Source organism: Adelges cooleyi, unplaced genomic scaffold (assembly GCF_023614345.1).
Source record: "Adelges cooleyi isolate 19-005CV unplaced genomic scaffold, UGA_ACOO_1.1 ACOO_flye_CR_arks_rails_tigmint_CR_PRNA_30, whole genome shotgun sequence".
Taxonomy (NCBI): Eukaryota; Metazoa; Arthropoda; class Insecta; order Hemiptera; family Adelgidae; genus Adelges; species Adelges cooleyi.
The window spans coordinates 17,898,210-18,042,388 of NW_026095971.1; the positions used below are offsets into that span (position 1 = coordinate 17,898,210).

The following is a 144,179-nucleotide window of genomic DNA, read 5'->3' on the forward strand; positions in this document are numbered from 1 at the left end:
TAATTAAACAATACCCTTATATGATTGGATTAATTAACTCTAGCGTCTGGATACTTTGGTAAGCACCGTGAATGATTACTAGCAGTTCCTACTGAATTTGATTGACTAGCAAATTTAAACTGATCCTACCACAATTAATAAATTCCGGGACAGTGGCATAAAACTATTCTAGTAATCTGATGTCCAAAGAAAAATGTTGATATATAGGGACTAATTAATTTTTTAAAACGTGAATTGTTTTATTTATATGGTGCCGTTTTTAATTTGATAGGGCTCAGTTGATAGATTAACCGATTAAAATTATTTAATTGAAGCTCAAATTGCCAATCGTTAGTATATTTTGGTTTTAACAGTCAAAATCAGTCGTCACTATTACATTATTTAAAATATTTAATAGAAAAACTAGTTTCTCTGCCAACCCGTAATTTTGAGAAATGTATTCATAAATACTTTATACTTCTTATAAGTTATTTTGTAAATAATCTAAAAATATTTTAGTGATTATGTAAAAAATATTTAAAATAGTCCTATAATATCTTAAATTTTTAATCCTCAAGAAAAACATATATCAAAAATATTATAATAAATTTATTGAAACTAAACCAATTTTTATTTTTGGTATCAAACATACAAATTGCGTGCTGCTTAAGTTTGAATGTGATAGGATAACTTAAAAAATAATTTGATTATTATTTGAATAATGTTCCGTAGTTCCATTGGAACTATGTATAATGTAGTTATATGTTGCATTTGTTTCATCATGTGTTTTAATCATTTGCACACATTACTGATTTTAAAAACCATGAGTATTTAATTATATTTAAACTTAAAAGAGGACCATCTAGTTATTCTAGTAAAAAGTAAAACTTTAAAGAAAATAATAAAAAGTGTACCTAGGCATTTGTTGCTTACTCCCACGCGTGTGTTTTATAACATACACTTCTTGCCTTTAACAATATATTCAATAGCTGAGCTTAATGTTTAATCGACCAGCTTAATTTTCAATGATGAATTATAAAGGAAAATTTAATATTTTTTTAACCTACTCTATAAAATCTGGGTCATTGCGTACTGAGGTCTATAATATGATATAACCTTGTTCAGTGCAAATATTATTGTTTTTGAGAACTCTTTATACTGTATTTCTTAAGGATGTTAATTTAAAATTGATAAGCTACTCGTACTTACTCGCTAGTCAACAATTCAAAAATAAATTATAAATTTTTTTTCAAATACAAATTATCCTTCGTCTCTTCCATGATATTGTACAATCTGATAATATATTTTTATTTTTAGGTAGCACGCGAGTATTATACTTAAAAACAATAAAGATGGTCATCATCGTGGGGGCGTTAATGATGATTGCAATAAGAATGAGAATAGTACAAATGAGAACAATTTAAATGTGCACACTTAACGATCTAACCCGTGTGAAATAGTTCCACGTGTAAATATTAACAATGGGTCTTCGCACTATCCTGTTGAACAACAGCTGGCTGTGGCCTGCATTTTAATTATAGTGATTCATTGATTGGTTCGTTTTATTAGCTCGATAATGAGCAATTGATATACTCATCATTGTGCATCTTTGGGCCCAGCAAAGTTTGTTCTCGGGGACATAGTTTTTTTCAAGAACAGCTGTTAATCGACATACCGAAAATAATAATCATCTCCACATACAACATATTCTATACATGTATAATTCTCAAGTGTTGTCTACAATGGCACGATAATGATTGTAATATGTTGCCAAAATTATAATTCTTGTCTTATCAGATATCAGTCAATAATAGTAATAACCGAGTGTGTTATTATTGTTATCGCTTTTAACGTTTACTTGTTCGAACGTATTGTGTTGTGTACTATTTAAAATTAAATTTTGTTTATTTTTGTGTCGTGGAATTGATTAAATTTAATAAAAAATATACACTTTTATAAGTGAATAATGATGATATACTTATAGAGAAAACGAATTGTATTGGAAATGTATAGATACTCAATGTAAAGGTCGATTAGCAACTACAAACAATACAATTCAAAAACAGCCATCAGAGCATAACCCCGCTCCAGATGTATGTAAATTAGAAGTAAAAAATGAAGTCCAGATAATGAAATTCCAAGTTCTATCGTCGCAAGATAACCCTTAGCAAACAATAATTGCTTTGTCGCGACTAAATCCATTTACGTCAAGTGCATTACCCGAAATATCTAATTTAACAAAAAGGATTCCATATCCATTTTCACATTGTATTTGACAAAAATTACAACAAATTCAAAATCTGGCCAAAGGGGAAAGGCTTGGCTTAAAGTTATTTTTCTAAGAAAGGTATTACATATTATATTTTAACAGCTTGCGTACGAGTCCGCAACACCACAGGATACATTTTTATGTCTCGTTCTGCGGAACACCGTTCGCTCCTTTTTTCCCGTCTCGATTCCATAACCTTGATACCATTCGAAATATTTTTCTTTGCTAACCCAAAATAAACACTTGGTTTGTGACAATGGTAACCACGCTACTCGAATGAAAGGTGATGATTAATTTTGTGTTGTGGCCAAAAGTTTTTTAGTAGTTTTTTTTAATAATTGGTCTTAATCAATTTATTGGCAAAACATTTACTTGGCTAGTAATTCATTAACCATTAATTTAAGTTTGTTCGTTGTGAAAACAGCACATAATTTAAAAAATTTAACATCCCCTCCCCATCCTCATCCTCAACCACGACCTCAACTTCATCCCCATCCCTTATCTCTCACCCCTATCTCTTACCCCCTATCTCTCACCCCTATCTCTAACCCCCTATCTATTACCCCATATCTCCTTCCCTTATCTCTCTTATCAGATAAATCAGCTGTTATTTTTCGTTATGATTACCGGTATCGGTTTTTTCGTTATAATAAGCGGTGTAGGTGTCGATTAAAAATGTCAAAAATACTTAATATTAGATTTGACATTTCCATTACAAATACGACATTTATTAGCATTAGCATATTATTTACCAGAAAATCATGTGTATACGTTTGAAGATCTGATAGATTCACAACACTACACACAACACAAAAACGTTTTACGACCACTTATTGAACAGGCACTTTGAAGACAATTGTATAGGGCGCCTAATGGGTCGAAGGAAAGGTCGTAGATTATAGAAATATTCAATTAGTTAATGGAATTGTTACGAATTGGCAAATCAATTATTGCCAAGGACTAATAATGCAGTTGCAGAGCTGGCATAGACGATTCGGTTCATTATTTCCTTAGTTGTTTTAAATTTACTATTAAATAATATTTCAATTTAATTTTTAATTTACTATATATTAAAGAGGCATATCATCCAACATTATGGAGATTGATTGACGCCAGCGGAATTTAGAACTGTTACCTAACTTTATCTTACAATGCAAATGACAATTTAAATTCTTTAAGAGATTTCGCTCATAACTTTTTTACTTAATTAGATAAAATGTTCCAAAACTTCCCTTCAAAATCGAGAAAGAAGCCCAACAACAGATTTACATAATTCTCAAAAATGATACTTCTATTATTATCATAATAATTTAAACGTATTGTAATATAACAGGTTGGTATAGTTAATGTCAACTCCTGCGGCGTTATTGAGGTTTACGAGCACGTCTTTGTCGTTTAAGCACCTAAATTGCCTAATCGAATCGCCGTCAAACGAATGGACTGACTTAAACGTACATAATATTTTATAATTTTTTTATTTTATTGTGATGAAAAAACCGCATAGTGATGACTTAAATTAAAATTAGATTATTCTTTAAATTCTCGTTTAGATTATCATATTAATTCCTTGTTATAAAATAATTTTAACAACTACCTAATTTTGGTATAAAATCAACCGTTTATACGATTCAAAAACTTATCATATATTTTGGTTTGCATATAAGTTTCATTGAACTTATGCATGAATTGCATCATTGAACACATCTTTTAATAAATATAAAAACCAAAAATTAAAATTTCGGATTCTTAAATCAGGATTATGTCACACTATTTTCTATTGTCTATGCTACATGATGAAAGCATATTTTGTTAACTTAAATTTAAAATAACTAAATAATTTACTAAAACGCTTGTAAAATATCATTAAAAATTATTCTTTAAATATAAGATGTTTAACAACTAGCAATATAAAGTATAAACCCCAATTATCTTTATTCATTAACTTATTAAGTTTATTGTGTCAATACATTATTTGTTCAGCGTTACTTAGTATAGATAAAGAAACTTAAGATAACCTACTCTACTTAATATGCATTAATTAATTATCAAATACTCATTACCAATAATGGGTTTCCTGCATAACTATGGAGTGTGTTATTTTGCTTGAAAGTTTATTTGGCAGTATACATGCCACAGTAACAACTTATGGCCGAAACTATATACAATGTATTTAATGTAATATCAGATTAGTCAAAATCATGCCTGCATGATAATTAATTATTTCGAATCAAGAAACATTTTTAAGTATAAATATTTGAAGACCCGATTTCTGGCGAAAATACTTTGAGAATAACAAGAAGCCGAAAAGTTTTGGGTTCGGCTTAGAGAAAGGTTATTGGGTTTTCGTTCATTCGTAGCCATTATTACCTTGAATTCGAGTAAAAAATTAAAAACGAACCACTAACATGAGGGCTCTAAGTTTATTACTGAATACTTCAGTAACACACTTTGAGTTAATTATTTGTGTATTAATTGGTGTATAATTTTGTTACACAGCTAATGTAAAAACTTGGAACTTGGTGCAGATGCGTTTTACTTGCTCCATGATGGAGTTAGAGCAAAAACACCTATAATGACATCGGAAAAGGATAAGTTTTTTATAGGGAATATTATGGTCATTTTTTTAAATATTCACTTCAAAAATATCATATTATCATTCAATTTTGTATTAGATGTTATTGCTCTAAAAGTCTAAAGCCATCATGGCTGAGTAAAACGCAATCTGCGTAGCTTGGGTTTTTTATTTGAAAAACAAATTTATGGTGTTATTTTAAGAGCACTTCAAAAAATAATTAACCAAAAGTGTAATTGAAACGCAAATATTTTTTTTTTTTAAATGGATAGAGAACTTTTGAAGGATGATTTCTATAATGATGATATTGAATCCAAACAAAATTGAACCATAAAGTCTGGTGAGTTAATTTAATCAACTAATATTGTCCAACCGCCACTGTAATTCCAAGATAATAATAATAAATTATTATTTCATCTCACCGTAATTGTACTACTACTACCGGTTAATAATTGATCATCTTCGCGCTGTCATCGAGATGGTCCAGTGTGAATTAGATAAACATGAATAATTAATAACAATAGCAAATAACACCGACTAGGTGACGTGCGAAATTACTATAAACGCTTCTATTCAAATCGAATAATGCACTTGTGGGGCTAAATTTAGTTGACTTACCTCTTCTTCACCAAGGACTATTATTCAGTGGTCACATCTACTATCATAAATCAAATAAATACAGCGAGGTGCGATCTTGTCGATATTCTGAGCTTGATGATGGTCAACTACAAATATTTAATAACAGCGATCGTGTTTTTTTTAACATTCTGTGTCTAACGTTAGTATCATAAAAGTGTCTACAGCCGCTAAAAATCCTATTCCAAAGACTGACCGTGGTAAATTTTAAACAATTTATTGCTTAATTGCCGATATTTAGTATATTATTTAATTCTCCATGAATTGGCATTGAGGCGTTTAGTAAATAGATATTTTTGTGTTCTAAAACACTAGTTCCTACTCAGTTACAGCTTTTACATAAAATGTGTGTATAGTATATTGAATTGGGGTCAACAATTAATTCTGAAATATACCATATAAACAATAATACAGTAAACATTAGTTACTTATATTTAGGAATTAGTTATCTTCCAAGTTCTATAATTATTCTGTTATGTATAATATTGTTTACAATATACATACAATAACCATTTAGTCTATTACACATCAAGTAGGTTTGGGGTTAATCTAAAATGTATGTAAAAATGTTAGCAAAATTCAAAAGAGATTTAAGTTAAATTTAAAACTCAAGTACAAAAAAAAAGTTGTATACAATTTTTCTTGCAATACAACTTTTCCCTAATATCGGCCAACACATAAAAAAAACAAAGTTATTATGTACAGTATACATAATAAGATAACAGTTTTTAAAACAGTATTATAATAAAAACGTTTATCCAGCAATTTATTTTCAATAAATTTAGACTAGATAAGCCTGACAGCTATTGGCCAATGTTAAATAAACCAGACGCCCTTTATTTGTGTTTATTTATTCATGACAATGTGAATTTGTGAAGATTAGCTGTTAACGACAACACTGTTTTTCTACTTTTAAAGTCAATCGATTTTCTGTCACTTCTATTATAACGACGCTTGTGTCACTTTTTCAAGATTGAAGTTTTTAATGATATTTGTTTATACTGTATACTCAACTTTTTTTTTTACTTTCTCGGGTTATATGTGTAATATTATTGTTTTTTTTATATTATTCAACGTTCGTATTCTCAATTCAAGTTTAGTGACTTAAAAGTATTTTACAAACATTTAGTTTCTAAATACTATAAATACTCTATGTACATATTTTAATAATATGCTTTCATCTTTATTATTACAAATAATCTATAAAATATAGAAATTATTTTCTTATTATTATTATTATTATTATCTGTCTAATGTCTTTTTAAATTATTTATGTGGCTTGATAATATTATTGTTGTTATTGGCCTACTTAGTATTATTACCTTTCTGAACACTTGTATATACACAGTATTGATTATTATAAACAGCCCATATTGTACTTACTAAAACTGTACAACGAAACATTTACTGTTATAGCAAATTTATTCAATAAACGCTTAAGGCCTATGACACATAGGTAACTAATCTTTTATGAATAAGCTATCATTTGTTATTTGTCCCAAATACAAACAAAAGAATACTACGTCACATTGGATATTCGAAACGTATGTACCAATAAGCAATATAGGTAATAGTAAAAAAAACACTATAAAATGTATTAGTCTGTTTCCTGCACTTACAAAATCATAATATTATGATGGTACAACACGACAAAGTCTTTTTGCTATTAAACAAAGATAGTTATATAATTTTGTAATATTGTTCGTATATTAGTGGATGCTTCAATGAAAAAATAAGACATTTATAGAATTAATATTTAATTAATTTTCATGAATAAAACTTTAATCATTTTGCTACTATAGATATTATCATAATAGACTTTGATAAAACTTTTACATTTATAAAACAACTTTTTACCAAATTTATGTGCAATTTTTGAATGTTTAATGCTTAAAATTGTGTACTATCTTTACAAATATTACACCAACTGTTTGTGCAATAATTTGTGGCAAAACAAAATGGTTCTTACACAGAAACGTTAACTATTAAAAAGTAAGTAAGGATAGAGTTAGTTACATATAAAGAGTATAGGTAAAAAATCAGGAAAGTCACTTTTTTTTAATATAAGAAAAACACGTTTAAATAATGTTAACAAAATATACGTGAAACATAAAAACAAATTTTTTATCATGTTTAAAAGTTAAGAATAGAGCTGTTTTGTATCAAAACGAGTTTTATAACAACAAATTGGGTATATTAAAAGTGACTATCTTGTTTTATTCCCTGTACTCTTTATATAGTTAAATACTGTATTCCATAAATAGGATTCAAATACTAATTAAGAAAACATACCCCTATTGTTCCTTTATAAAAAAAAAGGTTGAAAAGTCCATGCATCCGAATTTTAATGAACCACACAGAAAAAACAAAATGGATGGATTATTAGTAAAAAAGTAAAATACATTAAGCATTCATAATAATATCAAAACTGGTTTAATAAAATTGTTAATCATTTATACAAATTTAACTTTTTATTCGTTAATATGAATTATATAAATATATATGTATAATATAGTAAGCAATTTCCTTATAAGTCATATTAAATTATGACTCATGGGAATTTTGGATTATGTACTATAATATTTTTATATGGTATTAAACGCATTGTGCAAAACAACAACTATTTATATTAATAAAAAAATCCACTTTAATACACATATAGTTATAAAATCTGGGCAAATAAAGTGTATTTTTCGCATGTAGAAAATAAAAATAACAATCTAGTATAAGATAATTTTTTTGTTTAACTACTTTACCTAAGTTACCTTAATTTAAATGAAAATTGTTTTATCGATTTAAATAATACTCTGATAAGATAATTTAAAAAAAAATTATCTTAATAATTTCACATCACTTCTAGGTAAACTATTCTCATCACAACTAGTTAATTAATCGTTTTTTATATCAATCCGAATTTCACTAACAAATTAAAAAACCTTTCTAGAACTAAGATGCTACTGCTATGCAGTTTACAATAAATATTTCAATATCCTCATTTCGAACTTATGAACCATATACCAAAAATAAAAAGCACCATGGAACTGCAAATAAACAAATTTTAAAACACAATACTGTAATGCTGTTTTACTACAATCAGATTATACATATTATACTATAGATCCAAGTCACAACACTTTTCACATGTTTCTCGGTCGTTGACTTTTATTGAACAAACTGCTCAGCATGAAGTAAGAATAAAGAAGACCATGATAATTCACAATTTGAAATAATAAAATATATCTTTATCTTGACAATGATGATTAAATATTTTAACAATAAAAACGCTATCTACAATGCATCTAGACAGTTAACTAGGATTCTGAACTCATTGGTTATACTAAATACTCTACAACGTTAAAAAAATAATGCTAAATAAATGAGTTCCTTTATTTTGTTATTATTACACATGACTTTATTAGATATTTTCTTAAACATAAAACCCAACACCTAAGACAGAATAGTGAATATTTTCTTTTTAATTTTGGAACACATTTTTTATAGGTATAGTTGGATGTAACAAGATGTACTTAAAGTATAAACTACCAGTGTAGCATGATTGGCTAACCAATTAGTTTCCTAAATATTATTACGAGAAAGATTCCTTGTAAGCATATGTTTTAAATTTTAAGACAAATAATTGAATTTATAAAATGACATGGTGAATTCACTGTTAGTACCACCAGACTATTTCTGATTTTATTAGTACAATAAATATTATTTTATTTTTCTAAAATCAATTTAAACTTATGTTATTTTTTTCTCTATGTTTTGGAAGAGTCATAGTTATTTTCTATATATTTCAGATAAAAAAATGGTATTTTTACTCTATAAAAATATTCATATTAAATTTTATTATAAAGCCTTTTGAATACATACCATAAAGTTGAAAGTAAGGGAAAAACTCTTTGGATGTAGAATAGTATGTATAAAATGTGATAAAAGTATGCATAACAGTTAAAAGGACTCGAAATCAAATTATTTCCAGGTACATACAATGAAAAATCACCGACGTGGCATCAAGTATTTGGACGTAGCCCATTCGGCTACCGTTTTACAAAAATGTAAATTCCCAAACGGCTCCGGTTTTTTACAATACAAATTCTTTCTTGTCAGCGAGTTTTTTATAGAAAGAAAATGGAACATTTTCTATCATTTTTTCAATAATTTTAACAGATTCAATAGGGGTTGCTACCACTTTTACTAAATTCGAAATTCGTATTGATAACTGATAAAGACGGCAGGTCTCCGAGTGTTTTGGTACTCGCTCGCTATGCTCGTTCGGCGCCGTCGCTTCGCTCCGCTAACTAAAAATATCCTAGGATTGTAGGCTACAGTCTAGGAGGAGGTTACAGGTTTAAATTAAGTTTAATTTAATTGAAAACTTAAAGAGACCTAATAAGAAGCGGGTCATTGGGAAAAAATGTACAATGGAAAATGGTCCTTGGTAAAAGTGGTGTCATCCCATTCAATAGAACTTAAAAGTATGATATGACACGAATGTTTTCTGCGTCGCATCTGTACTTATTTTGTTACGAGAAATATACGCGTAGTACCGAATACCGGAGCCGTTTGGGAATTTACCTACTCGTGAAACCTTTTACGACGGGAGCCGTTTGGAAAAAACAAACAATGGATGGGAGCCGTTTAGGTTGCACCGAAGAATTTTGTTAGCAATAAAAAATATTTTATTTAGATGTCATAAAAATAGCTTGCTAAGGAATTATTACCTACATGACACGATGTCAAGGATTAAGGCAGATTAAAATGCAATATTTCCGGTTACAAGTGACAACAAAAATATAATATGCAATACCTCTGATTGTGTTGAAATATTTTGGAACCTAAACACGTTCCAAGATTATGGAATTTTCATACGTATGTTCAAGTGAAAATTACATGCACACAAATCCCACAAAATACCTTAAAACTTTATGACATCTAGGCGAACGCTTATAATATTCCTCTAGAGTTGTTACGACTTAACTACAAGTGTTATGTCTTATCTCTTTGTTGGTTAACCTAACGATATTAAGTTTTTCGAGGGTGCATATTCTGACTATGTAATTTGAGTTGAAATTCTGATATCACTAAAAAAGTATCCTTGTCGCAGTCTCCTCCTGGATAATTCCAACACATCTGCTATGATCTTATTTTAAATCAATAAGTAGATGATCAATTTGTTTTATAGTACGTCCGTCTTGTGACTTCTAAGTGTATTTAAGAATATTCTTTTTGCTGTTAAATAACCATTCTTCAAAATGTTGCAAGTTATATTATTCTCTGGCCTTCGCCATTGCTCTGTTCGTTGGCACGTTAGTAGTCCTGTAATGGGAGTATACATAATTTCTTTCCCAATTTTTGAGTTCATGTTTCCTAATACGATATTTCAATTGTACTTGTACTTCTTGGTGCCCTATCGTAAATACTGGTCAGTTAATCATAAAACTAGTCTTTATCAACCTCATTTTAGTTTTCTGTTAGTGCTGAAACGTTAATTATTTATTGATTGAACCAGATCACCAGTGAACCGACACAAAAATAAAAATAACATAATTTATTGTATGGACCTAGTACTAGCCATTATTTTAATTTGACTTATAAATAGCAATAATTCTATATACGACAATAACGCACAACTGTTGAAACAACGATAGTGATATAGTGAAGTATCTATCAATATGCCACTCATCGGTCATCGTCTACAATCTTCCTGTTTAAACAAGTATTGGTAGTAACAATAATAATCTATTCACCTATTATATGACCGTTCTCTTAGTAAAGTAAATGAATTGGGAATCACGGTATCAACAAAATGCATAGTTAACCAGGCACATACAATTTCTCAAAAAAAATGACTACCTCAACACATATACTAATGAGTTATAACCAAAACAAATTTCCTTTTACACTTCAATTAGACTAGTTCATTCAAAGTTATGATTGTGTATTGCATGTTTACAACTATTTAAAAAATTATAATATTAAAGTAAAACAATAAGTAATTTTTTTCTTTGACTTTAAATATAAAGTAAGGAAACCCCAATGAATGTGTTAAAAATGTCGGCGTGTACGGTTTGTTTTTAAATAAAGTCATTTAATATTTGAAATATTTTTGTTTCACTTACTTTTTTTGAATAGCGTACGGTTTACTTTGTAACATAATTATGCATTAAAAAGTTGATAGTTCTATAAAACAATGAAATGCGTAGAAAATTGATTTTGGTTATAATTTAGTATAATGTTTGCATGTTATTTCTTAGGGTTTACCTGTGCATAGTACAGTAGTGGGGATTATAGGGAAATTTTCATTTTTATTTCTAGTTAAGCAATGTGAAATTTAAACTACAAAACGATTTTATGATTTTCCTAGTTTCACCGACCGATTGATAACCGAGTAAATCCCAACAAACCTATCTTAATGTATCATAATTTATTTATCACAAATTGATTTGTCAATACTGTTATTCGTTGAACATAATTATTTATCATTATTATTTTATACTTCCGTGCACTTAAAACATATATTTTTCATTTGTCGTTTATAAAATGTATTTCAATTACTCGAAGTTATCCAAGACGTTCTTTTAACTCTAAATAGTAAGTACAAAATATAAACGATCTAATAACATTTTATAATATTGGACTTCAGAACAATTACTGAAGAGCACATGGATATCTTTTGAGACAAAGCGGATAACAAATCAACTAAAATAATATAGTGTCCGTGAACTTCCTAGAGGTCGTTAACCACTATTGCAGTCGGATAGGTTTATGGTGGTTTTTCGACTGGCCAGACGTCATGGGGAAAATAACAATAATCAGAGGTTAAGGGGACGCGCACATTTAATCGGTCTCGTCACATGATTAAGCAGTATAATACTGTATTTTTTTTTTGTATTGCAAAGTTTAAAATGTGTCGACGTATAGCGTGTTCTTACAAGTTAGATAAAAAAATATTTTACTTTCTTTATTTTTAAAAATTCAAGTAATCGTGGTAATTTAAATTAAAAACAAGTTTGACTGCAGATTTTTGAGTACAGGGAAATTTGTATCGAGCGTTCTGCGTTTGGCTTTGGAAATTGCATATAAAACTAAAAGGACTAATGTATTTTAAGGTTAATATTTTTAAAAGCAAACTTAATACATCAATAACGTCGTGTCAAGTAAATGACTATCTACCAAAATTGTTAGAATTTAAGTGGCAAGCAATTTTGGAAATGAATGGCATAAAATATAGAAATTATATCTTAAAGTGGAATATATTGAATATCGAAGACAGTTCTTTATAGTTGGATTCATTGGGAATGTTTTTGACAGCTATCTTTAAACCAATATATGGTCTAGATTTTGATTGAGGGAATACACCTGAAGCATTTACAAAGGTAATAGAAAATATCAAGCATCAATACCGTAAAAGTTAATAAACGAAACAACCTTCAAATAAATAAAATGTCAAGAAACATTTTGGGACGTAATGAGGGTACAAATGTATATATAATATAATTATAATTTTATATAAATGGAAAAAAATACTACTGACTTTGTTTTACCAAATAAATTATATAAATTGACGTATACTTATAAAAGTCGTGTTAACTATTTATGAGTTGTGTGACATTAAGATGATATCTTATAAATTATAACTCAAAATAAATACATTTAATAAAATATTGATCGTCTTTATTAATAATGGAAAAAAAACTACTGACTTCTTTTTACCAAATGAATGATATAAATTGACGTATGCTTATAAAAAGTCGTGTTAACTATTTATGAGCTGTGTGTCATAAAGATAATATCTTACAAATTATAAATCAAAATAAATAAATTTAATAAAATACTGATCGTTATTATTATGAATTATAATAATACGGTTCACAAATCACAGATATGGTATTTAAAAATATCATAAATCATAAGGTATGTAATCGCAAAGATATTATTAAAGTAATATGTTTTTTAATATGGTCATATAATAAAAAAAACATTACAGTGGGGTCGGGGCATGGTGGGGACGAGGAGGTCGCAGGTCTACAGTCTACAATTTTAAACAAACGCTTCGAATCTGTGGATAGTATGTTTAAACCGGTATAGTCCAAACCAAGCACAGTAAGAAAGTATTGGACGTAAGTGAGTAGTAGTAGTAATAGTAAGTGTATAAGTAAGGAAAATTCAGTGTTAACAGATAACAATATAAATATCGATAAAATCATTGCACCTAATGACAATTATGTGCTTAAAAATTATTTTTTAGTATTAGTGTAGATACGATTAGGGTTGATAGCTGTCTCTAAAAACGTACTGCCATAGTTACCCATGTATTGTAATTAACAACATGATGAAAATGTTTTTCATTAACTGTTGAGAATAGTCTATACAAAATTAGAACGAATTATAAGTTGAAAAATATGTTTATTTGTCTTTTGTTATTCTCCATTTTGAAGGGGAAGGGACGACATTTTTTAATTTTTGGTCACGCAGATCTCTAAAGCCGATGAACGAATTTTGTTATTTAGGGTTTTATTAAAATCGCCTTGGCATGTAGAAAAGTGCAGTGAAGAGTTTTAGAATTTTATCTGATATAGTTCATTCATAAAAAAACCTTTAAAATTGTCTAATATTATAAAAACACATTTTTTCTCCTATACTTTTCGAATTAATTGCTTAATAACATTAGATAAATTTAAAATAGTATTCCAAAAATTAAAAATCAAGAAAGTCTACATATCGGCCCCGACTTGACGAGCGTTTTCTTTTTACAGAAATGTATTGTCGTCTATGAGAACACAGCAAAACCGTAATCACATCTCATATAATATATTACCCTAAATTGATAAAATTATACACAATATATTACAGAACGCTTTCACTATTGTTTTTGACAACGAATTCGAGCAAACTTTAGGACAAATTCCAGGCAAACGGTTGTGGGTCCGACTACAACGTAGGTTCGACCACAACCTATATACTTTGATCGGGTTCCGAGTGAGGCTGAAAATAATAAAGGAGACCACTCGGTTCCCTCTCCGCGTAAACGCTGTATGCACGTGTTCGCCGCCACCTTTTCAAGTCAGTCGGCAGTTTGCTTCGCACGCGGACATCGGCCGGTTCGTCACCAGCCTACACCACACACACTACCGTGTCGGTCGCCCGTCTTAAGACGTCATGCCGGATCAGTGTTGAGCTACTCACCGTACACAAACCGTCGTTTGTCAAATCTGCCGTTTACCACGGACATCGTTCGACACGTGTGACTGTATAAACGACTTGCCTACCGTAAGAAATACCGACGAAAATTCATTGAATCCGTCACAGCCACGTCGTCGTCGCCGTGAGTACACAAACAAAGTAATATTTTATTCCCTTTAAGAACACGTTGTACCCCCTATTTGTTAAAGCGTTAAGTATGCGCATTTTTTTGCAAAACCATAATATAAAGCTTAAGCTGTAATAGTGTGTGATTATTAGTTCAGTACTTAGGACTCTTGTTTTGGTAGTTTATTTGTTTTTCGGATTACCCTAGCATCCTTGACAGCGGTTTCATCTAAACACGTTTACACGCATCAGACAAAAGTACTTTTGTAGGGATTTTAGAGATAAAACACCTATAACAAAAAAGTTAGAGGACAAGATTTCCAAAAAACCCTAATTTTCGTCAATAATAATTTGATGAATGCAAAAATAGATTTTTTTAACGTTTTTAATCTTTGTACTTTTTATTTAATATGAATAAATCTTGTTCTCTGTCTTTTTTTATCATATGTGTTTTTATCTCTAAAATCGTTTTGAAAGGTACTATTGGCTATTTTGTGTTAACGTATTATTTAGGATATTGTTCTTACCTTTAAAAATCATCGACGAGATATCCTCTTTAAACAGAGTGGCACGTGTGTTTGCGAATCTACCTCAGGGGTAAAATAAAATGAATTTAAATTATTTACTTTTAAAATTAATTATGACCGGATATACACAAGCTCGCTTAGCACCGTCAGACGTTTTCAAAATAAAAATATTTTATTAAAGGCATTCTACGTAACCCGACCTAATCCGTGAGTTGCTCTAGAATGATAAACGAAATTTCTGAGGAAAATCGTGATTTTCCGGGTTTTTTGGACATAGCTCAAACATTATGCCTGACCGGCTCAATCTACTATTTGCGCTATTATTTTTAGTTTATAAAATTTGCATTTTGGGAGCAAAACTTGAACAAATCAATTAGCGACTAAGTTATATTTATAGTCACGCCTTCATAAAAATAATAATTCATAATAAATACATAAGGTAAAAAGAAGAAACTTTAATAAAAAAAAAAAAATGGCTTCTAAGCTTCGAATTGAAGCTAACAACTATGTATAGTTTGTCAGAAAAAATATTACTCGATAATTATCCAAATCCGCGATTAAAGTGCTACCCATAAAGTTATTGTCTCAAATAGAATATATTTTTGAAAGCCTTATTTCGACAGGTTTTAACAAAAAAATTAGGTTCTTGAACCTCTAGTTTGTGTTTTAGACAGCCTAAATAATAGAGGTAAAAAAATGTGTATTTATTTATGATAAGTAGGGTTGCCGACGTACATAAATTGTGACCTTTGCAATACATATTTTATACCTTCTATCTACTAAATAATATACAGCCAATACCTTATATCATACTTTCCCCAAAAGCGTCGGGTCGTCTACCTTAATGATCTCCAAACTTTAAGTCGGTACCGTCTCTTTTTTTATTGCACAGTATTTCATACTCCTTAAAACCTTTAAGCATATTGTGAATACCTTAACAGCCAAATGATTTCAAAGCTAACCATGGCTCACGTTTCAACACTCATCCACAATAAACTTTTATAGTATTTTTTTAACACTATAATATTATACGTCTCATAAAAAATTCCATTATTAAACCAGAAAAGGTAACTTGTTTATCTAGACGGAGGCTAACTCCAATACCAGTTTACACATTTAAAAATTGTAAACATCATAAAATATTGTCTACTACTAATTTTATAGAAAAAAAATGTTATTGTCCAAGACAAGTTATTAATATTAATATTAATTACACAATTATAGTTAGATATAATTATTGCTATATTCTCCTCCATATGCTAATACGGTTACTACAATTCATTAGGTAATAAATAATATAATAATAATAATACATATTTAGTATTTTACATAATCTTAACAATATGTTACTTGATTTTAGCATATAATCTGCTAAAAGAAATCAATATTATGATAATAACTCATTTTTTTTTTATTAGTTTATCTTCGTACTTAATAAATATTGTTTACCGGTTAGTGTGTTAGGTCATGATTAATAAATCATACAAACTATTAATTCCATATAATTATAATTCGTAGTGTTGTTACGATATAGTAATTATTTTCGTTGACTATTGGATAAAGTGGGAATAACCTTTTTTTGGTAAAACTATCTTTTATGTTTATTAAATTTGCAGTAAAATTGTACACAATTTATTATGTTACGCATAAATTATAAAAATGAATATTAAAAAAAAACTGTGAATAAATATTATGTTATTTTTTTTTTACAATTGTATCGCCTTCGCGTGAAGTAAATCTATCTGTGTAGCTTTCTTCATTAAACTAGATACAAAATGTTAAGATACAATTAAAAAATTGTCAGCACAGCTTGTTAAGTTAGCTAACTCCATCGATACCTCATAAATGTGTAGTAGAAACAATTGTTGAACTGATCTTAAAACATGTGCAAAAAATCCAAGGCAAGTACAGTGAAATCGAGGTGGCAACTTGATCATCAGTCATTGATTCCTAAAAAGTATTACATTTTAACCTTTAAGTTGCCAAGGGCTAGTTTTTGAATATCAAAAATAATTAAAATAATAGTACTTTTAGAGTGGTCATGGAATGTCATAAATAAAATGTATCTTTAGAAATACAATACCAAGTTAAGGGTTAAAGTGTTCCTTTCAAGAGAATGCTCCGATACGAACCTATATATGGTGAAAATAAGTACGACGGATACATAACATTAAAGAGGCGAAATTAACTTGATGATTTCACTATGGTGCTTCGTCGCTGTTTACATGGCTTTTTTTCGACTGATCACATCAACTAAAATTTTTTTATCTCATAAAAAAAAATTTTATCATTTAAATAAAATATTCTGTTAAAAAAATATGTATGTTAAAATATCCAAAAAAATTAAACGCTAGCATATTACATATGACTTAAATGAAAACAAAAACAACGCACTAATCTTAAACAATTTTTTCAATTTAAATTGCATGTACCTATAAGTGATATTATCCAAAACCATTTTATAACTTATTATAATTTCTAACAATTAATATTTATTTACGTAGTACCATATTTTAAGTATACAATTAGTTATTTTATATACAAAAGTGTGTATTAACGTGTAATAACGTATTAAAAGTGTGTATTTAAAGTGTAATATTAACTAATAGTTCACTATTAGTTAATATTAATAATCCTAATGAGAATAACACGTAGATCTATTTTGAACGTTCTTTTTAATTGGTATAAATTGAAAGTAATTAAAACGTACAAACAGTATATAATGTATAAACGTAATATTTATAATTAAAAATCAATATATGTACATATAAACTTTATTTAAACAAGCACAAAGTATCAATACTTATTGAAGTAAAAATGAAGAGTGAAAGTGTCAAACGTTCCAAGTGCCAAAGTATAAAAATTGTACTTTATAATTTGATTTGTATTTTATTTATTACCGGAAACAATTTTGTAAATTTTTAGTAAAAAATAGTTAATTATAAAAAAGACAATCATACTTTAAACTCAAAAAAATGTTAAAGTGTTTCCGGTAATGAATAAAATACAAATCAAATTATAAAGTTCAATTTTTATACTTTGGCACTTGAAACGTTTGACACTTTCACTCTTCAAATATTGTTTTAATATTAGTTGTATTAAAATGGCGTCAATAATACATTTTGGATATTTATTGTAACTAATAAGTTATTAATAGGAGTATCAGAGTGAAAACAAAAGAACAATATGTATAATAAAAAAACAATAATTTCTTATTTGTGTCTAGGCAATTATTCTAATAGCAATATTAGTTAAACAGAGTGCAGTAGGTGTACAGTTACAATTCAACAGCTTAAGCATAAGTTGTTGTGAATCCAATATAACACGATTCAAATTACAGCGAGTAGCATTTACGATGAGAAGTTACTTTAAATTGGCGCAGGTAAAACTTAAGAGAGAATTATGTTGTACACAGTGAATAGATGGCACCAAAAAAAAACTGGAGCAGTTAAACCCATTCTGTTAGCTGTTTTCTTGTTTTGTTCTGTTATGTTTTATATAATATGCAACTATAAATTGCTTATCTGGAAAAAACACATTTTAAAAATCGACTATTCACTTCTAAGCGTCACTTAAAAATTGTTCAACTATTTTATTGAATACGAAAGAAAAACTGATAAATTAATGGTGTTTTTTTTTTTTGACACAAGTCAATTTCTTTTCAGTGAAAAAGTAACATTAGTACACCTCTGTAGAAGTAGGTAAATTGATGATTTTTGTCATGTGTCGTTTTTCTTCCGAATGAGCGACATCTGCTTGTCTGATTACACAATATTTGTGCATGGTCTCAGTGAAATATGTTTTAGTAACATACTTACATCCTATAATGACTAATGTATTATAAAAGACAAACACTTAAATATATATAATACATTCGACCAATACGAGTCTTTCAAAATATAACATTACGAGGGTTAACTGGTGCGCCTTGGTATGTAACAAATAATAGCCTACACAAAGATTTAAACATCAAAACTGTCAAAGAACTGGCTATTTTACACTATTCCAGATTTCACTCAAAACTCACAATAAACACAAACTCTTTAATTAAACGAATGTACCCAACTTCAATACCTGACAACCCACCACGTCGACTTAAACCCAACTGGAACCGTGACCTTTTGACATAACAAAATAACGACAACGATAAAATCATCACTAAAATACAACTATAATAAGACTAATAAGGTGTTAACACTGGGTGACTTCCGTAAACGTTACTAAAGATATGTAATATAAAATGTCAAAAAAAAAACTTATTGTAAATTTATTATGTACAGATTGTTGTTTCTAAAAAAAATATACATGTATATTTTTAAAACTACAACTTTATTGAAGCCATCTATGTGATGCCAATAGACACAACATAATAGATGTTAATTTCTTTTTTTTTATACAAACCAGTAATAATAAAGTTTATAAGTTTAGTGGTGTTAGTTTTATGTTAAGATGTTTTTAGACGTTTAATTTAAAGTTAGTTATCATACTACCGAATTATGTTATAATTGTTAACAAAGTCCGTTAGCGTTAAATATCTAGCTTTTACTTTCTTGAATTTTGAAAAACTAATGAAGCATAATAATTGAAATGAAAAAAAAAATATTAAAAATTAAATTTTAGCTAAAGTTTTCTTTAGCCACGCAAATCTCTGAAACCGATGAATGGGTTTGTTATTTAGGGTCTTATAAGAAACACTTTGGCATGTAGAAGTAAATTGAAGAATTTCAGAAGTTCATCTGGTAAAGTTAAATTACTACAGAGCTTTATAGTTGTATACCATAAATACATCCCCCCCCCTAAATTTTCATACTTTATAAATTAATTGCTCAATAATAAAAGATGTATTTTAAGTAATTCTCCAAAACGAAAAAATAAAGGAATTGCCGAGCCTGACTTGGCAAGTTTTTTCATATATATAAAATAACCTAATCGATTTATATTTCTGAAAAGCCGTCCGACGTAAACACGGCATGACAATAAAATTGTATTACATCCAGAAGAAAAATTATTAATAATACTACAAAATGTACCATTTACATAATCATGTGACTGACGTAGAGTGCCTTTATGTAGGTAGATATCAAAAAACTATGTGACATTTTTTAGGATAAAATTGTTGTTCTTAAAAGAACAAAAGAAGAACCATATTTTATTCACACACACTGCTTGTACTAGTGTTTTAATATAAATTATTCATGAGGGAAACTCGATTTAAAATAATAACTGCAATTTAGCGTTTGTGTGTGCGCATTTCTTTTGTTTTGTAAATGTAAATACAGGAAATAATTCTGTAGGTACACCGAACCAGACTTTGTTTTTCCTATTAACAGCCAAACGAATAAAATAATTCAATATAGCCGTCTGGGAGTCACTGGTGTAATTATGTCCAAGTTTTATGCATGTCGTGTCCAAGTAATTGACAGAATGATTACCTACGATAAACATAAAACATTTACAAAAAAACGTGTATGTGTACAAAACAGACGATATAATCAAATATAAAACCAAGTTTTAGTACATAATATCAATATTAACATGAGCTTTCCGAGCGTTCTTGTAATTTTTTAACAACAGGTTATGTCGCAGGTTAACAACTGTGCCATGTCTTCTATGTAAATCTCAACGAAATTAAGATAAAAATGTAATTCAAAATGTTTAGCAAAATTCTAAAACGTAAAAAAAATACTAATATATTATCTTGTTGTCAACAAACTCAATAATAATAACTTCAAATAATAACCTACATTATTTTACCAATTATCAACAGCGACAAAGACTGATGTTTGTTTTTAAAGTTAATTAAATATGTTTACAATAAAAAAAACTTTGATAAATTAAAGATAGTTTACAAAACAGCAGAGCTAAGCAACTGTGTTTTACCCACAGTCAACCGTTTAACATTATGATTAACTTAGTGTTATTTTTATTCTTGATCAAATTTCGTATAATTGCTAATAATACTTCGCTTATTAATTGATTTGACAATGTTTAAGCGAAAAGAAAAGTCAGTTAAAAACATTTTAAAGTTGTGTTAAGCCTTTTGAAGCGATATACAATTTTGTTCTTGAAATGAACGAAAAGTTTATTACCATTCCAAGAGTTATAAATAAACTTGAATGTTTTTAATTGACATTCCTTTTTGCTTACAAGTTTAAATTTAGTTAAGCTATTATACTTTTACACTAATTAGCTATCGCACTAACCATTCGCATCATCATTTGTTGTAGTTATAACGAATAATGTAAACTTTGGTTAGGTAACGTTTTTTAATCCTTTTAAAATAGGTCAATATTTTTATTTATTGATCTATTGTAATATATTATAAAAGGTAGGTTTTTCACCGGTCTCATGAAAAAAAAATAAGTTTACAGGGGTTTACTATAGTCTATCCCTAAATGAGAAAGTTGCTCTGCTCGTGCATAAAAACTTGCAAGGTATTCCCGGCTAGGTTATCGTTAGCTTATTGTTTATTTTGAGTATAGTTGTTTGGCCTCGGAAACCTGCAATTCAATTTTAATTTCACTGTTGAAATTCAACTAAGTTCCATTCCATATGTGATTCGGTCACTAATAATTTAGTACACTTTACATTACATTACCTGTCATGCAAATTGGATGTATTGACGGCAGGCGTAAGCAGGGCAGATGTTTATTTTGGATGGATATAGTTATGGTTTCATAAAGAACAAAGAATCTTTGTACGAATTTAGAAGTCTGCGAAAAACTTAACTCACTGCCAGTGGACGATAGCCTAGTGTGTCCGAGCGTGAAAATCCTATTCCGTTGATCACATTCTGTTTACAATTTAAAAATAAAGAAAAAATTATAAATAAATATATCTCTTCTTTTTTAAATTTTAGACAACATATCATGGTTTACACGTTAGTTTATATAAAAAAAAATCAATGAATAACAAAATACCATCACTATAATAAGCTACGATGAACGAATACTGGTTTCAGTCGACAAACCGGAGAAACGTACATTTTTTTAAAGTATTAAAAAGTCTTCAAGGTGGATTCATCTGTAGGCTGTATTCTATGTTTTTGTACAACCACATCACATTACGTGTACATCCGTCACGGTTCCAATTTATTCTCTTTTTTATTTTTTCTAATTCTTAGAATAATAATAAAAAAGTCTAAATTTAAATAAATCCCAAACAGTCATGGCATAACGCGAACTGTGGCTGGCGTGTAAGAGATATGAAACAAAGAAACGATATCTATCTCGTTAATTATGCGCCGTCAAGGAAACAAAAAAATGATACAAACAGAATACTGCATTCAAAAGAACAATAATAATAATACTATTTGTCCAAGCACAACTCTAATTGCTATCTGATAAAGACCTTTATACATATTATAGTTAATTATAATTTATAATCAAACAAATAAACGGTTTTCGGTATTACTTATCGCAATGTTGACATCCTTGTGCCATATTCTCATCTTGCCGGTTCACATGTTATTTTATTTCCATGGTTATTGGCATACTATATAATTGTTTTTTCGAGTCAAGAAGGAATATAAAATTATAAAATTAATTTATTATCATAACGATATATTAATGCACAGTTTGGCAAACTTAAACACTTAATATTTTAGTTTATCTTGTGTATTCATTTTGAGCGCAATTTTAATAATAATATGAGAAATTCTGAGGAATCATACCGAGGAAAAATAATTCTTCTGTTTTAATAGAAACATTATTGGTTATTGTTTCAATTTTTTTTTTTTTTAATGCTTCAAACTACGTTTATTCAATTATTTAACTTTTAATATTGAACGGATCCGATCTCCGTTGCAAGTGGCTAATATATTATACCAAAGAGATTTTATAATGTTATTAAGCATTACATCTTTTTTTAAGTTGAAAAAATATTTATCTATAAAAATGTTGCCCTCTAGTTTTAGATATGACTTGTAGAGTTGATGATGATATCCTTTGTAAACATAACCATTAAATAATACTATGTGTTTTGTTATACTTTTATGAAAGTATAATATCATCTCAAATAAATGTTGATGTAGTATAAATGATTATATTTCTCTTAAACTTGAGTTATTGAAAACACACTGATATATTTGTTCGTACCTAATCAACGTCCTAAACAACATTTCAAAATAGTTTTTCACAAGACAACAACTTTTTTTTTATTAAAGTTACCATTTCCCGGAACAAACTAATTACGCGATTGTGTCTACAACTAAGCCGATTGGAACAAACGTAATGATTGGGTGACGTGACTATAGTCTATAAAATGGCAAACTTTAAAAGATAAGAACAAATACCATTCTATTGTAGAAAACCTCGATTGTATCATCTGTATAACTTAATTTTCCTTAACATAAAAATATAAAATAAGAGAAAATACTATAATTTTGCCTAGAAACCATGTGTATGATGGAAAATATTATTATTTTAATATTATAAATATTCACTTGGATTCACATTTTTTATTACTGGATATAAATAATTTTATTGATCATAATATAAAGATATTATATTTTGCAAACACACAAATATTTACAGAGTAGGCACTCCTCTCTTGTAGTTAAAACACAATTTAACTCAAACGCAACATCGTTGTTCAAATTTGCTTAAACAGCCTAAACACGTATTAAGTTTTTATTATGTTGATTTTACATCCTCTGCTAGTTGTAGTACTTACTGTATGGTGAAGACAGGGTTTCAAAACTTTGTTGACATGCAATCAATAATGTAACTGGAAATTTCATATTTATTAAAACTGTGTTAGACAATTAACCCGTTTTAACGGTCTTCTTTTAGTAGTTTATAACCTGCAAACCACAAAATCATTATAATATGTCGTTTTCAAGCATTCCATTACGTACTAAACGCATAGTCATTTGCATGAATATTCGCCAAAAGCTATATTGTCAACAACATTAAAGAGTTCAATATTGAACCTACTTGGTTATTAAATTATATTAAACAATTTTATTTCGCTACCGTGAATTGTTTATAACCACAAACTAAAAACAATGTTAGAGAGCTAAAAACGGCTATGGTCATTAGTTCAGCTTTCAACCCTCAATCTACCCTACTCGAATTTAGACCACTTCCCTACTCGACCTGTTTAGTGTGTTTATAGTCGTTAATGGTTTACTTTTCAGTTGTCACATTGCGCGTTTCAACTTAACATAGTTGCCGGTACTTAGGAGGTTTATAGCCTTGAAGTTTAAATAACTGGGTGATTTAATAATGAAAATGTCCTTTATCCACACTTTGAGCGTTAGCCGTTAAAAAAATTAAATTATGTATTAAATAACTTCCTTGAGAGCTAAGTGCGCAATGTTAAAGTGTACTATTCTAAGTTTACCATAGTTAAAACTTATTTCATTACTAACCTACGATTGTCAACACGAATGAATCTAATACTTGAGAATATATTTTGCAGACGGCCCGATACTAGTTAAAAAATAAATTGCTATGGCCATTCTCGGCAATTTAGCTTAACATTTTATTTAACACTTCATAGAGTTAAAACATTTTTAGTATTATTAGACTAAAGTTAATTTTTCAGCAAAACAGTTGAGAACGGATATTAAAGAAATATTTGATTATTGAACTTGGCATAGACACAGTAAAATATATGTTTTATACAATTAAGAATTTTCAACATTATATTTAATAATATAAAATTCATATTTTGATCAAAGGTTTATAAGATGAAAGAATATCTTTATCCGTGACTTTATTGATATTATTTGCCGTGGGATATTTTTTCATTTAGGATTTTCATGGAAAACCTAATTATAGAGCATTTATTTTATGCAATATTCAGCATGTTACTTAAAATACCATAAAATTAAAATCTATACAAATCTGATTGCAGTTTGAGTACCGTTTGAGATTTTCATATAAGTTTCAGATGTCATAAAGACGTCAAAGTCTAAAAGAAATAATCCAAAGCTAGTCGATAGCTATAAATAAACGTTGGCAATATTAGAATATTGTGAATGAACCTTAATCGTTGATAAATTAAAAAATAGGAAGCTTACACATTATTTTCGTGTATGAATTACAAGACACATTTTAGTGTTTTATTTATGTCTTATGGCCTATGAAGTTAAGTTTGTTGTTACTTGAATTAAAAGTAATTATGTTACCTAATCCACGGAAACTCGGTTTGCCCATTGGAAACGGAAATAGAGGAGATGCGTGATGCAGCGTAGTAGATGAGTTGTTGTCTATGGGTAAATTACAAAGCAACACATATACTATTATTATAATGACCTACAATATATAGTAAGTGACAAAAACAAGAATCAAACGTAAAATAAGTATACACAGTGGTATATGAGCGAATAAAAATTCCAATATTGTGACGCACACACACACTAAATATTATAGTTTAATCGAAAATAATATAATCTAATTCATGAATTTCAATTTAATATTGACTTTATTATGCGTATCACTTGCCGGACTCAAGTTTGTATGCTTTTCGATGTCTCTTTGAAATTCAAATCGAGCCGATTCAATTTGAGATTTATAATCCAGCTCGTCCTATGTATACTGTACGTTCATTGAATGCATATGACCTTTATCGCATGGCATATTATTAATTTAAAAACCAAAAACTCGATCACGATTAAAAAAGCAATAATAGAATTTAGTTTTCAAAAGAACAATAATTTCAATGACGTATTGGCTCTTTTCATGTTAGGTGAATACGAGACGATGATTTGATCGCCTCACGCTGCGACAGACATTCGTTGGAATGTAAATAATATAAACCTGTGTGGCTGCTAAGTGAAATATTTTTGATGAAAAAAAAATATTTAAAAAAAAAAACCCCCCGAAAAGATGAGTTTTTTTTTTTGAATTTTGGATATTTTGTTGAAACCCGAAAAATTAAAATCCCAATGCAATTTATCATCAAGGTCAGCCATATTTTTAAAACAATTTTCATCAAAAACGTCTTACTTAGATGCACAGCTTTGTATTTATAATATTTTTAAACGGGTCGAATGCCATTTTTAACTTGCCGTTAGACCAAACTAATTTACATGATATTATTATGCTCCTTTAGCTAGAGTGATGCAAAACAGCAACAATAATTATAGATATAAATGAGTTTTTATTTTCTAGTTATTTTTTCTCATATATATATATATATATATATATATATATACATAAACGTTGCACAATTGTTATTTTAACTAAAAGCCGTTCGTCAATAATGATGTGAAAATAAATAAAAACGACAATATAATCTAATCTCAGATTAAATTTATCCAGGATTAGTTGCGCTAAATCCTGAGCGCTAGATATATATTTTTAGCTGCGCGCTTACCGTTTACTTTTAATAGGTTTTTAGGTCATAATGTCGTGTATTGCGTTGATTTTAAAGAATTCTTATAAAATACTCTTAACCCGCAGCTGTTGTCAATCATTTAGGTCTAATGGCCAGACGATTCGCCCGCCAGGCGTGGCTGATACATACAATAATAATATGTACTAAGAGGTGATTTCCCGTGTAGTATACCGCAAGCAAGAAACGCTCGTCCGGACCAGTTTATTGTTTTAATGAAAACCCCTCCGAGCTTACAATGCGGATTTTCGAATCTATTTTTAATCAAACAACCGCCAAAAACCGAGTAGATCTCCTATTGTTGTTACATTATAATTAATGGAAATGGCGAATAGAGTTACATGTACCTCAATTCATCAGTACATCGCTAAGTTGGTTAAACGCGTCGACTCAAATAAAACGTTCGCCGACATTTTGTTAGTCGTCCATCAGTTTACGACTCACAACGTTTTAATCTTAAATTTAAACCAAATATAAGGTCCATGCAAAACCAAGGTATCATAATACATTTTTTCAAAAATAATTTTTGCATTACTTTTGAGTAAAAATCGTACAACCGTATACCGTATACGTTTTACTTACTTGATTTTTAAAAAATAATATACATGTATTAAAATTTATAAAATGTGTTACAATGGTTACTCAAATCCTTTGCTATACACGATTAAAAAAAAGAGTTTAAATAAAATCGCCCTTTCCTTTAAAGCGTTGGATCCGCCTCAGATGTATGATTTTTAAATATTAAAAATGAGCCGGCGGTATTATAAAATATAACAAAGTATGTAAAATTTGTTGAAATGCCTAAAATGATGTTGAAGCGGAAAGTTTCAAATAGTAATTTGGAATATCTAAAGAGAAGTATTCATTAATTTGAAAACTAACAGTTTGTAAGCCAAAAGCTTGTAACTTAGTGAAGTTATTTCCTTATATATATAAAAAGAGAGAGAGTATTTATGATATTTCAATTTTAGCGGAAACAACCGAAAGAAGAACGATTTCATACAAACATCTCAACAAACAATAAAGTATTTTTTCTACTTTTTCACTACGAAAAATAAATATAATTACTTGTTTTTAAAACAATCAGTCTACATTAGAACATACCATCAAATGTTCCATTTACTAGTACGAAAATCAACAATAAAAAGTATCAGTTCACAATACTATGATTCGTTTTATTAGAGTGAATTATAACTGAATTGTATATAGTTACATAGTTACACGGTCTTTATTATGTATTGGAACATAATTGATATAATTAAAATAGTTATTCATGAAATTCGACGATTCAAATAGAATCGTGCATTAAAATGGTTGAATTTTGAAGTGAAAATAAAATAAAGAGACAGGAAATTAAAAACAAGTTTCATCATAACAATGAAAAATAATAAGGATGTCACATTTAGGTCCATCGTGTAAGTACATCATATTTAGTTCGTAACACATAGGAATTGAATTTTGTGTAAATACACTCTAAGTATGCGTCTAGTGGTTTTCAAAAATTATGCTATGGAAGATCATTGTTTGTTTTTGTGGAACCGACATTTCTAATAAACTCTAGTGCCCTTTCGTAAAGATGTTTATCTTAAAACAACAATACTGGCTAAGTATTGTCTATTTCACAAAACGGGTTATTTTAATATTCCATATTTGTCAACAATAATAATGCGTAGTTATTATTATTAAAACTAATTTGTCTGTTTTACTTTTTCTTGTAAAATTTAACGTCGTCCAAAGTTATATTATTAAACAAGTTTTGTAACTTGGATTTCGTGTTTTATTTTTTAGAAAAAATATTTAATTAATTACTTTACACTATCAATACTAATTGAAAATTAGTTTTCTTTATATACCTATCTATACCAACAACTCTTCACTGTGTACTGGATAACGCGAGAAAAACAATGTATAAAAAAATATATATATTTATAATAATCAAGGTTGTTTTTAAAAAAACCAGTTGCATTTACATTGTTACATAAATCGTTTTAATAATTTTTTTTTTCAATGTCAAACCCTTTTAAATATTTAATAAAAACAGATCCTGAATAGTTATTTATCTGAAAAGATATATTATTTATGTGTATGAAAAAATCCGTCTCTTTTTTAATAATTCCGATAAATAGGAATATTTGAAAAATAGTGATGATAAAAGTACTAAAATATTATTGAGATTAATTAATCGTTAATTAAAAAAAATAGATATTAGTATGTAAATGAATTAACTATTCGAAAAAAAAAATTACAGGATACGGTATTATTTGCCAACAACACCCGGGTTGAGCAAACTTTTAATGTCACTAGAAAAATACTTTTCGGTTTGACTAAATATAGCGGAAACCGAAAACATTTTGGCTACCGTGTTGAAAGAATAACCACACACGGGATATGTTTTTATTATCCTTGGCCGATACAACTGAAGAATACTCAAAATAATTATGATTACAATATTATTATGTATTTTGACGCGGAAACGACAAAAAGAACGAATACAGCCCGCATAACATCAAAAATATCATAATAATTCAGCTACAATCTATTATTATGATGTAACACATATACTTTTGCTATAAAACCTAAAAAAAAACAATGTGCATTTTGTGGCGACGGTGATAATATATCTAAAAAATTGAAATTTAACAGGGTACAATATGCGACGCAACACTTTGGTTTGGTATACACAATTATTATATAATCAAATACAATTTGCACAGCACAACAACAAGCAACACGGGTCCGATTTGTTTACTTTTTTATTATTCATTTTGGTAATACCAAAAAAACGGAAAATTATCTTATTTTAACATATAATTATTTCAACTATTTCTGATTACTTTGGTAATTTTCTCGAAATTTTTATGAAATTTTACCTATTTTTTTTTTAAGCGTTATTATAGACAACCCAGTTTGAAATTTACACATTTTATAAAAAAAATTATCTCAGCTTTCTGAAAAATATATTAGAAAAATTTCTAAATTTAGGGCAACACGAAGAATCCAACTTTTTAGATTATAAACTTAAGTTTAATTACTTTCTGTTACTGTTTTTACAACAATGCCGCCATTTTCCGCGTTTGTCGAGTGAACAGTTTAGCCAGAATAAAAGTGAGAATTTCCCTACACCTATCAATTTTGCCCATTTCTCGACCATATTTAAGATATTGGACATGATGTTATCTCGTCCCATAAGGGTCCATGTGAAAATTGGATAGTTTCTTTTCTGTTTATTCCGTGGTTTTACTATGACGTGAGCCATCTGGTTTTATGTAATCTGTGAGAATACATTAAGTACTAATACCACAGATTAAATAAAACTAAATATAACTGCATACCAGAAGGATTATTTTTCTCATTTTTTGGTCTCACTGACCTGATATTATTAAAGTTGGTTTACATTTTTCGATTTTTTTTAATCTGGTTTGATCTGTGCTAATACTTATGATGTTTATTTGTCAAATGACATTTAAGTGTTTACGACTTGACTTCCAGAATCGCCGAGCTACCAAGTCGTTGAACAGAGGGGCCCAAGATGATACCATCTATACAACATGAACAATAACAATATTAATATTATTTTGTATGTGTCACGTTGACAAATCGAATTACGACGTTAGTGTCGTCGGTCGATACGCACGTCAATACATAAACACCGTTTGATTAGGACACCACAACCATATTAATTATTATGTTAACATAAAAAATATAATATCCATTTTATCTAAGTGTCGTTTCGATTATATAAAATTACTTGCTCTCGTTTATTCTATTAAAACCATCATAATGTTAAACTCACCTTGAACTTCTTCACAATAATTGAATACTTGTCCGACCGGAATAATATTGTCGTTTGGGCATCCCGTGAATTACGCACCCCGCTCTTATAACATACACTCAGGCTTATTTTTTTAAATTAAAAATACAGCTTATATGACTCAACCCGTTCCTTATGAAGGGTATTTCCAAATAAATAATTTTTTCCCCATTGAAATCGGTTGACCCGATAACATTTATTTTCTCAAACTAATAACTATTTATTATTTTGATTGCACAATATGCAAATATTAAATGTACTTGAAAATCCAGTTTTTTTTTACAATATTTGTAAGCAGAAAATTTGTTTGTTCGTTTATTACGAGTGCTGGCTTCAAACATTATTACCGTTCATAGTTCATACATGTAATTTATAACGAATCATTGGTTTTGAGAATATTAAAATAAAATTTGGTGACTTAATACTTCCGAGAATTTATAATTTTTCAGGTTTAATAATTGACAATTTAACTAAGAAACATAATAAACTAAAAAAAGGACATTACTTAAAAACGCACTTATGGTAATAATTGGTAAGTAGAAATGTCGTACTGATACTTAAATTATTTTTTTGGATGGACATATATTATACTCTACAAAATACATATGGTGTACAATTAATTTTTTTTTTTTAAGTAGTTTAGGTACAACTTTGGAGGTATCAATGTTATTCAAATGTTTTAAGTTGTTTCTGATCAAAACAAATAGGATTAATATTTACAAATACCTAAGGGTTTCGATATTGTTCTGAAATTTAATTAGGTGCGTTGTACCTACGAGGTTATGAACGGCTTTATACGATATCTCAAAGTAATTGACTCGGTGGTACAGGTTAACCGTTTATGTTGGTCACGATTCTAGTAATCTAGGGTCGAATAGCGATGCTACGATAAAAAGGATTAAATGACTCAACCTTGACATTGCATAGTATAATATCTATAGACTAAACGTCCTTGGCTGTGGTCACAGTACTTGTGAATTCTACGTCGTGGAACACTAAACACTTACAATGAGATCATGATTTCATGATAGGTACATAATAATATATGTATGTAGGTATTATTAGCGGTTAATGTCAATAAAATAAAAAAACCCACATTACTAGCGATGTAAGAAGCGAGAAATATCTTAACCGGAAAAAATTACATCTATCTTAGACACGAGAACAATAATTTGAAATTGAATTTTATTAAAGAATAACTTATGATAAGCGTGTCTATAGCTATATAATTACACTGTTGACAGGTGTCCGTGACCACATCTATCCGCAAATGCAATCGTTTTACATACCATTTTACAAACAAACAAAAAATACTATTAATACAGCCCAAAATTAAGAATGGGTATTTAGTTTTTATTTATATTATTGAAAAAATATACACTATAATTTATTATAATCTATGATACATTTTTGTTGCACTTTTCTCACACTATAAAAACATATATCTTTGTTATTTCATATTTACTCGTCACATTTGAGTGTCCTCAGTAATGTTCTTGACCTCAAGGATTGCCTAAAACAAAGGGTTTCGAATCATGATAGCTCATGGGATGTGGAACGTCAATTAATGTGTTCTGATCAAACAGATAAAGCTTTCTACTGTTTTGTTTTGGTCGGAATTTGAAAAAGCCCAAACTTAAGTAGGATTTAATTACACGCTTAACGAATTTAATTTAACTGTTAATTTATTTCAAGGCAAAAGTAGGCGAATTAGTTTTTTTTTTGTTTTAAATTTAAAACAGTATTGTCGTATGATTTCGCAGTGAGGTTGTTTCACAATGATGTGTTATTGTCATTAAAACGGTTTGAAAAATCGAGAAAAACCTTTAGAAAACAACAAATTGACTAACAAATTTAGAACTAAAGTACAAACATTTACTTATTAAATATTACTGTTTAAAATTCTTTGAGAGTGGTCAATTTGTATAAATTATTATTATTAAATAAATATTGAATATAGGGAAAATAATTTATTCTAAGTATATCTACAGATAAAACATTTTAAGACCTATCTAGAATGATAACTTTTGTAATGGGTATGAAACCAAAGAACCATTCTTCAACAAAAAAAATTGAATAAATATAAAAGATGTACAAGTGAAAAGAAATATCAGAGAAGAAATCAACAGACAGAGAGGAACACGTACATTTTCTTCCCACTATTTTAAACCGATCAACGTGGACGATAGAATTAAAATTAATGATATTTTTTATTTATTTATTCATAGATAGTATTATTCTTAAAATTGAAAACAACAAATTGTTTTAATTTCAATTACCATACTTACTTATTTTTTTAAATGAAGAAAGTAGTATTTATTAGCTTACAAACGATTTTTGTCGAAGGATTTCAAGTTTTGGAAAATAATACAATGCGAAGCAATGGCGTAGCTTGTTCTTTAAAACATCAGAAGATATCTAAATGCGTACAACGTTAGCTTAGATTTCCAATTAATGATAGAATGCAATTACAAATGTAATCTGTACTTAATTGTGTGCACAGTTTAAATAGTTGATATAATCTATTTAGCCATTACAGACACCAGACGTAGTATTATAATGTTGTTTATAATAATTTGTTTTTTTAGGATTCGACGGCGAGGTTATCAACCTTATATAATAATCATAGCCACAACTGTTGCTGGTACTGCAGTTTTAATCTCTTCTAGGTGTTTGAGTTATTTCTTTATTAATCTAAAATCCTTGGACTATAAATAAAAAAACCTTTATGCGTTGGCAATTTGTGTATGAAATAAAGTAACTATAAAGTCGTAAACCGTGATTGAGTATTATAAATTCCGCACAAATGTATAATTCATGTTTAGTTTACTGGCTTCTATCAGAAAATATGGTAGAAGACAAATTGCCCATAAAATGATCGACTTCAAAACGAATCGATCGCTGATATAGTTATTTTGTAAACCGGTTCATCGACCTTGGCATACAAATATATTCAAGTCGATAAAAATACAATTATACAAAAATTACTATAATTGTCTTTATAGACACACTATTTCTTATCATTTCAGCAATTTCGTTTTTTTTGTCAATTGACAATATTTTTGACTACAGGCCAATTTTACTCATCTGCAACATTTAACGAGGTTTTCTTTTTTTCTCAATACTACTAACGACAAAATAAATATTGAATCCGAGGTCAAGACTATTATAAATATGTGTGTAATGATTAATAAATCAAACGGTACGTTTTACGGCATCTTGATAGTATAATATGCCATATAATATGTTTATGTCTTAATCCATTTGGACTGCAGTAGGTCTTAAAACTTTCATCGCCTCCGCCATTAGGCCATTGGACCTTGAATGAGCGTAGAAAACGCCTACCGGAAATAAACTTTCAAAGCTTCCTCTTTAAATCAATTTCTTCTAATCAACTTCTTTTAACCTATAAAACCTACAAATGGTTTATTTTATAAATACTAAAAACACAAAACTTTGCAATTGGTATTTTAATTTGCATTATTATTATTATCACAAGTTCATTGGTCGAATATTACCTCTACAGTCATAATACGTAGAAATATTATTGTTTATGCAAGTTATTCTGATAATAGCTTCAAAAGACAAGAGGGGTAATTTAAAATAAATAGCACAAATGTAAATACATGTTTTCATATAATAATTAACAAACTTTTTTAATTCGAAGCTTTTAATCATATTATGTTGTTTTATTACAAATAACACAACAATATTTATATACATTCCTATAATTTCTTTTAAAAAAACCAACTGTTTACATATTTTCCCCATTTCTTTACAAATTCCCTGGAATTACATTTATATACTATATTTCCATGTTTATTAAGGTAAACATTACAAGGAGGTTTTTTTTTATATAATTTGTAAGTTTTACGCGTGTTTGTACTGTTGAATATACTAAAAACTTTTATTACGTTAATGTAAAATACTAATTTTACTTAAAGTTACACAATGTTTCGTTTTGATGGAATGCAAATTTCAAATACAAAATAATATTATTTTGATACACGTTAAGTTTTATTGGCAAACATTTACCCCAAAATATATCATCAAAAACATTCTGACCGAAACGGGTAGTATAGTTATATTGAATTAAATCTATATATGTATTTAAGTAGTTTCTTTTGGTAAAATTATATACCCAAAACGAATCGTTTAGAGTATGGCTCGGGTCCTCTATACCCTTATTAAACCGCCAACCCACGTGTTAGTACATTTATTACAGACATTTACACAAATTCAAATGCAAAAGTATAATATTTTAACAACCTGGACATTTTTAAGGACCTCACATTTATTATTAAAACCGTTTTTAAAACCCTACACAACTGCGTAATCGATGAAACTAATTTTTGACCTCCGGATCATCTAATGACTTTATTTTGTTGCAGCCATTGAAGTTGTTTGTTATCTAATTTGAATGGTGTAATTATCAATTGTCTCATAAATTTACAGACCACGTTTAATTATTCGTAAACCATATTAAAATCGCATAATCACTTAGACTATAGTAATAAACCGTACATGGATTGGAGAACCAATAATCGATAACCACGCTGACTAGGTGTTGTCACATAATATTGTGTAGCCTATACAATAAATTATTGTCATCTAAAAAAAAAATGTTATACATTTTTATCTTTATACTTTTATATTTTAAGTTTCATCAATACGATTTCATAATGTACATCAATAAATTATATGTTAAGCAACTTTTATTTATCTTCAATATTACAAGGTTGTAATTTTCAGTGTCATTTCCATGACACTGAACTCATATACTTCTAATGAATACTATTTTAATTGGAAACCGTTTTAAGTATTACCGTGTTCGGATTGATTAATTAATAATTAATAAAATTCTTTTACAACGGTCATTATACTCAAGTGAAATTATAATTATAATTAATAGAGAGAGTAAATACACTTAAATATCATGACTAATATATATATTGTTTTAAAATGTTAATAAAATCTATAACCATAAACCTGTAGTATTAAATCGACTAGTGTAAAGATTTTACATATTAATTTTAAAAATGCTATCTTTTTCGTAATAAGTATTAAAGACAATTTGTTAGTAGAAGGATTGATAGATTTATTATTAAATTTAAGTTGCTTGCCATTGTTGTAAATGCCGTCTAGTTTGTATACATTAATTTTAAGCTACATAATTTAATATGACATCCGTCATTGTAGAAATAAATAGTTTATGCTGATATTTCAATAAAAAAAATTTTAAAAAAAAAAGTAATATATTTTAAAAATATCGGCGTGATTCTAACTTGAAAATTTATAATTATTTATTTAAAAAATAAATATTTAGCTACTTAAATGAAACAAATCATAGAAACACGAATTTTAACTTATTACATAATCTCCAAAGTACAAATAAAGAAAATCTTGAAATACCAGTATTACTACACCAGTATTATTATACTACTTAGTACTTAAGTCTATGGTATTCCGAATCAATACTAAATTTTGCTTATAAAATTCCAGCTTAATCCTCATTGCAAGCAAAGTTATAAATATAATTACATATATGTTTTGTACGCAATTATTAATACTTTAAAGCCTCTCAGGCATATAAAATATAAATAAAATATGTTTATGCGGAATGTCCGACTGTAAGAAAAAATATTAATACAAATTATAGACATAACCTAATAACTACAATTTTCATGATTATTAAAAAATAATAATGTTTAAGACATCGCATTTGTATTCTAAAAAAACGAATACTTTTATTCCATTTGAATTAGATCCTTTATTAGATTTCAAATGTATAAAAATATAAAGAATGATAAAGCCATTGTTATGTTAAAAATGCCATCATAAATATACAGCATACAACACATATATGAAGTATTAATAGATAATGTGCAGTATGCAAGTACACCTTCCAAAATGTACCATTCCATCATTTATGTGTGTTGCTAACATTTTTTATAAATAGTATGTCCTATAATAGTATTTTATCAATTTAATGGTACCTATGACAATAGTAATTTAGCTAATCTTTAGCTGCTGTTTATCTTAAATCCATACCTAACTATTTTCTACTGCCATTTTTAAAACATCCACATCACTCTCAACATTTCTGTACACATTTCCTGTACTACTATATTAAATTATAAAAATAATTACCGAAATCTTTAGTTAATATTACTGCTGGGTCATCATTTGTCGTGACAAATTATTTAGTGTTTATACAATTTTTTTATGATTGAACTGTCGACCGGTCACGCTAAACGCACCAGACTTGGCCATTGAATAACGTCATCTGGTGACAAGAATACAACCAAATTGTAACACCATGTTTTGACCCCATGTGTTGGGTTTTTATCATAAAAAGTAATATTCGGTAATTAACCACAAACTGGATAATCAGGCCCGTTTTAACCGAGTTTATTGCTTACCCAACACGTTTAAGGCCGTACGTCACTGATATCGTATATAATATATATAACAATTTACCAAGTTGGTATTTAATACTACAGTTGTAGTTTATATTTTCACGAACCCGGGTTATTAACGACTTATGGTCCATCTCGGAATTTCAGTTATTTTAAGCAATTTTTAATGAATTTTATGTCTAACACACAACGTCATAAAAAAATTCGCAGTTTTTTATTGACGTTTCGATGTCGTAAATCGACAACTTGTTGATCAGATATTCGCTCTTTTACGAGCCAACGATTCTGTTAAAACTTCAAAGTATCATATTATTATTAGCGAATCAGATAATTAAAACAAATCAAGGCTACCAAGTATAATAAAAGCCACTAAAAGGTTTGTGTCAATAAAATATGAATTTTATATTGCATACATAAGAAAACTCGCAGAATAGTTGTAAACAAATGGTGTATATTTAAATCCAGTTGTTTTCATTTAAATAATCACATTTTTCATTTTTACCGAATGATTTGACTTGTGCGATGTTTATGCCACAATACATTAATTATAATGCAACAATATTTGTTAGTATAATTTCCATTAAAAAAAAAAAATTATTTGTCAATTTTTTTTTATCAAGTTACCTATTCTCGTACACATATTACACTACAAATATTTGAAAAATAGCAGTATAACCATTTCTAAATAACAATAATGACAATTTATTATAACTTGAATTTGCACAGTTACATAGTAACTTTATTCCGAAATAAGTGTACATTTTATAATAAATAGCTACTACGCCTTGAAACCTATAATATGTAATATTTAGTCCTCATTAAAAAATATTTAGTATTTTATTAAACAGTTGTTATGTTTAATTCTTATCATTTAATCTATAATCATTCAATCACAATGTATTAATTTTAATCTAATAATGAAATGGAATTTCACGATAGACTGTATAATAGCTGTTATCTTTGATGCATGTAGCGAATAAAAAAATTAACAACATCTTATGACTTATGTGCATTCATTAAAGTTGTTTTAAAGACGTACAATTTAAAACGATGCTATATGTAAACGTCAATTTATCTAAAGTAGTCACACTGTCGCTCGCCTTCTTGATTACTTCGTTGCTGATAACACGACATTATATTATGATATTGTTACAGTTCTATATATTTTTAATCAATGATTTACCCCGAATACATTCAGTTAAGGTGTTATATGTTTGTTTTTAACATTTTTTAAGTGAAATTCTTATGCCGCGTTGAGCATAAAAAGTGTTATGAAAACAGAAGAAAACTTGTTTTGCAAGTAAAGTAATTGAAAAACTGTTAAAATGTTAATTGAAAAATTACAAAAAATGTTTTGCACGTGGGCGGAAATTGAGCTCACTCCTAACGCTTACTATTATTATACCTTTGTCCCATTTCCAGAGCCTTTTAAAATATTTGTTAATAAATTTGCTCTTATTGTGCCACTGACAAAGTCCGGGCATGGTCCGGGCATGAGCGCTTAACAGTCCAAATGGCTTTTTCCCCTGGCAAAATGAATAACTAAAGAAAGAATTATTATATATTAATACTTTTTATTTTTAATTAATCAATTATCGTAAAACTTACAATTTAATGCATGTCCGTACTTGGATACAATTTACTAGATATAAAATGGTGATTCATTGTAAATCTATCGTGTCAATATTGTGTTAATATAAATTGAATATTGACGGCAATTAAGTAATTAAAAAAAACATAGATTTTCTATTTATTCTTTTACTACATCTCTTTCTCCATAACCAAAATATATTGCAAATATATATTTTTTAAATGTTAACTAGTCGGTTAGAAAATTAAAAAAAAAAAACTACGAAATTAAAATGTTTAAATAGTTCCGTGTAAATTTTACTGACACTCAATGATGATATAATGCTAAAAATATTTTAAACGTATTGTTATTGGGTGTTGGTATTGGTATGGATAAAATGTCTACAAACAATTATTATACATAACTGTGGTGTAGTTTGAATACAGAATATTATTATTATTATTATTTTATTGAAATCTATTACCTATAATTTCGATATTAAATAGGAAGTTTACCTAACGTCATTAAACGAACAACTAACCACCATTTGACATGTAACTTATGGTTGGCCGTTTCAAATTTAAAACGAAATAATATATACTTGGAAAATGATCGGCAACTATACAACAAATTATTATTGAACCAAGCATACATGCGCCCCCGGAGGATAGCGAAACCAGTAGTAAACTACCTGTTCAATGTGAAAAACAAATCAACGATGATATGTCATGTGTTTGTGATGATAATATTACAAATTACTTCAACGACGCCCAATATATGTATACAAAGTAGCCAACTTTTCTATACTATAAGATCCAACAATTTGTCACTAATATCAGAGGTAAAATTGGCCAATTATTAGTTGATAATGAGAGCATGGTAAAACGTTAGAGAAAGTACCTTGAAAAGCTTTACGATGGAGAACAGCTGAAGAAATTGACAATACACGAAGAAGAACCGAAGCTACCTATTTTAAGATCAGTATATGACCTAGCGCTTCACGTCTGAAACAAAATAAAGCACCTGAAGTAGATAACATAATTATTGCAATGTGCTAGCACGAAGATAAAGGACGCTTTATATAAACTAACTCGGGATATATATATGAGAAAGGAGAGGTACTAGATGACTACTGTAAAAGCATAATCGTAACTATCCCGAAGAATAGGGTGCAAATTCCTATGAAAAGCTTAGAACATTGAGTCTACTGACACATGTCTTGAAAGTCTTAACAAAAATGATAAACCGGAGAATAGAAGGAAAATTGTAAGAGTTCTAGGACTGCGAGTGCTGATTGAAAAGCAGATAAAAAAATAAAGTTACATTTTTGGACTTCATAGACTTGGAAAAGGAATTCTACAACGTTAACTACAGTAAAACACGTCTCGCGTTACCGGAAACAGGTGTTGAACAACATGACCTAAAAATCATCTTAAGTCTTTTCTTTTAAGACCACATGAGAAATAAAACAACTCTTTAATTGATTTTTAAAATTTAATAGTGCCTATACGGATTAAAGTTTACAAAACTCGCGCGTTTCAGAGTCGATTAAAATTAGAATGAATTGTTTTCCATCAAAAATACGCAGGTGTAGAGGCTACTTAACTAAATTAACAAAAACTGAACAAGTTTCTTTCGGTTATAAATAATAACATTGGCAAGTTCCACAAAACTCCGTGCACCTGCCGCCGTTAATTTATATATATCATCTTTCTTTTGAAACGAAAAAAATAACAATATATTACACCAGTGTTGTGCACTGTCAACAACTCGTTTGAAATGAGTAAATTTTGATTATTAGTTGCCAAACAGAATATTAATATTTATTAGGACGTCTAAAAAAACGAATAGCATGAATATGTTTGTAGAGCTCAAATAGTTTTTATTGTGTGAATTAGTTCCGTTTCATAAACATCAAACTTATTAGTGTTTTTTTTTTTTACACCTTACAAAAAAGTTGTAAGGTATTAAACATGGCGCTTTTTAAATTGTAAGTTATAAAAATGATTGAAGAATGTCACTCACGTGTAGCGAAATAGCATCTCTCTCAAAAAATATTTCTTACGAGTCAATAATTATTATTGATGAACTGTTGTATAAAAGATGTGTATGTGCATTATACAATGTCCCAAACAATTAAACAAATTGTGGGTTTGAGTATTTTTCTCGATTTTAATAGAGAAGTGTTGACCGTTTGTCCGTATAAAGTAATTTTGGTGAACGATTTCTGATTATATTTATCTATAGAGAAACGGTGCAGAGGTAAATATATTGTTATTGACTACGTGGCCGTGCACACACAAAAACATACAAATTACAAAAACGATACTTTCTCAGCTCTGCTGAATACCCAAAAAGTTATATTCTACACCTCTAATATAAGTAGTTCATTTATGTAGCGTTTTATGTATTCTCGTTGCATTCTGACAACAATAGTGAACGGCTTGCAATTTCCCGTAAACTCATACCGCTTGGAATTGTGTCGCCAAAAAAAAAGAAAAAATACAAACCACCCCACATTATACCGTGTGGAATGATAGATAGTTTTTCTGCTGTATTCCCATTTCAAAGTACGTGCCGTCACCTGCAGATATTAGGTACTCTGACGATACTATATTACAACAAAAATTCAAACATTGTCCCGCGTTACAGCATAATGCGATCCAGATGATATTGTGTTATTTGTGTCGTTTTTTTCTTCATTTTTTTTTTTTACTTTTGTGTACATCATACTAAGCATATTCCATTACCGCGCGTTTTGCACAAATGCTCACCCTCACGCCTTATCCCTTGCATAGACCGTTTACGCAGTCATAGGGTTGATAACATGAACCGCCCTCATCAATTGTCGTTCGAGTGTCGCATCTGATTAAAATGTGTTTTCACCAGAGTATGATTGCGCATGGTAATAATTGTCCAAGACGCTGAGATAAGGATTCCCTCATCCGGTTAAACGGTGTTAATAACGTCATGCCGGATGTTGATGACCTAGGATACGATGTCACGTGCACGTCAAATGTTTGTTTAATTTGAAAGAAACGATATTTTTTTCCCGTTGAAGCGAGTGAATTTAATTTTAAAAACGTCCAATCGTCAGGAATACCGTGTAGTGAGACGATATCAAGCAATTGGAGAAAACCTAATAACGAAAATTGTATTCGTAAGAAAATACTATATATAAATAAAGTATATAAATATACTTTCAAAATTAATTTGGAGTCGACACAGTGAACGCGTCACTGGTTCAACGTACTATTGAACGCGACATTCCACTTCGGTATTAGAGGAGTATTTACATTATGAGTAGACTAAAACTCTAACAGTGCTGCTTGAATACTAAGCAATTAATGTTTAACCTTGACGCCATAAAACATTCTTTCAACTTTCCTTGGGACAAATTAAAAAAGCGCACTGACTTTTGTAATGAAATTATCCATATTAACTCCTCAAAGTGTCATCAAAACGAGCTATTAACAATAAGTTACCTATTGCAAAATTATCTATACTATAATTCACAACAAGTAACAATGAGCGATAAAAATTAAAGTTAAGTGTTAGGCAAGTCAGGGATATTTGTAACGGCCCTAAGATTATAGAAATAGACTTACACATTTTTTAAAGTGTTTAGTTTTATCAAATATTGTCATCATTACTAGATATTCGGCATACGTCTTTTTGTAATTTAATGAGTTAATAATTACAAGTTAATTATAAAAAAATAACACCCCTTATAAAGTTCTATAAAGTTTTATAGGTATTTATTACACAATCGCAATAAAAACAATAATAGGTGAAACGACTTTATGTATTAAATCTTAAACTAAAAGTTTTTAAAAAAATCAGATATTTTTTCATTTCAGAGTTAAAATTTACTTTGCTTAATTTTTTTATTTTAAATCATAAAATAACACATGTTTATTCAAATGTTCTTGCCCTAACAAAACTTATCTGGCTAGGTACACAGTTAAGACCTCTACATATTTTTTACTTTAAAAGTTATTTAAAGGTTATTAAAGTTTATTTAAAGGTTTTTTTTTATTTTTATACTTAGCAACGTGTACAACTTATTTGAATTTCCTATCTTAATATTATTGTATTCAACACAGTGTTAAGTTGTATCGTTTTTTTTCCGCAGATAGCACTGCGATGATGTCTTTGGACGACGATGGTGGCGGTGGCAGTACAACTCAACACAATATGAGCATGGAAGATTCGTTGATGCCTAAACGAGATCCATTGTACATTGTGGTACCCATGACTATAGCGTATTCGTTGATATTCGTTACTGGTGTCATAGGCAACTCGATCACTTGTCTTGTAATCGCCAAACATAAGTACATGCACACCGCAACAAACTACTACTTGTTCAGCCTGGCTGCGTCCGATCTCATACTTCTCGTTTCCGGACTTCCACAAGAGATGTGGTCCATATGGTCTAGGTAAGTTACGATGGATAATATTGTGTTTTGTAACACATAATATTTTTCCCGGCCGGAATCGACTAAAATGTTTGTTGAAATAAAAGTGCAAATTAAAAAAATCTACCAAGGTTCTTTTTCTATACACAGTGTCCTGACCTTGTACGAAAGAACCAAACCATATAGTTAAATACCCAAAGTTTAATGTACATTTTTTCTACATACATTTACGCAGGTTCTTTTTTACGAAAGCTGAGTAAAATGAACGCCTGAAAACCAACGCTTAGGCCACACAACATGGTTCAATAACCGGGAATATATTTAACAGGAATTTACCTCGTTATAATTTATGACTGTTGTTTTTATTATTATTTTCCTGATAAGTCACAAATAAATAAATACATATGTATTAGATTTTAATTTATAATAACCTTATTTTACACGATCTAGAGCCCAAATAATAGGTACGTAGTAGACTATAAGTCTGTATGATGGGCGCCCGCCACCATGACACGGTGAAGTCATATATTTCAGATAACGTCAGAGGAAATAAAAATAACGATAAATAACGTCAAACGCTTACACTTTTTGCTGTTCATCGCGTTTGTTGTATTTTATTTGGTTAGCTGTCTCGTGTGGTTTTTTTCTCGATCGCTGACGCCCAACCCGATTCTCAAGTGTATTACGTACTTACTAAACGTTATAATAATACGAGGAAAATGGAGGAAGAAAACCATTATAGTATACTACAGAGTAGTTAAAGAAAATCTAACAAAAGAAACCATAGTTTGGCATATAATAATTTATAAAAACCGTTAAATGAAATATGTAAATTATGTAAACGTTTATTTAGAAAACGTCATATTAGTTCTTCGAAAGTTTAACAAATAAAATCTATTTGATAAACTTTTAGGTCTCGTATTTAATAAAAGGCGCAATAAGTTTCGGAATGTAAATATATTAACTCTTAACTTGGCAAAACTAAAAAGTTCACACGAAAATTCCATACCATAGTTTTTGTTGAATTGTTTGGTATTTAATATTTAGTTTTTTTCATATCAGTTTAGGTGTTTTAAAGTTTAAACTATTGTTTAGGTCATTTTATGCATGTTTTTTAAATCTGTACCCTATGTGTTTGAACATTTTAGGTATCCATACGTTTTCGGCGAGATATTCTGTCAGCTTCGTGGCCTTTTTTCCGAAATGTCGGCAAACGCCACTGTTCTTACCATAACAGCATTCACGGCTGAACGGTACGTGGCCATATGTCATCCATTCATGGCGCAGAGCATGTCCAAGCTGTCCAGAGCCGTGAAAATAATCATCGGCATTTGGTTGGTAGCCGTGTTATTTGCCATACCTCAGGTAAGGACAAGAATATATATTAATCTATTCTTATATAACAGTATATAATTTGCATAGAAAACAGATTTCGATTTTTAACTATGAAATCGTTTTAAAATTGCACTTTGGTACACTAGATTTTTTCAAAAATAACCAAAAAATTATGGTTTATTTTATTATTCACGCTACACAAAGTAGTAGTTGGTTGAGCGGTTTAGAAGATATCGTGGGTCCAACAACAAAAATTAAATTTAAAAAAAAAATACAAATCTTTGTAAAAACAAGACTTTCTCAGCTACGCATCGAAGCTGAAAATTGGAAATTAAAGGGCTAAAACAAATATTATGTACTTTTTTTTTCTAGGCATTACAATTCACAGTATCATCTTGGAACGATTCGCCTGAAAACGTGCAATGCAACATTCGTGAATTTATGCTGATGGGCTCCAGTCTCCGGCTGTCCACGGTATCGTTCACGCTGTCCACCCTGTTGTTTTTCGTACTACCAATGACTGTTATAACAGTGCTGTATGTACTGATCGGTTTCCGGCTCCGGCGCACCGATAGACTGAAAAGGACCGTCACGGTGCGGTCGACCACCGGTGAAAAAAAAATCTCTTCGCCCGAATATAGGGCGAATTCCTCGTCAAAAGTGCTCAAAATGTTAGGTAAGTAGTGTTTACGTTAAGCGATAGTTGTTTGTATTATTTCGACAAACATTCAACCTACGAAAGTAACCCTATTCCCCGTCCCAAGTAAAGTGACTCGAGAAAATCAATGTTCTAAAAGGTAGTCATCTGATCAATAATCCCCACACTGGTATATATAATATATAATATATATATATATATATATACATAAACCAATTTTCTATACATAACTTTTAGAAAATGATTAGCTATTTAATTTCTATAGTTCGTAAATTAATTGTAATCTATTCGTTGAGCTCTAGTATTATCATAAGGACGAACGTTAAGTATGTAAATAATAAAAAAAAGAAAAATACCACTTATTTTTGATCATTTTGATTAACCTTTAAAAATTAATGTTAAAAATTGAAGAGTTCGAAAATTTCTAAGAACAAGGTAGTTTTTTTTTTTTTTAATTACATACACCGTTGACCGCTATTGTAAAGTTTTAAGTCTCTACATGTAGGTACCTTCAATAAGGTATGCGCTAAAATATTATTATACACACTTAAAAAAGGTATAGTTAAAATATATTATACATTTGTTTTTGTTATTTTATAAAGCAAATTTATTATTTTTGTTGTACATTTTATTAATACAATTCCCAATTTAAAATAATGATAATTTTATTTGAATTATTGAACACATCCTTTTTATCTTTTTTTTTTCAATAACGTTAGTGTTTTAACTGTAGGTACATTAATCTTCACTTACTCGCAGTTGATATATACTAGAGTACTTTTACGACAAAAGTACTCTTGTCTGTGCAACAAGTAGTTGAGTTTTTTTAGAACACTTTGATAAAAGAGAGAGAGAAGCCAAGACCCGTGTTACATGGGCATTCACCCGAAATCAAATAATTCTCAACGTTTCAACCTGCTTATATTAAAATCGCTCAACTGAAGCAGAACAGCTGATTCATCGTTACCCATACTCGAAAAGATTAAATCTAATATGAAAAAACCCTACTAGAGTGTATCAATATCAAAAGTTGTTAGTTCTAAATATTTTCATGGATACTATATTCTAAGCAATATAACTAATACCAATTTGATGGCCGAAGAGTATTTTCTTATTTTAACATGGATATGATATTAATCTGAGTGCATAAACGACACTATGCCATGATGGTGGAGGCGATAATGGAAAATCCCTGGATAAAATGATGATTAGGTGAGGATGGGATGGGAACGATTAGGTATGAAGGGAAGTTAAGTTAGACTAGGCTAGAACAAGAGAAACTGCTTAGATGGACGTCCACAGCACATTTTTCCTTAGTTTAAAAAAATACTATACGTTAATCGAGATTTAACGACTAGCATACAATATATCTTTCGTCAAAGATATATTGTGTTAATTAACTTTATTTCTAAATATCTCAGTTTAAACCAGTGTTAATCGCAGTACACTATTAACTGCTTATTAATACTGTTGTTAATTATAAATTATTTACAGTAAACACTATACATACTTTTTCAGATAGGCTGTAACGATACAATATGACACGTTGAAATTGTTATATTGTAGTACCACACTAAATAAAGAAACGAAACACTTCACGATTTATAATGGTTGTGATTATACATTATACTTGAATATTTACTTTAGAGACATTTCAATTTCTTTTGATCAAACTTAAGAAAACGACTAAATCCAAACACTGTTATTGATCAATTTACTACAGAATATCCATAATTAAAAACAAAATTAAAAAAGTGTATAAATAACTGTACTTTTATTATATGGTTTTATCTTATTGGACAATAATTAGTTATGTAAAACAGGCTATTAAAATACACTTAAGCTTACTTATTAATATTGATAAGCGTTAAAATAATGACATTCATAATAATAATATTATTATTTTTTTACATTAAAGGCATGTTTTAATCTGTTCTAAAAGTTCTTTATACAAATTTAAAAAAAAAAAGGATTTTATTACACTAACTCTTAAGGCTTAGCATATGCAAATTGATTACTCACCAAGAGCACTATGTTAAAAAGTACAATTTATTTATCAGAGCTTATTCACAATTTATTAAGATCATTAAAACCACCATAAATATTTAACAGTCAAGTCACTTGATTAAGTATCCAAAAATGTATTTAAAAAAACTAAACCAAAAATAATTGGAATAAGTGTTGTTTTATGTGTCCAAACACAGAATGTTTCAAGCAAAAAAAAATGTAATTAAAATGATACTGAATATATTAAATAATTATTAAAAGTTCATTGGATGTTATACATTGTACGCGAACACAAAAAGTTTTTTGTAATTGACGTTTAACAAAAATGTAATTTTTTAATTAAAAATTTTAATTGCTGTACATTTTTATTGATTTGAGGTTGTTATACACGGTACGTATATGTTGTTTTCCACCAAAAAACGTTTGAATGTGTGTCAATACTTTTTATTTTATTCAGTGCTCATAAATCATCATTGTTAGAACGATTATTCGGCTGTCCAAATATCTAGTGAATCGTTATATATATTAGAAGTATAAAAAAATTATTTTCAAGTAACAAAAAATACATCCAAAAATGGCCGTTTAAGTCAAAGCTTTACAGTTTAGCATCATCAATAAGAACATAAATCGTAAACGCACGGTAAATAAAGCCTAATCTATTGGTCTCAGATCTTATGTACATAAAAATGTGCTTTTCAAGCGCTTATTTCAATGTATACAACATAGTGCTATAAAATAAAATACGAATGAAATGTTATTATCCTCGAAACCCTTGATGGAAATAGATTAAATATTAAGGATTATATTAGTTTAAATGAAAAAACATTTTTAGTTAATTGATCCACAAACAAATAATAGTAATAATTTTAAAAATTATACAAAATTAACAGTTCATGTAACATTGAGGCTTGAGCATGACCACATCTTAAACATGTTAAATTAATAATACGTTAAGTATACCCGCAAATTAACATTTATAAACATATACTTATATTTGCTAATATCCTACTACAGATAAACCTTAAATATTATTTATTGTGGGATGACACAAGTTGATATATCACTTTTTTCAACTTGCGGGAAAATACAAGTTTTTAGTTGAGACTAAAATTCTAAGATTGTTTTGTTATATCTATAAATATTATAAATATATTCTTTATGGTATTTTAAAACTGAACCAACAATTTATTTTTAGTTAAAATATATATTAAATGTTGAGGGAGGGAAGAAGGAAATTTCATTTTTCGACGTCAAAACATAATATTAATTTTTGACATCAGCAAAAATGTATTTTTTAATATTAACCTAACCGTAACGACAATGAAATCACCCAGACATAACATTATTGTCATTTTTTGTTAAGCTTACTTAATTAAAAGTCAGTATAATTATACCAAAAAATGACATATGAACTTCAGTCATCGTACTGCAGATATATAACCAATATATTATATACGTGGTAAATTTAATTGAAACCACTACTGCAGTTTGTATACATATGGAAGTAGTGTTGAAAAACATCTCAGTTTCAACATAGTTTAAATATACTTTATATTTCAATCTATTTTTACTATGGTTTTCGCTAGTTTCCACTAATAACATCCAAACTATAACGGTTAAGATTTGTATAAAACTTACAAGGGTACATGGAACAATGCAAGATGTATGGTAAAACACTTGCTGTCAAAGAAGTCATAAATCACTATCGCAGCCATACCGGTCGAAATTTCAAATCCTCCGCAATCTATCTGAAATCTTAAAAGAAAACTAAAAAGTATTCGTTTCTTAAAATGTTATTGGATTTATAAACTAAAAACTTTGTACAAATTGAATTGTTTAGAGAAACTTAAATCGTTACAACAATAATATATTATTTTGTGACAATGATGTAAGCTATTAATCACTGAGGTTGATATCCTTTTCTTCTTTACTTACCTAAACCCATAATATTAAGGTCGACCAACCAAATCCACTCTCTTTACACATCGCCATTTAAATTATTTTTATCCGTTTTAAAAAAAGGAAATAACAAAAATAAACTGATATAGTCTTCACGTGTGTAACCGTGTAACCTCTAATACAAACTACATCTGAACTAATGAGCGCATCCTGAATATGATATAACGTACCTACTATATATATTATATTTCATTACAGTCTTATCTTCCAAACCCTACTTCAGCGTGCACACACCATTATGGCCTTATGAGCTTATTATTATAGCTGTACATAGCCCATTCATATACTAATAGGCAATCCGTATTCTAGACAAAATTGCACGCAAAGTAAATTACTCTTACTGGTGTAATTTCAACTGTTGTTCGGTCCGTGCAACAAACATTTGGTTTGGTTAGCATTTATTTATATTTTTATGCGCTTTGTAGTACATTTCATTTTAAAATTCTAGGAAGTACAGAACTATAATAGGGTATAAAAGATGTCTAAAAAATTCCGTAGTTTATTATTTTTTCTGACTTGAGTAGAATGCTAAATATCTGTCGTCTGTACACTTATTAGCCCATAAGTCATTTGACGTGACGTTTTTGTTAGAACAAGGGTTGAAAGTTCGGTAAAACCGACATGACAACATTTTATAATTTAATTCACCATGGGTCTGTAAACGTCACATAAAAAATGTGGAAAATGAGAGCTACACGTACAAAAATTGAAGCTAGATAAATTACCTTATTTTAGATTTGATATTTTCTAAAATATTTTACTTGTGCCTTGATTTGGTAACGTCTAAGGTCCGGATATTGTTCTTAAAACATTCCAATTCAGTATTTGTTCCAGAACAAAATATACTAACTTTTTTGTTCCTATTCAATAGTTGTCTAGAACCTGTTTTTTTTTTCAACTTTTGTACAAAACGCACAACATCTGAGCACATAAATATTATTAGGAAGGAATCCCTCAGGATGATCTAGGAATGAAAAGGAGGGGCGCTAGAAAAAATAATTCCTTTCAAATACATATAAGCAATAGTCATAGAGATAGTATAGTAAAAAAAATACATATTCTAATAAATAAAATATTATATTTTTAAAAAAACTAATATACAAGTACACATTTATTACACAAAATTGAAGTGTCTTTAGCCCCCCCCCCCTATAAATCGGTCCTAAATGCACCACTGTTTATTCATGTATATAAGTAGAGATTATGTGAAACCGTGTACCTTATACATTATAGCAAAATATTTTAGCATGTTTACAATAATATGTTTTTGTTTTTTAGTCGCTGTCGTCGTGGCGTTTTTCATATGTTGGGCGCCTTTTCACGCTCAGCGGCTGATTGCCATATGGGGTGTTAGTCAAGTCTCGACTGGAGATATAGGCAAAGAACTCATTGATCAGTTGTACGGGATCTCCACGTACATATCCGGAGTGCTCTACTACATGTCTACAACGATAAATCCAATTTTGTACCACATTATGTCGCACAAGTTTCGAACGGCGTTCAAGGTATGTACGGACATAGATAAGACGGTTCCGCCAAAGGAACTTGCGGTATAATAAACAATAATAATTAATATCGTATAAAGCACAATGCAATAAGATTTAAGTAATTAGAATTTAGAAAAAACCCATATCTAAGGCGTTTGCCGAAATCGGTACACGATAATAGCCGTTATGCCAAATAGGTGCTTCAATGTTTTACCCAAGAATTAGGTTAATAGTTAGAATTCCTTATTTCCTTGATAAAACATTGAATAGAGTATTATGATTGTCAATAATTTTATTCGACCTAGAACAGGACATTCAGGAGGGAGTAAACTGGTCAATCTTTCGAGTGAAAGATGGTAATAGTTCTTTTTTCATAACAAAAGAATAAGAGTTTTGAGATAACTGTTGAGTTTCGGCTTTTAAATTAAACGACAGTTTTCTCCTAACTTTTCATAGTAAAATACATGCTATAAATATTTTAAATTATAGGTATACCTTAATACTATAATAATATTATTGATGGAAATTAAAACCTTAAAGTATTTACACAATTGTTACGAACACTCTTCACACGAATAAACCAATCAGTTTACACATTTTACACAGTTTATAAACTTTCTTTTAATAAAAAAAAAATTAAATAAAAAAAAATTGTTGTAAAATAATATCTTCTCAGCTATGCATCGAAGCTAAAATTTGGTTTTACATATTATGTGTCTCTTGTCTTTTATATCATTTGTATTTTTTACAAACGATAATTAAACGAAATACACGTTGGCAAAAACCAAAACAATATTACTTTACACGCCCAAATATAATATGTCATTGATATTCGAGTATGATAAATACAATAAGGGTTTGAAGACCGATGGTAATAATATACAGCATACTGCATAGTCAGTTGGCCAACAGAGCGTTTAAAAATCATTTGAACGCGAACGCTTTCATTGTGGCAGTATACTTTTGGGTTGAGTAATATAATACGGAAACCTTTCCCCCCCCCCCCAAATAACCACTAACTTGAGAGGGAAACTTATATCTCAAACTATAAACTCAGTAGTTAGTACATTATGTTGGAAAATTGCGGAATTGGTTTACAAAATATAATGACATCTTTTTTTTATTTTGACAGTCGGCCGGAACCAGGATTATGTTGGTTTTTTAATAATGTATGTGTGTGTATGTTTTTTATACCTGAAACAATAATGAATTCTTTTTGGCGATACAATCCAATTTCTTAACACACACATATATATGTGTGTAAAACAACTGGATTGTACATATATAAATATACCCACACAGGCTAAACATCAAAAATAGTTCAGCAAATAAATTTTACGAAAATAGAAAATAACGTCAAAAGAAGTCTTTTCAAAGCGCAAAAAACCTTCTTACAAATTGACATGTTTTTCGCGTTTCGACGTACACTAAAACTTATTTGTTTTATGTAAAAATTTTTTTTTTTTTGGACATGAGATCTAAAAACTAAACGAAATTGCAATATGTAAAAAAGGTCTAGCTTAGCGTTAGTAAGTACAATTTTACCTGTAAATTACATCGCTAAAGAGATAGTTAATTTTAGTTTTATATTTTATACCTAAAAATTATAAATAGTCTATATAGTTACATTTTGATTATTATTTCTTATTCCCCACCTAAAACCTAATGTTACTAACCTAACTAACTTGATTAACTACAGTACAGATTAGCTGTAACATGCTGCAAAATACATTTAAAACTGAATTGTTTTATAGTAGTTATTATTGACACAGTTTATAAACATCATTTTTAATTTCGAAGGAACCTCATGTTTTTCTCAAATACTATCACAAGTTAACCATTGTATAATAAACTATTCGCAATATGCCCATTAAAAGCACACATTCTTATTTTATTTTCATACACGAATGTAATTTGTTTACTTTTATTTTATGGCTTCTTTCCTACAATTGTCACGATTAAAAAAGTAAAAGGCTAGTAATAAAATAAAACGTAAAATAGTCATGTTAAAATGAAAACGACGTTTTTTTTTATAAATCAGTGATTTTGACTTTGATTGTATTAGTGTTTAATATTAATATTATATTATTATATTTTACTGAAACTTCGAGTAGGGTTAAAATTAAATTTCCATTTAAATTACTCGATAACCGTTCAACCAAATTCTAATTTAAATATTGAAGTATTTATGTTAGTCTCGCAGAATCTTGTGCATAATGCTACCTACAGTATTTATCGCAATACTTGGGTAAGTCACGTCAAAACTAATTCCCCTTCGCTGGTTTTGTATAAAAAAAAAGTATTTATCACAATGATTATACTGATGAATAAAATATTTTATTATTATATTTGTATATAATATAATATTGTATCGTTATTTTCAGTACAGGTTTTTTAATAAGACAAATTTTAACTACTTTGATTAAGCTTTATTTGTCAAACTAACCTCATTTTAAAGAGTTTTTTTTATTGCTACAATAATGATAATAATAAAAGCTATAAATTGATTTCAGTTTTCTTTATACATTTTAATAAATCATAAAGTTTTGATTAAATACACTGTGCTGAAGTCGGGTTTGGCCCATAACTTCACTTCTTATTGATATTTTAACACCAATGACAGGCCCTAATCCCAGGATACATTTAAAAGTAGCCCAAAAAAAACAAAATAGATTATCAAGGTCCATGGAACTGGCTCACAAACATATCGGTACAAGTCTCTTGGCTATAATATAGCAAGCGGCTCAAGGAGATATCCTAGGGATAGAAAAAATCCATATATTCAGATTACCTGGTAGATGCCAATTTTAATTATCTGACCAACACAAATTCAAACTATCCGACTGTACAAATTATGCTTGTACGTTTTACACTGTATATTTTTTAAGGGTTTATTTAGAAATCAGGTGGAAACTGGAACGGCGTGGATTATTATTAAACATTTGACTCCGAGTACCAACTGAATACCATCTTGTATCGATAGAGGTATTAATCAGTCAAGAGAAAAACAATTTATAGATCGACTTCAGTTAGAGACAGCTATCATTTTGACAATGCTGATAATGAAATTTTCTTGCATTGTCGCCCAATTTGCTAGTTTTTTATATTATTCCATATTGCTATATTGCATTTCTAAGACATTTCAAATAGATATTTTTTGGCGCATACGAATTACCTCCATTCCTAATCATTACTTTTAGGTCATAAACTACTAGTTGCTGCCCATGGCAGGTAGTCAATATTTTTAATCTTAGTTGCATGCCAAGGATTTCTATGAATTCCCTCCCATCGTTCCCTTTTAAACCAGGTAAACACTGTAAGGTATGATTTTTTTTTATAATTTCACACTCACTTGCAAACTGTATACCAACTCCCAAATTGTAATATAATAACAATGATAATGTATAAAGTTAAAATAAAAATAACCATCGATTGGGTACCAACTATTGTTTTTTTAAGTGTAGGTATTGCTCGTTGTTTGTATATTTAGTATTTTATACCTGACTCGAAAGTGCTTGATGATTATGATCTAAAACACTTTAAAAATCAGATATTCTTGGAAGGATAAAAATATTTACCACCCATAGCGAGAAGCAACTAGTACTTTTTGACATTGGTGGAGATCAATGAGGTCTTGGGATTCTAAAAACCTTAAAATTAAAAATTAGCGCTGCATTTATTTTTATTTCATCAAATCTCTCACTAAAAAATAAATGTAGGTATTTTAAAATAGCACTTAATTAAAGTTTTAAGGTTCTTAGTATCCCAAGTCCCCACCTGTTCTCCGCCAATGCTTTTTGACTTAAAACGATACGATAGGACAATATTATAAAGGTCACCGAAGGCAAGTCGTATACAATTTTGGAGGCAACTAGTATATAATTTTAACGATTGCCTGGAGATGGGAGGCATTTAGTGTGCACCGATATGTTTATTAGCATCCATAAGGACCCGTTTCAGGCTCTATCCTAGTACTATAGTCGGCCGCTAAACGTGGTCTCGTGTAAACGCATCCTAATGCGTGTTGTAACTTGGCATTACATATGCAATGTGTTAACAGAGAAACAGTGTTTTTTGTTTTGCACCCATAGGAAACCATGTTACGGTGCTGTTGCGGCGGACGGACCGGCAAGCAGCGGTGTCTGCGGCGGGGGAGCGGCTCGCCTGTTGCCGCCAATGGCGGTCAGAGTTACCGGAGGGTGTCTGCTGGACAAGCGTCTCTCGGCAGTGGCGACGGACTACGGTGCTGGCGGTGGCTGACGGCCGCGAAGAAACCGGGCGGCTCCTCCAAGTCGCCACCGCCTGGCCCGGTGGCGCTCAGCGATTGGACAATGATCAGCAACAGTAGCCTCAGGGACGTGGACGGCAACGATCTCCGGGACGAACTGGTCGGGTACGCCGCGACCACCACCACCACGACGGACAGTTGTTCCAAAGATAGCACGTTAAGTTTTACCTAAACGTTATAACATTGTAACAAAACGTAGGTACTGTTTTATATTGTAAAGACAAACACAAACAAAATATAGATAACGCGTTTACTATTTATTTATGTACACGTGTAATGTGTATATATTATGTATATGAAAACACAGAGGGAGAAAATATAGAAGTCGGCTTGCTTTTATTCAATTTCCCGTTATGCTGATTTTAATAATAATATTATTTATTCATACTACCGTTGTTGCTATATTATGCTTTTTTGTATACTTTGCAAAAGCGACCTCGCTTTTTTTACTCTCTGTACTCTTCATTTTGAACCGTGAACTAGCCCACATATGCCTACTTAGGCCATTGATCCCATACCTAAATAAAAAACATTGTCCAATAACCTACATTGGTCTCGATAACACTATTGGAGGTTTTTTTTTTATTGTAATGATTACCATAAGATAGCGGTTGCGTATTATGTTTATCGTGTTAACCGAACAAAACCTTAATACATTCAGAAATGCACTTTCAATAACAAACAAATCCGATTTCGAAACAAATAACATTATACAATAATCTAAATGGCAAATTCATGCAATTACAATGTCTATAAGTCTCTGTTGTATTCGGCGAGAAAGTATAAAGTAAGACGTGTACACGCTACACACTAAGTAAACTACGGTATAGAAATCAAAACCATATGCTTAGACTGACGGCTACACTCTTGTACAATAATTATTTTCGGCCACAGTGTGCTCCGGATTACAAAATTATTTCACATTTTTTATGTTTTTTAGGCCTTAAGCCATAGCCATAGTAAGTTACAAAACACACGGGTGTTGTCCCGTTTGGTTACAAGAAAAAAACACTTAAGGTTGAAATTCAAAATTAATGACATGCATAGCGAATTTCCGTTTCGGGCGCGGTTTTGAAGGGAAGATTATTTACGGATAATTCAAACGCACAATATTAATTTTTATCCATCTTCAAATCCGCCATTTCTCTTAGAAAGGCTTCCAGTATCGCTGCGGTAAAGCTCTGTTATAATACTAGCACGTGTACTTACTGTATTAATTACTATTGTTGTCTATAGTATTAGTTGTACACTTACCATATTAATGTGTGTATGTCCAAAGTTTGGGAAGTAGACATAAGGAAAAACAAGGGCCGTAACGCAAAAATGTACATTAGAATTACATTTTATTAAAACTTTTCATTTCTATGGTACATACATTTATATATTCTATATAAAAACCGGAAGTGTTGATGTTTAATGAATCATTTTACTCGTAGTAGGTATCCGACCTGTTGTCGGCACACTCGAGCAAATTTTTTTACATAATAATAATTATGGTTGTCGAAAATAATGTTATTGTACATAATATTAATATTGATATAATTATATCAACATTGTTATTTAACGCTGCTGTCTGAATGCCTAAAATATATCTTAACTGATAATCAATTTATAAATAAAAAAATTGTTTAATGTATGGAACAATAATATGAGTTAGCAAAATGACCAAATGTACAAACAATTTATAATCATATAACATTTATCTTGAATTATAAATTACAATAACCGTTACAATTTATGTACGAGTACAAATAAATAAATATTTTTGAAAATTGCTTTTATTATATTTAAAAACAACTTATACCTACTTATTAGAGCGAAGAATTATATAGACGAGTGATTTGTTTTTTTTTTGTTATAAAAATAGTTTAAAAAATTTTAAAAAAATACTATTTTTCAAGATATTAGATATAATAATTATAATTTTAATTGAATGATATGTTTGACCAGTTTAATAGTTTTAATTTTATTAACGACTTGATTATTTTAAGGTGATAACTATATTCTTCGAGCTAAATTATAATACATTAGACACAAAGTGAAATAATGTTAATCATAAGATATAACGTCAAATTAAACGCGTGTTTCTTCAATCATACTTAAAATGCTACATAATATTATGTGTACGATTTTGCTTAGAGTAGCATTATAGTCAACCCGTTAGTGCAAAGTTAGAAATTAAATGTTATTAATAAACCTAACACAAGTAGGTATATACTAAATAATTTGTAAAAAATAGGTACAATTAAAACCACTGGGTTGACTGAAAACTTTAAAAACAAATTGTAAGCCTCTCAAAAAGTAAAAATATTTATTAATTTGATTTTGTAATTTTGAACAAAACTAAATTCAATATTTATGTGATGTTATCCAATGTCATTATTATTTCCCAAGATAACGTTTTATTTTTTGCTTATCGTTGGCTGCAAACAATTGTTCGTTTATTCGAGTTGACATTCTGTCAATTATTTATTGATGTTCTCAATTTGCTTTCATGAAAACATAAGTCACGTCCACTTAGTTGGTTCGTTTATCTTTAAATGCGATTTCACCTACGAAAGAACATAACGAAAACGGTATACCGCAAGTCATGATTTATTTGATTCGGATATTTTTAAAAAAGAAATCATGCAGAAAATACATTTATCTAAAAAAGTAAATAAATTGTTTTTAATATTGTATACTCTTTCTAAATAATAAACGCTGTTGGTAGTTCGAGACAGCCTTAGATTGTATTTAGGTTTTGAGCAATTCTATTGATTCGAACTGGTACTTTTTTTTAAGTCGATTATAATCTTAACTTGCCATTTTCTTTTTTGATTAAACATGACAAGATCAGTACAAAACTAATGTTCAATATAAATATGTATAATTATTTTTAACACTCTTTTTAAAGTTGTAATTATGTTTTGTAGCTATAATTAAATTAAATACACTGTAAACCGATAACTTCGGGAGAAAAGACAAAATATATCCAACAGGTTATCAAAAATATACCTATCCAAAATGCACGAGATCATTATGCATGGTATCTTTAACTATACCTCGTTCTTATAAATATTTTTTTTGTTTATCATAGTATTAAAGGTTTAAAAATGTGTCTTTTTTTTGTTTATTTATTTCTGCATATATTATATTTTAAATTACTACACAATGACTAATGTAAAATAAAAAAAACAAGAAATGTGTATTTTGATTTTTCTATTACAATCCATGAAAAAAAAAACAACAAATAATCTATCTATAGGTATTGCTACTATTTTAATTAGTTTTAACAAACATAATATTGACTATCTATATAAGAGGTAACAATGTATAACACATCAGTTTATACATATTGTGTTAACAGCTATAGATGTTAGTGTATACAAAATATTTACTTACATTACTTGAGTATTATCGTTATACATATATATATTTTTGATCTCTTTTTTTTTTTATTACTATTATCAATTACATGTTTAAAATTGTAATGGCTGTTTTTTTTAAAAATAAATTCTATAAATATGATTACAATACAATTTTGTTTATTATCTTGTACAAAATAAAAATACGCTAACAAATAATCAACAAATATTGAATATTTTAGAAAATATATCCACAAAGACAAGTAAGTGCATTGCGATTAATTAATATTTACAAACTATAATTTGAAAAACAAAAAAATCAATTACAACAATTTTTAACCAATTTTTTTTTTACAAAGATTTTCAATTATTTATGAAAAATAAAACAATAAGTCACAATTTAAGTTATAGTTAAATTGTAAGGAATAAAACCAAGCAGCCAAACATTCATACCCCAAAGAAGTATACTTCCATTTAATCATAAAAATGTTCTTATTTTTTTACTATAGTTTAATAAGATAATTATTCAAGTCAAAGTTACTCTAAATAATAATTTTAATAGGAAAAAATAAAAACTGATGTTTTTATTAATTATAATGGTGGTAAGCTCGTATATCGTACATAAATCTGAACACAAACTAACTTATATTCTTAAAGACATAAACAAAAGGATTTTGTGTTTTTTTTGCCCAATCAATTTGCAAGCTATAAGTTAATTCAACAGCAACAATATCTGATTAAAAATCATCTTATTGGGGTTAAAAAAGTTATAAACATCAGCCTTTTTTACATCTAAACCAATACCCAATGTACTGATGACAAAACATTTTAAACAGGTCATTTTACCCAACTACTAATTGCTTCGTTATGTATTAATTCACTAAAATCTAGATTGCGTGGTAGTGACAACTTTTGAAGCCTTCATCTTAGCTACAGATGCAACCAAATCATCCATACTAATAGGTCTCAACAAATTTGGATTAGATTGATCACTGGAACACTCACCAACGAATCTGCTTTGCATTTGAGCCCTAATAACCTCTGGACTAAAAATGTACAAACATTATAGTCAACAATAGTGTAATTCAAATTTATAAAGATAATATAATAATATATTAATTTTTATTACCGTCTTTGTAGTTCTTCTGCTTTAATCAAATCTTTAATACGTAACAACGAGGCAATGCGGCACATCTCTTGAAGATCTGAACCTGAAAAACCGCTCGTCTCTATAGCTAAGTTATGTAGATCTACATCATCCTCGAACTCTTCGGAGCTTAAAACTAAATTAAGTATTTCTTTCCTTTGTTGTTCATCCTTAAATTAACAATAACAATAAATTAATTATAATTGTTCAAGAATGAAATTTTGAAATTATTCCAAATGATTTATTATTTAAAACATCATCATCATCTGGCTAAGATCATTGCAAGAGTTTTGGCTGCTACTACAGCAATGGTCACTCGCCCTCCTAATGCATAATGTTTTACCGAAATTGTTATTTAAAACAATAAACAAAATGTATATTTTCTATTAACTCATTTTTATCACATAATTATGTGGTATTTAAATAAAAAATTCCTTGTTCTAAGTGTACACAAATGAAATTAATTAAAATTGGGAATTATTCGTTTTGTTTTAAGATTGTTCATTTAGTCTGTAAAACTTTTAGACTGGTTTTACACATAGCGATACAAATGTCGCTTACAAATTTGAGACCGAAAAGCCTAGCATATAGTTTGTGACAAAAGCGTGTGTCATACGCTTACATGTTGTGTACAATTTTCAAACGCCATATATAAAAAAAACACTTGTGCTATGCGCATAAGGTCTTTACAGATAATTCTATAATATACGTTTAATTAGCCACAGCTGATAACGTAAGCATATTCTTGTAATATTTTAGCTGGTGCAAACTCGAGTTGGTCTGGAAGTCTGAGATGCAAGTGCATCATCTTACACCTCCAAGATTACACCACTAACTGATTAAAAACCAATTACCGGTGTAAACTAATAAAATATAAAATAGGTACAGTATTAAAAAAAAATGGTGGTACTTTAGTACTCAGCTACCTATTAGTGTGCACCTTTATCTGTGCAGATTAAGATGTTTTTTTTCTATGCCACTTTACATACTAATCATATGAACAAAACTAATACTATTACCGGTAAAGATATTTGAAAAGTGGCAGGCATGCGCCTAAGTATGGCAGGGTCCAAATCTCTAGGCCTGTTTGTAGCTCCCATGACTATAACTGTGCACTCAGGATCTGTTGACAAACCATCCCATAACATCATAAATTGGGCCTTCATCATAGCTGTTGCTTCATGATCGTTTTGTGTTCTAGATCTCAGAAACGAATCTAAAAAAAAAAAACAAATGTATAATACTTTTAATATTTTTTATTGTAAAAATAGTCTTAAATTGGTCCCAACAGGATGATTGGTCAAGGCCTATACAGCGAGACCATATACAGTGGGCCGTTTTTTTCACATTTTTGTTGTTGGTCTCAAATTTAATGATAAATATAAAGAATATTTTAGTAGAAGAGAAGAGGTGAATTTATTTAATAGTATCTTCCAATAGTTACTAACTTCACTACAAAAAGACTCGGACAATCAATCTTTAACAAAAATTCAAATAGGTGTAAATATTTTCAACTACCCACTTCTAATTTTTAATTGTTCTTTTTTATTTTAGCAAAACACTTTTTAACCTAATCCCATTTATACTCTTTCTTCTTTAATTTAGGTACTTATTATTGACCGTATTAATAAAATGAAATAGCCTGAAATTATATTTTAAACATATTTATAAACATTAGGTCAAATGTATGTAATAAATTACATTAGAAGCGATGGTCAAGCTCTATAACACAACCTGGAAGGAATCAAAATTTACAGTCTGTCCAACAAATGTTTGGCACCATTTTATTCTCACTACATGGCTCATGTTATATTCTTTCATTAATATTTAATAACTAATAATAATAATAATGCGCTTAAAAATTAAACCAACAACTATGTTTTTTAAACAGATTTATCTATTTTGGACTATTAAATAAATGACAAAGTTAATGATGAAGTTAGTGAATGATTAAGTACAACAAAAAACCTAACTCCATTTTAGTGTACACATCTATACAATTTTTTGTTATACCTAAAAAATTTGAATATTAAAATTATTTATTAATAACCTTTGAATAAAATAGTGCAAGAAACTGAATGAATATTTACCTATTTCATCAATGAATATGATACACGGTTGCAATTTCTGAGCCAAACTGAAAACAGCTCCGGCTAATTTCTGACTTTCACCATACCATTTATCAGTCAATAAAGAGACATCTAAGTACAAGAAATTCATACCGGCTTCTCGTGCAGTTGCTTTAGCAATCATGGTCTTCCCACATCCAGGAGGCCCATGAAGTAAAACACCTAAAATGCATTACTTAATGTAATTAATAATGCATTATATATCATGATAATACGAAGATATACAAAGATATTTTAGTTAAGAAAATTTGACTTCAAATGACCTTTAAGAAATTAATCAGCAATAAATAAAATGTTTGTACACATAATTAAATTTCAATTTACTTCAATTTTCCTAATTAAAATATCTTATCTAGTCTGCATCAACTTTTTACTAATAAAATCTAAAAACAGTCGAACCTTTGGGGGGTTTGGTTAATACTGAATGCCTAAGCAATTCCTTTCTTTGAACAGGAAATATCACAGTCTCTTTTATTTCGTCTATTACTTGACTGAGTCCAGCTATGTTATTCCATGAAACAGTGATATCATATGGATTTACAAGATGACTGGCAATCATCAACTCATGATCAGTCAGCTATAGTATAAAAATGTTTTATGTTTAAAGATTATTTATATAATGATCATATGACATACTTACATTTTTAACTTGTTCCAAACCAAGACTTTTTAATTTACTAAGAGCCTAAAACATATTTATGATGGATGAAAGGGAAATAATTTTATTTATGCAGAATTAATATTAATATTTGTATACTAATGAGAAAAAAAATGTGAACAAATTCTAAATTAGCCTTACAACCATGAGTATTAAAATAAAAAATTAAAAAATAGATAGTAAAATAGATAAAAACACAACATTTCGAATTGGACCTGGCTGTAAGGCTAACTTCAAAACGACTTTACCTCCTGGTTAAGTAAAGAATTTTTTTTAGCTTTAACTGTTTACCGTTTGCTTGGACTTTTTCTTCTGCTGGCTGGTTGGATCGATCTGACCCAATAACCATTTCGTACCAAAATATGCACAAGTAGACATTAACGTCATACGAATGACTAACGAAATAATTTCTTTCCTGTTCATTTCCATGTTTTTGTCGAGGACTAATGATTGTCAGCTATTTAAAGAAGCTTTCGCAAGATCAACGATTAATCAATACATTGTCTTATACTAAAATAGTTTTAAAATAAAGTATTTCACCACTATCAAGTACAGTATAAAGTCTACAACTCAAAAGACCAACTTGGGAGGTTAATTTTTCAAAAATATTAACATTTAACATCCAATTCCAAAATCATTATCACTAAAAAGTTTGATACATAACCTCAAATAACGTTATCAACAAGTTACATTTATTTTAAGGTTAAGTTCAAACCCATTGACCATGTTGACGACCGAGACTAATAAGCCTATAACCATGGTTATTCTGAGACATGAAAATTTATAATAATAGGGAATAATTATATAGGTATATATTATGAAAACTTATTTAGCAGACTATATTATGAAATTAAATGTCCTTAGTCTGTGTTATATTGTCGAGTCTATGCCCTATGGGACCAAATTGGGAACATGAAAATACGTCTCATGGTTGTAAAAGTTAACTCAATATAAATTATATTATTTTACCATATTATGCACTATTAAATAAAATAAAATAGATAGCTGCTCACATATATAATTATATAAGCAAAACATTAAAACAACTATTTATGCAACTCATTTTCATTTATTTTGACTTAAATAATATAAACAAAAATTAAGACAATAAATGTATTGTGTCATACGTATTACAATGTTCAATGTAGATAGTCAAGTGAAAATAAGTGTGTCTAGTCCATCTGAAAAAAAAAACAAATATTTCCAATATTGAATGATAATAATATAGTATTTAAATTAATAGTTAATTATACACGCAAAATATGAAATTGAAGACTAAATATCTAGAATGTGGATGTGACCCTCTCGCCAAACTGCACCGTAACAACGGGCAACGCTTATGTTAAAAACTGGCAATACAATTCTAAATTTCAATGCGTTTAAACAAATATGAAATCCAAAAATGGAGCCTCAAATCCATAAGCAGGCGTTCCATTCATCTTATAGTATACTTATGTCGAGTTGCATAAAGAATTAATAAAACTAATAAGACTAATCACGGGCCACTAAATTAATTATAAGGAACCCTTAACCATTTATTGATTCATTAAACGTTTATGCAACCCGGCATTAATCAACGGTAATATCCACTTACTTTTTTGAAGCCGATGTCGTTGGCGTATTCACGGAAACACTGACGACAAAGGTTGATTCCATACTTCCTGATCAGACCATGCTTGTTGGTGCACGCCCGACTAAAACATAAATAGTCAAAATTAATACAATTATCTAGTACAATACAATAAAAGAAGTTTTCACATTATCATTTTACTTAGACTGCCTTTTGACCTATGTGGACAATTTTAATTTAAGCAAATCGTGCGACTTACCAGTAACGGGAACCTTGGCCGTAGCGTCTTGGATGCGAATACCATACGTTAGCGAAACCCATTTTGAATAATTGGAAGTTGGTAAATAAATCGACCAAAATCAAGACAAATTGTCAAAATCGAACACGTGTTGTGTGAAAATGAATTTGTTTAGATCGGCCACCAAAAGAATAAGTCATGAAACATTTATGATAAGGCAAAGAATATGGAGAACCAGAAGCGTAGCGCTACCAGCGGAGAGAAGGCATTATTTTTTTTTCCATACAATTTTTTTGGTTATGTATCAAAATCTTATCATACTGATAACAGCAGAGAGTTCAGAGTACTCCATGCGCGTTTCTTTAACAGTTTGTTTTCCATTACAAAGTTCTGAGTCGTTTGACAATAATATTGACGTTAATAGAGAATGAAACCGATGAAAATATTTGTATTTTGTAATTTATTCCAGTCCTTAGGTAAGCTTCATTTATTTGTAGTGCATGCTTTTAGACTTTAATTTTGAGAAATGAAAACTTAGACACCGACAAACTTTACAATAGTCGCTTAATGTTTTCAGTATAAAAATCTCCAATGGAAAACGCCTGGAAAACTGAAGTTCCCGAGTTTCGCCCTGAAGATAATCCCCATGGGCTCTTAGAAGAAAGTTCATTTGCCACATTGTTTCCTAAATACCGAGAAGCTTATTTAAAGGAATGCTGGCCACTTGTTCAAAATGCCTTATCTAAATACAATATTAAAGCCGACCTTGACTTATTGGAAGGAAGTATGACAGTTCGTACAACACGTAAGACATGGGACCCTGCGTCAATTTTGAAAGCTCGAGATTTAATAAAACTCTTGTCACGGAGTGTTCCTTACGAGCATGCTGTGCGTGTTATGCAAGATGACATGGCAGCCGATATTATAAAAATTGGTTCTCTAGTTAGAAATCGTGACAAGTTTGTTAAAAGAAGACAACGGCTTATCGGGCCAGGAGGATGTACTCTTAAGTCAATAGAATTATTAACCAATTGTTATGTACTTGTCCAAGGACAAACTGTAGCAGCTCTTGGGCCTTATAAAGGTCTTCAACAAGTATGTAGAAATTTGTTGTTTTTATTTATTATTAAATATTGTATTATCTATTCAAAATGTTCTAGGTGAGACGTATAGTAATGGAGACAATGAAAAATGTTCATCCAATTTATAACATTAAAGCTTTAATGATTAAACGTGAACTCGAAAGAAATCCCAAGTTAAAAAATGAAAATTGGGATAGATTTTTGCCAAATTTCAAACCCAAGAATGTGCCTAAAAAGAAATCCTCGAAAAAAGCTAAGAAACCATACACTCCATTCCCACCTGCGCCAACTGAAAGTAAAATAGATAAAATGCTCGAGTCTGGTGAATACTTTCTCAAAGAAGAAGAAAGGCAAAAAAGGAAAAGAAAAGTCAAGGAAGATAAACAAAAGGAAGCGAAAATTAAAAGAGAAGCTAAACGTAATATGGCATTTATTCCTCCAGATGAATAATAAAAACAAAAATAATTTGATAAATGTGAATGTCTCTTTTAAAAAAAAAAAATAATAACAACTTTGCCAATACATATAAGTATTTTCTATTTATTCAGAATAAACTAAAACATAATTAATGTAATCGCCCTATTTCTGTTATAAGTTAAAAACATCTTAAAAATAATTTAAAAAAAAACAATAAAAATAAATGTATTTAATTCAAATATACTAAGGAATGAAATCAATATTTGATTATAAAATTTCAACCAATTTTTAAAAGTTATAACATGCATTGTGCAATAACTTCTATATTTTTAATTTAATACTAAATAGTGTCACAAAAAAAAATCAGTCGGTCGTTTAAAAAATGCATTAAAAAGTTTGATTCAAAAACTGAATATTACAATACATAAACAAAAAAGATTGTATAAAAAGAAAATACTATATAAAGTTTGAGGCAAATCACATAAAAAATATCATCTATAAAATGTTCTGTTATTGGTTATACTTATCTAAAGCATAACTTATGTCTTCTGGGCTGACATTGAGTGAAACTTTCCTAAAAATGTCCCAACGTTTCTTTTCGAGAAAAATTAAACCGTTATCTCTTAACCTATAAGCCATCATTATCACTTGTTGGTCGTTGGGTAATTCTTCGCCTAATTTTACAACAGAACAATAATTAAAAATTGGCTTATCTATTATAATGCTATGTATAATATTGCATTTTTTGTAATTAAATATTCACCTTCAAGCAGACAAATATTTTTCATTTGAATATAAACAGAATCAATTGTACTATGATCAACACCCGTTCTGGTTGTTTCATCTCGAAGTGCTCTAAGAAAATATTGTTCAAAGAGACTACAATACCTACAATATAAAAATAATTATTAATCTAATTTGATAAATAATAGTCAATCATTAATCAAGTCGTTGAAGTTTTAAATTTTTTAAATAAGGTACCAACATTTTGGTTATTAACTAGTTTGAACTATAATTATAAAAAATTAATATTTTATCTCAAGTAAAAAAATTATAATCGCGACTAAACAAACTGACAGTAAGTAGCACCACTCAGCCATTGCCTGGAAATCAGAACCAGACATTTTTGAAAAATCTAGTTTTGATTGCCCAATCGTAAACATTCAACTTAAAAATGATCCAGAGAATACATATTTACTTAATAGCGGTTACACGTAGACCAGAGAGTATTGAATTCAATACTTTATTAACATGACTAATTGATATCATCTGAGACCCATCTTCACTATTAACTAAATCTATAGCTCGTCGGCATATGTCTAAAGCTCGTCTAGCATCACCAGACACAGCTGCTACTTTTCTAGAAATAAAATACATTAAAAGAGTTTAATATGGTATAATTTAAAAAATAATATTATCATTACGAGAATACTTAAAATTCATAAAATAGAATAAATCTAACCTGGAAACTAATTGTACTGCATCAGGATCAAATGACGAATTACCAACTAATCTATTCATTATTATTTCTTGTAATTGCTGGAATGTGTAAGGTTTAAATACTAATCTTGTTAATCCCTAAAAATAAAGTTATACATCATAAAAAATATAGCAATACACTTTGAGCATTGAATAAAACTTAAAATACAATAAATAAGATATAGTTTAATACAACTAATATATTTATACAAAACTGTTGCATTTAATGAGCAACCAATTTTATATTTACCATTCTACTAGTCACACAACCTCTTAAAACTCTTTCAGGTAAATCCATTGTGTTAGCGATGGTAATTACAACCACCTTAGAGCCCATTCGTGTAGGCCAATCAAGTATATTATACACAACATCTTGTTTTCTATTGCATATATGATCAACCTAGATGAAGAAAGTTGATTTATGAAAAATAAATTCCTTATTGAATATCAATTATAGTGTCACCTCATCAACCAATAAGATAGTCGATACTTCTCTGGCTTGTTTACCAGAAAAATAATCATTAAGTAGAGCTTGCGCTCGAGCTGTAGAAACCGTTTGGTCAGTTAATTCTTTCCAAATTACTGAAAATGCTTGATGTGGATTAGCCAATCGCAAACCATTGATTTCAATAAACTATAATTTTAAATAATGTTCATGATTAACAAATAAAAATAAATTTATTGACATATTCCACCAAACTTGGGGGAAATTAATTAAAAGTTACATCTTATTATGATTGTTTTATTATATATCACAATTACCTTGAACGAGTGTTTCATCATCAAATCAGTATTTAATGAATCTATCACTCTTTTGACTGTTGCAGTTTTACCAGTACCGGGTACTCCACTTATATACATACTCCTGTATAAACAAAATTAATATATTTTTTTGCATTGAGTGAATTTATAGTTTATTAGATTTTACCCAGTTAATTCATCACTTATTTTTCTAGCTAAAAACGAACGGATAGATTTGAATTCAGTTTCTCTGCATGGTAAATGTTTTGGAGCTGCATGCAAATGTAAATTTGCTCTAGCTTTTTCCAAGGGACTACAAGGAACTTTTGCACCGCTATCTAATCTCTTGCTGGCTGACGCTATCAATGACTTTACATGAGCCTAATGAAAAATACAACCATAATTTTTAATTGTGTAAATACATTTCTAAATTTAGTCAATAATCATTTTACTTTCGGAGTTTTTTTTGGAGTTTTAGGAGTTGAAATCAAATCATATTCTGGTATATCTTGTAGAATTCGTCTGCATGATTTTGAACCAGAACGAGTAGTAGGTGTCATAGACTGTCGCAAACGTTTCTATAATGAAGAAGATAATAGCTTATGATTTAAAATAAGTAAGGTTTAAAGAAAAATAATAATACAAATAAAGAGGACACCACAGATATAACATTTTATGGCATGGGAGTAAGCAATTTTTTTTAAAAACCTTTACAGCCAAAACTATTTTGTACATTTATACGAGTGATTAGGATACTTTATTGATGGTTAATTTTTTTATTATTCTATTACAGCTTTCATTAAGATGACGTTATACCCCCTATTTATTAAGGAGTTAGGTATAGGCAATTTATTGTAAAATTGTAATTTTAAGGCTAAACTATGATGTTTGATTATTAGTTAAGTAATCTTGATTCTTTTTTGGTAGTTTATTTATTTTTCAAAATCTCACAGCATCCTTGACAGCGATTTAAAAAAAAAAAAGTCATCTAAACTTGCTACGCATATTCTCTCTAATCAACTAAATAACAATCGTAGATCATTTTTTTTTTTTACATATTTAAAATAATAAGAACTTTATCTAGGTTATTTCGTCAGCTTTTTTGATATTATGAACCCAACATTTACAATTTATATTTTAATTCTGACATTTTTTAAAAAATTTTAAGTACTTGTATTAAAGGTAAAATTAAAGTTTTCCATAAAAACCAACGAGAGAACCTTGTTAAAGTTCTCCTCTTTTTAACGGTCTATGACTAATACTCTTTGACCTACAAACTTTACTGTAAACCCCTTTTTTACGATTATTTTTAAATGGTATAACGTCCTCTTAATAATTTTTATTTAAAAATCAGCCTATTTTGTACAACTTTCCCGAAATACTAGTAGAAAATATTTTGTACATTTTTTTTTTAAAAAATTTTAACTACTTTATTTCTTTTAAGTTATTTTCAATAATTTTAAAATTCAAGATTTAAGTCAAGATAGTCTAAAGTTAGCCACTCGTGATATTATATAATCAAAACTATTTTGGTAACGAGGCAAACTTGCTCTTTGTGCCTCTCTTTGCTATGGCACTGCGTCCTGCCAACATCAGTTTGTATAATATGTTAGGAGATTATTTAACTTAGTAATGTTTACAGGTTGCTAGCTAATCTATGTCCCTTGTGTTCACAAGAAAAAATGGCGTGTGTGGCGTCCTCTTAAATACAGTTGTACACAAAAGCTGCTAAAACTAACTTATTATTTGAATTTATATCTTCCCCATTTTTATTTCCAACAAAAAAAAAATTGCCTCGCGACCAATAAAAAAATGTACACCAGACACTATAGTATTATACTACACTGGTACTACTTGCATGTGGAAAACCCTCTGTTAAAGACATTTGAGTGCTACTGTACACATTTATAAATTACTATTAATTACTAACATTCACAGGCGTTTTCCAAATATCAACTTCAAAATCCTTGTCATCATCACTGTCGGCTGTTAGCTCCGTAATATTCTTTCTACGTTTTTGTTTCTAACGATAATAAAAACAAATTTATAATGAAATCAATTACATTGATAATTAAAAAAAACCATTTATACTAAATTATTGTTTACTAAAGTAATAAAAAATGTATACTTGTAACTTACACTATCCGGAGTTTTTTCATCAATATCTAAATGGTCTAAATCCACGGTGTCACCAAATCGTGTGACCGATTTTCTCACACGTTTCTGTAAAAACAGCAAATCAAATATTATACTTAGAAACCCATTGTAGCATTATATATTATAGCTTACTGGAGTAATGGGAGTCAACGAATCCAGTTTATTACATGAACTTACAGATTTTTTACGTGAACTTTTCTAATAAAAAATTATAAATCAGTTAGGTCGTTGAAATAATTCTATAAACAATATCTTATAAAAGTAAGTAAAATATACTTTGGGAGTTTGAAAAATATTATCATCGGCAATGTCATCTTCTCCATCAACATCATCTAAAATTCTATCTATTAAGTCATTAACATTGTTTTCTTTTCGTAAATTCCACTTTGTAGACTTTCTCATATTTCTCTATAAAATTAATTTTTAAAAAAAGCATTATTATTTTTATTATTAATAAAACCATAGTTTTTTTTTGTTGTATAATAGTAATGTAATTATTAAAATTAATAAAAATACATACTTTTGGAGTAGCCGAATTATTTTCCCTTTCAGGTACTTTGTTTTCTTGAGAGTTTGGATTTGTCTAAATAATACACATATTTTACATATTAGTATAATTTAATATAGCATATCCAATTCAGTATTAACATTTTCAAATGCAAAACAGAAATGCTAATTTAAAAAAAAAAAATTAATGTGTACCTATTATTTTGATTTTACTCATACTTTTTACAGGCCAATAATACTGAGATAAAAGCAAATGTTACAATTATATTTATATTAAGGACAATAATAAATTAATATATAACTAAAAAGATGAAAGGTGTAGACCCAGATGACATAATAAATGATTACAACTGTACTTACTTTAAATGCACTGGGTGACAAAATAGAAATGTAGTTTGTTTCATCAATACGTTTTATATTTAATTTTAATTCTTTCTGAAAATAAAGAAATAATTTCAATTATCTTTTATACTTTTACTAACAGGAAAAATATATTTTAATGCATACTAATTGAATTATCTGATTGATTTTTCTTGTATTTTCCTCATTTTTATCTAAATTTTCTGTTGGAGTTTTGGTTTTTATTTTCTAAGAAAAAATATTGTGAATGCTATTAAGTGTTGTTTATAGGTAAAAAAATACATTGAACTAATTAGTCCATAAAGACAATAAATAAATTATACTTGTAATCAAACTACAAAGCAGGAGACAAATTGTATTAGGACAATTTGGCAGTTATCTCCTATGATTATGAATTTAAAATATCTACATAATACTAAATCATTTTAATAGTTTTTTCTAAAAAAATGTTGTTTATATATCTGAAATGAGTACATTAAATTGTTTACTTTTGTGCTGAGTAAAATTTGTATTAATAATTTATTATGCTAACAAATGTTAAATTGACAGAAAACAAATGAAAGGATATTTTTATAACTAGTAAATTCTCAGAAAAAGTAAATTTAAGTTTTTATAACGGTCTATATTTTATAATTAAATTATATTAGTAGAGAAACATTCAAGTAGATACCATATTACATTTTACATAAATGTTTTAATAGTGTCATTTAATTTTAAATTATAATACAAATTAATATCTGTTTTTAAGCTAAGAAATAATTCATGGTGACAGTACATTTAATACCTATATTACCTATATGACTGTATCTAATTTTTAAAGTTAAAAAAAATATACACTAATAAGGAAACAAAACAATTTCAATTTTTAAGATATTTTACTTTATATACCATAGATTTTGGACTTTGTTGAGGTATAATTTTGCAACCATCAATGTCCAATTCTAATAAATAATCAATGTTTTTGTTTGACCTTAATGATTTTTTAGGAGTTGATTCATCAACCGATTTAATACGAGTAGAACGTCTTGTTGGTGTCAATAATGTAGTTGCCAAATTACTCATCTAAAAATAATTTTAAAAAACAAAATATACATATAAATTACACAATACTAAATAGACATATTTAAATATATATAACTTGATAGATAATACTAAATTAGACATACACAAAATATACCTAAGCAATACAACTAAGTTATAAAAAATTACCCAGAAATAACCTATCAAAATATAGGTCTGTTTCAAATTCTTAATATAATAGTACGCATTCATTATGTACCGTTCCATACTATACACCTACATAAATAAAGGATTAATAATTTATTTTGCTAATAATTACTGTTTTTTGAAGAAATTAATTTAAATTTAATTAAAATACCCAAATTTCATTCAATTAAATACTAAACTGACAAATAGTATAAAGTGTATTAAATTTCCATATAATTCATAAATAAAGTATTTAAAAATATACAATATTACTATTATACTTCTCAGACATTAAATAGGAACTATATCTTATTGTTGTTGAATTTTATTTCATTATTTTTAATATATATACTGCATTCTGAGACTGTAGACTCAAAATTAAAACACCTACTAAATGTATAATACATAATGATGCTAATAGCTAAGTCACTTATTCCTTAATTTGTATTTTAAGTAGATATTTGGTGATTATCTCTTAAGTGCCCAACGACTAACACAAAGTAAACAATAAAGTATAAGCAGCAATATTTATTATTTTTAGTAAAAATAAAATAGCAAGTAATTAACAAAATGTAACTTAAAAATTTTTTTTAATAAATGTACCTTATATTGTGATGAAATGTACAAAATGTTAAAAACCAAAATTTTAATGACACCTGGTTGGTAAAAAAAATATGATAATTTTTGGATGTAATGAATTATTATGAAAAATATTTAATTATAAAACTCGTCAATAACATAGAATTTATTTTAAAAAAAAATGTCGAATATAGCGGTGATAACCACCGATATATTAATATTAATGACTCAACAGACGTTCAAATTCTTGCATTAAAATTGTATTTGTTTAGTAATTACACACGTTAATGAGAGTATGTTACACGACTTAAAAAATTACAGTGTACCCGGTGTACCGTATAGTAACCTATACTCGTATACCTACTAATTAGTAAATAAATTAAATTATCATTTATCACAGACTAAAGAGTAATGTAAAACCACAGGTAAAACAATCATAAGTAAAAATTTGTTGAGACTTGTCAGTTGTCACTGGAGTACAACTGTCAGCTGTTGATATTGGCCAACAAAGAATGCGCGGGAATTGTTATCACATATTGAAGTAATATCAAGGAAACTAAAATTAATAAAAATTCACCAATCAAATGCCAATTCTTCAGGTTTCAAATTTCTTAAGTTTCCTACCTCGCGGCTCGCACCAGTCGATGGAGAAACACACGTAGAAGCGAGTCAAATCTGTTTTCAGATTACTAGTCGGTTCACTGGTTCGGCCTGTGCGATGGACAAAATATGTACTATTATATTAACTGAAATTGCTTTTACTCATAGACAAAATTATTTATATTAAAAATAATACCATGAAGCTTATACAGATATATCGGTAAATTAATTGAGATGGTCGAAATTTTATTGAAACCACATTTTTCTTAAATATTGCCTTTACAAAACTCCTTAAAAATGGTCGGTATCGACTATCGAATTATGAAATGAAGTTTTTATATTAATATGATACTAATAAACTGTACAAATATGATGTATACCTACACGGAAATCACCAGTTATTTTTTTCCCAACTGTAATACATAATAATTCTATTGTCTTTATGGAACTCTACACTAGCATTTATTAAGGTGCATTGTATAGGCAATTTTCACAGAAACTTAACATTGCTAAAATTTGGATATGTACTCGTATATTATATTAACATAAAAAAAGGAGATTTATTTGGATATTTAATTTTTTTTCAACTTTTATAACGAATACAGGCTTTTTTTTTACAAAAACATATTTTACTTTTACGAGGTTTTCCTCAGTGGGGTGAATGGGCTTAATAATATCCTTGATGTATATACATTTGTATTGTATATGGATAATGTTTTTATTTTTTTAGCAAAATAAATAAAAAATTATATTACAATAAATATTTAATTACGAACATTATGTTATTTTAAATCGCACAGGCCGAACCAGTGATCCGATTAGTAATCTGAAAACAGATTTGAACTCGTTATTAAGTTTACTTGGGATCCCACGAGGTACTTTTTTGATTTCTTTTTCTTACTATGAATAAGAAACGTTTGAACATTTTATAAAATTTCAAATTTTAAAATCAAACTTGTAAAGGGTTAAAATTAATAATTGAAAAAAGTGCCTTGTAGGATCTAAAGTAAACTTCATAAAGAGTTCAAATCTGTTTTCATGTTACTTATCGGATTACTGGTTCGGCCTGTGCGATGGACAAAATATGATGTGTTTTGACTGAAAAAAACGGCCGGTATCGAATCACCTTAAAACTTAAAAGCCTTTTGAATTGACAATTATTGTCGAACATAATATAATTTAAACAGTTTTTACATTTATTTACAATCACCCTATCACTATTAAAATATTATTATTGACACAAAACTAAAAATGGGAGGTATATTTATGTGAAGTATTTTAAACACATTTTTTATTTTGACGCAGGGACCTATAGCATAGGCAAATTCTTCAATCTCCATAGTGGGCTACTCCTTCCTCCCGGCTCCCACAGCCCCACTCTATATTTATATGGCTTATCACTTTACCACTTTTATTATCTGCAGTGTTAACACTTATCAGTACAGTAACCATAGATTTGATCTGTGACCGTAACTCGTAAGTCATGTGTGTCCGGTGTTGTGATAACTGAATTTCATAGTTCCAATATTTTTATTTAAAAATGTGAATTTAAAAATATTACAAAGTACACGTAATTTAGTATTCTATATTTATAAATATTACCTACATAACTTATAAGTACACACTAAAATGAGTCGAGCCCTTAATTATGTCTCGACTCTGGGTCGTGTTTTGTTGTTGAATTGCAAAATTATTAAACCTACAAGTCATTTCGGTAGTAGAACAATCCGGCCAATGTGTGTAGTATCGTTTCAAGAACCATCTACCAAGTATCTGGGGTATGAAAATGTTAATGCACATAACACCATGGCCAACGACCCTATGTACAGTGAAACTATGATGGATTCCCAGGAGAGAAAAAATTGGCCTTTAGTTACTGATGAACAGTTTCATATTTTAATCACTCAAGATCATAGAATAAGATCAGTAGACGAAATTTGTGACGATTTTCAAAAGATAAGCATTTACGCATCGGGTAGACAATTTTATTTGATAGATGAAATGTTTGAAAAACTTAGAGAGCGATTAATAGCAGTTGCTCCACAAATGTCTGATGACCAGTTGTTGAATTTTCTTAAAGTTCTTCCATTGTGGAATATATGTAGTGCTAAAGTACCATTATATTTTAAATTCTGGTCAGTTTTTGATAAACAGTGTATAGAAAGATACAAAAATTGGTCCCTAAATAAAACTTTATTGTTTATGGATCATTGGTATAACGCAAGAATGTCAAAATTAAGTAATTTTGTATGGTTGGGTGTTCGTAAACTTGGTCGAAGACCTTCAAGGTAAACATGAAATTTATGTATTATACATTAATATTAAATATAAATATATTAAATTGTATACCTATGAAAAATTTCAATCCATGAATATAAGTCTTACATATCATCTGAGTATGTATCATTTTAGATTTCCATGATGTTTGCATGTAAAATGTTTATCACAATATTTGACTCTAGTTATTGTTTTTTTCAGATTGACTCCAAAACAACTGGTCCAAATGATGTTTTATGCTAACACAAGTAGAAAATTTATTTCTACATTACCAATGTATGACATTGAACATGAATTGAATTCATATTTCGATGACTTTAATGTAAAAGAACTTGGTATAATAGCTTTGGGTTTTTTTAAAACTCAAACTCCTATTCGTAATCCTGATATAATTGAAAAAATGTATTCATCTGTTTTGTCAAACATGTCGCAGATAAACAGTGTAGAATTAGCTGCGTTTTTGAAGGTAAATTAAGCTATATCTTATTTTATAATATTTATAGATCCAATTTTACACTTGTAGATTTTTAGGTATTGTTCAAAGCCCATAAATCATATTTCAATGCGCAAGCTTATGAATGTTTTAGTAGACCAAATTGATTATGTTAATCTACTATGTTGTGTTCATATGGCATTGTTGGGTACTAATTTATTAATGAAGCACGATGAACTATTAAACAAAGTTTCACAAAGATTAGTCAATGAAGTATCGAAAACTCGCATTAAGGTATGTTATATAATCATAGGCGCAAATACGGGGGGCTAGGGTGGGCTTAGCCCCCCCAATGCTAGACATAGCCCCACCAAAAAAATTAGGTTATGCGTACAATTTTAAAATACAAAAATATATTTACTTATATATATATTTTTTTTAAAAATGTCCAGCCCCCCCGAGTTAAAAATTGAAATTGCACCTATGTATATAATTCTATTACCCACAAGAGTTCATTATATGTGCAGCAGAAATAATATTAAACATAACTTTGTTGTTTTTTTTTTTAGGATTTAGAAAGAGTTACATTAGCTTTGACAATGTTGAATCATAATCCAAAAACAAACCCTTGTATATTTGATGTTGTGGTTAAGGAACTTCGAAATAACAGGGAAACAGAAATTGATAATTATTGTAGACCGTATGTTTTTACGCTATCATACCTAGCAACAAATAATGTATATCCATATGATTGTATTTCAAAAGCACTAAGTGTTGAATTTTTACACAAATGCTTTGGTAAGTATATAATGATTAGAAAATGTTATTAACTCTTCATGTGTTAATTTTTTTTATATTTTACCAATTTATTAAAATTTATCAATTGTATGTATATATGTTTTATCAATTTCCTTTTCCAGGTAAAAAACTCAACAGGTTTAATATTACTCGTGATGTGCTAAGCTTGAGCAACAGTCTTCTAATAGAATGTCCTGACTATACAGGACCATTTTTACCAGATAAACTAACGGAATCTTGCAACAATGTATGTTTAAAAGTTACTAAACAACATGATACTTTTTATCATTTTTCAACTAACAAGTAAAACCTAGCTTGTTTGGACAGCATTTACTAGAAAGGGACTAGTTCTCAAAATTATGAAAAATAAGTTAAGATCATTCTGAATAGGATTATACCCAGAATATAACCGTCATCAAACTTAGATGCTTTCAATAGAAAAAAAAACTAATTTGAAGAGGTTTAGATTTACAGTAACAATATAACGTCAAATTACTAGGATAAGGTAGCTAATTGTGCTCTAGCTTCCTTTTGATAAATACTGTCCAAAAACAATGTCTTTAGGTCTCCAATATTTATAATTAAAAATAAAACAAATATGCATATAAAATCAAAAAATACAAACTATTACCTTGAAAAAATGAAAATTTGGTATACAACATTTATTTGAGATTTTAAAAAGAAAATGCCACCGTTTTCGGTATTTTTTATTTCATAAAATCATAAAAGATGTTTTATCATTTGTAATTGCCATTTGCTAAAGTTTTAGCACATGGCAGTATTTGCACAAGTCAAAAACATCTTTTAACTGATTTATTTATTTTTATACCCACTTTATAACTCTTTTGATGTGTTATAGCATTTAGCTTGGCATATACCTACCTCGGACAATTCCAATAGACTTACTTACACCGATAAATTTATCTTGAAACTTCATAGAGAACTAATTTGTTTGTTTATCGACGAATCATTTTTACACATATGTTATCCATTACCACATCATTCAAAACCAGGTTTGTAATTTTAAAAGTTATCTAAAATAAAAAGAATATACTAATAATGGTGATATTTAAGGATCGCTTAAAATATTAAATTTTGAGGAAAATATTTTATACGATTTTTTACTAACTTTGTTTTTTTACGATAGATATGTTATTCTGTATTAATGAAGAAGGACAACCAATAATCATTCCAAAAACAATGAAAAATAAGACTGTGTTTCATGATTTTACGAAACCACCTAGTTTAGGCAAATGGTTTGCTGTTGTGTCACTTGGGCGAAACGCTCTACTTTTAAACAGTACAGAGCCTACTGGATTGACATTATGTAAACTTCGACAACTAAAGAAGATTGGATATGAACCAATCATAGTAAGGATTTCTAGTTTATGTGTATATTTATTCACAATATTAATCATTTTTTTTTATTATTGCAGTTTACATACAAAGAATTTACAAATATTAATGCCGATGCACATCAAATCGTTAGAGAAAAACTAAATTCACACGGCATAGTAATATAACGTAGTAATAAGTATCTATAGTGTTATTTTTTTTAATAATAATATAAAAACTTGAATATTATAATTTTTATATTAAAAATAACAGTAATATATTAGCACCTAAGACCAAGGTTAAGCTGAAAATAATTTCAGTTAACAACTCTAGTATTCTAGTATTGGCTGAATGAAAAATTCCTCTTTCAAAAATATCATTGAAATACATTATGTTATTATATTGCATGAAATATGCAATGATTGTTATTATCATTTTTATTATATTATGTAGTTTTGAATGTTGATTAATACTCATTTAATTTGAGTTTATAAACTTTTTTTGTTTTAGTAAAAAATGTATGATAACGACATAGTGAAATATTTTGCTATATAAAAATTGTGCATTTAAAAATTCACACGTTAAAACTGTAGGTGGCAGTTTACTGGCCAAAAAGTTATCCAGTGAAAAGAAATTGCCACTATTCCTATAGTTACTCAACTTTGAGTATTCAAACACATTTTTAAAATATGTTGTTTTTTGGGTGCGTAAGACTTTTAAGCCAAGATTTGTAATGCCTTTGAAATATGAATAAAATTTGTTTAGTCACTAGAAATACAAGTATAAAACAACAGTTACTTTCAAAAGATATATTTTTATCAAAATGAAAATAATAGAAATTGGCTAGTAACTTTTCTAGTATAGAATCCTCTTTCAAAATGTTTGTAATATTATCAAAAGAAATACTAAATTAATTTTTTTTTTTAATTCGTTAGACTAATTATTTAATATATATTGGAACTTTTGAGTTAATAAACAATTTATAAAATATGTTTATGTTATTGGCTAGTTGTGACTATAATTTAATCAAAAATAACCTTTGTACATTGCCTTGACTTAATAGGAACTAATTTACAAAAAAAAAAATTGCTTACATTTAGTTTTTATATATTATCACATGTGCACCATTATGAATCATAATAATTAATGAATTTGTGTAAGAAGCTTGTATGTTAGCATCAACATATAAAGAGCAATGTAAACAACACCTTGTTATGCATACTGAATAGAGAATTTAAATTATTAGCTAATCGGCATTCTCTATTGCACTTACTATTCTGGCAAACAGTATAAATACTAAAATATGAATACACGTGTATAGTAAAGTATATTAATAATTCTATCATAAAATAATAATTGTAAAAAAATAAAAAATTGTAGAAAAACTGTTGACTATTCTTATTTGTGTTTATCTTTGGTAGAAAAAGTATAGTGCTTAATGTCAATTATTAGATTGTTTAGATGACGATAATTTACATAAAAAATATATAATATAATATTTATATATAAATATAGATAATGAATGCCATTTGACTAAAATTCTATTCATTTGAAATGTGAATGTTATAGTAAATATAAAAATAAGTTATCACATCAGAAAAATTAAAGCTGTCAACCAGGCGCTTGTGTAATTCAATTAGTACCACATTATTAGGCGCTTATCTAGTTTCTCTACCAGCTAATTTATCAATATAATCTTGTAATGGTGCCAATTCTCTTCTGTCAATTAACACAAATTCCTGTAAAACACACATAACAGTTTTAAAAAAAGTCTTAATTATATCAAATCATTACATCAATAGATATTATAAATAGTTTTGTACTGACCTGTACAAAGTAAATAAAATGTTTAAAAGATGTATTAAGATGTGCTTCTTCTCCCAAGGATACAATTGAATCAAAATGAGTATGATATATATGTGCATACACCCTGAATAACCGTTTAAGTATTGTTTTTGCAATCGATAAGAAATTCTTAGGAAAAGGAACTCCAATTTTTGATGGAAATAATGTTTCATCGTCTAGTTGGTCTTGAACCCATGTCATTAGGTAATCAATATACTTTGGTGCTGAACATTTAATTGGTTTTTTCACTGTCAAACCGTCTGCCCAATGATATTCATACTTGGGCCCAGCAGACATTATAGAACAACTTTCCTCTGTGCAAAATTCGGTAATTGTACCATAAAGCATGTTAATTTGGTTGAAAAAATCAACAGCTAAAACAGAATAAGTAATATTAATGCAAGTTGTGTATAATTTAAAACCAAACTGATCAACAAGTGGTTTACTAATTGTTTGCTATTAAGAACATCACTTATTTTTTTAGATATTTGAAAATAAATTACACGACATATTTTCGTTTGTACAAGTAAATTCAGTGAAATCAATATTTTCAATGTACTAAAATTTGGAAGTAGGGATATGGCGTGGCGTAGCGTTATTTGTTTAATCAACCAGTCTAACGTTATTTAACACATTTTGATATTTTATTACCGATTTATTTTACTAAAACTACCTTTGCTTTATTAAATATAAAAATCATTTAAGTATACCACTAACTATCACAAAAAAGGTATGTTACTAATAGTTATTAATTATGGGTCATACCTAATTTTTAAAGCAATAAAAATATCTATCGTAGTACAAAATAAAAAACAAGTAATAAAATATTTCCATTACAAAAAGCTGTTGAGCCAACTCATATCATATAAAAATATAAATAATAAATAAATGTATTTTATATAAAAAATGTTTTTATAAGATAAAAACTCACTGTTGACAGCTACCCATTCATTGAGATCTTCGCCTTCTGGTAACAAGACGGCTAATCTCAAATTGCCTGAACCAAGCGTAGCAGCTGCGTGCTTCATTAAGTCGTACTGATGTGTACCCTCTGGTATGTTCTTTTTGGGTTTGAATGTTTTAGATGATCTGCCTCCACTGGAAATGAATGAAAGAAGACGTTAAACACAATTGGTCAGACTTCATATTATTTTTTTTAACTTACAACAGGAAGCTCATTATGATATCGCTTTGTGCATAAACCGAGTGTCCGCAGCTACAAGCGCAACAAAATTCTTATTGAATATACTTTACCAGAAGACAGGCAAAAACTCAATACTGTCGCTTTAATTACACTGTAAGTAAGGTAAATTATAGATAGCTGTATAGTAATTATAGTAGCTGTTAGATGTTAATTAAGAAAAAAAATGCTAGGCTAATTTAAGAATTTGATATGTTTAATCGAATCGACCACAATTATTATTAGTACTTCGTAGTAATGTGAAATAAATCTATAAAATTGATATTATTGCTTTTAAAAGAAATAATATTGCAGTAATTACTGCGAGTTTACAATGAAAAATTGAAATAAAAATAGTGTTAAAAATTGGACTGCCAGCTGTTTTTTTTTCGCATAAATTGATAAGAATTTTTATTTTTCCATGAAAAAAGTGTCAATTTGTAGAAAAACACATTTTCTCGTGAAATGTTTCATTTATTTATAGTCAATTTTGACATTACATTTAAATCATAACTATATAATTATTATTGTTTTATAATTAAGGTGTATTATACATTTTAAACAACCATTCGGCATTCTTCTATTCCAGGAACAATCAATCAAAGCAGTTAATAAATGGTGTTAAGGAATCATAAAATGTTTAATATTAAACCATCTCATTTTTCGCAATTTGTATCATTAAAAGAATAGGGATATTTTTTATGTATGCAAAAAATTTTAGTCCAGATTTTTTCTTTACCATTTTTAACATTTGAAAATGGACAGGCTTTAGTTTGACTACCTGCTTCTGTGAGTAGTCTTCATTAATTTTGTTTTTATATAAATAATAATAAAATGTATAACACAAGATTCCATCATAAAGAATGTAATCATTTTTTTTTAAATAAATTATTTAATTGTTATACTTTATGTATATATAAAGTAAGATATAAGATCGATTTTATTTAATTATCCAAAAAAAAAGCAATGATCATAATATTACATATTATATTGAATTTATATTAAAATATAATTTATAAGAAAAAATACACTCATCAAGTCACTTATCCAGAACATTTCGGAATGGAAAAACTAAACAAACACAAAGGTATTCCAAAAAATGTCCCATTTTCAACATTTAGAAGTTGTAATTTTTTTTATTGTAAATTATTAACACATTTTAAAAACCCAGTACAAAATAATTTACAGAAGATAATGTCCGTTGAATCAAATATACTATACTATTTTACTTAAATATGACAATGAAGTAATAATTTGTAAAAGAAAATTTAATTTGATGGAGGTGGCGGTGGAGGTGGAGGAGGCACAGCTAACAAAGTTTGTAAATCGGGCGGTGGCATAATCATTGATGAACCGATTGTAGATGGTTGTATTGGTGGGGGAACTTTAGGTTGTTGTTGTTGACTAGGCCATGGCTGGGTAGGTGGAGGCCACATTCCGGAAACAGTAGTAGTAACTGGTCCAGAAGATAACGATGCTGGCGGTGGACCTTGTTGCCACGGAGGAGGCATAGATGTGGGTTGACTTGGAGGTGGAGGAGGTGGAGGCATGGCCCAAGGCATTTGTTGCTGAAAATTTTGATTACTTCCTGGAGGCGGAGGCGGAATGTTTGAATATTGTTGATTGGCTAAAGGGGGCATTTGCCAGGGTGGTGGTACATTAATTCCTGGAGGAGGCATAGCCGCACTGTTAATCGGCTGATTCGACCAAGGCGGAGGAGGTAAAGAATTCGGGATAGAATGTGGAGGCGGCAAAGACATTAAAGACTTTAACGGTTGAGGCTTATTAAACAAACCACCGCCACTGACAGTATTATTAGTTGAGCGCATAGAATTATCTTCATTGTGTTTGGGTGGTGGAGGACCTTCACCAAGTTCAGCCATCAAAGACATATACTCTTCATCGATTTTTGTTTTTTCTTGACTAACAGGAAAACTAGCACCACCTGTAGACTTCATTCGACAATCTTTGGCAATATGACCAGCACCACCACACTGAGTACATAATATACTATTGGTGATATTGGGTTTGTCTTGACACTAAAAATTAAACAAAAATATTATTTCATTATCGAGTTATTTAACAATGTACAACCTAAGTACATGATTTATAAAGAGAAATTTATAAAAAAAAAACAATAATAGATAAAAAATAAAATTTTAAACAAAATATTTCTATGATTAAATTTATTATTAGTTCTTAGTTACTTCATTAAATTAAATTTGGTGTTGTCCAATATTTGACGATCACTTACCATCCAAGATTTATGATCAGCAGCACCACAATTAGTACATCGAGGTCCGTCATTTTCTCTGAGTGTGCCATTTAAAAGAGCAAGTTCTCGAAGTTGCATACGCCGCAGATCATTTTGCCCTTCTGGTACTTCTACACCTTGTTTTATAATTTCTTTTATCTAAAAAAAAAAAAAATATTAAATACAAGTTTTAAATATACAGGTGTATAATTTATATACATATATATATATATATATTTACTTACCTTATTCACAGCTTTTTGAACATACTCTGGGTTATTACCAGTTACATAAGCGTGAAGTGGTTCATCTTCTCCAGGTAATGGTTGACCATCTTTACGAGCTACTTTACCCTCTTTTACCGAACCTTTACCACGAATTATTATCTTTGCGCCAGTGTCCTTTTCCATTGCTAAAATACAAAGAATAAACATTTATATTTGACATTAAATTTCAAAAATGTCTGTATTTAAATGTTTTACTAACATTTAAGAGTATTTCCCCGTGGTCCAATTAAAAGTCCAACAAAATTAATATCAGGATGTTCATCTTGTGGTATCATTACCTTATCGCTAACGCGTATGACAGGCGGTCTGCAATGTATTATGCATTAAAAATGAATTATACAATTTATTTTGTATTCATAAAATATAAAATAAATTAACAAATTAGTTATTGTAAAATTACTTGTAATCAGCAGGAGGTTTAAATGTAGGATTTATTATTGCCATTCTTTGAATAAGTCTGTGTCGTTCCTCTTCTAGTTTCTTGCGAGTTCGGTACTCTCTGGTGTTCATCCGCTTACCATCGCTACTATAAATAGGTTCTGGCGAAGGTGATCTGAAACAATATTTCAGGTGCTTTCTTGGTATCTACATGACTCAGTTTTAAATGTCTTATTAAAAAACGTTCAACTATTTTAAAGCCACACAGGCATTATCACAAATTTATTTTTATTGAAATTTTATAATGCCGTCCACTGGAAAATCATCAGTCAACTTGAAAGTCATAACTCATAGTATACTGCTAAATGAAAAAAAGATGATTAATGAAAATATATTTATGATAAATATTAGATCATAAAATTAAACACAATTTCTATGTAGCCTGTTTGGAAATAAAAAAAATTAACTGACAACGACTAATGAATATTAATAAATTAAAAATAAGTTAAGAGGCTGCCACTAGCAATGCACAATGATGTAAATATTGTTGTTCTAGAACCAATATGGTTAGAGACTTAAGTATTAATTCAGTCTGGAAGTAACATACTTCAGCAGCCTCTTAATACTTAATACATATTACATATTTTATTAGATAATGTATACTGAAATATATATATTATTATTAGTCCAAGTTTGCTATATCAACCTAAAAATATTTGATATGAAGTAAGAAAAAGGGTAGTTTTTATTTAACAATAGTCATATATTTTTCAGTTTTAAAAAATAGTATTTATGTTGTGTTTAATTTGAACTACAAAACCTACTGGCTATTAAAAATTCTATTTTAAGCATTTAGCTTAATATTGTTTTTTTTTATATGCTGATTTTCTTTACCGAAAACAAATAATAGTAAATAATATTACATATTACAGAATAATACTATAAGTTGATCAAACCGTCTGACAGATCGAAAGTAGGCAATGCTAAATAATAAATTGATGGATTTCCACAAATTAGTCAAACCTTTCTTCGGGATTAGATGGAATGCCTAGTTCGCCAGTTCTCAGCTTGCGTCCAATCTCTTCGATTTGTAGTTGTACTGTAATGTAAACGGGTTAGAACAGGGCAAAAACGCCCGAAAATTAGTACAAAAAAATGAAAGATAACAAATAAATAATAATAGTAATACATGAAAATAAAATGTACTTTTAATTATACGCAATAATAACATGTTTATTGACCAAGATACCTAAGATTGTAACAATACAGTATAGTTATATACAATCTATCTACTACGAAAGACTTATTTTTAGCATAATGTAGCTCATATTGGTGATCAATAATTGATTATATTACCAAATTATTTTCTTGTACTTTTATCATTATTATTATACTTCATAAACGAATAAATATTAATAAAATAATTTGTTTGACTAACTGCAGACAGCAAAAATATTTGTAACCCTAATAAGTTTTTATTATATTTTTAAGTTTAACTTTATTATTAATATTTAATTTCTAATAGCTACAAAAATATCTTCATTTCCAGTTTTTTGCTGACTTTTTACACTACTTAATTGCATAGTTCAATTTCAATTATAGTCTCTGTTATAATGCCATAACTACAGCAATGAGACAGTGACTAGTTTAGAAAATAAACTGTGCAATTAGTGTACACCATGAGCGAAAATTAAAAGATATAGCTAACCTGTAAATATTATAACAAAAACAAATAATATCTTTTGACACATTACACTGCATACCTTATTTTTTTTAACATGAATAATAGCATGCAAGTTAATAATATGAATACCTAAAATTGTTTAATATTATATGAATACTTTATGAGCCATGAAGGATATTTTGTAGCCACACACGTAACTGACTACCTATACTTAATACTGGTCCATGTTATAACTGTAAACATATAAGATCGATTGAAATCTTGAATATTCTATCAAGTACTTAATATGAAGAAAAAATATTTGATAAAGAGATATGATCAAAAAATAAAAAATAAATAACTATAACAAATAAATCTTTCATTTGAGTAGAATTTTGTATTAGGTTCTTGCAATCTAATAAAATACACAAAAAATAAAATAATTATATTAAGCTAGAGGATATAATATAGTTACTATTTGACATTTATGGATCACTGAGATTATAGTAGATGAAGTGACTTGTTTCTAAGTTCAGAACTCATTCAAAATAATAACATGAACCATCAAAAATACATTTTTTTTAGTATTTTTACTTTGATCTATACGTACCAGGTATAAACTCAATTTTAATGTTACCATAATTCCGTGGTTAATAAAAATACTGGAACAATTCTACCTAGTTTACCTAACTGTCGTAAAATAATTATTATAAAAGACCTGGAGAAATTGTTATTTCATTTTTTAATTACATAAACATATAGGTGTATATTATTAAAAATACAATGTAGATATTAGTAATATTTATAAGACAAGGATTAAAATCAATAGGTAGTAAAAGATCTAAAATTATAATAATGTTAAAAAAAAAACAGTTAAATACTTACAAATATAAGCTTCCTCTTGTTCTTTTGTAAGATTATGTGGAAGCACGGTTGGCATCCCGGGTATAAACGTTTTCTCTAATTCACTGCCACCCCATCGGGATTTCTTCTTCTTTTTGCGATCACTGCTGTCACTACCTAAAGGTTCAGTAGGTATTTCATAATAATAAAATGTGTACAAATCGCCACAGAGGTGTGTGTTATAAGCGTTTCTTACCGGATGACTCGCGTTTGGAATTATCGCCATTCTGAGATTGTGTAAACATGTTCATGTAATTGTTTACGCTCATATTTGAGCTCATTTTGACCAATGTTGAGTTATTGCGTTTTTCGTTACACAAAATAACTTGGATAAATTGTCTTCACTTCGTTTTTCAATCGTATTCAAGATAATAACTTGGAACTAATAATAGTATAACAATAAATAGAACGTACTACCAACGACCTAACGAATTGTGCTAAGTGAAAACTGAAAAATGAGAAGAATCAAGTGAGAAGCAGTGTATTTACTCTTTGCTCTTATGATAAATTAGGTGTTTTGCTAAAGACTGACGCCTTCTAGGCCACAGCTAGGTACATAATATATTTTTTCTTATGATTTTTAGTTAATATATTTTATTCCATGAATTAACCTCAATTTCTTTATCAGGACACTTATCACACGTTTTTAATTTGAGTCAACATGGTAAATGGTTTGAAATTTGAAATCCTGTCGCGTGTGTTTTGTTTACAGACATTAAAACTATATTTATTTCATCCTAGTAATTTATTAATAATTTCGAATAAAAAAAATGTCATTTTTCATTAGGAAAAACGTTACCAAACGCAAAAAGCCTCCAGTGCAAGTTTCAAAATACAATAACATAAAAAAGAAAAAAACGCAAAACCACGTCGACGACGAAATCTCATCGGATTCCAGTGAATCCGAACATGAAAAGGAACCTTATTCGTCAGAATCAGATGGCGAGAAGCAGTTAACAGCTGCAGAAAAGAAAGTACAACTCGCCAAAAAATATTTAAACGAGATCGAAGAAGAAGAACGCCGTCGATTAGAGGACGATGATGGGGAACAATTAAACAAAAGCGTTATCAAACGTCTCAAAGATGATGTTCTTGAACAAAAAGGCAAGTTGAAATTAAAACTAGCAGACAAACTTGAGCTACCAACTAGTTTGTTTGAATTGAGAAACAGAAATCATTCTAAAGCGATCACCTGTCTAGTTGTATCACCTGATGATAAATTTGCTTATTCAGCATCTAAAGATGCATCTATAATTCAGTGGAATTTACAGGAAAAAAAGGTTCATAAGTGTTTAATTCATAATCGTAAAAAACCACAAAACAATCCAACGTGCCATAAGTATCCAGTTTTATCACTTGCAGTATCTGATAATTATTTAGTATCTGGTGATAGTTCTGGTCTTATTATAGTTCGAAATCCTACAACTTTAGAATATATTGGATCACTGAAAGGCCATAAAGATAGTGTAACTGGTTTAACAATTTGTAATGAATCAAATCAGTTGTTTAGTTGTTCAAAAGACAAAAGTGTCAAGGTATGGAACCTTGTTGATTTATGCTACATAGAAACTCTTTTCGGTCATCAGACCGAAGTCACCAGTATGGATATGTTACAAAAAGATCGTGTTGTAACTGCAGGTGGCATGGAGAATGTAGTTCGTGTATGGAAGATACAAGAAGAAACTCAATTAATATTTAATGGTATTGGAGGTTCCATAGATACTATTAGAAAAATTGACAGTTCTCACTTTATCACAGGCGGCGACAGCGGAGCTATTAGTTTATGGGGAACATTGAAGAAGAAACCATTATGCAATGTCATTAATGCCCATGGAACACATAGCAATAACGGGGAGCCAAATTGGATATCTGCGGTGGGAGCATTAAAAAATTCAGATTTAGTAGTATCAGGAAGTTGTGACGGAGTTGTTAAATTTTGGAGATGCACTAACAATTTCAAATCGTTATTACCACTCTGCAGTGTTCCAGTTAAAGGTTTTGTCAACGAACTCGTATTTACAAATGACGGTAGTAAATTAATCGTTGCTATTGGCAATGAACACAGATTTGGTAGATGGCAAAATGTGACTGGTGTTAAAAATAGTTTACATGTTATCAAATTGGATTTTATTAAAAACTAATTTTTGTAATTTCAACATTGTTGTTTTATTTATTTTTAATTTTAGTTGCTTACATAAATTATACATATTTACAAAACTTTACTCTTAGAGAGTTGTTGCAGTTGTCCATAAACTTTGGAAGGTGGCGATCCAAGAATGAGATTACATATAGCTCTCATGGCTACTTGTATATTTTGGAATGAACCTAAAATGTGTATTTTTGTATCTGCTAAGACAATTCTAGTTTTAGTAACATTTTCTATGGTAAACTTTGTACGTCCTCCTTTTCCAGCTAGCCGCCCAATTGCTCGTGATAAATGATCACCTTTTAATGTTTTAACGTCTTTTACCTGTAATACAAAAAAAGTTTATTAACTTAGTACTTGTTCATATATTTTATTATATTCTTATCCTAAGTATATTTACAATGAAAATTAACAATATAGTTATAGTTACAAAGCCCTTGAAAATGTCATCGGTTTTAGAGTATGTCAATTTTGTTTTGTTAAACCTTGTGGGTGTCTTTAAATAACAATGGTTTAATTTCATTAGGTTGATTTTGATTGTAAACACAATACATAATTAAATAACTTAAATTTTTTAAACAATTATAGGTATATTATACCAATGAGAATAGTCTAATTAGACTTTAACAACATAAAAGTAAAAAATGTAAAACAAATTTTAATTAGGTAAACGCTTAAAAAAGTGAAGGATTTTTCTATTCCTCTTAGTAATATCTGTATAGTTTCAAAATATCTGATTAAACTAACATGAAGCTCTAATGAAAACTTAAATAAAAAAATATACGAAACATTTTGTTGAATTATTTATATTTTGGACATGTTTCACTGTCTACCTTTATTATTAGTGTTGGTTAGACTAACCACTCAATGGTTTGATAACTCTGAAGAGTTACACATAGATTGCTCACTTTCGAACAACAATTTCTCAAAATATATATTGGTAACCAAAAACATTGAAATGAATCTAATAATTTGTAATAGCTTCAACACTCGTATAGATATACAATTACTATGAATAGTTATCTAGATACCTAATTACAAATTTCAAAACAAAAATCTCTACAGTCAATAGCTTGAAAAGTATCTCTTGTCATTTTTTATTTTTCATACTTTTGCTGGTGGTGAAAATACAGTACTATGAAGTATGGATAAAATAAGTAAGTCAAAATATTTCTGAGACTGTGAGTTATAGGTCACATCATATGATGGGTCTTCATCGAGCTTGCAAAAGAGGATCAAATGAAACTAATTACAATTGTTTAAAACATACTAAAATGTATTTACTACATACATATTAAAACTACTTAGTTTTTAAACTAAAACTGTGATAACATACATTTATTTCAGATGGCATAAGTACCCTTTGTTGCCCAGGACAGTAAAATTGTTTAGCCATTAAAGGGAGGCGGTAAATATATCAGGCCATAGATACTTTTAAATGACGGAAATGAACGATGTACATATATTCCTTGGGGTACAAACTGTTAAAATATGGATCAGAGCCGAACCAAGGTATTTAAATGAATGTAGGGATTTTTTACGGTTGAATTTTTGTTCCATTTACTTTATTAAGTCTAATTTAAATAGTAATGAATTGTGTAAAAAATTACTTCGAAAGATTCAACAAAAAGATTATCCAGTCGTATCAGTGCCAATGCATCTTCAACATCGAATCCATACACAAATGCTCGAACGAAGTCTGCAGCCTTTTGTAAATGTTGTGAACCTATTGCATCAGTTGGCGAAGGATTTCTTATCTCCACGTTTTTCGATTTAATGTTGAACCTGACATCTAACTTGAGATGTTCTACAATTGGTGTATATATTTTCAACCAGTTTTCTTTAAGTGGAGTGAAACGATGAGACGGTACTGTCACTTTACGGACTTCTCGATTGTCCGGCCCTTTTATTATAGAGGACTGAACTTTTTTCAATGGTCCTTTATGAACCGACGTCATTGTTTTTACAAATAAAATAACTAATTAGTTCTACCAAGCGCAAAATCCGACAAATTCCGAAACTTTTAAATATAAAGTGTAAACACGTGATGACTGATGATAAATGATAATTATCAAAATAATAAATATCAAATAACCACTTTAACGTGATAAAATAAAATTACTGATAATGATAATTCTATACTTTTTATTCCATGATGAAAAATGTCATGTCCCGCGCTATACACAAAAATTAAAAATGTGTACAATATTATAATCAAGGTGGATTTATAAATCCACCTTGATTATAATACTAATGTTGTTACTTGTTTGGTTTGTTGTTTGTGGATTTTCAATAATGTTTGGGACTAAAGACATTATAGGACATATATTTATAAACCTTTTTTTTTTGTATTTGTATGACCTAAATTATTAAATTGTATTATCAATTTTCTTAACATGGTTCTCTCACTCCCCGGTCATTTTATAGCTATCATCAATATTATAATTTATACCTTGTATTTTTTATCAGTTTGACGTTCGTTTACTTGTTGCTTATGAGATAGGTAAAAAGCTAAAGGTTATTGTCCTGACTTATTAGTTTATGATAATTTCGTTCAATGCATTATTAAATCATATAGAATAGATAATGAAATTATCTATTCTATGGTTTTATAGTCATGCTTTTAAATTTTGTTAATAGATACAACTCGTAATTTACATTAAATAATCATAATTTTATATTTTATAATAAATATTTTATTATCCAACATTATCTGAAATAATCGTATAGGTGTTTTTCTTTGATGTTCGATTAAATTAAATTTAACATTCACACTTCACTGTAAGTTTTTATTTTTTTTTAAAGTTTTTGCTTGATTTTTAAATTTTAAATAATATGAATCTTGTTAATAAAAGTTTAATATTTAAATTATCAAAAAAGTTAAATGGTTGCTTAAAAAGATATTCTTCCCATTTTGTATATCATCCTGAACAGACTTCTAATGCATTTGGTTAGTATCTTTTGCTTTTAAATAGTTCTTGAATTCCAATATTAGTTTTACCTATTTACATTTTTATGTATATTACAGGAAAAGTGTCACAGCAAAACATGTATCAAGCCATTAATAATGCAATAGATTTAGTATTAAACAAGGAACCAAATTCTGGTAATTTAATTTTTAATATCTATAAAATTATGTTTCATATAGTTTTATGTATTTATAAAATATATGTTATAAGTACTAAAAGGAATGTTATGGCTTATAATTTGTTTGTATTCAATTAGTTACAAGTGATACTTTAATTTTGTAGTAGTGTTTGGTGAAGATGTTGGATTTGGTGGAGTATTCAGGTGTACAAGCGGGTTACGTGAACGTTATGGAAAGGAACGAGTTTTTAACACACCACTGTGTGAACAAGGTATTGTTGGATTTGGGATTGGTCTTGCTGTTGCTGGTACTACAGCAATTGCAGAAATTCAGTTTGCTGATTACATGTTCCCAGCTTTTGATCAAGTATTTTTATTATGAATAATAACATTAATAGAGCTAATATTTGCTTATTTGGTTTTTGTAGTATTATTATTTCCTTAGTTAGTTAATGAAGCTGCAAAATACCGTTATCGTTCTGGAAATCTATTTGATTGTGGTAAATTAACTGTGCGAACACCATGTTCTGCGGTTGGCCATGGAGCTCTTTACCATTCTCAAAGTCCTGAAAGTTTCTATGCTCATTCTCCAGGACTTAAGGTAAATAAATAAATAATTTAAATTTTGTAAATAACCCATTTTAATTTTTTTTTAATTTCTAATAAAACCAGAGTATCATTATAATTTAAATTGTATAGATAGTTATGCCTCGAAGTGCCATGAAAGCTAAAGGTTTACTTTTATCGTGCATTAGAGATCCTAATCCGTGCATATTCTTTGAACCTAAAATCTTGTATCGCCTAGCAGTGGATAATGTGCCTGAAGGGGACTATGAACTACCTTTAGAAAAAGCCGATGTCATGGTTCAAGGTAGAGACGTCACTTTGATTGGCTGGGGAACACAAGTTCACGTTTTACTCGAAGTTGCTGAAATAGCCTCAGAAAAATATGGAATTTCTTGTGAAGTTATTGATCTGGTGACAATTTTACCGTGGGATAAGCAAACCATTGCAAATGTAAGTCACAGTGTGTTACTTTTAATTACTATAATTGATCTTTTATCATTTTTTTATATTTGAGTTATTCTTTTTTCCCAATATCACTTTTAATGGTCACTTGTTTCCTGATATTTATATTGAAATGTTCACCTCCTAAGACAGATTAGAACTTATCAAAGCAGTCTGAGAAACTTCTTATAATGAAGTCCATAATTGGTACTTAACAAAATGGATGTTAGTTTATCCCATTCAGCTGCTGTTCGGCAAACAGTACTGGATGTTAATGAAATGAATAAAAATTAAGCTCCAAATATTAAAATGGTTGGTTGATGAATAGCCACTAGTTAGTTAGGCTACACTATTAGTGTAGTCAATCTATAGTCTGCTCAATACTAGACTTTTATTCTGTAAACCTTCGAGTACTCGCGTGGGTGTCATTTACACAGCTTTTTTCTAAAAACTGCGCCATATCTAATTACATGCATTCAGCCTTGCAGGACCGACAAACATTCTCTAGTTACAAATTAAACAAATAAAATGCAAAACAAAATTGCTTAATTGAGAGCAGTGAGAATGCTGCCATGTGAGTAATTGTGTAACTGTAATAGCAAACACGAGAGCGCTAATCTAAATGGTCTCATAAACGGCAAAACAATCGGCCAACTGGCAATTTTACAACAGTCTCTGCTCTTTCCCAAATATGCATAGTTATTGTATTTGTTAAAAACTCTGTAATTTTATTTTCAAAAAATGAATACCTAAAGTACTCTTTTAATTAATCATAGTTTTGTGTTTAGTCTGTAAAAAAAACTGGCCGAGCCATTGTATCTCACGAAGCCCCTTTAACTGGTGGATTCGGTGCTGAAATAACTGCTGCCATTCAAGTGATTTAGCTTCCATAATATTTAATTGTTTTGAATGAATATTATTAATTACTAATATGCTTTTAGGAAGAATGTTTTCTTCATCTAGAAGCTCCAATTCGTCGTGTAACCGGATATGATACTCCATTTCCACATGTCTTTGAACCGTTTTATTTGCCAAATAAATGGAAATGCTTGCAAGCCGTTAAAGAATTAGTGAACTATTAGATAAATTATTTATTTGTAAGAGTGAATAATTAACTTTGAAACAACATGTTTATGAATTTTATTTTATTTCTATTGTACAACCTTTGATACAACCAGATTGTATTATTGTAATACAATTTATTACCATATTTAAAACTTATTTATTTTTAATTTGTACTATCTTAAGGCATTTAAGAAATAAAAATGAATGTCAAACCAGATCAAATAGTTATAGGATAACTGTTATAAAATATAATTGTATAACGTATATAACGACTCGTGATAAAGAAATAACTATTTTGTTCTAGTTGCTTTTAATTCTAAATTCAAAAATCTGTCAATTTCAAGAATTGTGAACTACTAGTTTAATTATTGTTATTATAAAATATGAACGTTATGAAAATGTATCAAATTTGTTTAAGTTTACAGGTGTTTAAGATAAAAAAATAAAAGCTCAAATTAAAGCTAAAGTTTTAAAATATACACTTACACACTCTGATAAAAGTAATGAGGATACGTTAGTTTTTATTTTAGTCAGATTACCACATTTACGTTTACAGCAAAAATTACGTTTTTCTTTTAAACCTTTTGTGGAAAAAATAGTTAATAAGTTAAAATGATCCTAACTCACTAATTTCCATTTAAACATCAAAAAGTTGTTTCGAATAATAATGTTTTGAAAATCTGCTTCCATACAATACATAGTAAGATTTTTCATAGTTTAAATACTAAATTGTTTAGGTCTCTATGTTTATTATCGACTACTTTGTATTTGACCTAAAAATCCAGGCTCATAAACTGGAAATTGCAAGAAGTCTTTTTGGTGGTTGTAGTACTGAAGCTACAAAGGTTACGCTAGATGATCTAAAGGAAATATTTAATATAAAATGAATCTGAAGAAAAAGGTCCGAAAAAAAATATGCCTGTAAAATAATGTTTAAATGTAAATGTTTTAACTAATGAATTTGTATTTTTTTGTTGTAGGACTATTAATATTTTAATCTATTTTATGTTTTGTTGAAAAATGAATAAAAATAAAATATTTGAGTTGTAAAAAAGAACTCATGTATAATGTTTATTTGTAGATCAGCTATAAATAAATATAATTATATATAAATAAAGCTAATACAATAAATTCCTATTTTTCTAATTTTTAATTTAGTAAAAAGCAAAAATTATTGTTTTAAGACCATTGCAGCCAGAGTACTGTTAGAAGTCCTAAAAAAGCATGTTTTCATTATGCGTCGAGTGTGCCAGAGAGATACAAAACATTTACTATAGCAATATCTTAATATTTAAGAACTTCTTGTATATTATCCCTTTTTAAAGATAATTCTTGACTCATTTAAATAATAAAAAGACGGCATAGTTAGAACCATAGTTATGGTTCGGATCTTTAAGAACTATATTAACTGAGAATGATGCTCATTTAAAAAAAAATGGTAAATATTAGTTCTTTAACGATTTATTTTTATTTGAGTGTGGGTTTGGCTGAGGGCAAGATTTACATAAGGAATATTTGTTTTTCTTGGATATCACCCCAAGAAGAAAATAGTGAATACGCCACTGCATATCTACTTACCTTACTTAATTATAATTGCATTTTATGTTTATAGATACAAAATCTATAGCTTGAAAACTATAAATTTCAATTTTTAACAAATTCTAGTCAAAAGAGCTTCAACGTTTTTTTATTGGAAAATAGGTCATAATTAGGCATAGTCGGCGGCCAATTCTTTTTGCTAGCTAGATTTATAACCGTTTATTACTTTGATGCGTTTTCCCTTTTCGCTCAGTAATTCATTATACTTATAGCTTATTATTGCACTCTTTTGATTTTGATGCTTAAAAGATACCTACGTATCATTTTTAAAAGTGGCTATTAATACTGGTCCGATTTCTTTATGACAATTTTATACTTGAAATAGTTTTAGTATACAATTTATTTAAATTAATTAACTTAATATACAGTACCTAATATATATTACTGGATGATAGCAAAACCAGATGTAAATAACGACAAATTATGAAATTGCATAATATAAAAAATATTTTTGTTGCTAAGGCATAGGTATTGTCTATTATTTGCTTCTAAACATTTATTCAGATTACTTGTACCTCTATTAAATTTTGTATCATTGTGTTTTCTTATTTCCAAATCTATTTATTGTTGTATATAATTATTAAACTATTTAAACTTGAACCCTTGTAAAATTTAAATAAAACTATGTATCCTATTTTGGAAAATATCTTATATTCTTTACATAACTTGTCCTACGAATTATAATGGCAAGCAATAACAGCTTGAAACGCCCGGCTAGCGATACCATCGAAGAATATAACGAGCAAAAAAAACGGCCAGATAACCTAACAGTTATAATATATTTCAGGAAACTGTTAATCTTAATATGATGGTTATAACCGTACAAATAGAATCGAGACATCGGAAAACGAGTCAGCTAACGACCAAACCGAAAAAACCGATGAAATTTTGCCGCCCTTGATTCCTATCGAACAATACTATAGGGACCAAGGCATCGTGGAACCCGACAAGTAGTCAATTAATATAATTCGATTTCTAAAAAAATATTATTGAAAATCGCCCATGTGAGTTGAATGGATAATTTTCTCGTTTATAATTTCCCATACTTGCATATTCAGTCCAATGCTCACAAAAGTCAATACGCCTAACAATGTTTAGATCAATAATTATTTAACACAAGTCGAGTTATAGCGCTTCTTAGAAGGCTCCCTTACAAATCGCCCTTAGCCGAAACCACCAAAACCGGTGTCCAGTTCAATGTAATCGTTATTTAATATTGAGTTGAACACAAATAAACTGTTTTAAATTCTGTTTTCACATTTACACCTAATATTATACCAACCATTATGATATACCTACCTAGTTTGTTTGCGATCGTAAAATAAACATAGTATTATATTATAATGGCTGCAAAATGTACATAGTATTTCCTATTAAATTGTTTGTAAATAACGGCAAATAAATAATAATTTTTCAATTTTTCCTCGGCGGTTTATTTTTTAACGTTAGCTGTTCAAATGAACAACACTGGTAGTCAAAAAAAAATCTGACCCATAAAATTAAACAGCGGTCTACAATATTAAAACATTAATTCAAATGAGTTATTGCTAATTTGAAAAGACTAGTGTTCCTGTATAAATATATTTTATTCCAGTATATAAGGGTATAGCTCGTTGAGGTCCCGGCTTGAGATTGTCGACAATTCGTAGAGACAGTGCGATGAACGTGCGAAGTGTTATGCTAACTGCGAAGTAAGACTTTATGGTCCGAGAAACTTACTAGGAGGAGGTTACCTTGGACGACTGACAGCTCATAGAAACCATGCGATGAACGCGATATCGGAAAAGTGGAGTAGGAATTATTGTCTGAAAAACTGACTCTTGCACAGAAGCTGGATATCTTATAGCTCAAGATAGCTCAAGTGTGGCTGGCTTTCGACGTTATAGCCCGAACTATGCTGAAATCAAATATGGGCTTTTCAATTTGTACTCCGTTTTGTTCCCAATATATATTTTTTAACTATTCATAGAAGCGTGTACGATGAACATGTGAGACGTGCTGAATAGGACCGTATCTGGTCCGAAAAGCTTACCTCACAGATACGTCGTATGCCCGTAGTATGAACGTCTGATGATACTATACCTAAGTTGAATTATCTACTAAAGTAAAGTCACCTCTACTATACACACTATTGAGTTTTATCTACCACAATAATTAGAAACATCATCATACATGGAGATACTACGTTAAAAAAAACGAGCCAAATACTCTACCTCATGGGTGGTTTGGAAAATTAACAAATTATGTTATTCTAACGTCAAAAAATATGTATCTATCCATATATAATCATTGACATTTTTTTTATATTAACTTGACAGTTAATATAATATCATAAATCTTAATTCATAAAATTCTAACCAAAAATATTTTTACAAAATAAATTATTTTATAACTTTAATGACAGTAGTTAATGATTTACAATAAAAATTTAAGCAATTAAAAACATTAAAATTTTTTCAAATCGTTTTAGTAAATATTTTAACTAAACATGGACGTATGATTATACTTTAAAAATTTATTATAAGACTTAAAAAAAAACAATTATAATAATTGATTTAACATTATTGTAATACAGTATTATTACAAATTAAACATTATTATATTATAATAATATTTAATATTGTTATAATATTATAATAATTAAGACTTCGAATGTTAATCGTAAAAATAAACTATTATGCAATTAATCTTAACAAATATTATCAATAAATGATTTTATTATCGAAAACTAATTTATATAATACTTATTTACTTTAAGTACGACAACACAATACATCAATCAATTATTGAAATTGATGTTAAAAAAAAAATACTAGAAACACAGTAATCACAAAATTAATACAAATCTTGTGCATTAAAAATTAAGTACAATAATCATATTAATCATTTTAACTAGATAGATAATCTTCTGGCTCTGTTCCAAAGTATTGATCACCAAAGTGTCCAATTCCAGGCAGAACTCACACTTTTCATTTATTTCAGAACCAACAGCTGACGTAACAATATGTACTTATAAGGAAAAGCATATTATGTAATTTTGTGCACACCTAAAAATAAATATTTTAGTAAACGAAAATTTAAAATGTATTATAATTAAGTGCGTACCAGATTCTGCCATAAGTAACGACACTAGTAAAATATTATCTTCCGGAACGTCATGGTCTAAAAGTACTCTAATAGCAGCTCATTGTAGCTGCACCAGTAGCTTCTGTAGCATCCATCAATATCACCATGTAGTCTTTAATGTTTTTAGGCAAACGCAAATAGTAAAGCTATACAGATTAATAAAAAAAATTATAACCAGAAATTATGAAAAAAAGTTTTTTTTTTCTCCTTTATTTTACATATACGATCTATACAATTTTAGTATAATAAGTATATACGATTACAGGTAAATTACAGACATTGAAAGTATGAAAAGAGAAGCCATCCACTGACGACACTCTTATTAATGAAAACAAGTTATTAATAAAATTGTATACCTATGGTTCACCAGTACACCTGTTTCTTTGAATTCAAATTTTTCCAATTCGAATATCTTTGCAAACATCACAAACTGCTTGTTCCATTGTTTCGCCGGCTCGTAAGATTGATACACCACAAATCTTATCGCTGGCACATCGCTTACTCGGATAAGGTACCCACTGTGGTCATAGTCCTAGATAAGGTTCACTATAACGTCCTAGTAAAAACCAATAGTTAAATATGTAAATGCGTTTTAACTTTTGATAAAAACTAGAATACATTTAGACTTCATTTGTACATTTACCTGACCACGGGTATTCTTCAAATATTTATAATATTGTAGTGGGCGACAAGAGACACTGGTTAATGGCATTTTAATTAGGTAACTTAAATTACCACTATTTTTATCTAGTATTCGCCCAAATTGTAATACCAGGCCCCCTCTTTAGGTGGTTCAAGATAGTCTCGGGCCAATTACCTATTTGATAGGCTCCGTTCACACTTTGGTCGTAGATACGCAAACCAATTGTATATAAGCACCTGATTTTGTTTTAGGTATTTGTATTTGGTCTGAACATTTGCTTATTTAAACAATTTTTGCTTAAGTAAACGTTTATTAAAAAAAAAATGACTGACGCGTATCAATTTAGCCTAGTAGTCTGGTAGATGATGGCTGTGATGATGTTTTAACTCATTAAGTCCAAAAATAATTGCATAAATGTGGCTAAATACTACTGGATTCTAAATACCTACTTGATACATAAATCAAATTATTTTTTAGGTGGTAAAATGAAGTAAGTTAATTTTGGATTTACACCTTTTATCACAGTTGGATTGTAGATAAGTAGACACTTAAGTAATTGACTCATCAACGATCATCAATTAAATTATTTTTTAATTGTAATTAAAATTGGGTCGGTAAATCACTACTATTTACTATAATAGATACAGCTATTGCCTGTAGGGTATTATAAAATATAAGGCATGCTATAAATAATTCTATGGAAAAATTAAAATACAATATTGAAAAGAGTCAAATATTATAAGATTAAAAAAACAAATTTCAAAAATCTTCATTGAAAACGTACGGCGTAAATGTGTTTTTTCCACAAGCCATTTATTTTTAAGTTGAATCAAAAGTTTCATGTTTTATTTTAGCTAGGACTAACTATTATACAAATCACTTAACGAGGAAAATGATATTATACTTGAGTTATTAAGAATTGTGTTGGCCTGTTCGTAATGTCTCCAAGAAAATAATACATATTGTTTCAATTGTATCTTTAAAAAAAATTATAACTACAGAGTACAGACTACTAAGTCATATTCTGGACTCTGTTCGAATCTCTACTTGTACATTAGTTCATCGGATTGTCCTTGTCTTGCTCTTATTAGATTTTAGCCTTTAACATAGTTTCCTTGAGAGATTCATTCCGGACAAAGGGTTATGCACGCATTCCACCTGAGCTATGTCTCCTGGCATTTTTCTTATTTACTCATCTTGTCAAGCATTCGGTGCTACTGTTTTCTTGTCTCGGTGATATCATTGGCTCCCTTGGAGTTTTTCAAGTGTTTATTCTGCGATTGAACCGCGATAAAGAAAACCTATAGAAATGGAGATAAAAACGAAAGTGATCGTGTTATAATATAGTTCCTTGAAAACTGTGGCGGTTATAAGCGAATTCTGACAGACATTCAGGAGTCGGTTGTTACAAATTACAATAGTAGCAATAATAGGACTTGTGCTGTGCGGGTAAGCCGGATATGCCGGCGGCAAAAATACCGAAACCTTCGTCGTCGACCGCTTATATAGTAATTTGGGCTGATAATATTAAATTATATTATTGTTATACATTTAATCTACAAGGTCATTGCCGGGGCTACGCGAGCTTTGTATAACCGAGTATAATACGGTTCTTGCAATTATTGTCCATTGAAATGCTTATATGGACCCGTCAAAGACATTTCGCGTTGTATTTCATGTGTTATAAAATATAATGTAAGTAGGTATACCATTTAAACGAGTTCGCGGTCCTTGCCTCGTCATTGCGACGGTTTTTTACCCGTTTGGACTTGTAACAATTAATACAATTATAATGTTGATACGAATATTATTTTATTATTACAGGTGTACCAGAAACAAATGTCGCATTCTACGGATGGTACTACATTGGGGGCCCTAAGAATATATTTTTTTATTTATATCAAAAACTTGTGATTTTTCGGGTTTATTTGTAATACTCATCCAAAATAAACCATACCATGACATTTTGCAAACAAATCCTCTTAAAAAAAGGGTTCACTCGGTTTTTCAAAAATCTATTCTTAGGACCCTCTATGACTTAGAGTCTATGTAGTACGCCATTTCGTAATGTAGTATAAAAAATGACATAAGCTATTACTTATCACATTATCAAAATTCGTATTTATTTATTAATCTGTATAGTTGATAAGGATTATTCTGTGCAGTGTTAAACAACTTTTGAAAAAACTTATTTATATTTATTTACAGTAGTCACACACACTGTCGCTCGCCTTTTTGATTAATTCGTTGCTGAGTACAGCGCATTGTAATGATATAATGATGTTACAGCTCTTTATATTTTTACTCTATGGTTAATAACACTGAACGTGGTGTATATAGTGCTTTGTAAGAAAGTGGTTAACTGTCTGTATCGGTTGTATTGTACTTGCATTCCACGCTGAAAAAAACTCAACGCCGACCTTGCCCCGGGATAAGCCGTGAGTATGGCAAGGACGTCCACAAAGCCCGAGCAGACCGCCCTGCCCCCTTAATCGCCGGCCGGGCGGCTCCACAGCTATATTATGTCTTTACGGATACACCATAATATATTATACAAAACATAGGTAATATAACAGTGCACAATTATCATTATCTACACCCGTTATCATAACACTGGGAATTGGGTCACCGTTACAACCGTTATAGTGTACCGGCGGTTCGGAGTAGGCGCACTTTCAGTTTTTAACCGGTTTTTGGTACGGAACGCGAATCAAATAATACCTACTAGCAAATAACGCGGCTATGTCTGTATAACATACCGAATTCGCCCGCCAGTCTATTATAAAATAATAATAATAATAATAGTTATGTTATCACGAACTGCATAGTAACGATACAAATTATAGGTTTATGCGCAATTATCGGGTGCACTTACTCATTTACCAACAACATGCATTGGGGTCGAAGAACGTTTAAAACAACGCCACGATAAAATCTGTTAGAGAAAGCACAACTAAACGAAGTCAATATCAGCGAATTTAACACTTGTGTAGTATACAAAAATTCTCTATCTATTTATACTGTTTAAAAAAAAAATTGTTTTTCTACGGCTTACCTTTTCAATCGGTAATAGCCTAATCAAATGAGAAATTCATAAAATGCAGATCTCTAGTTTAACTCTTGTACTTCTTCATGATTTTTTTTTGTATTTGATTAACGCAATTTAATTTTTCATTAAAACAATAAAATTGTTTTCAATTTGAAAACAAGATCCTTAACGCTAAACTATGATACGTATTAATTATTAAAAGTAGTTGTAGGTATTTAGCTATTATTTTAGTTATCATTTTATTTGACTATTCAAATAATTTATCATTGGGGTGGTCTCCTGAAAATAGCTGCACTTGGCATCAATAGTTTCCAATAGGTCCTGAGTCCTGCTATTTGTAAGCAGAGTTGTGCAAACTCTTATTCGAATGATTTTTTCACAATTCATTGGACAAAAATAAATAATAAATAACCATATTTTTCTAGCATCCTTGAAAAGTGAAAAAAACTGTTTATGTTAATATGAATTGTTAATACTATTTTATATTTTATACATCACATTGTGGTACTCGTATGTTATGTTATAGGTATACGAATTACGATATTTAAAAAAAAATACTTGAAAACCTCACTTTCAAATTATTCAAATAATTGATTTTGAAATTACTTGAAATTTACTTGAATAATGTGTTATCTGGATTTAAGAACTAGGATGTTAAAGTGCTACGTGTTTTCCACCTTGTTGTACGGAATGGAAGCTTGGACTCTAAAGAAAGCAGATGTTCAAAAAATCCAAGCATTTGAGATGTGGTGTTTCCGCAGGATTCTCAATATATCTTGGGTGAACAAAGTTACAAACACAGAAGTTTTAAGAAGAATAGACAAAGAACCAGAGGTGATGAAGATTATAAAATCTAGGAAGTTGCAATATTTTGGACATTTGCTTAGAGGTGAAAAATATCAGCTCTTGCAGCTCATAATACAAGGAAAGATTTGCGGGAAGAGGAGCAGGGGAAGACCTAGAACGAGCTGGCTGCAAAATCTAAGAGAGTGGTTCCAATACAACACTGAGGAACTACTCAGTGCAGCCAAGGACAAAGAACATATAGCCATGATGATTTCCAACCTTCGATAGAAGAGGAACACGAAGAAGAAGAATGTGTTATCCACATAATAATTTATATGTTTTGTTCAAATAATGCACAGCTCTGCAAGTGATGATTATTTTAATTAAGCCTATTTTTATAACGTTTTTATAAACTCACAATTGTGTTACGTCTAAAGAGGTATATCTAAAATTTTAGACGAAATGAGTTAGAATACTTACATGAGGATTAGGAAGTTGATAGTTTATAAAAACTTAGTTCAGTTAAAAGTTAATACCAATTTAATAAATTAACCCAAGTTAATTTGAACAAATTGTTTTACCCCAAACATTTGTCTTTGATTTAAGAATAAATGTAATATATTTTTCAAATAGAAAAACGTATAACATAGTTGGATATTTGAGATAATCTAGAATTTGAAATTGGTAATTTCACGGTTAAGTTAATTGTAACCAAAAAAGGAACTTGTTTATAAGAAATGTTAAAACCAACTTTCCAACTCTAGTCTTAATTTTACCACACATTGCTGTATAGCATCCTATTATGTTTCTGTTAGTTTACCTTGTCAGAAAAAATAATACAACACCGCGTTTGTTGAATGTTGTTTACGATTCATAAGGTATTTTGGTTATTAACAGCAAATTAGTAAAACGCGACGTCTCGAAGAAAACAAATAACTTTAACGCTCATTTTTCAAAAAAAAAAAAAATGACTTTTTAATGGGATTTATGACCCGAGGTACACAAGCGTATTGCACCAACATCTTTCTGTGTATTGATGGAAAAATACAGGCACAACGCATTGGCACATATTATTATAACCTAATCGGTTATATAACTCCAACGGACATTCAATTAAAGCTTCGGTAACCGCGCAAATTAAAATTGACATATTGACGGTAAACCGCCGTGTCTAGGTTACATTAATTTCCCAGACAGTATCCCGAGGGGTTCAGCCGTAATTGCTTGTTGCGCTACCTGTTGAATCTTGCCACTCAAATTGTTTAAGATTATTTTTCTTTTTAAATTACCCATTACTTATACCCACACAATACCATAATACGGCGCATGATATTATACACGGGTAAAGGGTCATAGCTCATAATATAACAATATTGTGCGTACTCGATACGTCTGTTATTTATTTTTGTAATTATTATTATTATTAATATTATTTTAACGTCGTTAAAAAAAAACAAAAAAATACATTATGTTGTGTGGTGTAAGTATAAAGTCACACTATTTACACGTTTGATCAGCCATATCAGCTATATTAAAAAGTAATCAGCGCTTCGTTCAAGTGCTCGGGCGTCTTAACCAGCTGTCATAAGGTTAGTCTAGTGGCAATTCGGAGAGCAAGAGTACTTTGCCGGGTGCCATAGCTAAATGCACACTATGTCTATTTGTATAGGCTTTATTTACCTACCTATCTAATAATACCTATATTATGTATTTACTCGTCACGCGAAAGTAATCCGTCACACTATAAACGCAGTGACGCGCAGTCGTGTTTGGCTTATTGACCTTGCGCCTACCTCTTTGCAATAAGTACTTAATAAATATTTTTTTGAATAGCTACCGGATACACACAAACGCAATAATAACATTTTGGCAACCGGTAACGAGGTGAAAAACAAAAACAATTGCCAGCTGCTAGGCGTGCTCGGCCGTTGGAGGCATACAGAAAAAAGCCCACACACACGACCATCATAATAATAATAATATGAACACATATCTATCACGTGGGTTATGAAATACAAATTGTATTAGGTACACTTGGAAGTGATATTGTGAAAATTATTAAATAAGTGCGATCGCTAACCGAATCTGACGTAGGTACATGTATGAGCCATAATTTAATATTTTTTGTGCACATGCCTTAGGTTTATTTTGGTCCCCAAAGACTTGATAAAAATCACCGAAAAGTCCCTGGTCCACCGTACAAACAATATTTGACATAATACGTTTAGTTCAAGTCTCTGGGGAAGGGGAAGATTTAGATTGTATCGACCTATTTAAGGGTAAAAAAAAAGAACATAGTACTTGTATATACCACTTTCCCGGTAAAACTGTTTCAATAATATTACACCTGTTTTACAGTTTATTTGCGTTATGCATATACTTTGTTTTGACAAAAAATGTTGACGTTCGACATACCACGCATTGATATTGATATTATAGTATTATTTGACCACGGTAAAGTTCTGGAAGATAATTCGTTTTAGTATCTAGTTCATAAGTTCATTCGTGACAAGATAAATACATACAATTGTATCATAACGGAAAATAATAATTTAAAAACTGTACAAATTAAAACCACAAAAAAATGTTGGTTAGTCTGATTTAAATAATTATTGTTGTTTTAATTGAGGCACTTCCGCACATTGGTCTGAAAATTAATTCTAGTCGCTCGAAAGTCCCATTGTTAAATATGCAAAAAATATCAAAACAATTATGAATTATTAATTTTAGTATATTTCTTAGGCATGATATAAAATGTCAAAGTCATATATTGTGTGCCTGGACGTGTTTTTTTGCTATTTTTAAAGTTTAGTTATTGTAGTCTAGCGGTTATTTCAATTTCAGAAAATGATACACATCTCTATACGTATACACGCAAAATAAGAAGCTATTACCTACGATTGTATTTATACCACAAAACTGTTGAATAACCTATTCTTAAACATTTTGTTTTCTGCACACTATATTGAACAGATTTTTTTTTTGTAAAAAAAATTTGCATAATGTATGATGATTTTTCGAATCCCATATTGTTTAAAAGAAAAACATAAATTATGTTTATGCAAAATCGTAAAACACAATTTTTTTATTTCAAATATTTTAAGTTACTACCAATCTAAGTCTAAAATGCAAATTACCAAATACAATTATGCTGGTGTGTATGTATATATATATATTGTTATATTATTATGTAATAATTAAAATATGTACTTGAACCTTTTAAGCGTTAATTTATTATTATTTTTAAATAATTAAAAACAAATATTATGAATAAAGAATGAAGGAGCTTATGTAGCTTATTTTTTGGGATATTATGAGAATAATAAATTATAAAATAAATTCGATTATCATAACGTCTAAATAGTATTAATAATTTAAAAAGTATTTATTGTTGTTGAAAAAAAAATGAAATTTTCATAAGTACGAAAAACATAATAGGACCTACTTATTTTAGTTTCCGCTTGTAATTATTCCACATACAACTTTGAAATTTATATCTATACCCAATTATAATTTTTTTTTTTTATATATGTACGGTTATAGGTAGGTTAAGTGGCCACGATATAATAATATTTTAAATATTGGTAACACCTATGTTGTTTTAAAGTGTTTTGTGGTCCGCAACTAAAAACGTTTATTCCTTGTTTTGCACGATGAGTCCACATATACAGGTATACTGTGTTTGAACAATTGGCGAATTGACAATGGGGAAAGCATAATAATATTTTAAGCTAAACGGAGTTCCTTCAGTTCTGATCAAATCGATTTAACCTTGAAATTTGCACAAATACCTAGCTATTATTATTAATTAGTGCCATAAATAATATCTAATGATTGATAAATTACGCAAACTTATTAATTACAAAATTATTACGAGGATAATCGAATAATATAGTACAGAACAGAAAGGCGATACCATATTTTTAATGAATGCACATTATATATTATTAAACTATCAAAGGGTACCACAAACATTTAAGTTATAATTATAAGAGTACCTATGGCGAATAATTAATTTCATCGCTTTGTGACAATTTCCTGAAATGTACAACTGTAAATGTATAATATTTTAACGACATTCACGATAAGGTACACAGTTAACGATCAATTGTTCGATTAAAAATTGGTTTGTTTTGTCGACATCGTCTATACGAGGAAGTCGAACTTGTATGCAAAACAATTCTAAAACATCTTAACTTGATTAAAGCAACTGCAAAGATATTTTCAACATATTTTTATGTTATTCTATTTGTTCGTACGCCTGTTCTTTATCCAATTATCTTTTCATTTTCCAATTTTGTTTATTAAAAAAAAATACATTATGTTAAAAAATGTTAACAAACTAAACAATTGTGGTTCCAAGATCGAAGGGTTGGGCTAAGGGGCTATATAATACCTAGTTTTATTTTTTTTAGGTCTCATAACCATCGCTAATTCTAACCGGCTATTTGCAAAAAAAATATACAGACATTATAGGAACACAATACATTTTTATAGATAGGGTAACTAAATAATTAGTTGGGCCAACTAAATATTTAGCTAGCCCAAAGTCAACTAAATTAAAGTTGACTAAATTTTCAATCAACAATATCGCGTTCATTAAGTATATTCAACTGCAAAAAGTTGGTTGTCACTTTCACTTTTTACAGTGTGCCTTTGCTTTTATAATGTACTCAATTGTAACAAACGACTTAAAATAAAATTAGGTTCTATATTTGAATATAAAAACCACTAATACAATGAAATTAATCATTATTTTTATTATTATTTTTATTACACTAACTATAATACAAACAAGAATATAACAATTTTATTGGCGTAAAACTATATAATTATTGCGTTTGTGTTTAACATATTATATTTTGTGACTTAATATTAATGACTTAATTTACTCTTATTATGATGTATCGTACAACGTTCATTGAACTAACCAACAACCATGTTGAATTCGACAAGTCTCCGCTAGAAAAGAACGGGCACTTCGTCACTTGTGTTGTTTGTATAATGTTTCAAAAACACTACCACACCTAGCTGACATATTTTAATTTGTTTAGCCATATTTACACACTGAGCCTGGTGCGGCAGACTTACCAGAGTTTTGAACAGAAATACAAATTGAAAACGGTTGATGCTTTACTTACATTTTGAACAGGAGTAAACTACACTAGATAGTAGTTTATTGTAATGTAACATAATTATTTATATCTAGTTTTTACTGTACAACTTTTATGTTTAATAGGTTGAGTGTTTAATATCACTGGAGAAGTGTTAGCTGTGTACTTAGCTACTCATTGAATTGTTTTATGGCTTATCTAGGAAAAATTAGTGTCATTACCTACGCCTTTTTTAATGAAATGTAAACGAATAAAATATTATTAAGATTAGATGACACATTTCCATTACTTTTCTTGATAAAACTACACTACAAAATTTCACTACAAAATCTTTACAAAATTTAAGTATAAATGTGATGAATAACGCTAATATTTGCATAGACCTCGACTTGTTTAGGATAAACTGATGTTTTTTGTACAGTGTATACCATACTACAAATAATGTTATTTGCAAGTAAACAAAAACTGTTATAATTACACTTGTTGTTGTGCATAAAATGTATTATGTATTATGTTTTAAAAAATGTAATGAAGTATCATTAATTTATCTTACAAAAAATGAAAGCTCTTCAAAATAACTTTCATATATTAAAAATTCAATAAATACCTCCGAAAAATATAAATATATTTTATGCAAATATTACGAAATTCAAATAACAGTTCACGATACTTTCGGCTGGCATTGATTTTTCTGAGATTTCAGTTGCCAAATACTGTTGAAGTTTAAAAAAATAAATAGATTGTGTTTAAATTATTTGCTGATAAGCCAGCAGTCTCTTATTCATATATATATTATAGGTACATAGATTGTGAAGATATTTGTTTTTTACTTCATAACTTATTATTAATTACTAGTATCTAGTATTTTATATACATATTTTACACTTTTTAGTTAGTATACACTATACCTATATATTACGAGTTCCTTAAAAAATGCCTAATTTTGTTATAAATTAAGCAAGTTAATGATTTATATTAAATGCATGAATGTAAATCAAATATAAATTAAGTTATATCAAAATTTATTTTTTTCTTCAATAAGGTTAGCTTAGGTAAAAGTCAATAACAACATAACTTCAAATCATTAACTCAAATTTGAAGTTAACTTTAATAAAATAAAAAATACAGGTTCAATTCTTATTTTATATCTAAGTAAATAAATAGTTTTAAAATTAATTATATACCAAGAAAAGAAAACTAGATAACTTAGTTACTTTTATTTAAATCTAAGAGCACTTTATTAGTAATAAACACTTGTATATCCTGCTTCGAGTTATTCTAAATGTACTACTTCTTTACTATTTTTTTGTGTTATTATTTCTTTTCACTTTAATATCTTAGGAAAATAAATTACATTATTACCTACCGTCAATCAAATTCAAAATAATATGTTAAATAACTTTATTATAATGGCCTTTTTAATGCTGCATAATGGACTCGACGGTAACTTAATCCTTGGGTGTATTTTCCAGTATGCAAATAAGTTTAACCTTGAACTCTGTCCCAGCATACAACACTAGCGATGCAGTTTTATGTGCAGCACACACATACACACACCAGTCCATTGTGCACTGCAGTCGCATATTTATCGCAGCCAACTGACACCCCGACTGCTGTACTTATTACATTCAAGAGGATAAAAAAAAATAATGATAGTACAGTTTGGATGCTCGAGCAGTAACGTCGTTTAAATAATATCAAATAAACTAATAAGTAGTAACTAGGTTCTAAAAAAAATAGAATTTAAAGAAGACAAGAATTTTTAATGAGGGCTACTTATTAAGGGGCCACAATATAGGCAATCGTGGGTTAAAATATCAACATCGGTTATCTCTATTTATGACCGAATTAGTTGGCCAACACTTTCTTGTATACAATTTTAAAAGTCAATAGATAAAGCGCTAATCGAATTGTTAACGAGTTATACTTAAAGAAACGATAACTTTCGGATTAATTAAGATTTATATTAGTTTTAGGGTGGGTATAATTTGAAACAAATACAGTGTTTTGGTAGTGAAAAATGATTTTACTGGAAAAAAAAATACGTTTCAAACCAGACGATTGTTTTAATATTATATACATATATATTTTTTTTAAGTGGAAGATTGCATTCAAATTAGATTTTTTATTATATTACCAATAAAAAAAAAAAAGTTGGTTAAACAAAATTGTGGTGTTCAATGATTGAATATTAAAATCAAAATCTAATGCTCACTAGATAAATTCATTCTTATTTAAGGAAAACAAATTAATTTTGGAAATCCGAACACACTAAGAGGCACGTGTATTATTAGTATTTTTCAACTAAACTATAATCATATACACGGTCTTAGTAAAGAAGAACTTACATTTTCATTTTCAATTTTCTTACTTTGCCAATAACGCTAATAACTCTACTACTTCAAGAAAGTTGTAAATCAATTATTAACATTTAGCTCAAAAGCGATTACAAACTTAAAATTGTTTTTCCCGATAGTTGTGAAATTGAGTTAAATCATTCTTCATTGGGGCGTCGGTAAGTATAGGCTATTATAGTATCCAAGTCATTAAGAGCGATGAACACAATTTATATTAAATTCTTATGTATAAATTATGTTTTCATATAGACTATAGTATCTATATTATTATAGAAAACACAAAGGATGAATATATAAAGACTCAAAATTCTAACACTTAAAAAAACTCTATCGTTATTATCATGAAAACAGTTACTTTAAAAATACAAATACAATTAAACGACTATTACCGAGGTCGTTGTATACATTTAAGAACAACAAATCCCATTGAGGCGCAGACAAAAATAAATGTACAAAACAAATACATCACCGTCGCACAAAGTGTACCTAATGCATTTTTTGTCAAAAAAATATTAAATAATACATAACATATATTATAATTATTCATTTATTCAAATTTATTTATCTTAATTTCAGATAATTTTCTAAACATTATCATTTATATTATAAATTTATAATATAGCTTTAAATTGATATTATGTATAGTTTATTAATAGTTATATAATTTTATTAAAATACATGCAGTAAAAAGAACATAATGCATTTAGTTATGTTTTGACAGTAATATTGCTAATGAATATTACTGAGAAATTAAGACTACTATTTGTGATTTGTATATATCTCTTATTTGCCTCGTGGTAAACATTTAATCAATGAAAATAAGTGATAAATAAATATTTTCCTAAGAAACTGAAGAAACGAGGAAAATGTTTTGCAAGACAAGCTAAAGATTAAATCACTAATTAAAACTTAAGAGCCAAGTAAAATATATTTTTGTAGCAACCGTATACACAGTGTATCGATATTTCCACATTATACTTATTTTACTTAGAAGTAGGTACTGCAGAAAATACAATATGGTCAATATTTTTAGATTATTGATAATAAAATATTTACCGGCTTTTTATACATTTTACTTATGTTGAACCATATTAATACTATATTATTATAGTATTTTATAATTTAGATACCCAGTTATCATAAATGTTAGACAATCAATATGTCCTATGTATAACAGCTCCGAATCCCCTAAACTGTACTATATAATATTACTTTATACTTCATACTTCGTAATTAGCTAATTTAATAAAACTTATTTTATTAATAACAAAATCGTAAACAAAATATATATATTTTTTTGAATAGCGTTTATTTGAAAAATTTACAATCTATACAAAAGTAATGCACAATTTGTAAATAATCAATAAGGCGTGATCAAATTAAGAGAAAATGTAATATTTTACATGATATGACAGATATAATATGATGTGAAAATCGCAGTAAAAAAACGACCAAGTAATTAATATTTTAAGTACATTTATGAAAGAACTTATTTTCTTTTTAAAGCACATAAATTCACAACCCGGTTCATATTATATCTGACCTAAGACGACTACCTTGGATTAAAAAACAAATCAGAAATCAAATGAAAATATTTTGTTACACAAAATATTACTAATACTATTATCTATTTAATTTGGAAAAGCTACTGAAGTAAAATGTTCAAGCAACATAATATTCCTGACCTATACCTTCTTGAATGTTGTTTTTAAGCTTCAATTTTTGTAAATATAATTTTTATTTTTATGTATAAAGTTTATTGTGATTCCATTAGTTATTACGCATAAACCATATGAGTACTGCAACACATGTCGGTGTTAATAAATCTTAAAGTATGCGGTTATTGTTTTGTTGAAATATTTTTGTACTTTTGTATAGGTTTTAAAATCTAGTAAAATATATGAATTATGAACTATAACGTACACCTAAATAGACCTTGTCGATATTATCGAAAAGTAATTAACACGTTTTAGTCATAAAAGCTGTCACTAATAATAATTGGTTTATAACTGAAATAATATTTACTGCGTTGGCACTAGTGCTGAGAAGACTTTTTTGGTCGATTAAAAAACATATTATAACGACTTATTGACATTGCTATACCATTTCAGATCTCACGTGGTGACTATATTATTTAACGTAAACGATAAGAACAAACAATGTTCACTAATATAAAAGTTATATACTTTTTTGCCACCGGGCAAGTTTAATTAACGATGTACGGCATACGAGGTGCACTACACAATTGTAACAATTGCATTTGCTACTATACAAAAAGTTATGAAAAATAATTTTTAAAAAAGTTATTTAAAATATTGGATTGATTAAATTTATTAAATGAAACTAGTTTCCAGTATAAATTATACATCATAATTTATAAACAAAACTGGCCCAATAGCCCTAAGTACAGTTGAATAAATTTTATAAATGCCATTTAAAATGGCATTTAAAATTGTACAAGACAATAATTTACAATACAACACACTTATAATATAGATTTAAGTATAGATCAGTTAATTTTTTGAGGAACAACAAGTTTGCCAGCAAGTCTGTCAGCCAAATGCCAATGAACTAAGACCAAGCTTATATTTTAGTTAAGTTTTATGTAAAGTCTGGAAGTATTAATGGCAGGTTTTTTCTAAAGTTCAATATAACCATTTGTGTACAAACGATCTAATTGTATTTAATATGTTTATCGAGCGATAACCAGTTTTTATAACGTTTTTATGAACTCACAATCTTGTATAATAATTATTCCTCATGTACATTACAAATGTATTTGAAGTTACACATTACACATACAACTAGAGAAGTTTGTATTTGTATACAATGTAGTATATTTAATTGATATTACAAAGTGTGTATGTGCCGGAAAATAAAATGCAAATTATTTGAAAACGTCATGGGTTAAAAAGTTACTCAAGTCACAATAATTATCTATTTGTAGTAGGTACTACACAATCTTACATTGATTATAAAATTATGATTTTTAATTAATCAATAAGTCTACTAGTTTCTTAAAATCTTAACAAAATATATCTAAAACAATTGTTGAAGGTAATTTTGTTTTTTTTACTATGAGCAATTTCTAACCGCTAATACAATTGTCAATTACATTTTGTTAACAGTATATTTTAAGTTATGTTTGATCTTATGATTTATCTACATAATGGCCTAAACTTTTTAAACCTTTCCCACAAGATTTAAAAATTATTTTTTTGAAGAGGCATAAGCTTTATAGATTATTCTTTCTTGCATTTCTTTTAACACACCCACCTCATAAAACTTTGAAACCGTATAAGAATATTAATCACAACTATATAATTTTTGAAATGTTCATAAACTTATATATGTGTACTTAGGTACATATTATAACATTTTTATGAAGTCAAATATTATATTGTTCATACTGTTCCATTTTGTCTTGTCCCATTTTGCCTACCGTGGATTACTTAACAAAATAAAGCCAGCTGGGGTCAGGGCAAAGTGTGGTAAGGGAGGTCACAAGTTTTTAGGAATTATTATAACTGGAAGTGAAAAAATTACATTGGAATAAAAGCTTTGATGCGATATTTGTAAATGATAGGAATATTTAATATCGATTAAAGCACTGTAAAGGCAAAAATGTGTTTGAAATTGTATTTTCAATATTAGAAGTGTTCAGCTGTTTTAAAAGATATACATAAAATAAAAACACATCGTTGTAAAAACAAAATCTTCTTAGTTACGCAATATTATTAGGATTATATCACATGATAGTAACCCGTAATCATGTTATTGTAATCGTAATGGACATTTTTAAATCTGGGCACCTATAACGTGGCCAACACAGTAGAACGATGACTGCGGTAACATAGTTTCATAGTTTCTCATCTGGGCGCCACTATAATGCAGGCATAGCCGTACACTTACCAGTAGACATAACACTGTGTTCAATGGCATCAGAAAAAAATTTACAACGCTCGCGCAATAGAGTTCAAAGAACTCAGAGAAGATTGTGATGACTCCCACAGCATAATATACTATGTAGAGCGCAAATCTTATTGGATTCTAACTTTCTAGACAATTTTTCGTCTGTAACGATATCATTTGCCCTTTGGTTGCAAAGACTAGTATTAGAATTAGTCTCAAAACGAGCAAAATGATAGCTCTTATAATATTCTGCGCCGTTCATTGTTATGAAGGAATAATTTTGTTAATTAATCACATATTTTAACGGTTAACACTAGAATTATATTTTTATTGAAATACGCTCAGATTAGGTCCGTCTGTAGGACGTTTATAACTTTTCATATACTTTAGGTTTCTTAAGTGTTCATAAATGATCAGATATATTATACGGAGAAACGAGAGCAACGTTCTTAGATATAGATGTTACATGCATTGTTGACTTTTAGTTTTTGGCGTTACTTGTTTGAAATATTAACATGTAAAACTTTAACACAGACTTTTTCATATTATATCATTGCCGCGATCATTATAACGGCCTTGCTTCAGAGTGAACATCCGATAGTTGTAAAGTTAATACTTAAAGCTTTTGGAAGCAGGCAAGATCATATGGGTCTAGATTAGTGCCTGTGATTTTAAACGTGTAATTTAAATACACGTGTACACGAAACCCGTGTAATTAACATACACGTGTATATACACGTGTAATTATAAATACACGTGTATTTAAAAAAATTTATTTTGTCAAAAATGTTAGTTTGAGTTAACGTATTTACACAATTATACTTGTGTTTGAGTTCGTATAATTAAATAGACGTGATATTAAACGTAAGACTAAAATGAATAACAAAAATAATTTTTTTGAATACACGTGTAATAGGGACCTCTAGCTAGATCTAGAAGTTAATCAAGAAAAAACAAAATTAATGTATAAATCGTGGAACGATAGAACGACACAAGCTGAGTGAAGTATGTGTAATATTTTCTTAGGGGGCCACAGCATGGTTTTTACAAAAAAATATTAAGTAGAGAAATAAAAAAAATTAAAACGCCACTACATAGATAAAGTTTTTCTCTATACGTTGTGAGAATTTGGTAAATTTACCCTTTAAGGGGGTCGGAGCATAACGAGTTTTTATGCATCTTAGACCAATAATCGGTGCTAAATAAGACATACTTCCCACTATTGGATTTTAATTTTTTAAATATGTATGCATTTGTTGATACATTTTCTAGGTTTCTTAGGAAGGCGATTTTCAATTTTCTCTTTTAAAGACCTCCAATTTTTTTAAATTTTTTTTTGAAAATTCAGTGATAATTCCTGAATTACATTTAAATTTATTTTAGGCATACCAAATTTTAAATCGAAAATCGGCTTAAATAATACGGTTCAATGTACAATGCCGTTAGGCGCAGTAATTATATTTAGTGCATAGTTTTCTTTATCCTAATTGTATTTATTAAAATATTTTAAAACCTATTTATTACCACTTTCAACTGTAAAATTCATTTTTTTTAAATGAGATTATGAGCATCTATGTATCAAGCATGTTAGTTACCCCTGAAAATGTCACTTTTGAAGGGCGATCCTTGTTAGAATGTTTTTCAAGACGGTAAAGTTTTGTAGAGGCAAAATTTAGATCTAACTCATTTTGAACTATTATAATTAAAAAACTGTCTAAGTTTATGTTAGATATTTGTATTAAGCAAATACGGGAAATTTTACATTAAAAAGTCAGGTTTAAGTTTTTTAACATAATCACTTATATTGTCTTACTAGATAGTTCTTTTTTATGTTGTAAAATATATATATTATTAGTACAATAGAAAAGAAAAATAAATAATATGAAAAATATGATATGAGTAAAACCTTACATTTATTTAAACTTGAACATAAAACTCGATCTAACATAAATTTTATCTTAACAAAAAATTATTGGAAATCGTTAATTTACATGTTCATAAATACTTTCAATTTTTTTTTTTAATTAAGCAAAGTAATGATTATTTGAATTTATAAATAATAAATAAATATAAAAAATTAAATGGACTGGAGAAAACGTAATATCATTATTTATGTTACAAGTTTGCTTGTAGTGAGATAAATTATGTACACTCTGATGCATTTAAGGACCCATAATTTTTGAGAACTGAGTTTCATTTCTACCTCATCCAAACCGAGATTGTAGTATTCCACATTTTAGAAATATAAATGTGTACATCGTTTTAAAATGGTGACTTATCCAGTAATAAAATGAAATTCAAAAATAAGTAATTATACCCAATATTATTTTAAAAAATACAGTATCTATTAATATATTTTCCAAAAAAATTGAACTTAAAACCCCGTATATCAGAAAACTTGTGCAACATGTCTTCGGTTAATTTTTCGTTAAGAACATCATCCTCTTTCATATATTCTGGGTTTGGATATCGGTTGACGATTATCCGATATCTGAAATTAAATAACTTTGTGATAAAGCTCAAAATCAATAACTAATAAATAATGATACAATTTTTGATGTACCACCTACTGTACTTACTATTTTTAAACTTTAAAAAAAAAAATGTTTTATACAATTAACAGCCGTTTTTATTATTTGTGTTGTTTTATTTTAATAAAGTTTATTAGATAAAAATTGACAACATATAAGTGGAAAATTATAATAAGTTCTATTATAGTTGAAATATTAGATTAATATTATTAAAAAGTTTTTTATTATGTTAAATTGGTAGAGAGTAATTTATAATCACCCATTTAAATCGTTTAAGAATCTGGATAACTATAATTAACATAAATAACACAATCAAAATATTCAGTAAACACTTATATTAAAAAAACAACGGATGTCTAAATGATTAATTTTTGTACTCAAGCTACGTACGTTTTAATAGAAAAATTTAAATGAAAATAGGAATTAAAATTTCAGTAATCCATTTTTAGGTTGTAAAACGTATAATATATTATTATTACTTAATAGTTAAGAAAAATGAATAATACAAAAAATAAGATACCTAATTGAAAAACTTTACATTTATTTCAAATATAACATAAATCTATTTTTGCATAATATAAATAGTTACCTTGACAGAAATGATTAGATAGGTATCGTTAGTTTACAAGTACACAAATATTTTTTTGAATTCTTTTTTAAATTAAGCAAAGCATTAAGCAATGACCATTGGAATTAACAACACAAAGCTTTATATGGAAAATATTATAGTATACAAAATATGTAATAGTGAGATAAATTATGAACACTCTGATGTATTTAATAACCGATGATTATTGATAACTTGAATTGCCGTTTCTATCTCGTCCAAACCGAGATTGTAGTATTCCTCTTCGATTACACATGCATAAAACTTCTCAAGTTGTTTAAAAATATAAATGTATACATTGTTAGAAAAGCGTGACTTTTTCTTTAATGACATGTAATTCAAAAACATGTAATTATAACTCATATTATTTTTAAAAATACAGTATTCATTAACATCTTTTCCTGAAAATTCAATATTATACAATATGTCAGAAAAATTTTGCAACATATCTTCGGTTAGCTTTTCGTTAACAACATCATCCTCGTTTATATATTCAGGGTTTGGATATCGATTGATGAAATCCAATAAAGTTGTGTTAAAGCGAAAAATCATATTACAAATTACGCGTGCATTAATAAATTTGGTCGAAGTCGAAAGTTTTTCCATTTGAGCCAAACCGTTTGCCATGTAGTTTAACATCGTACATGAATCTTTGATCGTACAGAAAAGGATCATTACACAAAATGAAAAATCAACATTGGTATTATTTTTATTTCTCTTTACTTGGCGACAACTTTCGACAAATCCCCACCAAGTAGTCCGAAGCGATTTCAATCGTTGAACATACCTGCAACTTAAAAATAAGTGGAAGTATTCAAGGGTTTTGATGAAGTTGTCTTCGGTGATCTGATTTTTCGTTAGAACATTAATATTCATTACACCATATTTATGGTGCTTGATCTTTAAAGGTTGTATTTTATGCCAGCCAGGATTCTGCCGAATTCTATTCAAAATAACGTTGTACTCCTTTTTTATAGCGTAAGGTGTTTCACATGCCAGATAAATATGAAAGAGTGAAAAAAGCAACATTACAAAGCTAAACTTGCAATACATTTTTAGGTTTATAGCTTACACGTTACTAAATATATTATCCGTATTTCGTTTCATTAAAATTGAGTTGCATGTTTTATGGCAAGTTTATTTACATATATTTGGTTGTGTGTCACACTCTAAAAAAAAACGAAGAAAACAAATAGTTTAATATTTGGTTTCACAAACATAATATGATGTTAATTTGCACAGCGCAAATTGTTTTATTGTAGAACAAAAACAGCTAGCAAAGAACAACCCAAAGAACTATACCGGTAAGATGTACAGGCAAACATTTATCGATTTCAAACACGCACTATAACATAAAAATACATGTCTCTATAAGATAAATTTTAGCTATATAAAATACAACAACTAACAATGTAATAGTACAGCTTATGTTGTGTACCTAAGATACTTATTATGTTTTAAACTTGTAAAATAAAAATATATTATATAATTTACAGATATTTTTGTTATTCATGTTGTTTTATTATAATTAATAAATGGTTATTTATAGATTAAAAAAAAAATAATAATAAAAATAAAGTTAATTCTATAAAGATTAAAAACAACTAAATTGAAAATTATAATTAGTTAAATTAATTAGAATATTTTTGATATAGTTACGTTAGAATATTTTTATATTGGAAAAACGTGGTAAGTGAAATAGACAATATTTAAAGGAAAAACACTAAAATTCTAAAAATTCATTAAAATTCATTATAATTTATTAAAATGAACACCGAAAGGAATTTTGCACGTCACAAATGCAAAGTTTATTATTATTTTAGTACTCAAGCACTAATAGGTAATACCTTTTTAATTTTAATAAAATATGTACATGTTACATATTAAAATACACAACTTATTTGTTTTTAATTTCAATCAGATAACGATTAACGATAATAGTGGAGACAAAAGAGAGGTAGACAAAGAAAGAAAATGATAAATAGTTTTATGAACTTAAGTTGACAGTCGCTGAAGGAGCGTTGAAACAACAGTATTGGGTCGTATACGGATTTTAAACAGCATTTATGCCTTGATAAATTATTACAAAAAAGTTATTGCACAAACCAAAATAAACAATGCATTAATATGGTATTTATCATATTGTACGGAATGATAAATAGCGTTTAAGTAATAATACAACCGACCGGGTTAGCGAACGGCCTTTCAAAATTACACAATAGACCTTTAAGGAGTCATAGGAGAAGTATTCGTCCGTACATATTATATACATAGGAGAAGAGGTGGGAGGTTACAGTCTCTTTTAAAAATAACTAGGATTATGCATGCATCTTAAACAGTTATTCTTAGCACGGGCCAGCGACCGCGACATTGGTGATAGCTGTAGTACAAACGATTCGTGTGACTTGGGTTTAGTCAAATTAAATTTATTTTGCAATGGAATTTTTCAATATAAAAATAGGTTTTACTGAACACGATTTTCACAAGAGACAAAAATTAAAGTCTTAATAAATGTGAAATAAATAAACTCACAAAAATGTAAACTATTACTGAAAAACTGAACTTGTGAAAGTGTTTTCGAAACAACTCATACATTTGATCACCGTGTTAATTTTCGAAAATGCTGTGATAGGAAAAAGTACATAATTAAAATAAGAATGTCGAAATGTTGAAGTGTAGATTGATTTGATCAAATAGATTTAGAAAAAAGGAAATACAAATTTTAAGAGTAATTTAGGAGTTGCGGATAAATAGTGAGAATCGTTTGGGCCAGCGAAAAAAATAAAAAAAATAAAGAAATAGTAAAACAGGTAAGATGAAGTAAGTAGTTAGCGGTAGATCGAAGAATAAGTAAGTGGATGTTATGTATGTCAATATAAAAACATGGATATGTGTGGAGCAGATATATGAACAATAACGAATAAAAGTAGTTCGGGAAGAAGGCGGATTTAAAGATTTCTTGCCTCTATCCGAATACTATTTTCTGCTCTATAAATTCTACTGTATTTATATTATTATTAAACAAAAAGTTTTATCGATCTTCCAGAAAGATATTAGATCATAAATATGTTTATTTCTGTCTCTTATCACTGATTTCTTATCACTAAACCTTGTCATTGGTCGTGACATGAAAATGTCCACGCAAATTCTGGATTGACCCCCAATCATAAGACATAAGTATTCATGTCAAAATCGTCATCGAATTATGCATTTGTGTAGTGAGGTTTTGTGCTAAAGTACTTAACTGTTTAAACATCATTAAAAAAATGTCGATGAAAAATTCCAACGCTCTTGCTCGTTATTGTTAGGGTTGACATTGGTTAAAGCTTAATTACATCACTTTAGAAATATATTATGATGACTGTAAAATATTATTCCTTTTTTAAAGTTTTTACGGTAAATTTTGGTACAATCTATACACGGGTAGCTTAATGTCAAGTGTATACTTTTATTAATTCAATTTACAAATCATAAATGTGTAGTGATTTTTCCCGACACAAATCGTGTTACTTATATATGTACTTATTATGTACTACTGACTTTTAGCTCTGACTGTAGAATTATCATACCTATATATTTTTAAATAATGTACATCAACTTGATTTTGTTTTCCGGTGAACCTTGTGGCCGGTGAAAAATACAACAATGAATATTGTGAACACGACACATGCCCACTTTCGTTCATTCATAGCCACTTTCTCTGCAATTACCTTGGATACGCAAACGTTTGTACATTTTGCATCATTCATACGGATAACTATAATAATGCCGACTAGTTTTGTTTTTTACAAAGTCTATTTCGTTGAAGAATCTACATTTCCCAATGAAATTATGTAGGGCAGCGTTGAAAAATAAAGCGTTATGAAATTAGTGCCAAAAAAATTAACTAAAATATAACACCTAATGTATAAATATTATAGTATAATTCGAAACCGTCTGTTTGCATACAACGGTTTTTAAATTTTGTCCTGAAGATACTTTCGACAAACTAAAACAATAGGTACTTACCTACTCAAATCTATTTTTAATACATCTTAATATTTAAATTTTGTCTTAACCGACCTTTGTGTTTTGAGTATAGTCAATTGTATATTTTTGGCGATAGTATGCCATATTTGTGCCTTATAAGATTCTCTAAATAGCAAATGTTACTAATTCGTAATCGGTCGAATTTAATTAAAGCAATGTATCTTTAACAGTATCTTAATAGGTATTTTGTAGAATTCACGAAAAACTAAAATTTCAGATAAGAGGTAGAAGAAAATATAGATATTGTATCATAATATTATTACACATAACAACTCTGTGTACAGTCACACTCATAAGTGAGCGCGAGGGAATTTTCTGGAGCTGTATCGCAATATCTACAGCCCACGAATACAATGCATATAATCTGACTATATCTATATGGTAAAAGTGTACGAGTGTCCAGATATTGAATAATACGTCCTATACAGGTTTGACAATATATAAACGAGTCGTTGACACCTAAAAAAAATTAGCCATTGTATGTATATAATATAACACAACGTTGGGTATCGCGTTTATCGTGCCAATTTGTATTCCATACCCAAGTAAATTATTAATCGTCGACGTTCGCAATTAGAAAATTTAGCTGTGACTTTCTTTTTGTCGGCAACGATTTTTTCGGGTTCCTTTTCGGAAAGTCAAGTTTTCTAGTGTAATTTTCGACGTGTTTTACTATCAAGTACACGAAAACGGAGCAATTCGATCCAATCCAATCCGTCACTGGTATTCAGGACAAGGACGCGGTTGGCCAACCGAACTTGGTCGCGCGACACAGAGAAACACATTTAACCGTTCTCTTGGCAAAGAAAAACACTCTCTCGAGTGTATTTATATTTATATTATTATTATCATTATTATCAGTGCATTATATTTGACTTGACGCACTACGCCGGTAGATCTGTATAATAATAACTAATATAACAGCCGTATTCCGCAATTAAAAAACTCGTGTACCAACGTCTGGGTTTTGTAAATCGTACATATATAATATATACATAATATATTATATATATACACCTGTAAGTACGCCTACGCATCCACCGTGATCAGCTAATGCCGGTGTGTGTGTGTGTGTATGTGTGTGACCGACATAAAACGCCATTACGGTTTCTCATAGCATACAAATAATGTGTGTGTGTGTGTGTGTGTTCTTTTGGATTCAGATGAAGGCGCCCACATTAACGAAAACTAACAACTTGTGGTTTTCGAAATCCACCTATTTATTATGTGTGCATTTTTCAGAGTTGTTAACTGCCAAAGTAATTATTAACGTACCGAAATCGAGACGAGCACACGTTTAAAGTAATGCTCGCAGCTTGGTACCTAATCACGATTATCGAATTATAATATTAAATACATTATAATAATACATGCCGTGGATATATTTACGGACAAAAAGGTTAAGCGGTTGCCTTGATCAAACGGGGTTATTTGCGATCGCTTTATATTACAGATGTGGATACAAGAAAGTAGCTCAAAGAACATACTGTACCAGTAATAATCTAATATTACATCATGATTTTAGATGGACTGGATACTATATGTTATTCGGTACTGCTATTATTATTATTAGTACAAATCGCAAAGCCTCGCGTTGCAAGTTTTATTGCTTGATTATTGTCGAGAATGTATGACATAAGAAAGAAGCAATATAATCACAGATTAACCAGAAGGGTAACTTTGGAAAAAAAAAATACACGGATTCTTATAGAACCGACTGCCATATTGTACTTGCGACTGAGAGCCAGACTTGACGGAATAGATTATTCCAGGAAAAATAATGATAATTGTACGTAATCAGCAATTACTGATCAGCAATCAGCATAGGTTTCCCTTCTGGTTATTCTGCGGCAATATAATCACAGAATTGATAAGAGCAGAAGGATCACTTTCAATGCAAACAAAAAAGCGACGAAGCTTTTGTAAAAACGTATTTAGTATTCTGTGTTATATCTATACACAACTAAAAATAATATTGTATAGGGATAAGTTATCATTATAGTAGTGTAGCCTTAGGAAGATGGCCACCGCATTTATGTGTGATAAGTATGCCTGATATAATTACAATAATGTAGCTAATATTAATCAAATAATATAACTGCCATTGTTGCGACAATTTCGGTAAGCGAAATCATTTCAATTCACATGTTATTCAAGACGGAGTGCGAGTAATTATTATAGCTAGAACTATATAGTCGTATTTAAACTATTCGTTTTTATCCATTTGTTTACTTGAAAAAAAGTAATTTCTATTTTACTTCAATAAGCATGTACACCCCTCAAATAGCACAACCTTGAAAGCAAAGGTAGTCAAATTTTATTCTAAGAAGATAACAGTAACTTACCACGATTACCTTCCCAACTTTCCGGTGTTATTAGAGATCTCAGTCCCGTGCGTCCATCAAGCTTAATTTGAGAGTGTACTTGGCAATGTAGTTTACGCGAATCTTATCAAAATTAAAAAGTTATTTCCGTCGACGCGTTTCAGTGCACTTCTACATCATTTTTGTTTTGCTTTGGACCGTTATAACCACGATCGAAATATACAAGGTTATTGCACATATACACCCCTTCTTCATCAAATATATCATGATTTAAAACAAATTAGTCAGCGTAACTGGATCAAAATTCAAGTACATAATATGTACACAGTAAAATATACAATATAGTAATAGTAAAATTGATGTCCCCTTACGCTGTGCAATAACCTGTATATTATATTTTCAACCACGGTTATAACTCCCAAGTATCTCGTCGCATATCTATGACAACTAGAGACTTTGGTGCGCTGCGAAGCCAAGGGATCACAATATGTCGGGGATAAGTAAAGCTTGTGCCATAGAAGCCATTGATTATCCTCCCGCGCCAAGACGTGCACGTCCATAGTTAAGTGTTATAATAGGTTTGGTTGATGGTATAGTATGATAAAAGCCCGGGGTGCGGCGTACAAGGTATTCGCGGTCACGGGGCAATCAACAGGTCGTCCCAGCTGATGGCGATTGCCGATCGATTCTCGTCGCTCGCGTTGTGTATGCACCGTCACAGTTATAATACAACAAAATATTATTATACATTTTTTACCACGCACTGTTATTGCTATTATCATTACTATTACTACGACTATTATGTTGTATTGTTACAAAAAAAAAAAAGAAAAAAACAACAACAGTGACGCGTTTTTTTTCCCATGCGCATTGTCTATAGGCACAGTAAAACGATTCTATCTGTAAAAGACCATCACAATTAAAATCCGTCGCATTCGAAAAGGTCAAATTCTCCGGTCGATTAGATACCGGCCACACGGTAAGCCCGTTGAACCTTAAGCGAACTACACCAGACACGGTTGATAAACCCGTTTCGGGTTTTTATTATCGCCAAGGCCGAACGCCATTTAGCGCCGTTTCATTTCTGTCCCATATTATTATTAATACGCTCCGGCACAAATACACGTTCTCTCTTTGGCTCGGACTCGTTCAAATTTCACTTTAACAGCTGCTGTATAATGCCCGTCGGTCGACTTCGGTAAGTATTTGAGGGTGGTGCTTGCTTTTAGTGTAATGCCTCGCGCGATGGGGGGGCGCCGTCCGGACACTTTAATGAAAACGTTACCAGAACAGCACAAAACGACTTTGACGCTGTTTTGTACTAGCTGTGGACATTTTTCTGTCTAAACGTTTAACAGAACGCCTCATCGATGATTTGCAATAGTAAAAAAGTACCCCTGAAAGTGATTTTATAGATAAAACAACAATAATGAAAAACATAGACAATATTTTCGAGGCAACGTTATATGCGTTTTCAAAATATCAATCAGAAAAAAAATTAACAAAGATTTAAAGAGTTTAAAAAAAAAATGGATTTTTGCATTCACTATATTGACCTGTGCGTTGTAGTTAATGGAAACCCCATATGAGATTCCCTCGGAAATCTTGTCCTCTTATCTTTTTTATTATCAGTGCTTTATTAAAAACACTTTAAAGGATACTTCATCTGAATTATAACTGACTATAATGTAAAGCAATTTTATGCTTGAATCCGTGACCACGCTGATTTCATTTTTAGTCAGGGTTTTAGTTTATATGTCGCGTGTGAGCTATCTGTTATCAAATTTCAAAAATAAAAAGACAAATAAAAAAAAATTACAATACTTTGTCAGGGGGACTCCGAGTGGGGGTTTGGCCCAGGGCGCCAGTATTAGAGAAGCCTTATGTTAGTTCATCTCTTAATATGTACAACTACAACATGAGGGTTAACGGATGTCAATAATTATTATCGGTGTACTATGCGCAAGCACCGAGGAGGATTATTTATAAATCATTACAGGTGGTACGGATAAGATTACTCGACGATTTCCATTCTTCACGATGCACTCCTACGGGCTTGCCCACTTTTGCTGGGCAAAATGCTCATGTTTAATATATTTATATACATATATGCCTATATTATTAGATATTACTGCACCGGCACGCATAATACATCCGAAACGACCGTTTGAAAACAATTACCTCGGCGATTGTGTGTCGCATGTACCATGCAGGACAAAAAAACACCATAGGCGCAATATTGTTTGGACAAAGGGCGGCGTTGGCATGAAAATAAAACCTATTCAGCAAATCAGATTTTATTTAGATAAAAAAATATATTATAAATATTATTATAATTATATATCAAACATTTTTTTTACCCTGATACTGTGGGGCGTGTAGTAATTTTGAGAGTCTAAATTCCTCGACCCTCCCATCCTATATTTTCGCCTGTAATAAATTTATGTGATATTTGTACATAAATGTAATATAATATAGATTTATAATACTAAACTTCTGAGTGATGCAATCCGACAAATATAACAATGCAATCCTAATGGATGAAGTCTAGAATTTTTATTTGACATAAAAGTTTTCGTTAAAAGTACTGGAATAAAGAATTCGGTTTAGTAATTAAACAATTATAGCTGCCAAAAAGCTAACAGTACATTCATTATTGTAAAATCAATACATTCTTCATCAGAGCAACGTAAAAAAAACTTCGCAAAAGTAATTACGCGACGGTATTGATTGAACTAGAGAAAAAAATTAGTATTCAGCTGCTTTAAATCGAATGTATTTGCGATTCGAGAAACGTTTCGTTATAGCTTTGACAAATGCCATATCAAATTCTGACTATGGCGGAACTATATATTTTTTTAATTTACAGTATAAAAAACACCCTAAATTGGAGCACTCAAATGCAATCCTCTTGAAAGTCAAGCTCCAATAGTGGACTCAATATTATTTTTGGCGAATCCAATAAAGCACGGAGCAATTTCCTTAACAACAGTATCGATTTTTCAACGTCGGACGTCACAGCGAGTAGGTATATTGACTTCTAGTGCTGGCAATGGGCAGTAGCACATTTAGCATAGAACACAAATCTGAATAATATTAAATGGACAATGATTACATACTAATAACGTGCAAACGGGTATGCAAATTCTACTTAAACATCATAATAAAACGTTAATTTGTGCATAGATTTTTGCTGTAAGTAGGTCAAACGTTGTATCGCTACTATTTTCTAATAAATAAAACCCATACAACAAATGGGTAGAATTTTCAAATAAACGCGTTATACCTAATAACAATCAAAATATGATATAAAGTTTTTTTTTAAATAATTTAAAAGCGTTGTTACAGGCTATTGACTTTTAATAGCTTTACGGCTATTATTGTAAAATTATGTAATCACAAATTGTGTACTTAAAATTAATTATTTTCAATATTAGCTTTCGATATGAGCAGACATAATAAATAATAATGAATAATTGGAACTTTGTACTCGATGATACAACATTAAATACTAATTAATATACATAATATTACCGCTACTCCGCACCACGCTAGCAAAAGCGCCTTTAGGCAAACAAAAAGATTATTTGGTAAATTGAAGAACTTTTTTATGGATTATAATTTGTGACTTATGCTAGCTTTTATTTACTCGTAACCAAGTTTTTAAGAGGGTGCCACGCCCTTATTATAAAAAAAGTCGGGGTAAGCATTTTTTTTTTTAAAAATCTCTATTATAAAAATTACACAATTTTGTGTATTTTTACTACTATTGAGTAATTTTTTATGGGAATTAAATTTTTAATCGAACAATTACAACGCCTATTTACAAAGGTTTTTTCAAAAGTTAACATTTTACATTAATAAAACCATTCGAGATATTAATATAACGAAACAACGACTTACATACTATATTTTCTGTGCATTTTTTTTAAAATGCTTAAATTTTACAGCTAATGTGAAAAAAAAAATAAGACGGTTAAAATTTAGCTAGCTGTTCTTACACCTTAAATTAAGAACACGAGTCAAGACATGGCGTCCTTCAAAGTTTACACATAATCCCTAATAACGCCGGGAAGTACTTGGATACTTTCTAACTGTATGTACATATTCAGTAAACGCGAGGTAGTCCTATTGGCTTCCGAGAAGTAGATAACGGAAAGTTCCAAATGCCTTTCCGGCTTCCCGTTGCCATGGCGGTGTTATAAGGCATCATATACCTACGAATATAATTTGACACCAACCAGCCAATTTGAAAACGTCTTATGGCAAAACCGATCTTGCCTTTTTATGGAATTCGTTAACCTTGCACGAAACAAGGTAACCTGTTATCGTTTATTTTATTATAATAAGAACAACGTAAATAATTAGGAAACTTATGCTACCATACTGCAGTAAGGGCTTTGTATAAACTTTAAATTTCAAGTATAAATATAATGTTAAGGATTAATCTTCTGTAAAATTTAGAGATTTCGATAAATGTATAAGACATAAGCTGGTGAACACTAAAAAAACGAAAACTGTTGTTTATATTTACAATTAATACAAATTAATTTTATACAATCGTCTGTCAGAGAGCATGATGCGTTGTAGTTCTAATTCCACTTAACTACTAAAGATTTCACTGAATTATGTCTTTTAATGTCGTGCTATAAAAGTGCATGAGTTCAAAAATAAAAGATGTCTGAAATTTTTTTTTAATTTGAGTATAATAGATCAATCATGCATGATCATGGGTACAAATGGATAAAATAAAGTGTCAAAAGTTTATTGTGCCATAACTAAATAACCAGGAAAAGAAAAAAAACTAAAAATTGGAATGCAATTTCTCGATAAAAATAGGGTATGAAATAATAATTATGTGATGCGGAAAGCGACAAACTTCAAAGGGCAATAACTTAGTCACTTATTTAGCTGCAGAATTGAACCAGGTCTCAAAATATTCAAGAATTGATCAGACTAACTTAATTTTGGAAAATGCCGACGATGCAATTTTATTTTTACCGTTAAAAACGATTTGACACACAGAAAACAGTCAAAAGAGGTGGTTTTCACTTGGTCTAACGACACGTTGTACGCCGTACGAATCGATAACACTCATATTATTATGATACTTTTATTGCATTTAATTGATTTAAATTTATTGTTGTCTGACAAACCAACTTTTCAATTAATTATCAATTGTGTAGTTCTTATACAACATTTTTTTGCTTTACCGTTATAGTTTATTTAGAGCTTCAAATTAGGGTCAGGTGAGATAATTGTAAGCAAATGGAGTAAATTTGATTACGAACAATTACGATTACCCCGTCCGACTAGGTTTTGACGGGCGCAATACAATAGCGCAGTACCTTTTTAGGCGTACGATTGCGCGCGCTATATTATTTGTACTTCTATGCAACGTTGCCAAATACATAGGTATATAGGTAAATAAGAAATATCCATACGAATTGTGGCGATCTGTACGCATGTAAGCATACCATACATTGTTAGAGGACCTGTAGAAAATCGCGAGTTCTGATTGGCTCTGTGACACATGTGATAACAAATTAGCCACAACAGCTGATATATTCTACGGCAGGTCACAGAGTGTTTTGGCACTCGCTCGCTCGGCGCCGTCACTTCACTCCGCTAACTAAAAATATCCTAGGTTTGCAGGCTACAGTCTAAGAGGAGGTCACAGGATAAATCAAATTTAAATTAAACTTAACTTTTTTAACGATATTTTTTTAATTATTTATCTATGTAACCATTAGCGGCAACGTCACATCCAATTTCACGCGCAATAGTACGCCTTTGAAGGGTCAAAACCGTGTTCTTTGTTATTCCGGCACCGCGCGCAATCGTATACACAAAAAGGTACAACGCGCGCAATCGTACTCCGGCGGTTTTGACGAATTAAAAAATACATTTACAAACTAATGGTGAACATGAATTATAGTTGTTGGAACTTACTATTAAATTTTCACGCGATAGCTATTATTTACATCCTGCTATTATACCTATAAACCGTAACACTAGTTTAAAGTTTTATATTAAGAGCCGTTTGATTATATATGTATGTTTAAATGGTGTAGAACATAATACTACATAATAGATCCAAAAGATAAGTTTTTCAATAGAGCTTATTTGAAACATCATATATAGCGGCCTACGATTATATGACTCACGCCAGTATCCTTATAGAGGAAAAACAATAGCAATACGACTTACAATAGATTGTGTAGGAACACTAGGAACTGTGCCTATTTACTTTTTGTGGAAGTAAAAATATGTTTTTGTAGTACAAAATATTTTGATCGGATAATGTAGATTAAAAATGCACTTAGGTTACTTAGGTATATTACTCATGTTTAAGAAAAATTACCATTTTAAAAATGTTCAGTATTGAAACTCAATTTCTTTTACACAGAGAAGCAAAAAACACCTCTACAGAAATGAAATCGGGCCATCTAAGTAGTCGACATTTGGTCATGATTTTTGGTCTAAAAAGTCAAAAAAACAAACCGCTTTTTCAATCCCCTTAATAAAAAAAAAACACGAGAAATGTTTTTATATTTCATAGGCTTCGATTACATTTTTTTCGGTATAAAAAATTATCCGAAATCTTATTATTTTAAAGACTGAAGAACGAAAACACGCTTGGAATGTTTACCCTTATTTTGAGTTGTCTTAATGGATTATATCACTTGCGGACAGCATATAACACACATTGAGCAAGAATAACCCTATATATATATATATATATATATATATATATATATATAATATCCTAATCGTTTTTGTTAACGTTTAAGGCATGAGAGAATGACAATAAGTTACAAACTCAAAACGATAAAACTAAACCTGCCAAACGATTTTACGTGTTAAATACTTATCATTAAAAAGTCCAGACAGATTAATTGTTTGATCAAACATCTTAATAGTACTTATTTATCACGTTTACAGCATGCAGTCTTTTATTTGCATTAAGTTGATGCAAGGTAATAATTGCATGAAAACGTGGTAATGACATTGATTAAGTAGCAATACTTAATCAATGGTATAAGTGTTTGAGTAAACTTGTTCCACTTTTAAAATAATGAAATTGTTCATCACTTATGGATAGTCACATAATTTTAGTCAAATTTGAAATTTTAATCTAATTATTTTTTATAATACTCTAATTTTATGAAGTAACCGAATCGATCCGAGCACAACTTAACTTTAACCTTAACTATTACAATGTATCTGAAAGCGAATTATTATATTTTTTTAATAATATAATTTACCATGCAACAAATGACCTATTCAATTTATATATTCGTTATCGAGATAGATTCTGTATTCTATAATAAGCCAAAACATTACATTATGTAATAAACCCGTCTGGACTTTAGTTTATCGGTTAACAAATATAAAAAGTATAAGCAAAGTAGTCGTTTAATAGAACGCTACACTTAAATAAAGTACCTGTTGGATACTTTTCAATAGACATTAATAATTAGTAATGTTGATTAATTACATTTATTTATGGGAAGCTTGGGAGGTCCATTTAACCTAATAGATAGGATTTGTTAGGAGTCAACAGCTGTAAAAAATATAATATATACAAACAAATTTTTTGAGAGTCCTTTTAAAGATTTAGAACCCTGGGCCCTTTATGTTCCAGGCCGACCCTCGACACAATGATTAGTAAAAAATAAAAATACAACTACTTTATTGAAAAAATAAACATAATTGAGGTACTTATATAGATATCTAACATAAGGAAAAGCTAATATTATTAGAGTATTATTATTATTATAGTACAAGCAATTGTCATTTCTTTTACCTAACGTATACCAAAATGTAATATTATCAGACTACCTACTAAAAGTATCCAAATGAAAGAATTTTAGTAAAATACGCAACAAAGGGTTAATATTTTATCATGTTTATAAATTATAATGAAATCGGCACTATACTAAGGTGTTTTATTTAATAATTCAAGAAAAATTATTATAAATCAAAACTCATAGCCGAGTTGAGAACTAATGGCACAATTTTAAGTTCAATTAAAAAAAAATTACAAATAACGTAATATAATAATTTTAAAAAAGTCGAAATTATCTATTATACTGGGTGATATTTTATCATGGGCCACTCAATATCTCACTGGGTTTTAATAATAATTTAATTTTTTTTTTTCATAGTTTTTTTTTACAATGTGATCTTAATTTTCCACAAATTATCATGTTTCTACCCCCCTCCCAAACTAGATTTTTTGATAGCAACTTTTAAAAACTTAAGTGGTAACGAATATATTTGTATATTAAACTTGAAACTTCAATAACTTCAAAAATAGTTATCTAAAACTGGTTATCAACCAGTCAACATTTTTAGTAAAGTATTCTTAATTTAAAAAGTTTAAAAAATATATATGTTACCATTTAGGTTTCAAAAAAATACCAACTATAAAATATCACTTATATAGTTGGTAAACAAAAATATACTACTGTAGCATGGATTTTAATGGTTTAATGCGTTTCTGGTAAAATTCTACTAATAATATATTCATTATCATTAATATTAAGCAACTAAAAATCATAGTTTGTAAACAAAAATTGTTTATTATGCACATACAAATATCACTATAGCATAATCCTAATATTAGTATACCATAGCATACTTACATAATATATTGTTGTTGATATATTAAATAATTATTTTTTTTGGAAAACTGGTTTGTTCGGTTGTATCGACGTATATGAATTAATGAATAAAATATAATATATTGGAATGTTTTATTAACGTTAAATAAATACATAGTTAAATAACACATGAGTTGTTTTTACTGGTAATACATTTTTTACCAGCCCATCAAAGCGACCTACAACGTTTTTACTATTTTCTTCGTTATTATTTGTCGAGTAAATATAATCCAATCTATTTTGACAATTATTGAAACTTTAAAGATACATTTTTTTAATACTTATAAAAGGCAATATTACACAAACATTTAACACATCACATTACGGATGCGTGACAATTTATTCAAAAAAAAAATAAATGTATAGCAATAAGTTTAAAAGTAAGTAATAAGAGTAAGAATAATAAGACTATTATTAACTGCTAAGAGATATTCGATACCAATAATAAATATACTTAAATCTTATTATATACAGTTCAAGCCGATCAATTAAACCAATTAATTATTAGGAAAACTGATCAGCTAAATAACTTGTTTTAGCTTTTAATGATTATTTATTACAATATAATTATATTATATTATTACAATAAGGTATATTATATATTAATTATTATTCAATAACAACCGTTAACGCCACAACCTTATAAGTTATAAGACTTTGGTTAAGTGTTTAATATCATCTTCATTCGTCGCCTAATTCTCGATCCCAAACTAAGATAGGTTCCCCATAATTTCCTGCCTTAAAACCATCAGTGGGGCTCTAAAATATACCCCTTTTCCTACTATTTAGTCCGAAACCAACTGCCCCCTTCAACGAAAGTTATCTTAACTGGTAAGTTCCTTCTCAAATATCTTGTTAAGTCTAACTCCTAAACGTTCAACATATTTCTGTCTCTACACTTAACCTGGCAGTGTATTCTCAAATATTCTTCCTATCCTTTCGATAGTTGCCTACTTTTTGTCACACTTAAAATGTTACATTTCACACTCATTAATCCTTCCCATGTATAAAACTGCTTATGATTCCATTTTTTATGAAGCTAACATTCATGCTGACGAATATGCCTTACATATTCCTAATCAAGTTCTTTAATCAATGCCAACCTCTAATGTAAATTCCCTTTTTAATAATAATTACAATGATGATATCTTCAGCAATTACACTGTTGTTTATTCTGATGGTTCTATTTTATATTTTTTCGCAGGGGTTTCATTTTTATAGTTTTATTATTTATTACACCTCTCTTTTACTATATTTTTTATACAATATATCTTAATAATAATTACACCGTAATCCAATGTTACACTAACCTAACCTGCCGTTTGCGAATCGTTCACTTCTTGTTACCTGTCCACGCCTTTAAATTATCCTTAAACCACTCTCCATTTTGTACTCTTTTTCAACTGTCCTTCCTTTTCCCTTGAACGCTCTTTTCTACTCAGCTTTATTAACACTCATAATACACATAGTACTCCAACAGATAGTATCTACCTTATCATCAATAGTGTACTTGTAAAAAATTATGTTATCGCTTTTATTTTTGAGACTGGTTTGATAATAATATGTAAATAGTTTTGCCATTAATCTACTCTTCTAAATGATATAATTTTTGAGATAAATTGTTTAAACAAAACAAAGAAAAATATATATTTAATAATAACTACGAGAATAAGACGTGGATGTAGTTTTCTTCAATGTAAGCAGGCACAAACTCTTTTAACCATCTTCAAAAAAGGACATCTGGGTGATGATCCTATTGAAAAATATAATTTTGTATTTTTAAGACACGTTTATTATAATTTAAATGTTAATGTACAAATTCATATTTATTATAGTAATATTTTTATGTGTGTATCACTTGTAAATATCTTATTTTTACATAAAATAAATACATTAGTGGCAAAGAACAGGTTTGTCTATAATAAATTAATGAAATAAATATTGTATTTCTCTTAAATAATAATAGAATAACAATTAAATAGGTAGACAAAAACACTGACCGGATGCATGGGGGATACATACATTAATAATTACATTATTACATTTATTCAATTCAATATTAATTTTAATATTTATATTTGTGTGAGAAAAAAATAAAATCAATTTTTTTATGCACTATGAAATAACATCTATCCATTAATCGCTTAGGCAAAAGTAGCAAAAATCCTTTCAAACCTTGTGAAATTTTGCCTCATTCAAGTTAATATAAATTACTTTAAGTTCTACAAATGTAGTATGAATAATGTTTAATCTTTTATGAAGTAGAGAATTTAAAAATTTGCTCTTAACGAACTTTCGGTAATAAATTTCCAGTATTTTTTTTTTCCGGTGGAGCTTAAATGTTGATTTATTTATAAATGATCTTATTTATTTATGAATAAATACATGTTCGAAAATTCAGGTTGACATTTTTAAACAAACGTTTAGATATATTAAAACAAAATTTTACTCGATCTGAAAAGAACCACAATACAATAAGCACTATAACATACACATATCAACGTAATTAAAACAAAATTCTAGGTATAAGCAACAATTCGCTGTTGATTCCAACCCAGGTCAAGTGTGTACCTATAATAAATACGTACTCGCGTGTTTATGGCCCTGATGTTTTTCAGTTTTTAACGTTTGGACGATAGATAAACGTAATAAAAAAATAATTCGACATTTGCCATCGTTATAAATGATAAACCACGCGGATTTAATTACCAACGGCCGTTGCAATGGTTAGGTATACAAGGTATAGGAGGATAATTAATGAAAGTAATAATAATTCGTGGCAGACGTTATCTGTGCGGTATTTAACAATGGGACAAACAAGTGAAACATACAATTATAATAATACCGAGGCCCAATTAGTACCGTAATATTGTGTAATCGTTAGAAGAAAAACAAAAATATTAAAAGCCATTTGGTCGTGAGAGATTAAAAGCTTATCGGCCGCCGCACGTTTTCCGTTCGGCATCACGAACTTTTATCAAAATATAATGTACCCCACGGTGTAAATAAATATAGCAAAACATTTCACTGAGATAACGTTTGACCCGTGGGCCAGTGAAAAACATGCATCATAAGTGCAAATGAATCGATTATTTATGAAAGGGGTTTAGTCCACAAACTTCAACTTTCGGGCAATTAAAAATAACCGTTTTTTAAATACAATTTTGCTTGAAAGAAATTATAAAAAAAAATACTTTCAATTCTTATGCAATATACTTATTTAAATTTTCCATGTTTTAAAATAAACACCTTCACAATAAGACTACTTTTGATAGTATTAGAGTTCTGATTTAACTGTTCCACGCGGAAACGCCTTGTATAATATAATTTATGTTATCGTCACTGATACAAAATGTTATCTATTATTTCTATATACATATAATATTATCATAGAAAATATTATTATATATTCCTTGTATCCAACGGCAGTGGAGCACTACGGTGTACACAACAAAATTGCACAACGTTTGAAGAGATGCGATCACGATATGGCCTCTCGTATCCCGTGTTATTATTACTATATTGTACATTTAATATTATACTCTCTGCGGTATTTTTTGCGGTGAAAGGAGTGTCGTTTCTTAATAATTCTTCCCTATTTGTAAAAATAAATAACAAGTATATCTATCTAATCCTTTCTTTATTATTGTCTCTTCGGGGGACAGCCGAGTCTTGGCTGCCGCAGTGCTTATTATTATGTACCTACATAATGCTGTTGTATCACTCATGTCAAAAGTTCACACGTACCCATTAACTATATATAATACGGTATATGGGATATCTAAGTATAGTATGGACAAAATATAATATCACATAATAGCACGACCCAGCCAACTGTTCATATAACATTATATTAAAAAATATGCGCGGGTACTACACGAAATAATAAATGGGCGAACGTGACGAGTTTGAACTTCGAAATTTTATTTTGCAATCATAACCGGACTAGCAGCGAGTGATTAGGTATATGATAACACTACAATAATACAATATTTAATGCCAAGTACACAAGTATTGGAAACCGCCTAAAGTTCAACGTATGGCTATGGCTGTGGCAGTTGACGGCAGACGTGTACTCACGGCCATTATATTGATAATCCTAATACGGCTAGTATACTAAATACTGATAGATTGCTGTATCCATACAAATTGATAATGCCAAATGTAATTAGTATAATAGTTTTCATTCGGCGCGGTATAAATATGGATAAGCCTAAAAATATGTAGTTGGTAAATTCGCCTCGTTAATTATTTTATATTTATGAAATTTGCATTAGAAGAAAACGAGAGCTCTTAATGTATAGTTTCTTTGTATTTTGGAATACAATTTATTGCAATGGTTCGATCCTACAATTGTAGTACAATTATAATTTATACCTAATCTCTTGATTAAAAAAAAAACACAAATATGCAACTTAAAATGAAAAACAATTGATATGATGTCGATAACTTTAAGAATTAAGAGCTTGTTGTGAATAGAAAAAAAAACGCTACATATTAATACCTTTATTATAGGATAATTAACAGGTAGATCAGATTTTATCCCCATGCATGCAGTATAATGATTTGAATTAGAAAAAAAGTCTGTGTGTTACTTCATATAAACGCTTAATTTTCAATTTTCACTTAAACTATATAAGATAGAACGTTAATTATACTCATAATAGAAAGTGCTTGTCAAGAAGATGCAAAATATAAGTTTAAAAAACTAAAAACAATTAATTTTAGTTATTTAGAATTATTTTTTTTTTAAATTTTCGTTCGATTTATTGTTAGTCACGCAGATTTCTGAAACCGATGAAGGGATTTTATTATTCAGGGTCTTATTAAAATCACCTTAGCATGTAAAAGTGCAGTAAAAAGCCTTAGAACTTTATCTGATATAGTTTATTCACTACAGAGCTTTATAGTCTTACTCCATAAAAACACACTCCTTCTCTAAATTTTCATACTTGTTGAATTAATTGCTTAATAATAAAATATGTATCTTAAATAATTCACAAAAAATTAAAAATCAAGGAAGTACGTGATGACTCCGACTTGACAAGCGCTTTTTTTAAGTATAAAACCGCGACTTTCAGTCATTGGATGGATTAGCTGTAAGTAAAAAAACATTTCTATTCATGTTCACAGGGTACGTAAAGTTACAGGTTAAGCTTTAAACAACATACTTTTCACGTTTAAACTACATACTTACACGTTTAAACTAAGATATTTTGTTGAGATTAAAATGATATTATAATATGCAATTTAATCTTAGTTATGACTTTTTGAGTTCTGCCTACGTGACGTGTGACATCTAGCTGTGACATAAGTCATAACGACGAAGGATTATTGCGCAACGATGATACACAATATAATTTAAATTATTCTATTTGTTACCAAACAATACCTCTTGAGTTTCTCGGTAAACAAGAACCGCTGGGTTTATTGAGTTGGTATACAAATTACAATATCATACACACAACCGAAGAGGGCAATTATCATACTAAACGGTTGATTCAAGCGATTAAGTATAGGAAGTCTATGAAAGTTTGATTACAGCTGTGTGTGGGTCGACAATTTTAAACTTTATTCATTTTACTTTTTTTTTTTTTAAATGACTTGCATACGCAATAAGTACCTGACACGGTATAATTCGGTTTGTCGCCGAAGGTCGACCATAGTGTCGTCTTAAACTGCTTTGACAGTCCAAACGACGGTGAGTCATGATCAACAGACATAAAAGGTCGGATGCTACCGGCCGTTTGTTTACTACCGGATTGGATGGAAGTCACGATTACCGTTTTCGACAACAATATAATTATTATTGTGGAAGCGTTGTGACTTCTGACACAGACTTTAAAATACATCAGCTAGCAGTTGCTTTTACAATGGACAGGCAGACTTTATGTAGTAGTGTATAGCACCTACACGTTGCACACGAATCGTTTTACATATAAGAATAGATTGTTGTTACCAGTAATTTTTCAGTTTTCAAAATATATTCGTAAATATTGAAACGTTATTCGAACAATGAAAACACTGCAAATCTACTTACATAGGCTTTTGAAAAATAGCAATATTTTTGTTTAATATTACTGTGTTGAACAATTTTATAGATGTCTTAAGTCCATACTCCATACTAAATGTAATTACATTTTTTAAGTGTTTCTACCATTGGCAGGAGGAGATGGTGTTATTTCAACTTCTAAAATTTGATCTATCCAATTACCGACGGCATACATTAAGTAATCAATATAATCAGACTTCATTGTAAAGATGTATCATGTATCTGGAAAAAAGATAATAATATATAATTATTATGTTTTTGAGGTTTAATCGTGGCTCGTGGGCGTTTAAATACACTAAGTATATTAAATAGATAATTTTGTACGTGTTTCAAAATAATTACCATCGTGTGATTTAACTTATGAACATATGTTCAAACAAGTGTTTGTGTTTTCACATATTTATTTTGCATATATACTAAAGTTTGATCCGGCCATAATATCTCGTTTAACTATACTGCGACTTTTATGTTAAACTTTTAGGAGCAATTCGAAGTTCATCAATTTCGCTCTGGTGGTTTTGAGACATTTTATTTTACAACCCGTTATTAAGTGTAAAATATCTTTGTGCCAGGTATTTTATGTAACGTATTCAGCAATACAAACACCGTAAAAAAGAAATATAAATTGTTTATAACGTATAATATAGTATTATAATTCAAACAGTTGTAGATTGGTATTATAATAATAGCATACAGTAATACAATTGTCGGTTCTTTATATAAAAAAAATGTATTTAAGTTAGCGCCGTTTGTTTACAATAACCAATTTTACCAATTAACCGTGTAAAAAAAAAAAAATATTAGTTTTGTTAACGATTGTAGTGGAATTGATACAGCTATACTCTTGAAACTATTCACTATTGTTGAATGTTGTTGATAATATATATACTTATATATATATATATATATATATATATATAATATATAATTTTTGTGAATTTTTTTTAGATATTAAAAAGTGTAACCACAAAGGATGAGCATGAGAAATGTTTGTGCGAAAACTGTCGACTGATGGTGGTTACTACAGTGTAAAGGGAAATTGCTCGAACATTCTGCGTCATACTTAACAGCTGTGTGGTACATAGCAACGAATATTCTAGAATATCCCGGCATGGTCTCTCTGAAATCCTGGTGTATCCTCGGTTCGCTGTCGTTGTTGTAAACGGCCATAAAAACCTAGTATTGGACGTTTAAAAACCAATTCACAGTACTAGATTGCATTAACATGCCATTTTTTGCATTTGATACACGTCTAAAAAAATGTATTTTACAATAAATTATTACAAAATATAATGTAAATTGTGATATATTTATTATATTATTTTTGTACCTACGGTAACTTTGAAACTTACAATATTCCGGTTGCATTTTGAACTATGAGTCATAGTTCAAAAAGTAAAAATGTTTTTTTTACAGCTAGAAACAACATTTATAATTGTCAAACAAATTATTCCAATAGGGAAATAAATATGTTTTACTATATTACGCTAGCTTTTGGTTTTTTTATAATATAGGTATTAATATTGATTTAAGTGACATACAAATACCTACCTATTTTATATTTATAGTGAATTGAGTATAATACAAATTTATTAGTCAAGTTGGAATTGCTTTAATCGCACAATGTTCTTTTATATCATATCCGAAACTAAATTGACAGATTTCTAAATTAAAACGGAAGGGTGTTTTTTCGATTTTATATGGAAAGGGGTTAACTTTTTTACCAATAATTTGTCTACATTATAGTGAATATTTTACATATTTTCACTCGATATGTCGAATAAGAATAATTCTGATTCATATATATATATCTTCATATATAAATATTTTACACTGCATTTTCCCAAAGACTGGATTATAGTGCCAATCATTAGTGCCGTTCTCTATGTTATTTCACAATATTATAAAACTAAAAAAATTTTTATGGTATTTTCTAAAGCTCATAACTCACATGCTTAATAATTTTTTTTAAATTAAGAATAATTTGCTCAACATTTTGACCGGTCGATTAATTTGTTGTTAAAGTTTAAAATTTTAGACTGAAGTGGGAGTGCGGTTGAGTAATGTGCGCGGAAAAAAAAAATAATATTACACTCCACCCTTTCTACCGTTCTAAATATTAATATTAATATTATATAATTTGATAACTTTAAAAATAATTCATCTAATCAAAACCCGTACAAAATGTTATGTGCGGTAAGCTATGTTAAGCTGTGTTAGTTCAAGTCATTCATATCAGACTATCAGAAGTACTAAGAATGTAACCAAGGATGAATCGATCAAATAAAAATAAAATAAAAGCCACTTTTTACGTTCACAGTCAACGGTCCACTATAATACCATACTGGATACGGGTATATAATATTATAAACTATGGTATATTATGTAATATTATAACTATTATAATTTATTGTCATTTATAGTCTCCAAAAATATTATGATTAATATAACCATGGTATTAATAGTATTATAATATACCAAGTGTATACATTAATTGTCTAAGAATAACATATTATTTTATTTGCCTATAATATCAACCGAGGTCCGTGTTCAAGATGAACGAGTCGACGCAAACATGAGAGTTTAGGAAAATTTAGATTTTACGGGTTGCAGGTAACCCTAGCTTAAACCGGTTTATGTTTACGTCCTACGCTATGAAGTGCGGACTTGGAGTTAATTTTCGATTTTTAACGAAAAAAATAAAATGTATAATGCAAGTATAACGAAACCGGTTTAAGGCGACAGAACTGAAAAACAGCTGAATACTAATATCGCCATCTTTGGCTTGTCTCGTTCTTAACTTGGAACAAAATACAATACAAACATTATTGTAACACAAGTCGAGTAATAAAAATATAAATTTGTCATAAAAAGTTTTATCCATTGAATGCAATCAGTGCAGCATGCATGGTTTCGGTTTTCGGATTAATGATACAATTGACAATTATCTAACACTTTCATTGGTGTATAATATACAAATTTCCTCTTTAAAGAATATGGATGAAATAGAATATGAAGAAATTAACGCGGTATAAAATAACCTTTGGGATTTTTGGTCATTAATTTTATAATATTTTACAGTAATATGACTGCTAAATGGAATACAGATATTATGTAAGAGTATAACATTCCAAAGGAAATAATATGAGTAACAGTTTCCTTTCGTTTTAGTCTTGTGGAAAATACCCTGTTAACAGTTCACATAAGATTTTCAAAGTCCTGTATTATTTCCACATTTTGAGATTTAGGCAAAAAGATAAATACTACCTTTTAAGGTATAAGTAAATACTTAATTATCTTTAAGTAAAAAAATAAAATATGTAAATATACGTTATTAAATAGTATTATAAAATCAAGTGTGTGTCATTTTAACATTGTATTGTAACCCAAAAAAATTGATCCTATATATTTTATTATGTTTGGAGAAGGCGAACAATATTTAGGTACTTATGGGTTAAATTTCGCCATGGGCTTTATAATTAAAACTTTAACTGCTGCTATGAGCGATTTTCCGCTTAAACTTAACCCTCTACTGAATAATTAAATGATAAAAAAAATAGTGCCTACCACGATATAACTCAGTCGCATATAAGTCTTGTCCAAATTTTAATTTCAAATTATACATTCTACATTGTGCGGTAGTTTACATTTCTGTATCTGTTAATTCAATTCAGGAACATAATTTACTGTGGTATTTTTATCCGGTTCTTGAGTTATGTAAATTTGTATACAAGAATTGTAGTATAATTGTTTTTAGTCACATCTGATGTCAAAAAGCAAGGTCGACACAATATGACTCAGATCTTAGACCCTAATGGAATTTAATACGAAAAAATCTTGTTAGTCTTAAAAAAAACTCGATTCCGGCTCCAAAATTACATTTAAAAATAATTTAGTCCGGATTAATACACAAAATGATAGTGAACAAAGTTCATCACAGTTAAGAGGTCGAGTAAAAATACATAGAGTTGCAACATCAAATATAACGCCCTGTACTCAGCAACAAAGTAATCAAGAAGGCGATTAACAGTGTGACCGTTTTAACTAAAAATAAATACTTTTTAAATATTGTATGACACTGTATAGTATAATCCGTATCAACTATACAAATTAATAGTCAAATTCGAATTAACATGATAAAGTGATAATATTATAACTGATAAGTCATATGTTTCGTATTACATGGTTGCAGTAGTGAAACAAATTAAAAATGTGTACTGGAGAAATGTGATTTTGTCATTCTGGTCATACTGCAGCTCGCCTTTTTGTTTGCTTCATAATATTTCACTTATTGCGACGCCCTGGGTTGACCTTATCGTCGAACAAAGGAGGACCATAAACTACATTGAAAGTTGTTTTTTGCAATTGGTTAGCTATGTTTTTAGACGGAAGACGGTCGGTTAATTATTTGTACAGCTTGCACTTTTAACGTTTAGTTGACTTTAACGCGCCATTTCGAGAGAGTCATTTGCAGATGTATGTATATATATATATGTTTTTGTATATGCATTCGGGCGGTAGGTATTATTAATTATTATGCATAGACCAAATAATAGTAATTATGCGAGCAATTACCTTGACCGAATAGGCTGAGGTCCAGTTTTGACGTCCCTCGGAGGACTTGAGGCGAGAAACTTACTACCAGCTACGGTTTTTTTTTCTTGTTCTGTATTATATATAGTGTACGTACGTGTTTATCAAATTTCAAGGCTGATAATATAATAAACTTTCACATTTAGGCTGCTTTATTCATTGTCTGTGTGCACCGCAAAACTGATAATAATACTAAACACATTGAATATATTTTATTAGTACTACATTTTTGTATAATTAATGAGCCTACTGCAGTTTGTGCGTGCCCATAAGTCAGTTTGGTTTTGTGGGCCGAACGTGTTTTGTCGGCTTAACACAGCCAGTAGATTTGAATTTAAATTGAAAAAAACACCGATCGATTTATGTACTTGGTGATGATTTTTTGACGTTTTTCTATACCCGGCCGCCGAGAACAATGCCAATGCCGAACACAATTATTATTATGATACGACTCGAATGAAAGTGAATAACAATTTCGACGATCGACGAGTGATGGCTATCTGGCTATGATCCAAAGCCATTAAAACGAAACAGCAAATCCTAGAGGATATTATAGTGGTAGATTATTAAATGTATTACCATGTAAAACACCCAAACGCATATTTTCGGTTATCAATACTCTCACAATATTTTTAAAACGATGTAATGCAATGCGTTTGTTTTATGATCGTTATATTATAATAAAAATAAATCTACATTTATATAATGTTGTAAATAGTAGCCCTCGGGTATAGATTTATTTATATCATATTACTATGATAGCGTTTACACAAACTCCGGTGGTGCTGTACAAAAGTCTAGAATCGCGTCAGTACATTTTTCCCCCAGCCTTAAGGTTTATTTCTAAAAAATAAATATTATCATTATTACATTATTGCAAAATACGTAGGATTATGGAACTAAAAAAATCGTTTGTTTATAGTGTACCTTTCATACATATTTGTAACTTTCCTGTAAATAAACACAAAATTATTTTTTATTACCTTTCACCGACACATTGTTTTTTTAGTAACCATTCTCGAATAATATATTTCTGGATATGACACAATAAAATCAGGAGCACACCTGAGATTTAATGACGATTAAATTACAAACAGACACCACTGTGATAAGAGAAGGTGTTGTATTGGAATATGATAATTTTTTTAGTTCGATATCCTACAATAATATCGCACTCCAAAATTATTTTTTATTACCTTTCACCGACACAGATTGTTTTTTTAGTAACCATTCTCGAATAACATATTTCTGGATATGACACAATAAAATCAGGAGCACACCTGAGATTTAATGACGGTTAAATTACAAACAGACACCAC

At 29.1% G+C, this 144,179-nt stretch overlaps 11 protein-coding genes across 14 annotated transcripts; 5 read left to right on the forward strand and 6 right to left on the reverse strand.

Moving 5' to 3' along the window:
* The first annotated feature begins 14,542 nt into the window (after positions 1-14,542).
* LOC126838076 (pyrokinin-1 receptor-like) lies at positions 14,543-55,157 on the forward strand. 3 transcript variants are annotated; one of them, XM_050572186.1, is made up of 6 exons: positions 14,543-14,804; positions 42,577-42,880; positions 44,008-44,224; positions 44,567-44,870; positions 50,097-50,323; positions 54,397-55,157. In XM_050572186.1, exons 2-6 carry the CDS (start codon positions 42,588-42,590, stop codon positions 54,763-54,765), a joined length of 1,410 nt encoding a protein of 469 aa, XP_050428143.1. In that variant the 5' UTR covers positions 14,543-14,804; positions 42,577-42,587; the 3' UTR covers positions 54,766-55,157. The 3 variants fall into 3 exon arrangements, with proteins under 3 accessions (XP_050428143.1, XP_050428142.1, XP_050428144.1); XM_050572185.1 differs by having other exon boundaries at positions 14,543-14,787; XM_050572187.1 differs by having other exon boundaries at positions 14,543-14,787; positions 54,374-54,690.
* Positions 55,158-58,051: 2,894 nt separating this feature from the next.
* On the reverse strand, positions 58,052-62,518 carry LOC126838079 (outer mitochondrial transmembrane helix translocase). Its single transcript, XM_050572191.1, has 7 exons — positions 62,166-62,518; positions 61,857-61,901; positions 61,616-61,793; positions 61,178-61,378; positions 60,107-60,303; positions 59,070-59,257; positions 58,052-58,986 (listed from the first exon to the last, which is right to left on the reverse strand). Exons 1-7 carry the CDS (start codon positions 62,301-62,303, stop codon positions 58,821-58,823), a joined length of 1,113 nt encoding a protein of 370 aa, XP_050428148.1. The 5' UTR covers positions 62,304-62,518; the 3' UTR covers positions 58,052-58,820.
* Positions 62,519-62,923: 405 nt separating this feature from the next.
* LOC126838084 (40S ribosomal protein S29) lies at positions 62,924-63,889 on the reverse strand. The gene is made up of 3 exons (XM_050572196.1): positions 63,704-63,889; positions 63,469-63,568; positions 62,924-63,055 (listed from the first exon to the last, which is right to left on the reverse strand). The coding sequence occupies exons 1-3, from the start codon at positions 63,763-63,765 to the stop codon at positions 63,047-63,049; spliced, it is 171 nt and encodes a 56-aa protein (XP_050428153.1). The 5' UTR covers positions 63,766-63,889; the 3' UTR covers positions 62,924-63,046.
* A 116-nt stretch (positions 63,890-64,005) lies between these two features.
* Positions 64,006-65,338, forward strand: LOC126838081 (KRR1 small subunit processome component homolog). Its single transcript, XM_050572193.1, has 3 exons — positions 64,006-64,158; positions 64,260-64,777; positions 64,843-65,338. The coding sequence occupies exons 2-3, from the start codon at positions 64,274-64,276 to the stop codon at positions 65,212-65,214; spliced, it is 876 nt and encodes a 291-aa protein (XP_050428150.1). The 5' UTR covers positions 64,006-64,158; positions 64,260-64,273; the 3' UTR covers positions 65,215-65,338.
* Positions 65,330-72,692, reverse strand: LOC126838073 (origin recognition complex subunit 1). Of its 2 annotated transcripts, XM_050572180.1 has the most exons (18): positions 72,235-72,692; positions 71,314-71,487; positions 70,573-70,653; positions 70,426-70,500; positions 70,079-70,141; positions 69,835-69,966; positions 69,691-69,756; positions 69,541-69,624; positions 69,332-69,424; positions 67,854-67,979; positions 67,589-67,782; positions 67,423-67,525; positions 67,124-67,294; positions 66,911-67,060; positions 66,644-66,759; positions 66,380-66,541; positions 65,945-66,069; positions 65,331-65,855 (listed from the first exon to the last, which is right to left on the reverse strand). In XM_050572180.1, the coding sequence occupies exons 2-18, from the start codon at positions 71,485-71,487 to the stop codon at positions 65,692-65,694; spliced, it is 2,079 nt and encodes a 692-aa protein (XP_050428137.1). In that variant the 5' UTR covers positions 72,235-72,692; the 3' UTR covers positions 65,331-65,691. The 2 variants fall into 2 exon arrangements, with proteins under 2 accessions (XP_050428138.1, XP_050428137.1); XM_050572181.1 differs by lacking the exon at positions 70,573-70,653 and having other exon boundaries at positions 65,330-65,855.
* Positions 72,693-74,285: 1,593 nt separating this feature from the next.
* LOC126838074 (FAST kinase domain-containing protein 5, mitochondrial) lies at positions 74,286-77,951 on the forward strand. The gene is made up of 8 exons (XM_050572183.1): positions 74,286-75,098; positions 75,289-75,553; positions 75,611-75,814; positions 76,090-76,318; positions 76,441-76,565; positions 77,178-77,331; positions 77,466-77,689; positions 77,755-77,951. The coding sequence occupies exons 1-8, from the start codon at positions 74,440-74,442 to the stop codon at positions 77,839-77,841; spliced, it is 1,947 nt and encodes a 648-aa protein (XP_050428140.1). The 5' UTR covers positions 74,286-74,439; the 3' UTR covers positions 77,842-77,951.
* A 1,169-nt stretch (positions 77,952-79,120) lies between these two features.
* On the reverse strand, positions 79,121-81,023 carry LOC126838082 (MOB kinase activator-like 1). Its single transcript, XM_050572194.1, has 4 exons — positions 80,664-81,023; positions 80,430-80,596; positions 79,481-79,872; positions 79,121-79,392 (listed from the first exon to the last, which is right to left on the reverse strand). Exons 1-4 carry the CDS (start codon positions 80,675-80,677, stop codon positions 79,312-79,314), a joined length of 654 nt encoding a protein of 217 aa, XP_050428151.1. The 5' UTR covers positions 80,678-81,023; the 3' UTR covers positions 79,121-79,311.
* A 625-nt stretch (positions 81,024-81,648) lies between these two features.
* LOC126838075 (splicing factor 1) lies at positions 81,649-86,711 on the reverse strand. Its single transcript, XM_050572184.1, has 8 exons — positions 86,360-86,711; positions 86,146-86,280; positions 84,621-84,696; positions 83,620-83,772; positions 83,419-83,525; positions 83,178-83,344; positions 82,933-83,091; positions 81,649-82,717 (listed from the first exon to the last, which is right to left on the reverse strand). The coding sequence occupies exons 1-8, from the start codon at positions 86,442-86,444 to the stop codon at positions 81,947-81,949; spliced, it is 1,653 nt and encodes a 550-aa protein (XP_050428141.1). The 5' UTR covers positions 86,445-86,711; the 3' UTR covers positions 81,649-81,946.
* Positions 86,712-86,804: 93 nt separating this feature from the next.
* LOC126838077 (U3 small nucleolar RNA-interacting protein 2) lies at positions 86,805-88,319 on the forward strand. The gene has a single exon (XM_050572188.1). It carries the CDS (start codon positions 86,934-86,936, stop codon positions 88,302-88,304), a length of 1,371 nt encoding a protein of 456 aa, XP_050428145.1. The 5' UTR covers positions 86,805-86,933; the 3' UTR covers positions 88,305-88,319.
* On the reverse strand, positions 88,305-90,366 carry LOC126838083 (RNA-binding protein PNO1). Its single transcript, XM_050572195.1, has 2 exons — positions 89,920-90,366; positions 88,305-88,633 (listed from the first exon to the last, which is right to left on the reverse strand). The coding sequence occupies exons 1-2, from the start codon at positions 90,265-90,267 to the stop codon at positions 88,373-88,375; spliced, it is 609 nt and encodes a 202-aa protein (XP_050428152.1). The 5' UTR covers positions 90,268-90,366; the 3' UTR covers positions 88,305-88,372.
* A 632-nt stretch (positions 90,367-90,998) lies between these two features.
* LOC126838080 (2-oxoisovalerate dehydrogenase subunit beta, mitochondrial) lies at positions 90,999-93,845 on the forward strand. Its single transcript, XM_050572192.1, has 7 exons — positions 90,999-91,259; positions 91,338-91,415; positions 91,561-91,763; positions 91,842-91,997; positions 92,096-92,413; positions 93,193-93,279; positions 93,346-93,845. The coding sequence occupies exons 1-7, from the start codon at positions 91,145-91,147 to the stop codon at positions 93,484-93,486; spliced, it is 1,098 nt and encodes a 365-aa protein (XP_050428149.1). The 5' UTR covers positions 90,999-91,144; the 3' UTR covers positions 93,487-93,845.
* Positions 93,846-144,179: the final 50,334 nt, after the last annotated feature.

Excerpts from the sequence above, each read along its gene's own strand:
- LOC126838074 (XM_050572183.1), top strand. The coding sequence starts at position 74,440 with ATGAGTCGAGCCCTTAATTATGTCTCGACTCTGGGTCGTGTTTTGTTG. Across the intron at positions 75,554-75,610 it reads AATTAGCTGCGTTTTTGAAG|ATTTTTAGGTATTGTTCAAA; the intron begins GTAAATTAAGCT and ends TTACACTTGTAG. Across the intron at positions 76,319-76,440 it reads ATTTTTACACAAATGCTTTG|GTAAAAAACTCAACAGGTTT; the intron begins GTAAGTATATAA and ends TTCCTTTTCCAG.
- LOC126838080 (XM_050572192.1), top strand. The coding sequence starts at position 91,145 with ATGAATCTTGTTAATAAAAGTTTAATATTTAAATTATCAAAAAAGTTA. Across the intron at positions 91,260-91,337 it reads ACAGACTTCTAATGCATTTG|GAAAAGTGTCACAGCAAAAC; the intron begins GTTAGTATCTTT and ends TGTATATTACAG. Across the intron at positions 91,764-91,841 it reads TGTTCCCAGCTTTTGATCAA|TTAGTTAATGAAGCTGCAAA; the intron begins GTATTTTTATTA and ends TTATTTCCTTAG.
- LOC126838081 (XM_050572193.1), top strand. The coding sequence starts at position 64,274 with ATGGAAAACGCCTGGAAAACTGAAGTTCCCGAGTTTCGCCCTGAAGAT. Across the intron at positions 64,778-64,842 it reads CTTATAAAGGTCTTCAACAA|GTGAGACGTATAGTAATGGA; the intron begins GTATGTAGAAAT and ends AAAATGTTCTAG.
- LOC126838082 (XM_050572194.1), bottom strand. Across the intron at positions 79,873-80,429 it reads TGAATGGGTAGCTGTCAACA|CTGTTGATTTTTTCAACCAA; the intron begins GTGAGTTTTTAT and ends ATTCTGTTTTAG. Across the intron at positions 79,393-79,480 it reads ATTTTATTTACTTTGTACAG|GAATTTGTGTTAATTGACAG; the intron begins GTCAGTACAAAA and ends TGTGTTTTACAG.
- LOC126838075 (XM_050572184.1), bottom strand. The coding sequence starts at position 86,444 with ATGAGCTCAAATATGAGCGTAAACAATTACATGAACATGTTTACACAA. Across the intron at positions 83,526-83,619 it reads AAACCTCCTGCTGATTACAA|ACCGCCTGTCATACGCGTTA; the intron begins GTAATTTTACAA and ends AATACATTGCAG. Across the intron at positions 83,345-83,418 it reads ACGGGGAAATACTCTTAAAT|CAATGGAAAAGGACACTGGC; the intron begins GTTAGTAAAACA and ends TTTGTATTTTAG.
- LOC126838084 (XM_050572196.1), bottom strand. The coding sequence starts at position 63,765 with ATGGGTTTCGCTAACGTATGGTATTCGCATCCAAGACGCTACGGCCAA. Across the intron at positions 63,569-63,703 it reads GGCCAAGGTTCCCGTTACTG|TCGGGCGTGCACCAACAAGC; the intron begins GTAAGTCGCACG and ends TTTATGTTTTAG.
- LOC126838083 (XM_050572195.1), bottom strand. The coding sequence starts at position 90,267 with ATGACGTCGGTTCATAAAGGACCATTGAAAAAAGTTCAGTCCTCTATA. Across the intron at positions 88,634-89,919 it reads TTTTTGTTGAATCTTTCGAA|GTAAAAGACGTTAAAACATT; the intron begins GTAATTTTTTAC and ends TTTGTATTACAG.
- LOC126838077 (XM_050572188.1), top strand. The coding sequence starts at position 86,934 with ATGTCATTTTTCATTAGGAAAAACGTTACCAAACGCAAAAAGCCTCCA.
- LOC126838079 (XM_050572191.1), bottom strand. The coding sequence starts at position 62,303 with ATGGAAATGAACAGGAAAGAAATTATTTCGTTAGTCATTCGTATGACG. Across the intron at positions 61,794-61,856 it reads GTTTGGAACAAGTTAAAAAT|CTGACTGATCATGAGTTGAT; the intron begins GTAAGTATGTCA and ends TTTATACTATAG. Across the intron at positions 59,258-60,106 it reads CTTTTCAAATATCTTTACCG|GATGAACAACAAAGGAAAGA; the intron begins GTAATAGTATTA and ends TGTTAATTTAAG.
- LOC126838076 (XM_050572186.1), top strand. The coding sequence starts at position 42,588 with ATGATGTCTTTGGACGACGATGGTGGCGGTGGCAGTACAACTCAACAC. Across the intron at positions 42,881-44,007 it reads ATGTGGTCCATATGGTCTAG|GTATCCATACGTTTTCGGCG; the intron begins GTAAGTTACGAT and ends TGAACATTTTAG. Across the intron at positions 44,225-44,566 it reads TGTTATTTGCCATACCTCAG|GCATTACAATTCACAGTATC; the intron begins GTAAGGACAAGA and ends TTTTTTTTCTAG.
- LOC126838073 (XM_050572180.1), bottom strand. The coding sequence starts at position 71,487 with ATGAGTAATTTGGCAACTACATTATTGACACCAACAAGACGTTCTACT. Across the intron at positions 70,142-70,425 it reads TGTCACCCAGTGCATTTAAA|ACAAATCCAAACTCTCAAGA; the intron begins GTAAGTACAGTT and ends TGTATTATTTAG. Across the intron at positions 66,542-66,643 it reads GCAGTACAATTAGTTTCCAG|AAAAGTAGCAGCTGTGTCTG; the intron begins GTTAGATTTATT and ends TTTTATTTCTAG.